Source organism: Scomber japonicus, chromosome 23 (genome assembly GCF_027409825.1).
Source record: "Scomber japonicus isolate fScoJap1 chromosome 23, fScoJap1.pri, whole genome shotgun sequence".
Taxonomy (NCBI): domain Eukaryota; kingdom Metazoa; phylum Chordata; class Actinopteri; order Scombriformes; family Scombridae; genus Scomber; species Scomber japonicus.
In genome coordinates, this window is record NC_070600.1 from 7,351,628 (window position 1) to 7,457,177 (window position 105,550).

The 105,550-nt window shown below is 40.2% G+C and overlaps 6 protein-coding genes across 6 annotated transcripts in view; 3 read left to right on the forward strand and 3 right to left on the reverse strand.

Annotated features, from left to right (window-relative positions):
- arid2 (AT rich interactive domain 2 (ARID, RFX-like)) overlaps window positions 1-12,937 on the reverse strand; it is a 36,197-nt gene extending 23,260 nt beyond the window's left edge. The window contains exons 1-3 of the mRNA XM_053313875.1: window positions 12,476-12,937; window positions 12,259-12,352; window positions 11,225-11,322 (exon numbers count right to left, since the gene is read on the reverse strand). Coding sequence (XP_053169850.1) covers window positions 11,225-11,322; window positions 12,259-12,352; window positions 12,476-12,567 — 284 coding nt within the window. The 5' untranslated portion in view covers window positions 12,568-12,937. The remainder of the gene's footprint in view (window positions 1-11,224; window positions 11,323-12,258; window positions 12,353-12,475) is intronic.
- A 10,390-nt stretch (window positions 12,938-23,327) lies between these two features.
- On the forward strand, window positions 23,328-50,159 carry gas2l3 (growth arrest-specific 2 like 3). Its single transcript, XM_053344051.1, has 9 exons — window positions 23,328-23,420; window positions 35,172-35,227; window positions 42,154-42,340; window positions 43,437-43,555; window positions 43,820-43,961; window positions 45,484-45,547; window positions 45,645-45,786; window positions 46,853-46,957; window positions 47,473-50,159. The coding sequence occupies exons 2-9, from the start codon at window positions 35,204-35,206 to the stop codon at window positions 48,874-48,876; spliced, it is 2,187 nt and encodes a 728-aa protein (XP_053200026.1). The 5' UTR covers window positions 23,328-23,420; window positions 35,172-35,203; the 3' UTR covers window positions 48,877-50,159.
- A 2,014-nt stretch (window positions 50,160-52,173) lies between these two features.
- On the reverse strand, window positions 52,174-67,457 carry tm7sf3 (transmembrane 7 superfamily member 3). Its single transcript, XM_053344052.1, has 12 exons — window positions 67,222-67,457; window positions 63,476-63,630; window positions 59,428-59,578; window positions 59,038-59,158; window positions 57,181-57,352; window positions 56,828-57,005; window positions 56,443-56,529; window positions 54,824-54,904; window positions 54,527-54,679; window positions 54,304-54,404; window positions 53,761-53,923; window positions 52,174-53,649 (listed from the first exon to the last, which is right to left on the reverse strand). The coding sequence occupies exons 1-12, from the start codon at window positions 67,286-67,288 to the stop codon at window positions 53,396-53,398; spliced, it is 1,683 nt and encodes a 560-aa protein (XP_053200027.1). The 5' UTR covers window positions 67,289-67,457; the 3' UTR covers window positions 52,174-53,395.
- A 1,525-nt stretch (window positions 67,458-68,982) lies between these two features.
- fgfr1op2 (FGFR1 oncogene partner 2) lies at window positions 68,983-74,815 on the reverse strand. Its single transcript, XM_053344054.1, has 6 exons — window positions 74,547-74,815; window positions 72,238-72,374; window positions 71,917-72,034; window positions 71,621-71,763; window positions 71,400-71,513; window positions 68,983-69,482 (listed from the first exon to the last, which is right to left on the reverse strand). The coding sequence occupies exons 1-6, from the start codon at window positions 74,569-74,571 to the stop codon at window positions 69,345-69,347; spliced, it is 675 nt and encodes a 224-aa protein (XP_053200029.1). The 5' UTR covers window positions 74,572-74,815; the 3' UTR covers window positions 68,983-69,344.
- A 71-nt stretch (window positions 74,816-74,886) lies between these two features.
- Window positions 74,887-80,043, forward strand: med21 (mediator complex subunit 21). The gene is made up of 4 exons (XM_053344055.1): window positions 74,887-74,928; window positions 75,301-75,415; window positions 77,378-77,478; window positions 79,170-80,043. The coding sequence occupies exons 1-4, from the start codon at window positions 74,887-74,889 to the stop codon at window positions 79,347-79,349; spliced, it is 438 nt and encodes a 145-aa protein (XP_053200030.1). The 3' UTR covers window positions 79,350-80,043.
- Window positions 80,044-82,747: 2,704 nt separating this feature from the next.
- Window positions 82,748-94,470, forward strand: LOC128385200 (serine/threonine-protein kinase 38-like). Its single transcript, XM_053344053.1, has 14 exons — window positions 82,748-83,088; window positions 89,643-89,782; window positions 90,221-90,272; window positions 90,364-90,486; window positions 90,639-90,722; window positions 90,799-90,922; window positions 91,251-91,405; window positions 91,585-91,687; window positions 91,806-91,867; window positions 92,483-92,600; window positions 92,802-92,925; window positions 93,065-93,160; window positions 93,299-93,390; window positions 93,657-94,470. The coding sequence occupies exons 2-14, from the start codon at window positions 89,655-89,657 to the stop codon at window positions 93,779-93,781; spliced, it is 1,386 nt and encodes a 461-aa protein (XP_053200028.1). The 5' UTR covers window positions 82,748-83,088; window positions 89,643-89,654; the 3' UTR covers window positions 93,782-94,470.
- The last annotated feature ends 11,080 nt before the right edge of the window (window positions 94,471-105,550 follow it).

A 105,550-nucleotide genomic window follows, 5' to 3' on the forward strand; every position in this document is an offset into this window, starting at 1 on the left:
CCTTCAACAAGAGTCACAGCTTTTAGATTATTTAAAGAAAAAAAAAAAAAAAAAAAAAGAAAAAAGTGAAATGAATCACGACTTGCTGAAACAGCAAATCCCCACACTCTCTGCAATTAACACATGACAGGGGAAATTAATTCAATCTGACTTTACAGGACAGGACAGTCAATGTCCCTCAATGTGACAGTAGCAAACCGGTCATAAACCTTTCTTCTAATGCTCATGACTTACAGAAAACACCAGTATATTAATTAATGGGACGACAGGAGAAGAGACTTTTGCTTAAGTGAGACGGGCTTATCAGCTGAATGGACATAAACCCAATCCGACTACACAGGCATAAACAAGTGGATACAGAGCAGAGCAAGCAACAGGACAAAGAGCACCACCTACAGACGCCCGATTATAAACAGAAAATTGGAGGGAAAAGACCTCACAGTGTCCTCCTTACAGTCAGGAACACCACAGTCATAAACACTTGAGACAGCTGGAGAATTTCAAGAACTAAAACCTCTGACTACTACTTACACTCCAGATAAATGTGAATCCACTACAGCGTGATGTGTACATGGGGGTAAAACACAATTACACAAGTTGATGGTCATTCTTTAATGTAATGTTTATGGCGACTTCCATCAATAACTGCTGCTAGTTTAGAGGTTGTTTTCTGGGCTTGTGACTGCCGCTTTTACCGAGCCTGTGGTGGAGCATGATCCACTTAGGAACTGAGGCTAAAAGCGAGCAGCGCGTGAGATAAGCGTGTCTTTGCATAACAGAAGGTTGACCAGAGAGAGATAGAGAGAGAGCGCCAAGATAGTCAGTGAGATCGCGGTGGAATCATACAGACATAGAGCAGCGGTACAGTTAAGGTTAGAGAAAAGAGGGCTTGTGACTGGAAGGTTGTCGGTTCAATTGCAGGATCGGCAGGATAATTTTGGGTGGGAGGGGAACGTGGAAAAAGAACCACTTGCCCCTCCTTCATTATCACCACTTGCCCTTAAAGCAAAGCTCTTAACCTCAAGTGCTCAGTGGCCGGCAGATCAGACTGTAGTTGTACAGTAATAGGAGGAATGGAAACTAAGTGCCAGACTTTTATCTGTGGGAGGGTCTTTAGGGGGAGGTAACAGCACAACAGAAGTGGTATGCATTATCTGGAAGCTGGGAACCTGAAGATAAATTTGAGATGTTTTTCTAGTCAAAAATCTGTAACATACATTGTATTTTGTTGTTAGGCACCTCTTCAAATTTTGAAAGCAGCGTGTATAAAAATGTTTAGAACCTCGTAAAAAGGAGGAAGCAATGTTAGCAATGTCTGGGTTAATAACTTTTATTAAGTGCAAAAATGTATCTATTTTGAGGAACTTATAATTTGTGCCGTCATGTGGTATCAAATAAATCAAAACTGCATTTTACAGAAATTCTCCCTTATTGTTAATATACCTGGGGAATCCCTAGATGCAGTGAATGCTCAAGGTCTCTAGTTTGTGGTTGTGTAGTTGTATGGGGCTGTGATTATCCCAGAAGTCACAATAGGTCATTTTATAAAGTGAGGTCAAGTTTCACACGACAATTAAATCGTTACTATGGAGACTAACATCATCACACATGAATACAACACCAATACCAGCCCCCCCCCCCCCCCCCCCCCCACACCAAAATTTAGACCAACTTTAGAGTGTTATTTAGCCTCCTAACAATAGAAGACTTTGGTCATCTAGTTTCATATGATGCCAGAAGCTTCACTTTAAATGTCAACCCACTAAAGACTGTGATAGACCAAAGAGCGGGGCATCCTTCTGAGGTTTAAGAGGTTAATACAAAAAGATGTCGGTCGGGTTATTTGATTAACACCACTTCCCATCTTCGCAGCGCAACAGCCTGCAGTAGAAACAAGTGAACTGGCTCCAAACACAAGCGGATGCGAGCCGACATCAAGCAAGCGATTCATCTGTAACCGTAATCCTTCTCCGCTCTCGTGTTCTCCAGAAGTTTGTACTCGACTCGGTTAAAAAAGAAAAATTCTCCTCCGGCGTGCGAGTACCAATTCAGGCTTTCTTGGATTTGAGAAACATCTCATAATAAAGCGGGAGTGGGGGGGGGGGGGATCTGCCAGACAAACAAAACACACACACACACACACACATATATATATATATACACACACATACATACACACACACAGCAAAATACCTCAGCAGTGATAGTGTGGTGAACCCTGCCTGTGTGGCCGTGAGTCACCGAGCGAGCGAGCGCCTGTTTCTGAATGAGGCCCTGCTTGTTCATCATGGCCAAGGTAATCCCCCGTCCGCTGGCTGCCGGGTGACACGCTGGACTATAAATACACTCAGGCTTCATTTGTAGAGAGAGAGAGAGGGAGAGGGAGAGTGGGAGCGAGCACAGAGAGAGAGAGAGATAGGCCCCGCTCCTGAATGCAGCGTCATCAACCGCTGTCTGGGCACAAGCAGAAAGAGGCTAAAGATGGGTGGGTGCACAGGGAGGGAGGAAGGGAAGAGGGGGGGGGGGGGGGGTCGACTGCAGCTGCTTGTGCCTGCACTTCCTTTTTTTTTTTCTTTTTTCCTCATACATGCATGACGAGAGGAACATCAATCCCCTCCCACTTGAGTAGCAGGAGAGGAGAGAGAGAAAAAAAATAAAAACAGCGGGCTTTCATCATTTTTACTCCAATCGTTTAGGAGGGAAACGTGTTTGCCACGCTTCACCTGTGCGTTTTTTTCCCTCCAAAAATGTTACGGCAAGTGCAACCGGTGAGGGGAGAGGGAGAGAGTGAGAGTGAGAAGGGGGGGTGCAGCTGACGAGCCATGAGAAGTGATGAAGAGATGTGCGGTCGCAAACAACCGCTGTCATTAAGGGCTTGTGTTATTTACGGTCATCTGGATCACACGAGTGCAAATACTCCTGGCTTCAATTACTCTGAGTCTCCTTGCTTTTTTTTTCCCCCAAATGCCCTCTGTGGTGGTGGTGGTGGTGTGTGGGAGTTGGTTGCCCCCTGCTGGACGTGGACTCAAGACATGCAAAAACACCCACACATACATATATATATATATACACACACACACACACACTCACTGCTGAATTCTGCAGAGAAATGTGATTGCTGGGAGTTAATGAAGTTGGGTTGACGGAGGAGGAAGAGGAAGGTGGTGGTTTATTGACAGCAGCGCAATATTGTGAAGCTTAAAAGTAAACACCACAGAGTAGTAGTGTGAAGTAATAAGTTTGACAGCACTCATCAGAAAACAAAACACTCCTGACAGGTTTAAAATGAAAGCAAACTGTCCATTCAAGCTCAGCTAACTTAATTACAATACTGACCAGTGTGCTTTGTGTGACGTTCATGTGACGAGTACACACACACACACACACACACACACACACACACAGAGAGAGAGAAAGGTCAGCGAGGAAGATTAAGCAATACTAATACCACTCAAATCTTTTGGGGATTGCAAACATCTCCGGTTAGTTATCAGTGTGGTCATGTCTCCACGGTGACCGGTGAACAGTGATGCACGGTGGCTCACTCTTTCCATTAATAAAGTTGTTTCTTTACTACTAAGTGTTGCTGAAGCTTTGACTTTCTATGGACTTTTTCCTCCCTTCTCCATGCACCTTGGAAGTAGGTGAGATTGTACCAGAAACCTCCGCCCTGTTTCTGTAGCGTTTCCCAAAAGGGTGACACTAGGTGTTTTGTGATGGTAGAAAAGTTCCTCTAGAACACTGGCGACACAGGTGATAGTTGTCCAGTAGAAAAAGTGCCAGAGCTTTGTACATTTTTTGTCCGTACGTAATTACGAAGAGTGTTAAATTACAGTACATTTCTGTCATCAATAGTGGGAAGCTACACTTCTCCTTGGCGCTATTGCTGGTCCTCTTCTTTTTTTTTCTCTCAGTTGTGACACTCTATGAATATGTTCTTATTAAGTGGCATTAGAGATAAAGTGGAGAGAATAACACTGGTGGAGACTTATAGGTAGTGTATTACTGCTGACAGTGCACACCACAACAAAATCTCCTTGTTGCACCAACACACTGATTCATAATGCTTTGACTTAGACTTTGCAAGTTAAATGACTACTTCCACTATAGACCCACAGCCAATACACAGTAGGCTCAAAAAGTCCATGAGACCACGTTCCCATTCATTAAATAGTAAAGCATTCCCAGACATTTTACCCTACTACTGTCCATTAAAAGCTACAGCAAAGAATCTATCCCAGAGCTAACGTTTTAACCATACAAGCCTTGTTAAAAAAAAAGAAGTGCTGTAACAGATTCTAGCCAGATTGTAGCGCCACTGTCAAGTACAAGGCAGAGCTGTCCATCTGCTGGATACCAAAGAGACTGAGAGAAAGAGATTAGACTATCAGTGGCGGCCAACACTGCTGGAGAGCGGGTCAAATTACAGACAGGCAAAAAAACACTAAGTCTTAAGAGCTTTCAGATGTTATACACGATAGCAAGTTTGTGCTATAGTTCTTGTGCAAAAGTCTGTCATTATGCTGTGTATACATATATTATAAAAAAGGCAGAGACAGACATGCTGGTCTGCACGGTCTCGTCATCAGAGCATCTCTAAAAGTCTGAGCAGGAGCTCAGATGAGGCAGGGGGGTGGGGGTGGGGGGTGGGAGAGAATAAAAAACCACGGCTAATGCAAGCCAGATCAAAGGCCACTTCATCCAGATGTTTCAGATGTGTTTCTCGCTGTGTATCGTCTACCAACAGACACAGTGAGAAGTAACCAGAATAATCTCATAACAGGTGTGAAAATCAACACCCGCAGAGACGGGGGGAAAAAAAGGTTGTGAGATGTGTCTGTGGTGGGAGGCTGGGTTACTGTTCAACATGTTTCACTGTTTTTAGGAGCAACAGTGATGTCACAATAGCATGATGTGTGAAAAGGCCTTAAAATTAACAGTCCAGATGTGCCTCCGAATCATTTTGAATGTCTGTAATACATTTTTGGTAATTGCCTGTTCCAAACTTCATCCAGGTCTCTATTAGAGGGCGTAACAGTACACTAAATTCACAGTTTGGTTTTTGGGGACACAGTTTGGTACGCCTTCGATATAACAGGAAAAACAAAAAACTGTGGATAGTTGGTTGCAACTATTATCAAAACAGTTTAGTTGTGCTGGAGTCGGGACACCTGCTGGCAGCTGCTTTATAATGATTTATGGTCGCTCAGAACTGGTTCTTGTGGCGTGTTGTCCGACCACATCAGAAATGTGTTTATGGTTGTTCCGAAAGACTGAACTCAAAGGAAATCGACACAGAGACAGAGAGAGACACAGAGAGAGAGGATATCAACGCTTCACCTACACCTGCCCCTCCTAAAATAAAGTGTTTGTCATTTACCTATTTTTTTTATGTACATATTACTGTAAGTGCAGTAAAAGCTGAGAGAGTAAAAAGCCAATAAGAGTAATCTATTAATATATTACACACAAAAGACCTCAAATGTCTGAAATTTAGCTGTGAGCATAGCAGTGAATAAATGTTACAACTCCTCAAGACCTGAGTCAAGTCCTGCTTCACACCTGCTAATTAAAGTGAAGGGAGGTAGCGAAAATCCGTTAGCATAACTTGACCAGGCTTTAATAATATGACTGCAGCCATACTACATTGACGTGGGTAACCAGGGTAACCAAGCTCAGCTGGCTAGCATACATCCATAAGCATGCTACAGCTAAATGGTGCGCTGCCAAGCACTAGAACTATTGAATTGGATTATTAAACTATCTTGACAGTAATTGCTTGGGTGACGAAATGAACCTTTACACCTCTAGACCCCATATGACATAATTCAACTTAAAAAGGCTGCACTCGAGAGTTGCTCAATCTTTGGTTGAGAAACCTTCATGGTATTTGCTCGATATGCAGACGAGGCCACAGGAGATTGCTACGACTGACATTTTTTCCATGAGAAAATGAAATTTAATATGTTTAAAATGGCACTAATTAAAATACAGTTGCAGCTCTATTCATGGTTTAAAACAGACGTCGTGCTCAAATTCACATGAGGACTAAAACGCTAGTCTAATTGCTGGGGTCATGGGAATTTTGCGGGCCCCTGAACGTGGGCTCACGAGGGAGGATTAATATTTAAAAACGTGAAACATTCAAATCTGTACTGAATGGAGTAAACCTGGAAAGAAATTTGAACGCACCTGTTACACAAAAGCATTTCAAAGGCGGTGAAGGTGACATAATATAAAAGTGTGAAATGATGATTTTCACTGTGTAGGAAGCAGAGTGTTCAACTCTGACAAAGACAGATGACTGTGTGCTGGTTGATTCAGCAGAAAGAAGGTGTCTTAGAGCTCTGGTTCCTTTCTGTCATCACTGTGGATGGTGAGAACCGGCCTTCGCAACAGAGCAAGAAAGCCCAATTTGCAAGTTTTAGTTCAAAAATGTCAGAAAGAAATGTCTCACACAGGTGTTATTAATCACTGAGTTGCAATTAATTAGATCCCATGGTATAGTGCTGGCAGTCAACAAGATCCCATATGAACTTAGTCCTACCTAATGTTCACTCACATATGGGAGGAAACAACAGGACGTAAACACTCACACTGAGGGAATTACATGTCATTTTGCTGAGTGTTCATTTATATAATGGTGCAATGCTCCTTTTCCCACTTGGTTGCCATTGGTTAAGATGATAGCTGGCATATTTATATTTAATTCAACTCAACGTCTCCTTAAGGAACTTGTCACTAGGCCTGTCACAATAATTATCAACTTATTGCACAATAACGTAATCATCATCATCATGTCTATATATAGACGTATCGTATGATACATGGACATGACCTTGATAATTTTTTTACCTCAATATTGCCACACTTCACATTAGCAGCTAAGAGGCTATTCATGTTACATTGGCTAAGCAAGTAATTAACTCCATTCCTCACTGTGCACGTCCTGAGTGGAGGCTGCAGAAGCGAGCGTTGCTAGCATCCACTCTCCAATCCCATGCCCAAAATGATCTTCAAATGACAATAAAATTGTTTATCGTGATTATTTCTGAGACAACATATCGTCCAACAAAAATAGTTATTGTGACAGGCCTACTTAGCTCACCACTGCTTCTATTTAATTCCTACTAACACAATGTCTCATTAGGTAACCTGCCACTAAAGTAATGTTTTTTTAAACTTAGTCATTACGAAGTGTATTATTTTCATTTGAGCATGGATGCCTGGATTGGAATCCTTTAGCAGATACTTTAAGTTTTACCAATTGGACATCAGTATGTTTCCAATCTTTATGTGTCCAAAATACTCTCACTAAGACCACTTTGAATGTTTTTTGGTGTAAACAGTCCTTCAATGTTGGGTCCATTAGCCATGGCCAGAACACTTCTCCTTTAGCTAATGCAGCTCAACTCAAGCACAAATAAGACAAGTTTGCGTACCTGAACTAGTTGCAGCACAGCATTTTAAGCTGGTGCCGCCTTCAGTCTGGACATCTTTTTACCAGACTGTCTAGTTGTGTTTAATTTTCCCCTCACAGTACAACTGTTGTTCATAGAAAAATAATGCACCATAATAAGTCCCTTTGACAGAGTGAGAGAACAGAAACGCTCAGTTTAGCTGAGTCTTTATGGTAATAAAACTATGACGTTTTTAAGAGCGGTTAATACTAAAATCAGTTTATCGCTGCATCCGTAACGACGTGACAGGGTATCTCAGGGCAACACTGTCCCCCTGTTTAAAAGTCTAAACCTGCTCAATGACACAAAGCGATAGAGAAGTTGATGCAGAAGATTAAGAGAGCGGTTCCTGAACGTTGGTGCCTCCTGGGCCTGACTTTCCTCCCACTGGGGATGCAGCGAAGAGGGCAAACAAAGGTTGAAGCAGGGTATCTGTCACCTGACTTGGCTTCTGTATACAATGTGCTGCAGTTTGGGAGGAAAATAAAGTCAAAGACTGTGGCGACATCACAGGGCTCATTACAAAAAACACCTCTCATTGACTCTCAAATTACAAGTGTGTGCCTAGAGATGAACTGAATGGTATTTTACTGAAGAAAAAAAAAATCAGGACTCGGTCGCTTCATGATGGTGTGAACAACTTTCAAAAGAGAACTCATATGAAACTAGTAATGGAGGAGAAAACTGTAGTGTGGAAACGTGAAAAAAAGTTCAATCAGTGTAACCATATTAAAAGTGGAGGCAGCTTTTTAGCAACTCTAAACAGCTCCCTTAAAACATAGTGAGGAGTAAACATGTAGAATAAATATACATTAAAGTTATGGAAGTGTAAAAAAGCTTCTCCAGCTGTAGCAGGACTCTCAGTAGTAGATCTGAGAAAACCAGTAGATCCATTTCAATATTACATTACATTACATATTCAAGAATTTGAGTTAAGTATACAAACTTTGGAGCATTTTTCCTGGCTGTGAGATTTGGGCTGTGTTGTGGATTAGATCGATAACTCACACAGTCTCACACCTGGACACTTCTCATTTAAACTTATATTCTTTTGCTTCAATTGCAGTAATGAAGCTGGCCTAAAAAATGGTGCTGCGTTTAGTCAACAAATGTGCCCTCAGTGTGTCAGTGTGATTCCATGCCAACGCTTTAATCCAGAGTGTGAATCCTTTCCGCCCCCGAAGTTGAAATGAAATCAGCACCACTGGTAAGGCCCCTGATGTCAGAGCGGTGCTGCAACAAGTCCAGAAAGAGCTGGGTGGCGGGGTTGGGAGGAAAAAATATGTTTCTGGCAAGTGTCTCTCACTTATTACTGAGTGACATTCAGATATCAAATAAACGGCGGCGGGGAGCTGGCACTCAACTCTGGCTCTGAGTGGGGAAGTGCTGATTGGAGCCGGGGCACGCATCACCGTCGTCCCTTATTCATTCAGACTGAAGGAAGGGGGAAAGAATGGTGGACGGACGGACAGAGCATCCTGGGTCACAAGTTTGATCCTGGTTCTTTCTCCAAAATAATAACAAAAAAAACCCCTAGAAAAACAAGCATCAGGTTTTGGAGCCAAATATGCCAGAAATGGAGCCAAAGTACAGCATCATTAAATATCACTTGATACTGTGTTCAAGATATCTAATTGTCATCTACAAGTAAGGTCTTAAAAAATGCTGACACAGCTTTAAGAGGGAAAAAAAGCGCAGGCAGCCAGTGGTTACAGATGGTCATTGGACTGGATAATGGAGATTAACACCTGATATTAGCAAACATCCACCCAGCTTAAGTGTCCTTGAGCAAGAGAGAAAGCAAGAGAAAGAGAGAGCGAGGCTGGATCTGAACCGGTTCCAGTGAGAAAAGGTCTGCTGTGGAACTGCCTCTGACCTCTGATCACCTGGGATGAGGGCAAAACTGAAATATTTCCTCCACAGTGATTAAATTATGAGTGAGAGAGAGAGAGGGGGGGGGACTAATTTCTATCGTACTCTGTCAGCAAAAGAAAAAAAGAAAAGGAAAAAAAAGGGCAGCGTGAGTTGAGCTGCCTGCTGCTGCCTCTGACATCCACTACACCGAGCTGCCTTAGATAAACTTTACAGAGCGGCTCTGATGGTTGTTGCGACACGAGTGGGGATATTCGGCATGTCGGTTGACTCAGCTGTCAGGCCTCCTCTCCTTTTTGCTCTGCGGCTCATCCTCCTTTCGAAAAATATGCTTGTTTTTTTCTTAATGTGGAATAATTACATTGACTTAAAAAAAGGGGGTGAACACAAGCTGTTCTGGCTGTTCTTAGAAAACACAAGTGACGATTTCAGGAAAAATCATTAAATAACAGGCATGAGGTAAACAAATAGCTCCCTTTAATTCTGCACTTCATCTCTTCATCTGCAGAAAAGGGATCAGATCAGACTGCTGGTATTTATAAAACCGCTGTCTGACATAAGATAACGCACACATTAGCTGGCCTGGCTTTAGTCCTCCTACTTTTTTTTTTCCAAATAGAAGCTCAACAAATCAGATCAGTTTATGTGAAAAGGCGCTTCATGCACACTCAGGAAAAAAAACCCAACCTGTTGGACAAAGACAAAAACTGATTTGTGTATGATGTGTTTTCCTGAGCCTTGAAGTTCCCCTTTTATGAAATCAAATCACAGAAAGCCAACATCCTAATACTGCTGCTGCTTCCACCGGACAAGCACTGCCACACCGCTGCCTTGCCAGCTGTCCCAGCTTCCGAGCAGACCATTACACTAAATGACATGATGCCCGTGCTCCATAAACAATGCTTTACAAAAGTATTCTGTCATGGACACAAAATATGTTGCAGGTCAGCAGTGGTTTGTGGTCATTATAGTTCTTAGAAGGCGGATGACTACAAGAGGAACTGCAAGTCTACTGAACATGTGTCTGAACTGGTTCTCCATGCAGCCAATGCTGATGATTATCAGTGAACTTTAAGATCAAACTCGCTGCTATATGCTTGCAACTTGCATCAAAAGCCAACTTGGATGAGCTGCACAGATGATTAGCCTCTGCTTATGATATCAACTGGTGATCTGCATTTGCCTGTTAAATATCCCCCCCTGAGTGGCCACAGGAGTTTCTCTGCTACAGAGGTGTAATCCCCTGCCGGCAGGTGCTAGTGATGGGAACAATCGTTTGTATGGAGGTGGGAGGGGAAGAAGAAGAACAAGGGGGGAAAAGGAGCACAGAGAAAGCAGTAACACCAAAACCACAAATGCCAGCTGTTGGAGAGAGCTGCATTTTACACCAGACTCCCATCACTGGCAGCTGACTGTGTTGAGACTTAGAGGCAGCGTGCAATACACATTACAGCGCCAAGACCTGCTCGATCATTAGTGTTGTACCAAAACCAGAAAGCCCTCAGGCAACACTGTTTACAAAAAGGAATAACTGTCACTACATTATGGTTTGAAGGCAGACAAAATGCTCCTCAATGCTGATCTTAAAAAGTAGGTTCCAGGATTTAATAAAATATACACAAGACACATTGGATCACATATTTTTTTTAAAGATTATTAAAGTGTTATTTTTAGAGTTCTCGTGTAGAAAAGGAAAGTGTGTAAATATCCACCATGTCATGACAAGTATACACAATGTAGACCATGCCTTCACTGTCAAAGTATTGCACAAGTGCTGCTTCCTAGCAGGGGAGAGCAGAGAGGCTCGATCCTGCTGACTGCATCTTAACATTTGTAAACACTTCCCACATGCTACCTGAACAGAGCTTGTATGGCCGTGCGAGGTTACTTACCGAAGGTAGTACTGTTTTAAAGCAAATGCAGCGTTGGAACAACTCCTCGGAAAGTTAAACTCGTCTCCGAGCTCAATCCATTGGTTTTTGTCAGAGACCTGAGAGAGGGAAAGGAGAGCGTTAGGAGATAAAACACCGGCAACAGCAATAAAAAGAGCGGTTCCACTGCAACCATCTGGTCTGCTACAGGTTCCCACAATGAGGCAATATCACAGTCCCTAATCAATAACTTTCTCAAACTGCTGAAAACACGTCAAAATGCTGAACAGGGTGAAATAACGTGGCGGAGCACTTGGTACAATATTGTTTAAATGACCTAACAATATGTTTATTATCCGTACATATTTACATTTGACACATCAGTGAGTACAACTGCCTGACTCCCTTTAGGATACTATCGTTACTGTTCAGGCTAGTTAGCAGTATAGCTAACAAGCTAACTTGACTTTTGCAAAAAAAAATTGGCGTTAAAAAACACACGACGCCAAACTCCCAACAGCTATCCAAAAACAAATGCTTTGAGCTTGGCGGGGAGCCGTGTGGTTTTTAGAGTAGCTTTTGGTACCGTTTACTGTATTCACTACATGGGCCTGTGAGGCCTACATTTTGTGTTCAGCCATGAAGCCGAAGAAAGATGGCTATGGCGAGAAAGAAAAAAAAATGAAGCTTTCCCCGGGTGGAAACTGCCGGTAAAAGCCCGGGCGAGACGCTATGTCCTCCGCGGTGTTTAGCGAGGCCGGGCTCCGTGCCGATAATCGATGTTAAACGTGCCCGCTAATTTTGAGTCGCTCCAACTGCACTCTGACTCCGAGCGGTTGGACTCTCAATTCAAAAAGCACACAACAACACAAGCCACCACATTGCATAGAGATACACGGCAAACTAGCACAAGGCCAACACCGACACACTAACGTTGTGTTTTTTTTTCTTCCTGGAGGGTTACACTTGTCCCGGGGTGTCCACACGGAGTTGTAGAGTAGTCCACCGACAGACAGCAGAGTGTGGAGAAAAATCCACTTTTAGTTCCCACTCACCTTAGCAAATCCACCCAAAGAGACGACTCTGATATACAGAGCATTCAGATCCAGCTCTTTCCCACCCACGATAGGAATCTTCTTAAACGGCGATCTGAAGGGATAACACGGGAAATAAATGGACATATGTTGAAATAACACTTCTGTGAAAGTCACAGTCACATGCAATGCAGATTTAAAGTTGTATTTCTCGGGGATAAAGACGCCCCAATCTCACCCTCTGCTTTGGTGAAATTGCCGCAGCTCGTCCAGGAAAGCCTGTCCTTTCCTTCGCTGATCTGGTAGATTTTTCCCCGTCGAATTTGCCATTGTTTTTGCATGCAAAAACGGTTAAACCCCACTTCAGTCGCTTCTTAAGACACCAAGGATCCCATACTCCGCCGGCGCTCAGTCATTCGCGAAGCTGAGTGTTTAAAAAGTTAAAGAAATAGCTGGTAGCAAGAAGAGCGGCAGCTTCGCTAATAAAGACTGATGCACACAGAAAGCAAGCCCGATTCAACCCCGGACTAAGTTCCAGCGAACAGTCAGAAATACGACCGATTTACCGGCAGATTAAAAACGCCATGGCAGAAGGTGTTGAATTAATGCTTTTGGTCGCGGTTGTATTCGTTTGGAGTGGTTTGACAGTGTGTTACGGACGCAGCTCCGAGGCTATCGCACACACTGTAGAGCGGCAGAGGGATCCAGTTCTCAGACAAAAAGATGTGAAGGCCGCGGAGCCCGGCCTGCCATGCGTGCAGCGCCCTCTGCGGCCACATGTGGCAACTGCGCCGGCCAGAGCAGAGCGGCCGCTGGAACAATAGAGACTGTTTTCTTTTTTAGGGACCGTCTGACAACTCGTCTCACTGTTTAGAAAACGGGTCAGGAGGTACTTGGAAATGTCCCGTGGGGGGAGGGGATAACACTAATTAACATAGGTCCCTTGTTATCGCAACTAGGCGGGTAATGGAGGGCAACCTTACATTTTATTGACAAAATACAGTTTTTTTCACTCTGAAATAAAGCCTAAGTATGTGTATAACTGGCCTCAAATTTAGTAACTTACCTCCCTGATATTACCCTAATTAAGATAGGGTTTCCCTTTTGCAAAATAAATACTATAATTGCATTTAACAATATCATAATTCAATACTTTTTGAAGCATTATAGTGATTAATAATTCAAAATATTTTTCAAATATGCAGCTACTTAAGACTGCAGTTCAAGTGATATAGCCTGTTGATTTATCCCATCACTTGCACTCTTCACTTCTTTGCACCATGTGTCCTGTTTACATTTCACAGACAGTTTCACCTGTATATAATCATCGCTTGTGTATATTTTGAAGATTGTTGTGTTATTAGTCTGTGTAAGTACATTGACAGCCACTAAACCGGAGTCAAATTCCTTATATGTGTAAATATACACCAATAAAGATTATTCTGATTTGAGATTTTTTTTTAAATATACCATTCTACAATAATATATTATATGGGGGAAAACGTCTTATGTCCAACAGAAATCAGTTCTATATTTAGGTATAGTCATAGATCAAGACTTCTATTAATACAACAGTGGTTACTGGTGGCCATGTGCTTTTTCATTATTTACATCTATAGGCTAATTTACTCAACTGTTTATTCACAGATATTCCTCCAAAATGCATCAATCTTTGTGTCCGGTTTCATATTGAACAGTGTTACAGTGCATCTGTGCGGGACTCTTAATTAAAAGCATGACACAAATTGATTGATTGATGTTCATGTTCAACTCTATACTGAGCGTAGTTTGACATAGTGTCACATGTTTTGCAATGTTGTTAAATTTGAAAGAATGTCTAACAATACATAGACTCATGGTTTAATTTAAGAATGAATTAATAATCTTTATGACATATTTTGGTCACTACCTATTAATTATTAAAGCTTCTGTGTATTGTCTTTGATGTTAAAGTTTTCATTGCCAACATATGGTCATTTCAGTATTTTGTACATCTTTTCTTGGAGCAAACTACTGTTGAAAATGTGTAAGCGTTTTGTTAAGCTGCTCCTATCCCTTGCTGGCCACCTCAACAACGACTTTTTTTTTTTTTGTATCTCATGGGATGGTAGAAAATTACTCCTGATCCCTTTTCCCTGCAACTACCAAGGCGGATATCTTGTTGATGGGGTTACATTCAACCATTACACGTACCCCCTTTGCTCAATGAAAAACCTGTCACAAAATGGCGGAGACGTACGTTTAGCAGACCCCATTTTGGAATTGACACTAGACAGCGGGAAAGTGTTTGTCGTTGCGTGTGGTTTTCTATTTAGAGCTCCTTTTTGTGCAGACAAACTGCGGCACACCGGAGTTTAACCTCACGGCCGTTTGGACTCCACGCCCGTCGACCGAATTCTGAGCTAACTGGGCCGGTCGTTGTTTATAGCATTGTTAGCTTAGCAAACGGTAGCTAACTTAGCAACATTACCACCGAGCTGTTTGTGTTAATCCTATTAGCTACTGACATGTCGTATTAACACGGAGTTTATCTACTGTTTGTGGTGTTAACCTACCAGTATTACCCACTACCCATTAAATACATTATTGTTTGTAGCATTTGCAGCGACGCGTCAGACACCAGTCCCTTCTTAAAACTGCTAATATTGCTAACAAGGTTACCTCCAAATGCTAGCAGCTCACTAGAAACCTCAGTATCTGGGATAATAAGACAATAAAGGTTGTCGTCTTTCTTATCTTACAATAAACACTGAGCTGTTTTACAGCAAGACAATAGTGTTTATGTAGATTAGTCGGAGGTAACAGACTAGTTAGCTGTAGTGTGTTTATTCGACTTTTGTCACAAGCTTAATGTCGAAATTATTCGATTTCCTTTTAATACTCAACGGTTCATGTTTGTAATAATCATGCGACATGTAACTTATCAACTATCTAAGTTGATGAATTAGCGTTGTTGGTCTATAAATCGCCTATTTACCGACTACATGGATGTGGCGTGCATTGTGGGCTAACGCTAGATAATAATCAGTGTTTATGCGGACCAGAGAGCTCAGCGTTTGGATAGACAAGCTCATAAATGTTATGACAGACTGTATTGTCAACGCGTGAAAGTGTGAAATAATCGTTTTAGTTTCACCCACTTGTCTGCTTTGTTATAAATTAGGTACAGTAACAACTAGCTTTTTATTTACCACTGCAATACTGTAGCCAGTTCTCCACCGACAAACGACAGCTATGCATTCCTTTACTCTCAACGAGTAGAAGGTGAACTCTGGTTGCGTTTTTTTGTTGCAAAAATGAATTAATGGGTTTCCTGTTTAGTAATAGTTTATTCAATCAAGCATACTGTTATATTGTGCTGAGAATGCTTTGCTAGAAAATGGCCTTATTATATTGATGCATAAAAGAATTCTTCATGGTAAACATAAAGTGCATTTGGGAGTGACTCAATTATTTTTGTACATCAGTGCTGTGCTTCAGTTTTGTGTATTCAATACAGTTGTGTATCTTTATAGGACAGTAGTGCCAGGGACCCCCAGGGGTCCTTGAGGAGGTTCCAGGGAGTCCCCAGAAAAATGAAAGATATTTTACTTCCACTATTGTGCTATTGACTGGATAGGTTTCACACTATTCACTGATAATCTGCCAATCTACAGTAGAGACAGTTATGGAATAATTCAATCGTATGTGATAGGTGGATGATTTTGCCTACAGAATAACAACAGAAATATAGGTACAATAAAATGAAGATAGTGTATGTCAGGCCTGATGTTGCAGTGGAAATGTTGGGATACATTTTGTAAATGACATTAGCTGTTAAAATGTATTTCCTGCTTGAGCTTTCAATTTTCAGCCTAATTCAAAGTACCCGAACCTTTCACCTCTAACAAATCATCATAATATGCAGTCACCAGGATAATATTAGGTGTATTTCCAGAAGTGCTATTTTATGCATTTATCCTTAAAAGGTGATGTACAGTATGTAAATTAATATGTCAGTTATTGAGTCATGAATGTCATAAAGGTATACATCAGCAGACTGAATTTAAGTCGTCTCCTCAACATCTTTGCAGCCAACCATTTATAGTGCGTTTTAAAAGTGATGAATGGTGTGCAGTGAGTGTGAATGTGCACTTAAAAGCTGCACGGTCAGTTATGCCATCACACGGAGGTCCTCATCTGATGTGACAGTCAGGCCTCTCCTGGCATATGGTGCAAATGGGGCCAGTGTGCCCAAGCTGCCTCCAAGCACCCAGACAAAAGATCCCAGTGGGAATCTAACTGCGTGTAACGTCCTTACACTTCCCTGCTCCCTGTGGCTTCCTCGCCTGAGGTTTGTCTCTAAAGTCAGGGGTTGGGGGGGTGGGGTGTTGAGTTATTGGGTGGAAAGTGGCTCCATCTTCTGGCAAGCAGGCATCATGCGTAAAATGCCTGGACAGATTTGCCTCAGTGGTTTAAGAACATACATGGAGGGATCAAGTTGAGAGGTTTTAAACTGGATACAGTCACAGTTGGAGCATGATGCATCCTGGGAGATTAGAGGAGGGAACAATAAGTGATGGCCTGATGGTGACAGTGATCCTGATACAACAGGAAGTATTTTTTATAGCCATCATAGTATTATCTTTGCACAAGATTGATGTGGATAAAATATGAATACATGCTTGGATTTGATTGATAGAGTGTTGTTTACTGAAAGTTGCTTTTATTTGTTGGTTGTTTTGTTTCACTTACTATATGTATACACACATACATATATATTTTTTTTATTTTATTTATTTTTTTATTTAACATGTTCAAAAATGACCAGAGACCAACAGACATAAAATACACAGCAACAGACGGAGGAACAAGGTTTACAAGCAACAACACGCCGTATGTTTGTATTCAAATAAAGCAAATATTTGAAGATAAAATATTTGAATAAAAGATATAATGATAACACAAGAGCCAGTCATCAAAGTGTTAATGCTAATTTTCTATAGTTTGCTGGAGAAGCACATGGGATATATAAATGCAGCCTATTACTGAATAATGACATGACATTGGGCTTTGTATTCTTGATCCCAAATTGAATTCAATAGATGTTTAAAACTTGGTATGCTCTATGAAAATATGTACAATATTATATATTAAACTCCTGTTCTCACAGATAGTCTTAGAGTATAATGTATCCCATATTGGTTTAGGTCAAACCCAGGAGGTAATATTGTACGTTTTGACCTAAAGGCCTTGAGTTCACTATGCCAATTGGTTTTTGAATTTAGTCTAGTTATATAGTTGTAGAGCTTTATTATTTTAGTTCAGATTATGTTCACAGTGTACATATTCCTAATAGAGCTATTTATAGAGTCAAACACTTACTGTAACATAGGAATGCTGGTTACACTGTACTTATAGGGAACTTAAGGGTGATAAGGTGTATACATTTATGCACAGACAACAGTGGGTTGGGGGGTTAAAAGGTGCCCTATTGTATATTTTTGCCTTGGGGCCTCCAAACCGGTTGATCACTAAAGGTCACAGGCGTGGATCACGAGATGGCATGAAATTATTTGAAAGATTACTGGTTGAAAGACCGGTCTTTCACTTTCTTCGTTCTATTGTCTAGCAGCGTGCCTTGCTTTAATAGCTAATGTTAGAGTATGCATGCAAGTCATTCTGACATAATGGCTGCAATCTTAGTTAAAACCGCCAAGTTATGTCCACTATAATTTTCTGAACTGGTTGGTGTTTAGTCATCAAATTCAAATATAATGGCATGAATTCAAGTGGCAGCAAATCATGCAGGTCCAGGAACCAATATGATTACACTGGAAGCTGTGTTGTTGTAATGGTGACCTTTATGTGAACATCTCCACATTTCCACATGCACTCATCTCTTGTGGACATTTTCTGTTTTGCCCTTTGAATAAATGTTGCAGGAGGTTACAGAGCAAATCTTCCCCCGAGTCATCTTCAGAGAACAATTCACAATCTGGATCATCATCAGCATTGTCTTCTAGCTCTGAAATACCTTTTATCTTTAAAGATCTTATCTCATATCATTATTGCAGTGCTGAATAAAAGATAGCACCTCTTGGTTGGTAAATTTATCTGCAACTTATAGTAAAGTGTGTTTGAAAAAGCAGTTAGAGATGTTTTGTTTACGTTCTGTCTATATTAAAATAAATGGAAATTACACTATTGTGTTCAGAAACAGAAGTAAATCAAACCTACAGGAGGAATGAAAGTGTGTCAGCAGGGGGCACCATTGTCATTATTAATTCATTGAAAATTAATGTGTGTACTTGTCCATTGTCATCACTAGGTGGCACTTGTGTTTAAAGGTTGGAGGCAAGTTAAGAGTAAGGGTGTGTTGAGTTGTATCATGAATGTATCAGTCTGTCAAAATATTCAGTATCATGTTGATTGATTATACATTGAATGTAATGATGTCCTTGTTTTTGAAGTTTCTGTTGTTGTTGTTGTTGTTGTTGTTGTTGTTGCTGTTCTTACAGTGATCCAGCCACTGGAGTACTTGGGAGATGGGAGACATTGCCAAAAAATAAATAAATAAATACAGTGAAAGTGCCTTCTAAGGTGCCCCTAGCATACAAAAGGAGACAACATTCCAAAGTCCTGTAATGGCTGTCTTAGATATGGCAAATTGGGATGAAGTGCCCTGTAGTCTATCTGGACTGAAGAGCCATCAAGGGTGCCCTTTCAGTGGAAGAAAATGTGTTAGTGCCCTGTAAAGTACGCCTACAAGAAAAGTATTGCAGTGCCCTGTGAGTTGCTTTTGTAATGGGGTGACCTGGAGGTTCTGTATGAGCCCTTCTATTTAAAACGAAAGTGGAAAAAGTGCTATCTAGGTGCCTCCAGGTGTGAGAAAACATGATGCCATGATGAACAAAAAACATAGTGATGTGCCCTAAAAAGGTACCCTGTATGGGAGAAAAACATGGTGAAGTGCCCTTCCAGTGAAGAACATCACATTTTGTGCCCTCCTATATGCCCTTTTCAATGTAATTACGTGGCTATTATGGTAGAAATTGATGTATCCTTTATGTAGGCTGACCATTAGGAAAATAAAGTGCTGTACAGTTGCCCTTTATCATTTTATTGCCCCTGCCTTTCAAACAGCCTGAGTCCACCAATATATATGTAATACATGAGAGCTTCCCCATTTACTGTTAAAAGTACTCGTGGTATGGTAACAAGACTGGTCCCTAGGTGACCTAACTTCAGTACAGTAAGTGATGAAAGGGGAATTTGTTCCATTTGAGCTTTCCACAAAACGTTCTACTGCTGGACCTTCAGCTCAAAATTCCCACAATACACTGTAAAAACATGAAGCATCTTTGTTTACTGTTAATAATTAAATGGAAGTGATGTTGCAATGCTTCCAACAGACCATTTTCACAATCTAGTGCCCCAGTATGAACTCTCAAGTATGTACTTAATTTCATAGTATACTGTATGGCAGTTAGTATTCATTACAAACATAAGAGAAAACAAAATACTTTATGGTAATAACTTTAATACTTTATTGTGTGTATATACGTTTTCACTTGATACTGTCTTTTGTCATGTAGCATTATTTGCAATTTGTCATTTTTGACAGCCTGCAAAAATACTTCATTAAGGAGCCATCTCAGATCCACAGTTTAATGTTCAGCTTTAAATAGCTCCATGCAACTTGCAATATGGGACACAATGCACAGTCCAATAATAACATGGGTATATTTAACCTTTAAGTTAGTATGTGCATTGCCTACATTTTGCAAAAAACATAATTAAATGATATGAAAGTGGGACAGACTGAGTCACAGCAGGGTGAACACAGCTGCACTGTAGCTAATGACATTAATAACCTGTTATCATTTGCAGCTGTGTCGACCCCTCTGTGAAAAACCTTCTTTCTGTTCATACTGCTTTTTGTAATTTACTTTTCAGAACTTTTTTGTAGGATATATTTGACTCCAGACAGACATGTCGTTGGGCTGATGTGATTACGGACTCTTTTGACATCTATTTGCAGACTAGTGTTCCTAATGTTTATTGTGTGCCTGAAATACAACAGGACTTTTTTCCCACAGAATCTTGACTTGTTATGGAAGGAAACACAAATGATAGGTGTATCTAATAACACTAACAATGACATCACTCCATTCATGTCCCAGGAAGCCACAGCAGTGAGACCCTGTAGTTGTGGAGCCCTGGAAGCAGCCAATAAGCCAACATTATTTTTTTAATTGCTTGTGAGCTTTTTGTCCAATGAAAAGATGGACCATAAAGTGGTTAAATACCCTTTGAACAGAGGAATGATGTGAAACACATTCTCAGTATATTGTGGCTTCTACTGCTTTATAGAAAGTAATGTTTAGAAGAAGAAGAATTGGATATTTTCATAATCACAATGGCTACCAAAAAGAATAAAGCAAAGACAGAAGGAAGTCTGCACACTGTAGCCCCCTTTACAAATACAGGTTTAATGGGATTACCAGGTGGAAAAGAATCCCTCATTAAGAAATGGTTCAAGAAAGACTCACAGTGGCATACATGCTGATCGATTACTGGGGTGATCTCTTGGGAAGTGCAGTGCAGAAACAATAACACCTGTGGTTTTCCTACCATGACAACCAATATCACATTTTGAGTGAACTCAAATAAAAAATAAATGCAAAGTAATACTTAATGTCTTCTAAAGTTTAAACATGTAGAAGAACACACAGTTGATGAAGACCATATGTTGTCTGATTAATTTGGAATGAGTGTGCATTTCACTAAATTAGATGAACTGGGAGTCTTGTGTGGTTTTAATTTTGTTGGATTTTAGTACCTAATCCCTTGATAGAACAACACAACAGTGGGTTTCATTTTATTCAGATGTTGACTTGACTCGTCTCAATAGTTGAGGATTGATTCAGAAATCACTCAAATAATTAATCAAATAGAATTTGCACTCAAATTGTCATCATTCATTGTCATTTTGTGTTTGAACTAAAGTTATCTTTGGTTTTTGAGTGAGGATTAGTTGAACTGAGTTGGTTTAAAAAGTGACATTTATCTAACATTATGTTACTGATTAGCAGGTTTTCAGGTCAGGAATGCTGTAAAGGTTGAACACTGTTTTTGTGCCATTGACTGAACTCAAGGCACACAAGGCAAATGTTTAATCTCCAAAATAACACATAAATTCATTACTGAGAGAGGCATCCTGCAGTGCCATGACAATTCAATTTAGTGCATCCTTCACAAAAAAAGGTTTATGTTATTTGTCATCTACCCTAGTTTTATGTGTTGTACAATTTGACGACAGAACAATATCCAGTTTCGCGGGGAGCTTAAAAGGGTCAGCTGGCCCGACAGCTGGAAGACTGGCTGCTTCCTGAAGTATTTATAACAAAAAAAAGGTTGAACTGTAGGTGGCCATGGTTTCAGTCCACAATGGCAAGGGTGCGGCTGAAATACAACACAGCCTGGTCCTGCTTCCCAGTCATGTGATGAGACAGCCCTGAACAGCCCCTGAAGAGACACATGGATGTAAAGGGACTTGTCCCCCTCATTGTTTGCCATAAAACAGGCCAGTGTCATTGTATATATGGCTCAATGATGTTTGTTTTCAGGGATCTACTGAACAATGTGAGCCAGATGTGTTACTATCTACCAGTTATTACACATGTGAAAATATAAGCAGTTTTCCACATCTGCCTCACATGTGTCACCTTTGTCCTGCACTTTCCCTTCAACTTACAGTCTAATTGGCAATATTTTTTTTTCTTTTTTTATCTTATAATCTGTATTTTGTCTTTGTCTGCATTTTGTCTCATTCTCAACCTTTTTGGACTGTCTTTCTTCTCAGTCAGTAGTTAGCATAAAGGCTCATATCTAAATTAGCTCCTTTCATTTTTGTGACATTTTGTGGCTTTACTTCGCTACTTAGCCTTTTTGGTTCAACAAACCCCAATACTATGTAAATACTAACAATAATTACACACACTTCTATTTATATATTTGTTTCTTGTCTTCTGACCGTTTATGTAATGCTGAAGTTTTGAAGTAGTAACTCATCCCAAACTGCACTTGCACATTTGATGAAGGTGACAAAAAAACAAATATGAACATAAAGCATTGCTATTAGACCAGATAAGGAAATATTCCATGTTCTACAATGAATATGCATGAACACATACAGAGTCATTTAGTTTTCCAAAAAAGTCACTCGTAGGCAATAACAATGCACAATTTGCATCCTATGCAGTGACATTACTTATATAATTGAGGTCAGTTAGACCCCTGAGAGGTCCAAACTCCCTGTTGGACTTTTTTTTATGAGCAAACAACACAGATCACTGATGTAGAGCATGAAAACCACTTTTTACAGCTGGAGTCTGAGAGACCTCAGACAGAATTAATGTGACATTTTGTGAAACAGACTTCCGAAACATGTCATCATTTCAGTTTAGAGAGAATTCTTATGAAAGGTCATAAAGTATCAAACTGATAAAACAATAAGTACAGTTATTCAAACTGTTAAAGTAAGCCGGGAGTCCTTGGGACCCCAAATGGAACATTACAGTTAAATGTTGTTAAATGGGTGCACTTTTATGGAATTGTAAACATATAATAGATTAAAAATAAGACAAAAATCCTATGAGAACAAAAGTAAAGTACACAAATGCATCTAAAAAATCATGCAGAAAATGGTTGGTTTTGTAGTAGCTACTTTGTAGTTAGTAGTAGGCCTATTTCTATGACTGCTGAAGGAAAAGCTGAAAAGTAAGAGTGCAAACAAAGAAAATGAAAGTGGAGGGAAAAGTAAAAAAAAGAATAAAGAATAACTATACTCATCTTATTCTAATAAACAACTACTTTAACAGTGGTTATTCAAAGATGTAGGACCCTTATATAGCTTTATTCAGGCCCTTGTGTTTCATTGCTATGAATGGGTTTTCATCATGCAGTAAAATGACACTCAGGTGAGCGTGCGACTCCGCCCCCACGCGGACGGAGCGTTGTGATTGGCTGATTCGAACAGCGCTGCCCACAAACACACAACATTGGAGAACAGGAGTAACTCCCGATGACTGGAAGACCAGCTCAAGATTTCCACAAGGAAAAAAAAAACACCCGTTTTAAATCGATACAAACTGCTCCGGCGTTTTTCCTGGAAGACTCGAATCCCTTCACTGTTACTGGTAAGTCTTAAAAGTTTTTCTTTATCTCGGAGCGGAAGTATTGGAGAAAGTTATCCGTAACTTTTCTCCAGTTTTCTCCCCAAAATCCATGAGGGAGCCTCGTGGAAGCTGTGAACGTGGACCCGAGCATATTTAATAGAAAATACCGCTATGTATATTACATAACTCAAGTCTAGTGTGTTTTTATGATAAAGCAAGTCTCGTAATATATAGAGACTTTTTGGCATGATGGGTTACAAATGAGCACTGTATTTTAAGTAGAAGAACTTAAATGATAGTGTGTTTTTTCCTAAAACGTTTGTTACACACATAGTTTAAAATCTACGGCAGCCTTAGTGTAGTGACATTCATTTTTGTCTAAACGCTGTCTTTATTGTTAGTTAAACGGTACACGAGCCATAATCAAGTTTAAATGAAGTGGGTTCAATTTTAAACCAATTTACAGCTCTGTATTTAATTACCCTTTTACTTAATGGCAGGGAATTGACTTTGACAGCAACAACAGTTTCCAGTCTGCAGTTTACACACATTTGTCTTTGATTGGCAGGTGGGAATAAATATGTAAGAGGATCAGTAGTTTACTGGTGGATACTATCTGACATGAGAGCTGATGGATGCTGAGGTGTTGGTTGATAATGTGAGGCTGCAGTGGCTGATAGGGTAAAGTGAGTGCTGTGATAGTGAGGAGTTCATTTTTGGTGCAATGTCCTTGTGTGGGAAAGTAGCAAACAATCGTGGTCCTGTTTTGGGATCAAAGCATGCGCACCCACACACACACACACACACACACACACACACACACACACACACACACACACACACACACACACACACACACACACACACACACTGATTGACCAAGCTTTATCCTGCTTGCTGTGCCTGTCGTGCCAGGACAATAAAGTTGGCTGTATGAAATATGAAGTGTCCACATGTGACAGTGGTTGTTTCCTGATGGAGGAAAAAGGATGAAGTGGAGGCTCAGCAGGTGCTTCCTGGAAAGAAGGTGAGAGCAGGGAAAGATCAGTCATACACCCGCTGCACTTCAGATGCTGGTGATGAATTTATGGTGATGTTTATTTGTGTCCGTAGAACATCAAAAGTCCAGATCGTGTGAATTTTGGCTATGATTTCTAGTGCATATAATTGGATTTTACGTGTATGCCAATGAGTGATCTGACTATAACTCCAGCAAACAGATGAATGAGAGCAGGCATGTCATTATTATTCATCCTTACATGCTGCTCGTGACAAATTAACATTACTCTACTACGTTTTATTGCTCCTCACTTATCCAATCAACATCACATCCAATAATACCCTACCTCACTATTGATCTAAACACCAATCAGCTGATTGTTCTTCTGACCACGCTGGCTTGACCCACTCAGCTGTTGACAAATTAACTCGTATCAAATTTCCTCGAGACTAAACTCAGTGATCAGGATAATGTGCTTAGCCTTTTCCTCACTGTTACTATTTCTTACTTGCCCAAATGAAATACTGTTTGTTGTCAGTCTGGGCTTTTTCCAACCACACAAGAGTCACGAGTTAAGACTTGCAAATCAACTCAGTATGTTTTTAAAAAAGAAAAAGAAAAAAAAAGCCAAACCAAGTGAACACTATTCTAGAGAAAGTTGGACTCAGCAGTGTTAGATATATTGTTTGTTTTCTGTTTTGCTTTTCTCTGGTGCACCTCAGAACTAACAGAATGGTAAATATGAGGATTTTAATTAGTAATGCAGTTCCCCTCGGCTATCTATGGCCTGTTTTAGCATCTTTCAGCTCATTGTTTTGGTATAAACATGACTTTAAATAATTGCTTTGTGTCTGCTGGATGTGTAAACAAGAAATTGTTTGCTTAAATGTTTGCTGTGTTAATGTTAATATGTCAACATTGCACTCTCAGCTTGTTGTGCCATCCCCAGTGACCAAAAAGATACATTTAATGCAGGTGAACGTCAAACATCTCAAACTATTGCTGCAGCCATTCAGAGCTCAAATATACAGAATAATATACGATATAAGTGCAGCTTTATTACAAGGGCAGTACAGTAATACAGCTGTTTATACAGCAGGGCTATCGTGTAATAATAACTTAAATTGACATTTAAACTGAACGTTTGATCAGGATGACCACGCAATAAAAGTGTCTCTATTAAATAAACTTCTTTTTAATCCATGTGACTTTTGTTTACAAGCCTGGATTTACTGTTAGGCTGGTGAGCAAACTGATAAACATATAAAAGTTTTCTACAATGGCTCAGACCAGAAAAGTAAAAGCTGAAAGTTATGGTTTGAACTGTGCAACGATCTGTCCCCAAATCACTGATAATACAGTACATCACTGTTTTTAAACTGTCACTGCCCAGATTACAATGAATGAGTGCACTGGAGTAGCAACCCCAATTCTGCCTATCTTCATTATCACCATCTGCTTGATCTTTGGCATGAGGCCTGGCGCACACCCGCACACACACACACACACACACACACACACACACACACCCGCACACACACACACCCACCCACCCACCCAGATGAGACAAAGAAGGCATAATGAGTTACAATGCATGTGGGCACATATGGGCTGCGATGCTGCGTGTGTGGACACAATAGAGATGATAATGAAATCTCGGATTACCCCTCATATATTTAGGGTACAGTTTACTGGAAGGGTATTTGGGGGGCGCGGGGTGGGGTGGGGTGGGGGGGGGGGGGGGGGGGGGCGCGGGTAAGTGTGTCTGTTTGTTCGGGATGGTGGATACATGTGGATCCTGTAAAACTAAGACGTTGCACAGTAGAGCTGATATCATGCATTATTCAAACATGGTTTAGATTAGTGACGTGTGTATGAGTTTATTACCAAAATGCTTCTTATGTTAGAAAATAAGCGTTAAATACAGTAAAAAGTTTCATTTTTATATCAATATGTCCTTTATATTTGAGCTGCCAGTGAATTTAAAAAAAGTGACCTCATTAAACTATCTATATCTATCTACTCTATCTGTTGGTTGCCCATTAAAACAAACAAACTCTGGCCAAGCTGCAGGGTATCACTTGCTGAACCAGTTGAACTCAACTTATCTCACAGTCATGTGGACCATTACTTTCTGCAAACCAGTTTGTATGAATAAAGGTCAGATGTAGTCAGAGGATTTAGTACAGTTCCCCCTAAATAACAGAAAGTCCTTGTTGTTAAGCTTTCAGTGTTTAAAGCTGTTGTCTCTTTAAGTATCTTGTGGTCTTGTGTATAACCATCAGTTCTTTTTTGAAAGGATGCTATCAGATTAGTCTTCCCAAACAAGACCATCATACAAGATAATTGAGATATGTGTATTCTTTCAGTACCATAATAAAGCCTCACATGGGTTACTGAAAAATGTCTGTGTGTAGATTGATATCACAAGTCAGTTTGTGGTCACAGATGTTGCCATTTCCTGTCAGCACAGCACGTTTGAGGACTTCTCTGTTTTCCTTTGTTTCCATAGCTGTCACATAAATAAGACATCATTTAACCGTCAATTTTCTTTCAGCTCACTGAGGATCTAACAAGGAAGGGACCACAGGTTTCTCCCAGCATGGTCTTAGCACTGCTGAGGCTGATTAAGATGAAAGGTGCTCCAGTTTTTAAATCCCACCCTTCTCCCCACCACACACACACACACATACTCACTAACAAGGATTATTATCTAAGACAAACAAATGTGGCTAATTAGGCTGAGCAGGATGACCCCCTCAACCTTTCACCTGACCTTCTGTGAAGAGTTGGGAAGGGGCGACGTGGCTGTTTGGGCTACAGAGGCTTATCTCAACTGACCCTGATAAAGCCTGTCACACAGCTGGGGCTGCATGTTTTGAGGTTGTAGATGTCAGTTTGGGAGGGAAGAAAGGTAATTATTGGCAGAACTCTGTGAAGCAGCATAACATGATTATTTGTTACGACTGGATTTGAAATATCACACGTTACCAGTAAAGAAAAAGGGGGTTCATATGATTAATATGTTGACAGTTAAGGAGGAGCCCAGCCATACTTCACAAAGATGTCACATTTAAAATCAAACAGTTTCAGCAACCCTTCGTTCTCTCCTGGTTCACCTTTTCTGTCAAAAGCTTTATGTTCCAGTTCATTCATTGGTGGTAATGCACTTCTGTTCATTATGAGGTTTCAATCTTTCCAACAGCTGAGGAAACACCAACGGTCAAGTTTGCAGTGGTGTCAGGTATTTCAAACAGTGCCAGCTAACTGGGCGACGGCGCTGCGACTGAAGCAATGATGTAATTGCAGTTAGCTGGCCTTTTGTGTGTGTGTGTGTGTGTGTGTGTGTGTGTGTGTGTGTGTGTGTGTGTGTGTGTGTGTGTGTGTGTGTGTGTGTGTGTGTGTGTGTGTGTGTGTGTGTGTGTGTGTGTGTGTGTGTGTGTGTGTGTGTGTGTGTGTGTGTGTGTGTGTGTGTGTGTGTGTGTGTGTGAGGTCAGCAGAAACGGTTCAGAGTGGGCGTCTTGCCAGGCCCGCTGCAGCTTAAAGGTTGCAGTGCCTCTGTTTTGGTTACTGCTGATTGACTCAGCCGACTGATTGCAAACATCATGGAAGGGAATTCAAAAAGGAGGAAGACAACATTTAAAAACAGAAAATGATTCAAATGGTGACATCATGGAACTCTGTTTTAGAGACCTAGCTGTTACTCAGTTGAGTATTTTTGTCAGTCAAAGTCAGTAAGCAACCAGATTTAGGTTACTGGGATATAGTAAACTCTTTGAGTCGAGGCCTTGGCATGTTTCAAACAAAGCAGATCCTATGAACTGTCACCAGACTACACGTCATACAACCCATTCATTCATATATTTTCCTTATTAATAGCTAAGCTAGAGGTGTGACAAGAAACTATAAAAGGGCAGGCTATCCTCTCTTGTAGCTCCTTTTCAAACTCTTCAGTCACTGTGCATTTTCTCTGCCTAAACATACAACTATTACTTATGTTGTTAGTTGCATTTTTCAAACTTTGAAATGTGGCAAAATCCTTCCATCAAGTAGGCTAAGATTGGTTCTTTTGGCCTCCTGTATGTTGTAGACTCTACAGGAAACCCTGAAGTTCAAAGTCCTATATACTTGAATAGTTTTGTCCCGTCTATTGAGAGACTTTGTTTAATTGAATTACTGGATAGAACAATCATTATTAAGTATTTTTGCCTCAATACAAAGACAATGGCCAACTAAGTTAGACCTATTCATGACACTGTAAAGCTTATAGCCAAGTTAGAGTTGCACAAAGACTCCAAGGATTGTGACAGCTTAAATGCAGAGATGTTGTGCTACAGCACCAAATACCTGATTGTGGCCTTAAAACCGACCTGGAGTCAGTTGCATCAGCTCCTTTGCTAGTTGAGAGTATAGAAAGCAGAGCAGGAAGCCTGATCCTTAGTCAGCACCAAGGGTCTCTGAAATCCCAGAGCTGAACTGGTGGCGTGTAGTGAGCTGTGGATTAGCATCAACAAATCAAAATGGGATTGGCAGGTGGCTCCCACTCATTCAAGCCTTTAAGATGGGCTTTATTTACAGCGTCTCACCTCCAAGGGAAGACCACTCCAACAAGGGCAAAAGGATGGAGGCCAAGAAATGTTTTAATCCATCTTGAAAGGGGGGGGGGGGTAGTCTTTTACCGTGGACAACCATGCAGAACAACCTTGTACAGGCCCAGTAGGGACAGAATTGCTTTTGATTGTAAAGTTCCATTGAAGATGTCGGGTTCACTTCTTCAACAGACCGTTGACGTTATATTTACTTTTTTCATTCTCCTCCACTGAATGAATTTCCCACTCGACACAGCGCAGCCGGGCCCCATCTGTAATGAAAGGGGGAGGCCGGGCCCAAATGAAACGCTCCTCCGACAGGGTAATTAAGTCCAGACACAAAGGCTCAGCAGGAAGGAGTTTAATAGAGGAGGAGTTAGTATTCTCCGGGGGGAAGTTGGGTCCAGGAGAACCCTTTTGGACTGCAGGGAAGGGAAAGGGCTCTGGAGGTTCACTGGCCTGAAGCCACTTCACACCACGGGTATTTGGGACAGACACACAAAGATATTACTCATGCATTTCTGTTTGTTCAAGTTACCAAATTAAATTCCTAAAATAGGGCAAGCTTTTTAAAAAAAAATCAAACACCTCTTTTATCAAACAGAATCCTAATTGAGAAGCATTTAGGCGTAACATATAAAGCAGTGTCTGGCCAGGGTGTGCTCGAAACACCCGTAGAACCTTCCGTTTGATTATGTCTAAGGGCAAAATTATTTATACCTGTTAGCAATGACCACAACTGCAGGCCCGGAAAGACACTGTTTCAGGCATTATGGTTTTGTTCTTATTTGTACATAAAGTGTTAGAAACAGTTGGGTGTGGTAGAAATAGAGCTTGAGAGAGAAGTTCAATTTCTGCCGTTTTTGTTCAATCTCTGCATGCCTGGCCTATCACTGTGTGAATCAGGTGTGATCATCAGATTGCTGGTTTCGGAAATTTACAAAAATTGTTGGATGCAGCCCACAATCCCAATATTGGAAAGATGTGGAAGGGGCAAAAATTAGATTAAGACATTTTGAGAAATCTGTGAAATAGGCCCCCAGTCTCAGAGCCACCTAGTGAGGTATACAAAAAAGTCAAGCTGTCATCTTTGCCACATGCTCTAATGAAATGATAAAGTACTTTTAACCCATATTTACCGTTTTTAATTCCCCTGACACATTTACAATACCATGTGGTGGAAAATCAAAAGAACATCACTGCCCACTCTATTTTTACATCATTACATAATGCGTTCTCATCTTCTTTTTGCACTTATGCACGGGTGCCCGCATGTACTCCTGGAGCGCCGCAGGCTGCATGCGTGCGCCACGTGCTGTGTGTGTTGTGATGACGGAGCGTCGTGGAGGTAGATGCGCTCTGCTGTCTGGAATAGCGCTGATCCTCTTAACTGATTACCGGCTGCAACTAGAAAGAGGCGACTTGCGTGGGGAACATGCGGACAGATGTCTCACCCCCATCCCTCAGCAAAACACACACACACACACACACACACTCACACACACTAACTATGTTTAGGAAGCTCAGACTAGATCCATTTCCTTTAATAGACTCCAAGTCTACTATACTGACCATTTGTACCGTGACAAAAGCATTTTCAGTAATTTATTTAGCACCTTTTCCAGGCAGGAAGTAGATAAGTGTGGAGCACTATAAGAAGAAAATATGGAAAGCTAGATGAACTTCATGTCAGTTTGGATACATCCCTTTTAAATCAGACAATTTATAGGTGTTCAGTTGAGGACGTATTGGAAAAAAATTTTCATGGGTGCAAGACAAAGCAACTGCCATCACCACATGAATTATCTTCTATCTGTTTATGGATGCTTGTGACATACCTACAAGTCACCTACCTCACCAGTTTTTAAAACAGTAAGAATCTGAATTTTGACAGTTACCTGGAATCCCCATTGTCTGTAACTAAACCTGCATTGCTTGTAACATCTGGAAAGGCAATCTGAATGCTTAAGGTGGTTTAAGTCCATTCAATCTGGACTCAAATAGTAGTTTTCCTGCGGGGGATAAGACCTGAAACAAAGCTTTTTATTTCACTCCTAACAAGAAATACAGGTTAGTCAACCCAAACCTGAATAGGGTCTTTTGTGTGCCAGGTTTCTGTGCCTCATCTACTCGGTTAATCCCTGGTTTTTGGAAGTATAAGAATGGGTTTTCAGAACAAAACCTAATGTTCAACAATCTTTATGGAGAATTTTGGCACAAAGAAGGTGGTAAAGTCCCTCTATACTCAGTTCTGTGAACTGGCTTTTGCACAAGTGCCCAATATCACATGTGAAACCAGCTCTTTTGCATTCATGAGCTCAACAAACAACAATGTAATTTGATCCACAAAGAGGCTCAACTGCATATTTGGCCTGAATGACATCTAAGAACATAATCTCAAAAAGTGCCAGGCCCTTTTGGATGTGAGATCTTGTTTGCTGACAGAAGTAAGACAGTGACAGAGGAAACGGGACAGTACAGAGGGATGCAAGAAGAAACCAAGCATTGTCGGGCTTTTTTTTCTTCCTCCCAGCGACCGTTGGGGAATGTGCGTAGTAGTGCTCGGTGCCCTGCCCTTTCCACTGGGCCACTCCCAAGTTCACCACCACTATAAAACGTGTTTTGTCTTCGCCTCCCCTTTTTGGCATCGATTCTTTCGCCCTCCACTGTGCTTGACATTTGACTGTGTGTGGGTGCCTTTGGTCCCTGTAGGTAGTTGTGCTCTCAGGCTCTGTTGGGGCTGCAGATGCACACAACTGGAGTTGAGAGCCAAAGATGTGCCCTTTGTCCTCCGTTGTTGAGTGTGACCCCGCACGAACGCCCTCATACTGAAAAGAAGTGGAGCCATTCTGAATTGTTCCTCACTTCTGAAATCTGAAATGTCGTCGTTCCGTCACTGTTTTTGGTTATTCCACTTCATAGCCTCGAGGACCTTTCCTAACAATGCTTTAAATGACTCCACTGCCCCTTTTGAAATGCTTTCAGGCATTGACTAGATTCCTCAGATCAAGCTTTTCAGTGCTGGTCAATGACCTTTCTTGATCACTCAGTGATATTTCCATCATTTTTTTTTACAAATTAAGTTATTTTCAACAGCACAGACAATCACTCAGAGCACATTCTGGTTTAATGTCCTAAGTTCAGTCATTTGATCTACTGTTTACTGTATCGTTTGCCAAAAATAGAAGAACTTCCTTGGTTGTTTCTTACCAAAAGACTAATTTAGGGGTTTACTGCTTTTTTGTTTCTTAGTATTCAGATTTTTAGTATTCTGATTTTTGTTCCTCCAGGACATTTGGTGCAAAACTGTATTTAATTAAGTATCTTGTTCAAAGTAGGACAGTAAAAAAGGTGGAGGAGTGGATCCACTGTAAACCCTGGAAGTCTTAATTACCTTGTTAAAGTGGTACATCTGAGTCCAACAACTCAGAACAGAGCTGGTTGCAACAGCTACGGAAAACGAAACATCTGTGCAACATCATGTGTTCTCTTTTTTGCTTTCTTGGATTTTTCTCTCTCTGAGGCTGTATTGTTCTAACACTTATCCAATAGGACCAAAAGTGTCATTATAGTTGACACCTATAACTCAACAGCAAACCTTCAAAAAAACACCAGAGCCAGAGGCTACGCTCTTGTTGTTTTCCTGCTTCCCACCGCAAACTTTCTGCTGAGTGCTGGTTTGGAAGGTTGGACTGGGTTTGTGGTGGGACTGGGGGGAGAAGTGGGGGATGAAAAGGAAGTGGAGGTAACCCACCACCTCCACCTCCCCTCCTCTTCCCAATCTCATTCCATCCCATTGCAGACTGGTTGGGGAGTTCCTGGTTTTGGCTGCTGGTTTAGAGATGAAAAGGAGGTGTGTACATGGTGGGGAGGGTGGCAAGCAAACAAAACAATGAAGGCTTTGTGAGAGGGTCCCGGCGTGACAGGATTGTTGGGGGGGAAGAGTAGGGGGTGGCCGGGGGCTTAGCGAAGCGTAGCCACTTCATTAGTCAGGGCTCTCCTTTTGCACCTCCTCCTCCCTCCCCGTCATCCTCTCACTCCCTCTCCCTCCCCACTCACTCGCGGAAACCACAGAGGCAGAAGCCGTCCCGGCCGGACAAGCGCTGAGCGCAGCGCAAGGGTATCGTGGCTCAGCGTTCTTAGCGGTGCTTACAATGTGCTTCTGATGCTGAGCAGAGTTGTGTGGTGCAGTTTCCTCGCTTGGTACCGTACAGTTTTTGTTCTGAGGTAAGTCGTCTTGTGTTGTCATCCCTCCTGACCCATCCCGTCCTTGGCTGCTGACTTGCATCCTCTCCCCTCTGAGCTGCAGTTGTGGTGTCGGATGACCGGACACAGCACTCTCAGGCAGGCCTTTGATGAACAGTTGAGGATGTGGTTTTAGTGTCTATGTCTATGGAGGCTTTTCTGCGTGAGAGAACAAGAGTTTTTCTGTTATCCTATTAATTCCATCACTCTGTGCATGATGAAATCAGTGGGAAACATATAAATACTGCACTATAGAAGTTGCACAAACCCATTTAAATGTCAAATTTTAGGATCATATGAGGGGATATTTGTGTGTCTGTATGTGAGCTAGTGGAGGATTGGGGGTGGGGGGATGATAGTCTTGGGGGACTATTGCCTCAGCTGTGTTGACCAAATTATCAGTGTTATTAGGATCTACGTGCTGGTGATTGCTTTTTCCCCCCACCCACTGCCTCTCTTTGTCAAACACCCACACACACGCACACACACACACACACACACACACACACACCCTCTGGGACAGTTCAGCATCGGGGTAATCCTTTACATCCTGTGTGGGAAAGGGCAGAGAGGAGCACTGAGACTAACCCCGTCACTTCCTCGTGAGAAAGTCTGATCTAGTAAAACTCACTGTGTCTCCAGTGAAAACAACTGCGTCCTGGCTGATTTTTTTTTTTTTACGCAGAGGGCCTTTCACAGCATCCTGAGTGCCTGTTTTATTCTGTTTTAATGGTCTCTGCTATATATCACTGCTAGTGGCTTCACGGCTTCATGGCATTCAAAGCTGACTCACTAGAATGTCTCGCAGTATTTTAATTTATGTCTTGTAAACTTGATTTCACACTTATTACACAGTGAATACTGTAATGGCTGATTTTTTTTCTATGCTTCAAATAAATCACAATGACAGTAAGAGAGAATAGTTAAAATAACAACATGTCTAAAATAAGTTTCAAAGACTGAATGGGTTTAATGAGATAATCAGTATGTCCTGAATGAAGCTTAAAAGTTTCGGTTAGTTAAGCTTAAAGTTTATTCACAGGGTTTTCTCATGTGTCTTCCAATTAGACAGAAGATCCAATGTAGGCTGGATGATTAACTAAATTTATTGAATCACTGATATCATGAATCTCTCACTGATCCTAATTTACTCTTGCAGCTTTCTGAATTAAATAAATTACATTACTGAGGTAAATGTGACAGTTAACTAATGGGTTGGTGGGTGGGTGTTTGTACATGCATTATAATATAAAGCACATAGAGGTTACTTGTACTTAAATGTACTATATCAATGAAATGTTGTTCCTTGCCTTTGTTTTACTCTACTGCATGTCGATGCAGTTTACTTTTAAAGAAAAGACATTTTGGGAAATGCGCTAGGTGGCTTTCTCGTCAAAAATTAGGTGAGAAAATTCATACCACTGTCATGTCTGTATGTTAAGTACTGAGTAGGACAGGGGGCACTTAGCTTAGTTTAGCTTATCTTAGGATAAAGACTGGAAACAGAGAGAATCTGGTAGCCTGGTACTGTTTAAACATCTTAGGAGAACCTCTAAAGCTTGATGGTTGATGTGTATGAAGTAAATAAACAAGATACAAGTCATTCAGCACTCCTCTGCAGTGTCTCCACTGGTTATGTGGTGAAAACAAGACTTCGGGAAATCACTGCTTCAGGCTGTTAAAATATTTACAGCTCATAAGTCTCTGTTTCCTGGCTCCATCTAATGCATAGCCATGAGAGTGGTATCACTTTGCTTAAGTACCTCTCTGCAAAGAAGGGAAATGAGCATATTGGTAACTATTGCTTTAAAAGCGTGCTGCATGATCAGACATCTTGGACACTGCCTCTCTGAACTGCAACGTGATAAAAGAACAACTGAAATGTTGATCTAATCTTCTTTCCCTTCTAACCCATATCTCTGTCTTATCTCTCCACAGAATGAAGAAGTGAATAATCTGTGATCACAGTCATGGCTGTCCAGGCTGGCATCCAGGTAGGCTCATTACCATCTAGTAGAAGGGGGGTGGGGGGGGGGTGATCAGAGGGGAAATTTTATTGATCCAACAACAATGACGTTTGGTTGGAGATCAAGGAAGTAAAAAAACATTTTCATGGTCAGTAATTGGTTTTCAGATATTGTTACCATGGTGTTTGTAGTGCAACCTGTCAATGTTGACTGGATTGGTTACTTTGTTTGGTTGATTATAAGGTTAAAAATTTTGCGGCTAACCTTTTCACCAATGCCATGGACATTTTGGACCCTAGGCACTATTTAGCAAAAGTAGCAAGGTATCTGTACTAAGTCTAAAACCTCTACATTGTCGTGGGGCTGAGTCCTTGTTATAGAGGCCTCCTCAGGGCAGTCTGTGCCATTATTTAGTGCCCAAGCAATGAGTCACCACTATCTGAGGGCCAGAAGGGGGGAATAAAGCTCCTTGTTCCCAGCCAGAATTGCTCCAATTAATAAAGTACTGCAGACATCTGTCTCCCACTCCAACAACTGCGGCGAGCCCACCTGTGTTACAGCATGCCGTCTTGTTGTTGTTATGCATGTCTGACGTTCCACTGCTCGGACCCCGAGGAGTTTCTCCACACATTTTTTATAGGGAGTGGGTGGAATGTGCAACACTTTTCCTTCCCCTCCCAGCAACTAAGTATCAGTCATCCAAAAATCCAAAACAAATGTATCATATTACAGATTTGACACATGACAACACCTCTTTAAGAAATGCCATTTGTTTAGACTTGTCATTGTGAAATTCTTATAATTTCTATTGATTTCTGTTTATTATTGTTTATATCTGTATGCATAGATATGCTTCATTTCCTCTGTTAAGCACTTTGTGACGTCTAGGTGGATTGTCTGGAAAGGTGCTTTACAAGATAAAGTTACTTACTTACTCTTTAAGAAAGGCTTTTCTCTGTTATCTGGCTTGGAAAGTCCGGGCCCTTCCCATCCGTCTTGGATCGTGGATATGCAAAGTATGTATCCCAGTGCTATGTGGATAACATGTGGCAGGATCTGATCTCAATGTGTTGATGAGGCTATGAAAAGCCTCCCCGAGTTGTTGATGAACTGGTGTTGGATGCTGTAGCTTCAGACGCATCAAATTCACCCCAAGAAGGTTTGTTCCAGGAGATCTTTATATTGGTTTATGTAGTTCAACGTCTCCATTGGCTGCCTTTGTTTCTCTAAAATGATTGTTTCTTTGTGTAAATTGTGAGGAAATGAGTAGTTACAAAGGAATAAGCTTTCCGTTGACAACTTCAGGGTCATTTTTATTTTTTAATTTTGGCTTAAATACGTTTTTAAATAAGTGCATTTCATTGGTTAAGACAAACCTTTCAATACCAAAAAGCTGACGAAATCATTGCTGTGATTCAGTCATCTTTTCAAGATATGTCAGACACTTATATCAGTAAAAAAAGGGATTTAGAAAACAAACCAAAAAACCCACGTCCTATAACAGCGAATCCATTATGTAAATGTCCATTTTAATACCTACATGATAGGAAAACCGCATCTTAATAGTAAGTGTTGAAGTCGGGTGATGATTTTGGTGTTGTCCGGATATTGATCCACATCAGACTGTAGTGACACTGCAGAGACTGTAACACTGCAGCTACTTCCAGAGCTCAGCTCAGAGCTTCACTGCCCATGTAGAGCAGTCACATTCAATAACTGGTCACACTCTGACTGTTTTGTTCAACCAAGCTGAAAATGTATTCACTCATGGAAGTATAAGCTGCATATGTGCACATCTATTAATGCAACAGTACAATACAGCAACCACTTTATAATATAATGTCTGCAGGTTTAAATCTTGTGTCTTAGATGGCTGAACAAATCTCAGAAATGTTTTGTGATGGCCTCGTACCTTGTTAATATTTTCAAGAAATCCTGATGTGACTTGAATCTTTCTCGATTTATAATCCTTCACCTTAAGTTAAAGTAGAAAGAAAAGGCCTTGGTGTTCAATCCAACAATTATGAGTCCTGTTTCGCTATCTTTTAGCTCTGTTTGTGTATTTACTAACTCCTTTGGGAAAATCTGGCCTTTTTAGCTGCTAAATGCTCCATGATGTTCACCAGCTGCTCGCTAACTTTGTTTAGCAGCAGTTTGTTGCTGTGTAGGTAGTGTACAGCGGATTTATCAGAGCTTTTTCAGTGGAACTAGCTGCCTGCTGCTGCTGGAAATGGGTCTGATGAGACCAGATGGACTCAATCCAGAGCTATAGAATTGTGGTTGTAAAACCAAAACAAAGAGCTGAAAGATGCTAAAATGTTCTTCATACCCAAGGGGAACTTCAGAGTCAGTTAATAATGTGTAGTGGGTTCACTACCCCAAGCTCATTACACATAGTAATTTTACTCATTGTTTATTTAAACATATTGAAAAGTGCAGCTTTAACGAAACTAAATTAAACTAAACAGTTCTGACATGTATAGTTCAGTTTTGGTGAATCCTGTAGCTTTCGTATGTGCTTTTTCGTATTAGCTATAATCCATTATGTGACATCTCATCTTCAAGATATGTTAGCTTTCCTAAAATTCCTCATTAAAACCACGGCTACGTTTTTATATCCCCAGTTTCACAAATATGGGGAATGCCCAAGGGCCTATGTATATGAAAAGAGCAAAAATGACCTTGTTAGTTCAGCCTGGCCAAAACCAAACAGCTGAGTTATGCTATGATCCTAAAGGGTCAAAGGACAACAGCTAGGTCATGGGAATGTCTTTAAAATTAGGATGACTTAAGTAATTGCAAAGGAAATAATATTTCCACTGTTTTTGAGATGCAGAAGCTTAACATCTGACAAAGCGATAGTGTAAAAACTGAATTGTTCTTTTTTCTACAGACTCTTACATTACATATACTTAACTTACTGATGTAGAGCATGAAGAAAAAGTTAATACGAGCAGATGATGCAGTCACGAGAAAAACTTACATAATAAAAAACTAGTGAACATTACAGTCAAGAGAAAAGATCCTGACAAGACAAGAAACCCTGACGTATTACATTTAAAACCCTGCCACTATGTTCCTTACTGTGCATGTTTTGATCTACCTATCTAAAACACGCTAATTTATTTAAAAAATGTATACTTAGATATCTTTAGAACTACATGGAATCCATGATTACATTTGGAATGTATGCCATTCTACTTGGCTACTTTTACAGGAAGTTTGTACGCCTTTAGTATAAGTGGCTCTGTTTAAGAGCATCAGCTGAAGTCCTGGAGCGTAAATATGATGTAGAGGCACAAACTGCTTCAAATCTCTACAGTAGGCTGCATTTCTTTGCAGGATTAGCAAACCACATTCCTGCACCTAATTGGGACAGAGGTGGTGTAAGGAAGAAAGATTAACTAAGAATATACTATTAGTAATGCAGATTTTAGTTTACAACAGTAGTCTGCTTTAAAACCTGAATACCCACTGTGGACCTCTATCCAGTCAGGTGATAGAGTACCATGTTGGATTATCCTTTCTGTTCAGTGGTCTTGTTCTAATCTGCGCAACATCTTTTATGTAACTTCTAAACATTACACTACGCTGCCTTATTTTCTAATTAGCTGGTGTCGAGAAACACATATGTTGTTGCGAACCTGCAGAGCGCCACGGGCAGCCTGCCCTTCTGAACTGTTATGTAATGTGTGTGTGTGGGGGTCAGTCCGTTCATCTCTTTTGAAGTGAGGTAACCTTTTCAGCTGAGAACATCAAGTGGTTTTGCCACTTTCTCCTGTGTGCGTGTGTGTGAACTAATTTCACATCTTTCTTCCCATCCTCCACTTCTAGGGTTCAAAGTCACCCTACCGTAATTGACTGTAGGGGGGAAAAAACCCCAGCAATGACGTGCATTTTCACATTTATTCCAAACATTATTTGCATGTCACTAATCCGAACACTGAACTAATTGAAGGGCCTCAAGGCTGTTGGATCCACCTGACAGTCAAATTACACAGTGAATGTCTTAGATTAGCAAAATGAGTCACAGTTGTAAAGTTCAACATTAAAGAGCTTCACTGATTTTACACATGAATCTGTTTACTTGTCAGGAGTGCTAAGCAGCCTGTGAAAATAGTTGTCTCCTGTGGTTTTGGCAGAGGAGGGGTCTTATAAAAGATGCTGTAGTGTTGCATTATTGGATTTGAAGGAGCCAGCATTTTTGGAGCTTGACATTTACTTGTGATTCAAAGTCAGGATATCTCTGCTTCTGCTGCTTTAATTGTGACCATTCTTGTGAGTCACCCAATTTTCTGGAAGTACAATGCTCAGTCACTGTGGTACCTGTTTAAAGTCACTTGTTTAAAGTTCAAATGCAAATTAGAGTGTGTTATCTTACTATTTCCAAGTAAAATGGAATATGTGGATAGGGTATAATTACAAAAGGGATTGAAGTCAAATCTGTCAGATTTGATTGGCTCACTTAAAAAGTAGGAGTGGTCTAACAAATTACAACCTGGTACAGAGCTGTAGAGGACTGCTAAGAGAGAGATGAGTTTCCAATTACTGAAGGCAATCTACACGTTTCCCTTTGTTTGGAATAGGAAGTTCCCTCAGTAGGCTGTCAGGTTTAGGTTTATGGGTTAAAGGACACATTTTAAATAGTTCCAGTAAATTACACTAATTGACACACACCTAATAACTTTAGCATTATAACATCTCCATGTTGCTACTAAATTTACCCTAATGTAGTCCTAGTAAGTTAAGAACATTTGGCCACACAGTTGGACAGTGCATCTTCCAAGTTATATCACACTATAACTAGAATGACATACACAACATGTTCTAACTGGTGTTGTTCTGGCAGCTGAGAGCATCAACAGAAGTACATTACTGTATCACGACTTCTCTGTCCACTGACCAGAGGGTTTCCTGTTTGTGGGCAGAGCGAACATGATGGATTCAAGGCCTCAACAAGACTCAGCCTTGTTTTAAGCACAATAACGCCTTCAGCACAGTGGACGTAGTGTCCCAGTATTGCTGAATGACATGTGATGAACGCAAAGATTAAAGGCTGTATCTTAAACAGATGTCAACAAACTGCATGGGAGGAATAGGGTCATCTACAAGTGTTATGTAATGTCTGGACAAGTTGTCATAGTGCACATCTGCTGCTGATTTGTTGATGACGGCTTCGGTTGCTTGCGAACAGTTAATGAACTGCAATGTTACTCTAATCTAAGTACGAATTATCCTTTTGTCTTGAATGTCGTCAACGGTCTTCTAAAAGTGCATCTAGCTTAATCATTACATTAACGTACGCAGAAACCGACTATACATGATTCTTCAATATAAAAGACTTTGTGGATTGTCCATGTAAAAGCAGAGAGAAGTAGAGAGCTGAAGGATGAGCGTAATGGGAGAATGGTAGGGGTGGGTGTGACAGCGGGGATGGATTTGAAGGGACATCAGTGTCAAGAGCCGGGATCAGCGACTCGCTTCAGGCGCTGTGAACTAGTGCTAGACACCCATTTAAGCAGTCATGTGCAACAGTGTCCAATTGTCTCTTTGTGTCCCTTTTGAGTTTGAAGCAAAGGAAAATGCAAAAGGTTTTTTCAGTGTGCAATGAAACGTGTTAAAAGATTGACAAGTGAGCATGTTGGGGTCAGGTGGTTCGGGAAAGGGATGAGGATGTGTGGTTTTGAAACACAGGAAAGCACAGTGGTTACCAGGCCAAGTTGGAGCGCCGTAGCAGTGTCGGAGTGTGCTGTGCATGCGGTGAGCTCCACTAGAGCATAGAAGCGGTTGTGGTGTGACTGCATTCTCGGCGCTTCTGCTATGCATGGATGGGTCACAAACATTCCTCTTGATATTCTCATAGGCTTAATGGTAACTAGAGCAGCTCATATCATAATACTGTAATGTTGACTTTTAGAGACAGTGGGTTGTGGAATAATTGCTAACCTACATTCGGGACTGAAAGAGACCCATAATATATTGCTCCAGAAAAACATTTCACAGTATGCTAACAGTTGCTAAAACATAAAATTGAGCTAAAGTTGAGGGATATCATTGACCTGAGGATGAAAAGTTAATGGTAGGTCAAGTTATTACAGTTTATCTTGAGGAGGACATGTGTCTGTACCAAATTGCAAGGCAATCCATCCAAAAATTGTGGAGGCATTTCACTTTCCAATTTTAACCTTATGGTAGCACAAGAAGGAAAGTCAGGGCACCACTAAAGTTATTAGGAGTCATTGTCTGGGAACCATGAATGTCCTGCCCGAATCAAGCCAAGGGAAAACAAACCAGAATTCAGTTTTACTGGACTGACAAGTGCAGTTGTGAAAATCGCCTTAAAAAGTGACTAAAAACCAAATATGTCAACCTCCATAGTGGTGCTACAGGAAAAGTCAAGGGTCGCCAAAGTCATTAGGGTTCATCCTGCAGGCCCATGAATGAAATTTCATGGCAATTCGCCCAATAGTTTTTGAGATATCTGACAAACATTGCATTCCCCATACTACCAAATGTTTTAAGTTTAGAAATGCTTAAACTGAAAACCTTTTTAGTGCTCCAAATGAAGCCATCCCATAAATCAAATGAACAATACTGCTTTAAGAAAGACAAGTGATTTCACTGTCCATTGTCTGCACTGAGGCAGTAAAGGTGTCAGTCTTATGAACGTTAAAGTTGATTTAGTGAAACCATGACTGAAAAGGTATCACTCTGATCAGTTTGGACAGATGTGTCAAGAAGTATGCAGCCTCACTAATCTGTTAGAACATTCTGCCAGGATTTCTGTTTGTTTCTAATCCTTTGAGTCATACAAGGAGATGATGTAGACATCACTAATTGTATCATCTTCTTAGACTTTGGTGGTTGCTTACATTATTTCTGTCAAAAAATCTGTCCGCCAACTACCACCTACCTTTCTTCCCTGCTCTCATCTTCTCCTCTCTCTTCTCCAGGTATGGTTTGGCGAGAAGTTTGACGCCCCCTTGCCTAGCCCCAGGAGCCCTCGCAGCCCATTGGCGCAGAGGCATGGCCCCGGCCTCGCAGATGTCTTCCAGTACGACCAGTGGCTGGCAGTGCGACACGAAGCCACCCTCGTGCCCATGCAGGAGGATCTGGCCATCTGGCTAACTGGCATGCTGGGTAAATGTTGCATATCTCATTTAGTCATTTTGAGCCAGTTGGGTAATCGGCGTTTCTTTGACCGTGATCAATGCCCCTTTAATGTCTCTTTGAGGTGCAATGTAATTTGCTTCTATGTGGGTGTAAACCATTAGAGCGAGACAGTAGAACTGGATGTACTAGACAGTAAATGTGTTCAAACCTGTGCACGTTGGAATAAACACACTGCAGTCGCATGCTAACAGTTTCTCCCTCGAGGCTAGGAACATACCAAAGCACAATTGACACGGGTCTCCCATGTAATTGGATTTGAATGCTGCCATTTCTAACCGGGCCTCAGCAAGCCACAGAAACAGCAGTGGAACAAAATCCCTTTTTTTGTCCGTCTCCGCCATTATACTGACATCTATTGTCCCTCACCATACAATGGAGCAGTGAGGAAATTGAAACTGACTCTATTGTTGACTGTTGAAACCTCTGTTTTTAGAAGTGCTCATTCAGTTATTTTTCTCACGAGGAATGTGGGCAGGTACCGCACACTCAACATGAGTTATTGGTACCGTGACCGTGGTGACCTGTATCCCACATTTATAGACGTTTTAAGCTGTCGACCGTTCAGATCGTCAATCCTGAGGGTGCTGGATGCCGCAGGATAGGTGGCGCACATTGGATAAAGTTTCAAGCCTTTGGGCTCGTCTGCTGATGTGTGGAAAATAAACTTTTGTGGAGCAATCTTTGTCACTTAGTGTAATGCGCATTGTGGATTTAGTTCCCAATGTGAATTCAGTTAGACTCAATGGCCTTTGTTGAGTATCCGAAGGCAGTGATTTACAATTAAGGGTCGTGGGAGTGCCATAAGTCGTTGAGGAGTCTATAGGGGATTTGTCTGAGCCCTACAACAAAAGATATATTTCTATAGGAACAAAAAACTCTGTTTATAAAATAAAAGAATTTTGTGTTTATTTATAGTTTTGCAGTGGAGACATGCTTGTTACCCACCAAAAGTCGAATTAAGGTAGACAAATGTCATCTCTATGAAGGGCTCCTGCATTAGCTTTGTGCTTGGTTCCATTATGAGCATTTTTAAACTCTCTTCTTACTTTGATTTTTTTCCCAGGAGAGGAGGTCAGAGCAGAGTTTTTCATGGAGGAGCTGAACAACGGTGTGAAGCTCTGCCAGCTTATTGGTGTGCTGCAGACTAAGATCGCCCAGAGCTGCCCCTCCGCACTCAGCAAGGTGAGTCAGACAGCAGAGATGAAAATAGCTCAGATGCCTGTCCAAAGGGCAGCTTTCATATTCACACATTAGGATGTTTTGGGGACAGCTCTGCAGGTCATAGTATAGAAAAATCGTAGGGTAAAGGTATTACATATTCCTCTCTCTCATTCTGGTTGGTTTTCTGACCCCTTGAAATCTCCTCAACATTTTATCCTCTTTTAATTGTGTTCTAGAGATTGTGATAATGATGATGATTAATGGACACTTTATTTTTCCTGACAGCTGTTCACCACAAGGAAGGTAGCGTGTAAGCGGGATGCCTCTCCGGGTTCCTTCTTTGCCCGCGACAACACCGCCAACTTCCTGGCCTGGTGTCGACACATCGGCGTGGAAGAGACATACCTGTTTGAGTCAGAGGGCCTCGGTAAGAGCTGCGTCAGATTTTAACCAAAACTACAGCCGTCTCGCATTTGTTCTAAAGTAAACATCATGTCTGCCTTTGTTTTTAAGTCCTATACCAACAATTATTTGTAAGGTTGAATCTTTTTTAATGATCTTAGAGTTGAACTCTGAACATCTGAACTTTGGATATTTGGAAACAGGAACAGTTTGGTTTTGGTCAAATTTGGCCTAGCAAACCTTTCTTGGTTATATAGTTATGAATCTGCTGTTACTGCAGGAACACACAGTCACTCATTAAAACATCAGCAAAATGTGATAGTTTTGTCACGATCTTACCTCTTGAATAACCCGAAAAACCATCCATGTAATTGGGATGGTGACTCCTGCAAAGTTTAAGGAAGGTCAAATTCAAGCAAGCAGAACCGAGCAGGATGTTTTTGACAAAGAATGTCATCTTCATCATGTGGTAAATCTTTTATTCCCGGGGATTGAAGAGTAAGAAAGCATCCCAAGTAACTGCAGTGATACTCTTATACTAGCCAGGTCATGATTTTGAATTAGAACATTTTTAAAAATGGTATCATGATGAGATCTCCTGCAAGTACTTGGCCACTGTCAGCATATTGAATCTCTGGAGTCTTTCCCATCTTGAGTTTTTATTTATTCATAGAATGCAGCCAAAAATCGGGTAAAGGGAGGTATAAGCCAAGTAAAAATAGGACATCAGAGGTGCATGCTGCCCTGTGCAAAATCAAACTGATACTGAAGAACTTTATCACATTTGTACTTTACTGTAGATCTGAAAACATCTAATCTAGGCATGTAATTAAACAAAGTAAGTGCTAGGGCGTTTGTAGAGGTGGGGTGAGAATAAGGAAAGATGCAGGTACTGACTGTTGCCTGTATTTTCAGTAACTCAGAGAATCCCGCACTTTGAGCTGATATTGAGGATGTTGATAGTGTAAAACAGACCGGACCTCGGCTTATAAGCTGCTAATAACTTCACAGAGCTGATGAGCTGAATCTGATGTTTAAGCCTTCCTTCTTAATGGTTTAATAGGATCAGTTGTGGAGAGCAATCACTCTGAGTACTCTGTGTGGGGGATCACTTCATTACAAGTAATGGCTCTCCAAAAAAAACGGATTGGGGCGATTTAGAAAGAAAGCCCACAAAAGGAGTGCAGCACGCCCGCTGTTTGGACTATAAGAGAGAGATTCTCTTATTCTTTCAAATCATTTTTGTTTTGTTAATGACCTCGAGTGCCTTTTTTAAAGTTTTACTCTTCAATCCAAACCCTTGTTCTTTCTTCTGCATGACTCGCCCAATATCTCCTCAGGGAATAATTAACTTTATATCATGTGCTCAAAATGTCACATTTTCAATTGTGAATTTAGTTGTACATCGTCCCTTCTTTCTTCCTTTCATCCTGCTCTTCCCACTGTACACTGTTTAAAGAGAGCTGAAATGGCAGCTGCTTCTTCACATTATTTTATTTAAAAGTGAGGCTGTTAATTTGCTGCTTCTGTTGTGTTTTGTGCCTCAGTGCTGCATAAGGAACCCCGGCAGGTTTGTCTCTGTTTGCTGGAGATTGGCCGCATCGTCTCCAAGTAAGTCTCCAAAAAGCAGCTTCTGCTTTCCACAACTGAGCAATGGTTCAACATTTCATTGCCATAGACACACCTGTTAACAATGTGTGTTTGTCAGGTACGGTGTGGAACCTCCTGTGCTGGTGAAGCTGGAGAAGGAGATCGAGCTGGAGGAGACTCTGCTGATGACGGAGGAGCCGCCTCCAGCTGTCAAAACCTTTAGCGTGTGCTGCCAGCATGGCGGCCTCTACCAGCCGGGGGTGAGTTCTGACTGACAGCTTGAACGTGTGAACAGGAAACAGGCCCCAGACATGTTTTTAAACAGGTAGAACATGAAAATTTGCACCTGGAAGCAAGAAGCGTGGCATGACAATGGCTCCCCTCTTCTTTATACGCTTAAATTACTGCCCTCAAGCCATGTCACTTACACAGGTGAGCCATGATCTTGCCTCAGTCTAGATGACTGTGTTCACTGCTGGACACACACGGACCAGCGATTAAATTCATACGCGTGTCTCGTGTTCCTCCCCATGCCCTCACCTCAAAGAAGTTACGCAGCTGATCACGTTTGCGTCACAGAAGTTGAACATGTGTGACCCAGTTGAAGCCGAGCCAAGATGGCGGCAGGCGGCGGCTCTTGCCGCTTCACTTGCGCCCCACAGGGTACATGACACATCACAGCTGATCATGTGATGTTCCCATGCCATCCTGTGACTTGCTGCCACACGTGACCTTTAGGCTACAGATGTGTGCCATGCTATCATACAAAACAAGACACAGCGACAAACTTTCTGTTCATGCACCAGCGTAAATGCTCCATCTTTCCATCCATCAGCTCAAAACATTATGAATTGTCTCTGATGGACAGAAATCAGTGTTGGGTGGGTTTATAACTTGGGTAAAACAAGATGCTAATACTGTCAGTTGGGGGTTTTATTCCCAGAGGACACAGATATGCTAAAAATAACTGCACTCACTGAAGTGGAAAGCAGTTTGGATAAAAGCATCTACTAGTGTATTAATTCCCACATACATCAACCCTTTTACATTAAAGTAGCAGCAAATAAGCAGCTTGTCACAAATACTGTTAATAAGAGTTATTTCAGTCTCACGTGTCTTCATCTCCATCACTTTGTCAGTTGTGTCTTATATTGGAGATTTAAACAACAAAGCGTCTGACTGATTCAGTGGGTGTAATTGCATTATTGCTCACATATACAGCCATCTGAGGTGACTGAATTATCTTCTAAATATAAAATGTTATGTCACCCATATTACTGTCAAAGAGTACTTATGGTCCTCTATTGTTCCATTCCCTCCATCTAGGAACACGGCATGGATGACCCACCCTGCAACTGCTCTAACAGAGTCTCCATTGAGTACCTGTCTGAGGGCCGCTACAGACTGGGAGACAAGACCATCTTTATTCGGGTGAGAGCTTTGATGACACACTCACACACTCTGCAGTGGTGGCCCACTGAAGTGTTGGCTCACTTCACACAACTAATCCAGATTAAACTGCTCCATTCAGAAGTAGCAGAATGAGTGACAAAAATATTATATGTCTTGTTGAAATAAGTCCAAGCAAACAGAACTTATCTCAGGCCACGTAGAAGTATGACTAATCTGCATACATCGTACATCTGTGACCTGGAATAGATGAGCAGCAGTTCTCACCACATCATTAGAGTCTGTGATTGGCCACATATAAGCTTGTTAGCTGGTAGCAGCGGATTGTGTTAGACGATTACATCATAATTACGTTGCTGTCCACAGTGCCGAGCCTCAGGACAGACGTTTATAGCTCTGCAGCAGCTATTTTAAGGACTTCGAGGAATGTGTCTAGATGTCCAGAAAGATTTGTTTTAATCGTTTTAATTTTTTAACTTTTAATGTTAAGAGGAGAAAACTGACTCACCAAATGATTTTATTTTTGAATCTGTTAGATGCTTCATGGTAAACATGTGATGGTGCGTGTTGGTGGCGGCTGGGACACGCTGCGTGGCTTCCTGATGAAATATGACCCGCTGCGAGTGCTGCAGTTCACCACTCTGGAGCAGAAGATTCTGGCCTTTCAGAAAGGCCCCCCTGGCCTGGGAGGTCACCACAGCAATGCAGCTCCACCTCCTCCTCCTGACATGGACCCTCTCGCCGCTGTCAACAACCTCATCACCTCCTCTGCCTCTTCTTCCTCCTCCACCACCTCATCATCTTCCTCCTCCTCTGGTTCGGCCTGTAAGCCATTGCCGGCGGCAGCTGCCGGCCAGACGTGTCGGTCCTATGCCGCCTCTCCAGCTTGCACACCTACGTTGCCCAGGAAAGGTTTCGTCGCAGCACCCAAGAAGAACCTCCAGATGACACCTTCGTCCCCCAGGAAGCCCACCCAGCTGCCGCTGGTCATTACCACCAAAGGCTCCTCCTCTCTGCCTGCTACGCCTGTGGGAAGCTCCTCCAGACAGTCTCCAAGCCCAGGGTCTCAGGGTGTGCAGGTCCAGCGCAAAGCTCTAACCCCATCAGCAGCTCCATCACCTGCCCCTGCAGATCCGATTTCTGCCTCCAAGCTAAGGCTCAAACCGTCACCCCGCAGTGCCGCCTGTCAGCCCAGGAGCCCTGTCTGCCCTGAGCCTTCTTCCAAATGTCCCAAACCCTCCAGCCCCTGCAGCTCCCCCACTGTTGCCTCTGTGCCTCGCCCCGTCACTGCACCAGTACGGGCACCCACCTCTAAAGATGCCCGACCCCCAACAGGCGCCAACCAGCGCCCTCGCCTTGCACAGCGTCGTCCCGGTTCCCCAGCCTCACGCCTCCGTCTAGAATCAGCCAGGCGGATTCGTACGGCAACACGGGCTGCAGCAACGCCAACTCCAAGATCCACAACGCCAACTCCACAAGCCCGGACACCCAACCCCAGCTCACGGACAGCCTCCCCAGCACTGCCAAAACCTGCCTGCGCCCTGCCTAAAAGTAAAGAAACCACAGCCAAAGCTAAGGGTTTGGCCCCTACCAAGGTGGCTCCAGCCCCTCCACGAGGCACCGCAGTTCCTGGGCGGGTCCCCGGGCGGGTCCCCGGGGGCAACACAGGCCCTACTGGCGCCAGCAAAGCCAATCAGAAAACACCAGCCACAGAACAGAGGGTGGGGCGGAAACAAGCAGCCACAGCTAACCCCACCAACACTAAGTCGACTCTAAAACCTGAACCAACTGCTTCACAAGCCCTGGCTCCGCAGAAAACCAGCCCCAACGTCAAAGCTGTTAAGACAGGGCCCGGCGTCAGTAAGAAGATCCCACAATGGAAAAGCAAAAGTGAAGACCCCTACTTCGAAATGAACAGTAGAAGAAGGCAGAGGACGTAACCGGGCGGTCTGCAAGGTCTTTGCCAAAAACCAGCAGGCTGGTAGCACGCAGCTTCTTATCACAAACCAGCACTTGTTGGAGCTCAGACTTCAGATAGATAAATATTGTCACTAATCGCCATCAAGAAGCTTCTCACATTTGACTTTTTTTTTGTCTGCAAATGTATTTTTGTTTGTTGAATTTTGCATATTATTTAATTGTCTTTATTTTTTAATCCAAAAGGGTCAAAGATGTCATGTTGTATGTTGTTTTTTTTGTCTTTTGTGATGAATTAATGGTCTTTTTTTTGAGAGGTCAGCTCCATGTACCTACCTTATTAACACTAAAACTTGCACAATGTTTACATTCTCATCCTTGGTTACATGTACAGCCGTTACTGTGTAAAGTAATTAGACGTCACATTCAAACACTAACCTCAAAGCTTCTTTAGCTTTTAATAGCCATGATTTAGTAAAAAAAATGCACTTAGGCGAACATTTTCCGAAGTTTTGCAGGAAGATCAGTTTTTATTCAGGTGGGAAAGCAGCTTGTGTGCCCTGTTTTCTCCAACAGGATACCAAAGTTGGATCATTTTGGATGGTCAGTGAGACAACTGGAACACAAATCATGGTTTCTGATTGATTTTTTTCTCCAGTGAGAACGTCCTGTCCACTGGTGGATGGTCAAGATAGATGTTTTTCGTGTCTGAATTTGTATAAATGATATCTAGGTGGAAGGTTTTTCCTCGATGGCGCTGGACAAAGCGTTATCAGGAACGATTCTTTCAGTCGTGTGCCTTCGTCAGAAATCTGTCTGAGCGGCATTAGAATGTATTCGTTGATCGGGGGTGTGTCTGTGGGTGGGGGGTTAATGGTTTTTACTGATGAAAATTGCACAGTGTGTACGAGAACTCATGACTTTGGTTTGTCGTAGAAAAGCCTGAGTTGTAGATGAACTACTGATCAAACGCCTCTTATCTTTTACCAGAAAACACTCAGGGCCCTCTAGTGGCCAAAATCAATTTAGAGCAGAATCTACTTGTTTCTATTTTTTTTGTGTGCGTGTTAAAATCTAGTTTTATATGTGGTGTTTGTGTATGTGTGTAAGTGTGTGTGTGTGTGTGTGTGTATATATACAGTGTGTAAATATACATATATATATATATATTATCAGTGAGGCTTTTTTCTTGTTTGGCACTTTACAGAAACCTCTGTTTGTCACAATTTGAATGTTGATCCTGTTGATTGTGTCTCTTGTTCCAGCTACCTTTTTGTCATTTTAAATAATAAATGGACAAGTGTTTTAAAAATAGCCTTTGTTACATTGTCTGTCTTATTTAACAAGTTTTCCTGGGGCACACTGTTGCTCCAAATTTTGAGGATTTAGTTTTTCTCGCTAATGCCTCAAAACTTTAAGCTTCTTGTGAGTGAAAAAATAACAGTTAAAGCATCACAGGTGCCAAATGTTGAGAAATCAGTAACTGCCAGTGAAACACTGTTGCTACTGTTTAACTGGGTGCAGCATGAGGACAAAAAACTTGAAGGAAACAGTATGTTTTAAGACGTTGAGAAAAGTGGTGATTTTTAAGTGGTTATAATAAAGCGCTGTATGCTAGCTGCCCGGCTAACAAAGTTACTGGCGAGCTGGAGAAGTATTCAACAGCTAAGGTCAGATATTTCTTTCAGGAGAGGATATAGTCAAAACAAACCTATAAGAAGAGCAAATTGGATTTACATTCATTATAATAAAATGATACAATTATTTTGTATGTAAGTGTTTTGTTTAGAGCTTGTTTCTGCAACTTCAGAGTGGCAGAAAAGACATCAAAATGGACACACCTTTTTAGCCAATGTCATTCCAGCTCATTACTGCAAGTTTTACACTTATGTTTGCAATTTATTGTCAATAAACCTCATTTACTTGAAATTATACCCAATTTTTGAGTAAAAACATGTAGGGAAAGGCACGGTAGAAGGTAAGAAGTAAGGTGTTAATTGGTTATTGTTATGGTTTGGGTTTGGGTTAGGCTCTCCACAATGAATGGAAGCCAACACACTGTCCTAACAGTGATAGCTGTGTAAACTTGTGCTGGTGGAAAGCACAATAGTGTGACCCATAAGCCTAGTGCACCATCTAGTGGTGGCTGCATCATATTTGACCTAGGGAAACCACAGATGCAATAAATTTTAGCACTCACAATTTAATGAGTAGTGATAATTAATTTTACTTAAGAAAAGAGTGTAGTATGGGAGCATCCATGTTATTTTAAGGCAAATAGATGAAAGAAACTCATATTTCTGATACATTTGAAAATGGGTCACATCATTAACAACAGTTGCTAAAAGTTTTTTTTCTTTTTTAATTTTCCAGTCTGAATTACACTATTTTTTCTCCTGTGTTTTGTAGTCATTGTATATCCTCACCTTGTTTTTTTATGACTGCAAATAAACACTTTTCCATACTTTCCATTTCTGTTTGGTTCATGCAACACAGCAGAGATACAGACAAGGAATGTCAGTTTAACTGGATTCAGCTGTTATTAACTGTGTAGATTAGTTTACTGAGGCCCACAGCCAATTAGTTTACAGTCATACGGGACATAACTGGAAGCCAACATTCACTACACAGAGCGTATGACTGTAGGTCACAAACCGGCTCAAGGGAAAGACAAAATGTGGAGACCATGCATGACTATTTAAGATACAAAATGTAAGATTTGACCACCTGCACCAAACAAATAGGGGGCAGTGTATAAGTCCCTTTTTGAGTACAATTCTGGCCAAATCTTACATATTGCACCTTTAAAGTACTATACATTTATTTAAAAAGGCTAAATTAAGTATGCAGTCAGTTTCTCTGTATGTGTACGTGTGGATTTGTGAACATGTAAAAGTGTAAGTAAACACAAATCAATCAAAGTCCAAGCAAACCAAGTAATTGCTCACACACTTGTTGCCTATGTGAGTAATCACATCAACCCAGCTGTCAGCCATCAATCTTCAGATCCTAACAATTTAACCAAACAGGAAATAGGTCTCGTGGCCAATGAGTCATCACAAGCTGTAGTGTTTTACATCCTAACTCTTTGGTTTTACAATAACACAACTTCTTTCTCTGTGATTTGTAAAATGGCGTTTGTCTTTAATATCACTGATTATTTTATCTTCACTGAATGTTATCATATACATTGAAATGTTTGCTTTTCATCAACATTTTTTTGCCGTGGATCATCTTTGAGTAAAGTGCAGTACAAAAAAGTATTTTTTTTACAATTGTAAATATCTGAGGAAAGACCACAAGGCAAGCTTTCACCTGTAGGCATTTATTAAATATCAAAAACAAAAAAATGTTAAATTACAAAGTATAGTTGACCTAATTTTTCAAACACTGTCTGCATATTGTTTTTGGTAAGAAAAAAAAAAGAGAGACCAGAAATTTCATCTCAGTAACTAAATAAAATTCTGACAGACATTTACAGGCTTAAAGACCAAATCCAAGGTTTCATCAGTCGTCTTGGTGCGTCGTGGTCTAAAAGCGTGAAACCCTGAGAGAAGTCATGGCACATGGGCAACAAGGATTAACAGATTTAGTTCAATCGATCAATCAGCACCAATAAGGCCAGAAGAATGAAACACATTAAAATCCAGTGTGCAAATTACAAAGAGATTAAAGGTTAAAACATCGGTTTCTAAAGAGCAAACAGAGAGAAGGAGAAACACTTATTTTGTGTGAAGGCTAAATTGTTAAAATTGTGCAACCTTGTGTTCATTTACTTTGTCAGTTTTTGCCTTTTGGTTTGTGAACTGCATCTTCAGTTTACTGACCTCATGACCCCCTCATTACTGCTGGCTGAACCTCGAATGCAAAGGGACAAATGCCACATTTAGATTTAGCCTCAAACATAAAATCAATACCTAAAGTTTGTCTTCCAAATTTGAAAGACGTCTTTGTCTATTAAACATCTGTCCTGCCTGTGTAGTTGAAAACCAAACTACAAAAAAGAAGTTCTGAGTAGACATGTTTTGTTTTGGGTGCCAGATGGATTAAACCATGCTGGTATCATTGCTCAAAGCGTCCGCAGATCAAATGTCTTGATTCAGTGCAAACAGAAATGTGCAGAAGAGAGAGACATCATGACGCATCCACAGCTACATTTTAGTTATCATAAAACATTTGAAAACAATCTGATGTCACTATTTGTGATTTTCTTTTTAGTCCCCTAACCCTTGACCAGTTTCAGTGATTGTTAAAGATAACTTTAAGTGTTTAATACAAGTGGCATTAGTTATCAGGAAGAAATGCTCCCAGTCTCTGTACAAAACTTTTAAAATTGAAATCCACTTGAAGAGTGTCAGTGATATAATCCCTCTGTCAGCACTAAACGTGAGTAGCATTGCTCCTGATCACCAGAATCATGCTGCCTTCCTTGTCTCTTGGCAGTCTGAAGCTGCACATGTCCAAACTGCGTGACAGTGATCGCTCCCGTTCTAGTTCACACTGAAGAGCCTTTAGATGAACACGGCGAGGGCATCCACGGTTTTACAGGAGCAGAGGTGTGTGTTCCCCTGCCGGCTCCGCCCGCATGGTGAGCTGCCGCGCTCTGGCCAGGAGGCGGTTTGGCAGAGAGGGGAAGTGGTGGCTCGGGTCAAGGACGTTGGTCTTGCGGCGTTCCCGTTCCTGCAGCCACATGAGATACGGGCTGGGCGGGAAGAACGGCCGTGAGCGCTCGCGGTACAGTTGCAGGACGATACCGCAGACGCCGAGCACCACCCACACCGTGATCATTGCGTAGTCTGGGTGAGAGTAGAGAACACATGAAGACATTTTCATAGAGTCATAGAATCTCAAGTGATATTTCAGCCTGTTTTCAGTTCAACATTCACAGTTGACTTTAGTGAACTCACCGATGGTTTGGAACGGCACGTCTGTGAATACTGAGCTGAAGTTGTTGTTAAGGAAGCGTTTGAGGATGTTCAGGGTGATGTAGGAGAGGCTGGTGTAGATGTAGGCATTGATAGCCAGAATCACAGCGTAAGCACCCACAACGCCGCATGTTGTGATGTTACCCTGATATGAAAGAAACAGAAAACATCGCTGTAACTCTGATTACATGAAAAACACATTTATTTAAAACATCACTAAAAGCTGGAATACTGGCAAGTTAAATAATGAAACAATATTTTGAATTTGTTCTTATTTTGAGTTTTCTGTTCATAACCGCAACAAAAAGATGAGTTTTTGTGACTGTGTTTTTGTCAGTTGTGTTGTGTTTCTTGTATATTTTGCTTTCCTTTGCTAATCTCTGGGTTCAATGTGCTTGCTTTATTTATTTTTGCCTGTTTGTCTTGTTTTGTCCAAGTTGGCCAATAGTTACAGCGTGTGTGTCACAGCGTCATTCTTCATACGACCACTAGATGGTGCCAAAGTAAGTAACTGCCTTCTCTTACCTCTCTGGGCCAACGCACGAAAAACAGCGGGACGACAATCATGATCGAGCAGAACGTCACCCAGAAAACCACATCTGATTGCCGAAACACATCAAGGTCACCTGAAGAGGAACCACAATACACATAAATACATGTACTTATTATATATATATATATATATATATATATATATATATATATATATATATATACACATCATTTCTTCTACACAGTGTTTTCATACCGAGAGGAGTGAACATAACAGTGGAGGCGATAAGGAAGCCGAGCATCAGTCCGACCACCACGACGCAGGCCATAACTGAGCCGAAACGCCACCAGCTCATTACCAGGAGGACCCCGCCCACTACGCCGATCACTGCCGACAAGGCCAGACGGACTGTAGAAAAGACGCAAACGCACATGTTCACTGTCAGCAAAATCTACAAGAGATATTACATGTTGTCTTTTTTTGATGCTTTTAGGGGGCGCAACAGTTAGAAATCTAGTGGTTTGAGTCATGTGAAAGTGAAAAAACACTCACTGTTATAGTCCAGGTCTGTGGTCCTTGTGATCAGCACGAAGAAGAAAAACGTTGCAAAGCTGAATCCCATGCAGAACAACTCTGCAGGACATGGAGAGAAAGATGAAAAAGAAACAGGAGCAGGATTACAATACAACTTAAGAAGCAGCACACACACACACACACACACACACACACACACACACACACACACACACACACACACACACACACACACCCTGGCCTGATCGATCTTTGACAAACATTAATAACTCTTCTGTAATTCAGCAGCTGGAACGGGATGAAAAGCACATGCTCCAGCAGACATACTGTATCATATCTTCTAACTCTGTCACCACTGTCAGACTGACGAGAGACTGCAGAGCCAGATCACAGTCATGGGTTCAGTTTGGAACAAATACATTTGTGTATCACATGTGAGGGAGACCACATGAGAGGCAGAACACCACCAGAGCCAGAGAGCTTTGTAAAATGTATTATACACCTATATACTGTGTGTGTGTGTATGTATACCTACTAATGGAAGTCAAATATGTGTCCACCACACCACAGCTTTGCTTCTATTGGAGTCATTTTGAAGTTTCTATGAAGACTTACAAACATGACCTCTGACTGCACTCATACATTCTGTTGACTTGAAGTGAACCTGATGTTTACATTCAGGAATAAGTTCTTCTAAAGCAGGACTAGGATGTGAGACTAAAGGGCTAGATTCTTGGACTTCTTAGCTCATAAAAAGACAGTCACACTCCTGCTGGGCAAGAAAGTGTGGACATCATTAATACAACACATCCACAAAGTCTAACAGGATAATGGACTGGCTGAAATCACTGGTGCCGTACATGTATGTAAAATAAGAAAGAGTGTGTAAGCTTGAGTCACCCTGGATTTAGTATGGTGAGGGAAATTGAGCTCAAAGCCTAAATATACAAACAAGAATGGACACATAATGTTAATGATGTATGTTGTCTTGCCAGCAGCTTGTCTAACAGGGATAATGGACTGGCTGAAATCCCTGGTGTGGTACATGTATGAGAAGAAAGAAAGAATCTCACAGTTTGAGTCACAAGTGAAGACATTCACACCGGTACAAGAAAATTGTGAATCTGATGGTATTAATAGGTGTTAATTATGTATGTTGTCCTGCTATCAGCTCTTTTATAGTTAGTTGATCAATTGTCTCTTTTAAATGTTACTATTTTTATCAGGTATGTTGATACTCTGGCAGTGTGAACTTTTAATCTGGTTTCTACTTGGGTTGAATGTGTTGGGCTGTTTTCAGTTCTGGTCATTAGAACCTGTGTCAAACACAAAGTTCATAGCTGGGGGATTCCTGTGTTACCTTTGTACAAATGTTGTTTGTATCACCATAGCAACCTACGCCACATGGCTTTGTTGTTTCTGCAGTCATGCTTAATTTTATTTCCATGTAATTTATCCAGGCGCCCCTACTGTCATTGGTGACTTTTACTTGTTTGTTATGTTTTGTGTAACTTTAAATGCTTCATGCACATGTATTCCTACATTTAGAAAAGGAATCTTGTAACTTGAAATTCACAAACATGTCTTATGTTAAGACAAATAACTATACACTCTATAGATGTATTCCACCCACTCACCACATTTGAAGAATCGATGCCCAAAGAAGCAGACGAACAGGCCTGCCAGGCCAGCGATGGTGAAGAAAACCTTTGTTGACGGCTTTCCTGAAAATGAGAAAAAGATAAACATAAATCATTAACTATACTCAAAACAACAGAGCTAAAGGTCAAACCTTCTCTCATAGTGCACCTTCAATAAGCTGTAATGTGATTTCTGAGATAATAACACAGTGTTTCATCTACAACCTACCACAACTTCTCTTATTTTTAATATTGAAGCTGTTTTTCAAAGTGGAATAAAGAGCCAGCCTAGAAGTTGTTTTTAATTTGCACAACCTTGTCAAAGGCAGCAACAACATAGAACACATTAATAACAAAACAGTAAGAGGTTTGGTAGGCTCACCGAGTGTCTGACAGCTGTCAAGAGTGGAAGCAAAGCTGCAGGCGTACGTGTGGACAGGGATGTACGAGGCCGAGGTGTTTAACACTGGGTCTCTGACAATGATTGAGAAGATGACGCCCTGGCCGGGGATGGAGTTAAACACCGCCATGCTCTTCTCTGTTGATATCAGTGTCATGACCTGAAGGGAGAGAGACATAGAGTTTGAATAGAATCAAAAGGAATGTCAATGTTAATGTTTCATTTTATTCATATATTGCAGCTAAGCATTAATCAGCACTTTCTTCATCACTCTACCCCCACCAACAGATAAAGTGAATAAGGTCAATCATTGTGTTCATTTTTCTGCTGCCCACCCGTTTGCCATTCTTCATCAGGCCCTGGATTTCTGCAATGTCCTGAATGCCACTGAACAGGCTGCGCTCAGATAGGTCGTTCTCAGGCAGGAAGTACTGGTAGACGTCATACTGCAGCCGCCAGCGTGTGTTGCTTGCTGTCGAGGTGTCGCAGGCTGGTGGAGTATCACCCCTAAAACAGCATGCACAATTAGGACAATTCAAACCACTGCTTATTAAAGCAACTCTTACCTTTCCTGCATATCACACAGCAAAAAACCTGAACAGCTCAACCCCTCCTCCCTCCTCAGCCCCTCCCCCCCCAATTAAATTGGCACACCAAAATCAATGAGTAAGTGAGAAGAGGAAATGACTAAAACTGAAACTTCACTTCATACAGCACTTAAGTAATACCATTCTCTGTAATTCAGTGGTTTATCAATGAGGTGTATGAACTATAACTGTGGTTAAAATGCTGACAGCCAGTGAATAACTTGTGGAAACAGTTGCATGCGAATGCCCCGCATGTGCTGTATGAGTGGGTCTCACAGCAAATTCAATCATCACATTTTAGTGGTGTAGTAACCTTTTTATCACAGACAGCCTTTACACTGCACTAATCTGCACATAGTATAGCATACATAATAAATAATAATATTGACAAGTTTTAAGTTCCAGTCCTGCAGTGGATGCTGGGGAGGCTAAAACTACCCGACTCTTGAAGATTTAATGAGAAGCCCAATTCCTCCATTCTGGTGTTTTCTTCTTTGTTGCAGAGTTTTTTGTGGTAAGTATGTGGTGGTAAATAGAAGCCCCTTTGCTAAACCACTAGGAGCTGAAGCTTCAGTACTGTTACCATGGTTACCTATGATTTAATATGGGGGCACATTCATTTAGAACAGCAAACAGATCCAGTTAAGCGAGTTAGACTCTAAAATGATTTGTTAAATAAAGAGAGGAGGGCTACTACAGTTTGTTTTCATTCTCCCAGCTGACAGTAGCTCCTTTATTTCTACATAGCAAATGCCAAGCAGCTCTTTTAGCGTGGTGTGTTCATGAAAAGTGACAAAATGACAATGTAGTGAGCCAGCATGTATTACACCAGCTTATACTGGTAGGTAGGTGTGGTCATGGAGTGGACTCAACAGATAATAATAAATGACACCAGTCAGACACGTCAAACAAGTCCACTCTTAAACGCTTCAGCTGCGGCCGGAGACGGTTAACAAAGCATCCAGTATTTATCCAAACCGACCGTTAGTAACGAGCTGAAAACAACATTTGCTGCATTATACGCTGTTTATGCTGTTTAGGATTTCCAAAAAAAAGTGCACAAAAAGGCGCATCAGTGTCTGACAACTAGTTATTGAGTCAGTGGAGAATAAGCGTGCATTCATGGGGCAGTGGGCTCTGTGACCACGTGGCTATAAACAAACAATACATCTGTATATTTATTGTAAGCAAAACCACAACAGCCACTGGGATAAGGAACTGAAAATGAACAGGAAAACATGCTGAAAACGACTCTTCCTCAAAAGCAGCAACCGCTCAAATAAACAAGTTGAGATAGTGTCGGCTGCACGTAATAAGACAACATAAAGTGATTTAACAAGTGAATCAGGTCTGCTTTGTAACACATAACAGACATTCTTGAGAAAGTGGAATGAATACTATCAGCTAGAGCGGGTGGAGGAAGAGGAGGAGGAGCTGTGAGAGACAGAGGGGACAAGATTGTTTCAAAGTAAACAAACATGAGAGGCCTTTAGACGACAGGTCGGGGCAGATGTGACTTGTGCACAGGGTTTTTGCTGCCAAGAGCTGAGCAGGCTGAACAGGAAGTAGGGCAGACTGACTATGCCTATCTGTGAAGTGTGTTACCTCTCGTATCCTAAGTTGGCGGGTGCAAAGCGGATGGTGGTCTCGTAGAGGTTGTAGTGGAGATAGACGTTCGGGTCGATTTCCAGGTTAAACTCTATGTTACAAGCTCCAGGCACCGGGTCTAAAACAAGGGGAGATGATGATGGATTGTATTAGACTTTGTATCACTTGAGGCTTAGTGACATCCTACAGAGTCAGGATGACCACGCACAATCAAGATCACTTGTCACTCATGGCTCCTCAAGTCACACAATCACGACAAACTGACACATTTGTGGGGAAATACCTCCCATCTTTGATTTTTGCAGAAGCAGTTTTTCACAAGCAGTGATGTGCAACTTCCTCGTTTCACAAGAACTAATCGGTCAGAGTGGCAGAAGGAGGGTTTACCTTTGCTGGAGTACGGCAGGATGACACCGGTGCCTGCCACTGTTTCACCGTCGGGAGAGAACAGGAACAAGGAGAGGGATGTCTGGCCCGGCTGGAGAGCTGACAGGAGGCCCGAGTCCACCGCTGTCAGAGAGAGACCTGTGCCGGGCATCTGATCCAAGCAGAAAAAAAAAAAACATTATGTAAACAGATGTAGAAACAATATGCAAAAGCAAATATACAGTATGATGAAAAAACAACTCAAATAATCATCTAATGACCCTTTGCAATCCAGTAAAACCTACTTAGATTTCTAACCAATGAAAACAAGTTAAGAATGAAACAATAACCATAGGAGTGTCACAATAATTACATCATCGACTTATCGTACAATAATGTAATCATCATCATGTCTATATATGGACTTATCATATGATACATGGACATGACCTTGCTCTTTTTTTTTTTATACCTCAATATTGCCACACTTCACATTAGCAGCTAAGAGGCTATTCATGTCAAAATAAGCACACATCCCTAAAAATGTAGATGATTGGCTAAACTCTAAAATAAATAGTGTGCCAGGAAACAAACAGAGTGATGGAAAGTGTCATCAGTACCACACAGACTGTGGATGAAAGAATCTTTTCAAAGCAATGAATGACAGGAATATTTCCTGCTGTGAAAACATCACTACAGTCCTTTCTTTGTTTAACAGATTACTGAGTTATTAATTTCCACGGCCCTCGCTGATGATTGAGGAGTCACTGCGGTTTTATGTCAACTAGGACAGTGACATTTTTTGAAATAGCTGAACTTGTGATGAAGCTAATGCAACCCTGCCCCTGGTCACCAAAAGGTCAACAGAAATTGTACGTGGATTCTCTGGAAAATCGTCCACTTCCCCTCCATAAAATGTCTGGAATAAGCAAATTCTATTAGTTACTGAATAACTCATGCAATGAAATTGAATTTATTTTGTCAGTGGCAGGGCAGCTGACAGGTTCAAACTAGTTCAGATGGATCTAGTTCAAAGAATAAAGTCTGGTGATCTCCTAGATTTGATTTATTGCCGACAAATCCAAAACCAAACAATTAATTGATGCTGGTATTGCCTAATGTGACTGTTGCACTGACACTGACATGTTTCTCATTAAGATGAACACACTGACCTGTACTATACTCACAAGTAACCAGCTGTGTATTAATCCACATTTAAAGGTAGTCCATAACAAATCCAATGTTTCCTCCTGTTTGAGTAACATTAGCTAAAAACTACAGTGCCCGGATGTTTGAGACATTAACCACATTAACTGTGACCTGGTTTCAAACACATCTTCAAAAAGGAACCAATGAGAAAGTGATGAACAGACGAGTATTTTTCATTACAAAAGTATAACAGCTGAACACAAGATGTCTCCCTTATTACTGTAAAATCCAGCTGGTAGCAACATGCCTTAAACACAGAAACAAAATCAGTCTAGTTTCAACAAGAAGAACACATTTTTGACTGGAGGTGAACTTTAAATAACATTAATATGATATTAAACTAACAATAGATAACTCCAAAACACATATTTACACAAATTGCATTAAAGTCAGATCAAGCTTGAATATAGTTCACTCATTCGACTGATGGTATTCGTGTGTTCTTAACACCTTCGAGAGTGTTACACAGCCCAATCACATCCTGAACCGCTGAACTCCCGCTTCACATGAACTAGTTAGCGAACGACAACAGGATGTGTGATGCTGAGTGGGAGAAACGATCAAGACCCAGGTCTCAACTGACAGCTGTAGATGTAAAAAGCATCTACCATGTGGGCTACAGCAAGACACTTTTGTCAGTAGGTTAACAGAGCCTGATTAAGAACTACAGCAGTGGCATTTTAGTATCACAACCAAACACTTTATTACATATGTTGATTTCCATTGATATATCTAATTAATGTGACACATAAAGGAAAGATTTTTTGGGGGAGGGGTGATGATTTACTGTCAAAGATCTCGGCTGGGTTTGGTATTTTGATATCTGCTTGTAAAAAAGTGCTTACAAGACGCTGGCTGCTTCCTGACCCCCCCCCCCCCCCCCCCCAAATACAAGAATGGATAAATATGGTCTTCTATACTGAAGTGATGAACTAAGTGAGTCAAATATGTAAAACACCTATGACCAGATTTTGTGGAGGTGTGAAGTGAATGACTATGTAAAGCTCTTGTTTCATTTTATATAGATGTTTGTTGAACCCCGTTCTTTTCTTTTAACTATGTATTTTTATTTAATCTTTTCTAACCTCTCTGCAATATGGTGATGCAGACAGTAAAGAGTAAGGTAGCATTAACCAGGAAACATCTTCAGATATTTTGCATATTTTCAGTGAGTGAAAGCTGAATTCCTGTTGTGTGAGGAGCCGGGCAGTATCTGAGCTCTGTGCCCACATAATATGACTCTCAGCCCCGCTGCTTAAATACAATAACTCCTTTGTATGAAGCCAGTGTTGTTCAGACAGTGCTGGAGTGGGTAGCGATACTCCATTCGATCTGGTTTCTACTGAATTTATCTGATGCTCCACAGCCGCAGCGTAGCATCGTACCATTACAACCACAGCTGTGTCAAAGATTTATAGCCTTACACACATGTACACATGATGCTATTATTATATACTCATTAGTCAACGACAGGAAACAAACGCAAAAGTGGGCCCACCTAGTTCATGATACACCAACAGTTCTCACGCATGCTGAGGTTGACTGATCTATTCAAAAGTGATGAGTTTAATACTTGTAGAAGAAGTACCCAGAGAAAATAAATAACATAAACATAAAAAGGGGATCTTGTGGCGTACCGCTTTGAGTGAACGAGAGTGAGACTAATAAAAAGGCAAAAAAGGAAATTAGTGACAGAGAGATAACAATATTAACTGAAGTGTGTGTGTGTTGACTCTTTATTAACCCTTGTCATTTCGAGAACAAACTTCTGCTTTTTTCTCTGAATTTCCTTTTGAGTTTTGGTAGTTTTGATAGCTCATCTCCTGTTGTGTCGAGCTTTGACGTTCATTTGCGTCACACCGACTCTTCTTTTCCCAGGGAGTGATGTTTTTCTGCTACTGAAATGTGTTTGTTTTCTGTTGAAAAAAATCAAGCCGGGCTAAATTAAGCCATCGGTGCAGCCCAGACCCTCAACCGGCTGCTCCCTTGAGACTTCTGGGACTGACGCCAGGAGGTTTTCCCCCCATCGGGTGCTGCCCTGTCTGCTGCTCATGACCACTGAACTGTACGTCAGCTGACTGCGCCTTCTTACACAGAGAGTCAGACGACATCGCTTACAAAGCCTCATTCATTAATCGGAAGTAGATGTGACCGCCTGCTCGTACGCTACGATTTCATAGTTTGATTTGCGCTTTTACTGCTTCACATGAGCGTGCTGCTAATAGAATCACTCAATTAAGGACGGTGGGAAAAACTAAAGAAAACACTTTGACTTGCTGATTTAGCAGAAAATAACACATCTTAAACATTTACCATCTATGAACTTTCATCTTCTATTATAGACCTCACTAATGTCTGTACCGTGCATGATGGAAATAGTTAAACCAATATAAAGGAAAGATTTGATGTGTTTTAGCATGATGTGGATTTGTGAGAGGCTAAAAAAGAATAGTAGTAAACCCAGTCCGTGTGGATTAAAGGGAAACTTTAATGTAACAACCATCTTAGCTGTGTGACATCTTGGACTTGTGTTGGTGGAATAACCGGCACAGTACCAAGCAGGTAGTTTTCGGATCTGAAAAGTGAAGCCAATGTGGAAGTGCCTTAAACCTGCATTCTCAATAATGGCCATCAGGAGGCGACTTGACTGGCTTCAAAAACAAGTTCGATTTTATTTTATAGATGAACTAATTGATTGTTAGTCTGTGCATCTTGTCTAAAGGCTCCCCAGATAAAAGGGGGACATTTGTCTGCTAGTTGTTTGTCACAGAACAGAACAGAAAACAGAAAAGTGTAGGTGTAATATCCACAATCCGCCCACATAGTGACCTACACACTGTCGCTTGCAAACTTTTCTCACCGTGGTGTAGGAGAGTGTGGCGTTGCGGTGCTGCGTGTGGAACTGCAGGGTGACGAAAGCGACATCCGAGGAGATCCTGGACACCACCACCTGCACCGTCTCATTCTGAGAGACATTCACGTTCTGGAAGGTTCCCGGCAGGAAAATGACCCGGTCTATGGCAGAGAGGGAAAAGACAGATTTATTCCCATGAATCATGTGATTGTACTGCAGTAGATTGATTGTAGAGTGCTGTAAACTGTTCTGTTACAGCATCACCATATACCCTGAGCTGTATAGGCTCAGGCTATCTTAGATATAGTAATGGCTGATTCTTTAAATTCAAAGATTAGAAGCAAATAAGCTAACAACATAATACCAAACAAGCTTCTGTAAGTGTTTAGACAAGGGCTGGGTGATATTGACAAATCAAATGTCACGATAATTTTGACCAAATACCTCAATATCGATATATATATTGTGACAACATTGTGGGAATGACTATTGGTGCTTTCACAAAATATTTACACCATGAGATTTTTGATAAATAATCATCAGTAATGTGGATATAATGACTAAGTGAGTAAACGCAAATAATAGAAGAGCTAGAACAGTCTGATAAGTTGAGTTAAATTACACTGTTTAACTGTAATGCACCTTTAAAACCATGAGAAAACAACACTTACAGCATATCACAATATTACGATATAATAACGATATATTGTCCAGTCCTAGTTTAGACCTCGATGGGTGCTAAAAATCTGCTCTTTAAGGGGAGTTAACTATTTAATACAAAAGAAACCCACTGAGATATGTAATATTGCTAACAAATAAAATAAAGTTTTACATGATCAAGTATGAACTACTGCTTAAAAAAACCTCACTTTGAAGTCAGGTTTTACAGACAGTTTTCTGCATCTTTGCTCCAACAGAGACCGATTACAGTGAGTGGGACATTTTAGATAATATAATAACTAAGTCACCAGCACACTAATGATGTGGAAACATATAGTTTGACTGGCACATGGTAATTTTAACTTTTAAGCAGTAAAAGTAGAGTAGACAAGTTATTTTTGAATGAATGATGAATTTAATTAGAGATGAACCACTAAATTGAAGATGAACCTCACATTGACTCCCCTGTTATAACTTTACTACCCTCCTCTTAACTTTTAATGCTTCCTGTTGATATTTATCCCTCTTCTTCTCTCACGTTTTATATTGCATGTCGCACCACAACTCAGCCTTTAGACGTATGCAGTATTAAGTTAAAGTAATTACGTTTGTGTTCCCGTATGGGTTCACTTAAGTTACATCAAGGATGAACAATGGCTGATTGTATAGGACACAAGGCAATATACAGTCTACTGTAAATTCTCTGACATCACTGATAGCAGCTCTGCCTGCTGGTATGAAGCCAAGGAGTCGTGCAAAAAACCAGGTCAGTAGCACATCGGTGAGGAGTGTTGTATTAAAGCTGAATGAAGAAGTGTTCTGAGGGACTTCACTGACATAATGACATACCATCAGCATCAGTTTATTGGTTCACATGGGCTGCCCACACTGTAATATGCTGATCAGCTGTCCATTTTGGATGTTTCTTATTGGCTGAAACACTTTTGTAATACATTGGTCACTCTTACACACTTTCAACCTATCTTCAACTTTAATCTGCTTGACTTTTGGACTGATCAAGCAAAGCGTATCTGCCTCTGATCATCTGCTTACGTCAAGGCTGCTTTTTTAACTTACTCATGATCTTTTCTATTTTAATAAAACAGAAATAATTCATTAACTTCGGATGTATAGGCTCTTAAATAATGTCGACCGTATCTGAGCAGGATGTGCGCAGAAACACTTGACTCTTGATTTGTTGGGTGAGGCTATCCGTGACCACTTCAACTGACCACAGCAGCAATGATCTCTCAATCAGATCTGACAAATTAAAGTAAAAATTAAAAAACTTCTATGGAAAGTATTTTGCAATAACTAGTTTCACAACAAACCATTTAATCCTTATGCTATCTGCATGTTACTCTTTAACTCAACTTATCGCTACGTGAACCTCAGTGTTTATCTCCATTACTGATCACTCTGATTGATTTCATAGCCTCTAAAGTTTGAGCTAAAGTTCTCTGATAGCTTTTAAAGTTTATCAGCAACAAGCCAATTGTGACCTATAACCTTCCTTAAATACCCGGAACCTATTTGCTCACATGCAATTTCCTGTGACCAAATTGTAACTTTTAGTTTTTGTGTTTCAGTTTGTGTCCATGACTACTTGACAAGTCAAATCTTACAAATATCTGCTATCCTGACCTGCATGGTTTTGTTGTATATTTGCTGGCATATCTTTGTCTTTTTAATAAAGAGGAAAAATGTCAAGAATGAGGACTAATGCTCTGTAGATTTGTGCTGCTTACACGTGCTGCCTTATCCAAGCTGACTGTTTGCAGGTCAGACTCCGGCTCACGTCCAACCTGCCGCCTCGATTACTCATGTGAACTAGTGTGCAAATGTGGAGGATGGTGTGATGTAGAAACCACAAGTCATAGTTTATTTGATTGTAAACAATATACTAAACTCATCTTGAAAATGTTTGAATGTCAATCGGTCAGTGTCTTCTATTTAATTATTCATTTAACTGTTCAGTATTTTTTTTTCTTATTGTTATTGATTTATGATTATTTATAGATGGTTACCCTCTGTTTTGGGTGCATCTAAATGTCGCTGACACTAAATGAATTCGTCTGTGTCCCATGATGAGTCTAAATACTATTTCAGAGAATTTTCCACCCTGATAAAACAGAAAATTTGGAGTGGAAACAATGAAAACTTGATCAAATTCAAAATAATTTAATCCTGGCAACACAAATAAATAAATGAATAAATGAGTGATGACTTGAGTCTAATGCTGCAGTCTGTGACTTTCTACATGCTGACATACTTTAGCAGAGACATGGTGGAGCATCCTGTCTTATCAGTCATATATCAGCTTGTTGTTGATACCACAATTTGTTCACCAATCTGCGCAAACTCCACCAGCTTTCACTGTAGCACTTCCTTCCAACACCCACCGTCTTTGCTTTGGTTTTCAGGTGTCAAACTGTGTACAGTGTTCGTTCAACTGTGAATTTTTCAGATTTAAGCAGCTAAATCACTTCACACTGTAATAACACTGTAACACAGTCTAATACAGATATCTACACACATCAAAGACCCATAAATTGACACAAATTAGACCCCCATTTGATAAGATTTGGTGTCAGGGTCCCCAATAGGATTAGATTTTTAATGTTAGATGTTTTATTAAAGAAAGTGCATGAAAACCACGATCAAAATAGTCTGTCATTGAGTTACTTATGGATGAAATTACAGTAAAAAAAAAAAAAAAAAAAAAGGGTTATTCCTCTTTTTGAACACACACACTGAAACCAACTCAATTACCACTAAAGGGGACCTACTTTGAGAACCACTGACCTTATAGATAGTGTAATTTAGGTCAGTAGGCTACAGTTAATATGTGGAGCTTAGACATATATATATAAAATTGGTTAATTAAGCATTTGAAAGTCTGTGAGAAAGTAAATTTGAAGCAGCTGAAGCTACTCAACACTGATACAGTATAACATTACAGTAACGTATCTACCTGTCCAACTAAATGAACGCATATATAAAACCATATTAACCTGTAACAAAGACTGTGCATGTTAAATAACGTTATCGTAGCTGAGAAGTGAAAGCACATCACTTAAATTGTAACTCACTTTCCACTTGAGCATGAACTCCACACAGCAGCAGCAGCAGCAGCGGACAGCAAACCCAGCGAGACATTTTCCTCTTTACAGGACGACAAAACGTTTCAAACTGTCGGTCAGTGAAGTCATTGGTAGCCTCGCATTCTCCGGTGTTTGGGTAGTAAGACTCCTTGCAAACGCAAAAGCGACATGCTTGACTAAAACGGGGAGGTTTTGCGGGACAGATTTCTCCCTCTGCTGCTCGAACCGCACAACCAAGCTCCGGCGAGGATCTCGTAGTATGTCGCGATATTTCCCGCCCACCATACGCAGGTTGTGTCGTTATCGTTAATGTTCACACTTTTTTTTCATGTCATGTCACGCGCCTAAATGAACATTGAAACAGGTTTTTCTTTCTGTTTCCTGATGTTCCACTGGCCATTAGAAGATAACTTTAAAGTGCACTTATAATTTATGTAATAGGGAAGAAAATACAGTCCTCCTTCTGTGCAAAATGGCATTTAAATGTTTACCTGAAGCTAATATGAAGCTTCAGCCATCCAAATGAGTCAAATCAAGTACAATCTTTTCAGTGCTAAAAACTCTCTTTTTGTTACTATATTGTCACCACAGCTCAACAGGGAAACCCAAGGAGGGAATTTGATGCTTAAAAGACTAAATGTGGCAGATATCCACTTGGTATGACTAACTAAGACTGCTGATGCCTCATTTAAGCTTCAGATTAACTTTTAAATTCATTTCTGGCACAAAATGACTGTCAATGTGGATTTTGCATCACTTATACTGAAAGTGCATTGAACAGGAGGACTAATTACAGCAAGGAAAACCTCTTTCAGTGTTCATATAGACACCTAACTTGTGAAATGTGAAACTGTCCTTTCATATTTTTGGCACTTAATCACCTCACCTCAAGTTGAAACCAGTTGAAACCAATGAGCAACATTTCTAGCAGCGTCCTATTTGCTTATGTCTGGTTTTATGTCCACTTATAGCCAGTGTTCAGACTGCTGTGTTTATAGTATTACTTCTTAATAACTAGACTATTAAAATATAGCACACTAGTAACTTTGAGAGGTTATTGCCTCACGTTTAAGTCTTTAATGACGTGCTTCAACCTTAGCCACGCACTTGTGATTATGGCATGATGATATAAGCACATCTAGAGTTAAGCTGATTTCTCAAGAACAGAATCTCTAACCACAACAATATACTTGTGCGGAATTTGGTATTACTATTTAAGCTCTTACTTTTCGTCATAGATGGTATTCAGTTTATTCAGTCTCTCTGAAACACCTCTAATATGTTTGTGGATCTTGGAAATAGTGGCAGAATAGAGGCTCTACTCTCAGACCATAACCAACACAACATAAAAAGGCATAATAACATGCATGGTTTTATGTGCACAAAAATATTCTAAAGCAGAAAAAGCTGCCATTCTTGATTTGTTACATATACAGAAATATACATCAGACATTAAAGTAAACATCATAAATCATTCTCACTATTCTGACTGGTTGCAGTTCAACAGCAGAAGAAGATGTTGGCTGTTAAAGCAGATCGTATGTGAGTGAATGTGTTTTCTATTCCTGTTTTTAAGCTGCCAATGATTATGTTACCATAACATACCGACTTGTGAAAGTGAGAATTTGAGCAGACACACAGATAACCCAAACCCAACCCGAAACAAGGAAATCTGTGCTGTATCAAACATTAGAAAGTGAAATAAAATCCATATGAACCCAACAGAGACGATTTCATGTTTAAAGATTTATTTTAACTCAAGCCCTTTTTTTTTTTTTAACTCATTCACACTTTTAAAACCTTGCAGGCACCACAGGCTCATGCATGCTGGCAAAATTAGCAAACATAACAGAAGTACCAACAGAAAAAAACAAAACAAACAAACAAAAAAAAACAAAAAACAGCTTGTATCTGAATCATGATGCATGATGCAGCTCTGGACCCTCATGCTATGCTGAAGATGCAGCAGGAGAAGGGGGGACGGGGGGTCAGATGATTGGAAGAGTCTGTGGGGGTGAGAGGTGAAGTGGTATGTGGAAAAAAAAGACTGTACACACTGTACACAGTAGTGGCAGCGGTGTTGGGAGGAGTGGGGGGGCCATCATGGGGCTCTAACTCTTTCGTAAACTGACGTCCCCGCTGGTCATGAGCGGCGACAGCGACGTGCTCTCTGACGCGTCTTCTCTCTTCAGAACGAGGAACGCCTCACGACTGATTCCCAGCAGCTCTCGTAGTCCGTTATTCTCCAACTAAGACACACACACACACAGAAATGTACAAATTAGCATTTTATTGATATGGCTGCAACTAATGGATATGTACAGTGCTGGTTAATCTGCAGATTACTGTCTCAATCCACTGATCAAGCATTTTGTCTATAAAATATCAGGAAGTGGTGAAAAATGACCATCTTCCCAAAGTGAAAGTTCAAATTCCTTTTTTGGTCTGACTGACGGTTAAAACTCAAATCTATTCAGTTTACTATTGTGGTGAGTAAGCCCTACACTGCTACTGGCTATAATTGTTTGGACTTATACTCACAGCATGAATGAAAGGCTACTCTGTCTTTCCAGTAGATGATCATGATGCATTTATTATCTTTATAAAATGTCTTTGTAATGCATTGTCTGTATCTTTCATAAGTGTTTTACATCAACTATAGATGAGCACAGTCAAACAGTTTACCTCTCATCATCAGTAACTGGCAGATATAACTGGCACAAACTTAAATAACCTGAGCCCAGCCAGGCCTTTACCATGTACCCCCTGGTGTTTGAGAGGAACATTACAATTTGACTCAAATCAAATACATGGCTCCAACACAAACAAATAGAGCAAATATTCACCTTTCAGAAGCTGTTGATGGTTTTTCTTTTGAAAAATGACTAAATGATTATTCAATTGAAAACTGTTGCCAATCATTTTTCTGACAGTCGACTTGAATAATTGTTTCAAAGCTGAATATTGTCCTGTTATTATTAGAAATTATGGATTAAAACAAACCTTTAACAACATCTCAAAACATAGTTATAACATAATAACTTTTGAATAATAATAAAATATTATTATGAGAAGAGAAAGCTACATTACTGAACAAATGTATTGGCTGAACTCAATGGAGCAAATGAAGTAGGGCGGCAACTAACGGTTATTTTCATTATCAATTCATCTGTCAATTATTTTCTTGATTAAATCAATTGGTTTGGTCTATAAAACATCAGTAAAAGCACTATTTCACTATTCACTCTTTACCAAAGCCCAAAGTGATGTCTGTAAATTCTGTTTTATTCAGACCACCAGTTCACAACCCAAATATATTTAGTTTACTATCACAGAGAAGAAAGCAGAAACTATTTATATTATAAAAGCTGGAACCAGAAGCATTTTGTCTTTTTGTCTTAAAAATGACTTAAAATGATTATTTCATTATCAAAATAGCTGGCAATTAATTTTCTGTTAATCAATTATTCAATCATTGAATAATCAACACAACCCTAAATTAAAGATATATTTAATTTCTCATATAGAGAAACTGATATGAAACTTTATTGCACTTGCATAAAGTTAGGAAACAGTCTTTGTGAGAGAGATTAAATAAAAGAATAATCAGGAATGATCTCAAACCCCTACAACACTAAATCCTACATTAGCATTTTAGTACATACTACTTTCTGTGGTGTATGTGTCACTACAGGTTGCCCGACACACATAACATGCACAGTGAGGTTAAACCCATGTGAAGATGTTCTGGGGTAAGCTGGATGAGGCCTGTAATGAGTCTGTGTCCATTGGGAAAAGGGAGGTTCTGTTTGCTTATGGCTTCAGAGATCTAGGTGCTGACTTACAGACTGTGTACACATGGAGAAATACTTGAGTTTATTCTTGTTAATACTTCACTAATTACCACCACTGATGTACGCATTCTTTGTATTTCATCACATGTTTATTAATATTATTAGGTTTTTTTTATTTTCCATCTGATGTACATTGACGTTTTTATGTCTTTTTAATGTGAAGCACTTGGTGGATGTAATTGCTTTTGTTGAGCTGCATTGTTTTGTATGAAGCTCTATATAAATTGAGTTATCATGATTATTATATGGGTCTTGTGTATTAGGGATTGTTAGAAGTAAATGTGTATTAGGATAGGGTTTTTGTGTGCTTACCTCTAGTTGTTTGATTCTCTCTTCATCTTCACATACACGCCCCTCATCCACCTCTATTGCCTTCCTCATTACAGAGGCCATTTCATTGATCTTGTCTATATGTGCCTGCATTTCCTATAAAAAAAGAAAAGGGAAAACTAATTTATTTATGAATACAAAACATTGGAAGAACACGGTTCATTGAAATATCTGTGATTCTACCACTGAAAGGCCTCACTGACCGTAGTGTGCTGCTCCTTCAGCTGGGTCACGATGGCGGGGTCGTCCCTCTTGCTGGCCATGAGAAGCCTGAACACCTGCTCCCTGTATTTGGTCATGATGAGCTCTAATGCCGACTGGTGTTCCTCCAACGACGTCCGTAGCTCTGCAGAAACAGTTGAGACAGGCTTGGTTTGTGTCTGTTTGTATCAACTCAAAAAAAACTGCTAGTAATCCTGATTTTCTTTGACATGTTTGTGACCACAGATCAGCCCAATCATTCAGCAACAGCATCAATAATTACAGATTTACGGCCTACCTTTGTTTTCCTGCTGGAGCTCTCTGATCTGACGGTTCTCCTGTTGGATTCCCAAGACCAGACTGGAACGAGGCCTATGTCGTGCAACCTGGTTCAATGAGTCAATCTCCTCTTGGTACTGTCGAAAAAGAGACAACCAGACCTTCCAATGAACAACTAAAAGGGTTCAATCCACAATGTTAGTCACTCCACTCTAGCTCCTTTCAAACAGGTGTCTCTCCTTCATCAGTTTGGTCTCAATAGCAGATTCCTTGCCATAAAATCACCTGAAAAATCATTTATATTTCTAAAGATTGCAAACCAACATCATGTAACACTGACCTGCTTCATGGCATCCACTCGCTTGTTGAGGGATGTCGTCTGTTCGATTAAAATCTCGGCAGCGTTGTCATGGTTTCTAAGTCTTTCCACTAATGATTTGGCGTCTGCCAGGACTTTCTCCAAGGTACAATTCATGCCTGAGGAAACACAAGTAATCATGAGGAACTATGACACTGAATGACAACAGCATTTTAGTTTTGATGTTGGACTGTTAATATATTGGAGGTGAACACTGGCCATCAGTTACTTTTTAACTAGGGCTCAGCATTATATAGATATTATGTCAATATTGTTATATGAGACTAGATATCGTCTTAGAGTTTGGACTTTACCCACTTATACACCCCTTATATCCACATTAAAGCTATTTTTAGTTTCCAATCATAGTCTGAACTAGAACTGGGCACAATATCGATATTATATCATTATCGTGATACAAGACTAGATATCGTAATATCGTGATTTGGTATAAGTCTTGTTTTTTTCCTGGTTTTAAAGGCTGCATTACAGCAGGTTTTCCAAATGTATCAAACTGTTCTAGCTCTTCTATTATTTATCTTTACCCACTTAGTCATTATGTCCACATTACTGATTATTATTCATCAGACATCGCATTGTGGGAATATTTTGTGAAAGCACCAAGAGTCATCCCTACAATATTATTGCAATATCGATATCAAGGTATTTGGTTAGAAAAATCATGATATTTGAGTTTGTCCATATTGCCCAGCCCTATTTATAACTTAATAATACTTCCATTTACAGATGTTAGACACTTTGGTGTAATAAATAATAAGTTGGCAATAAACCAATGAATTGGGTGCCTCATGACTGATTAATTAAACATTAGATTTTACTTAATAGCATCCTCGCTTTGACTCTCAATGCCAATAATCTCTTAACCTCTCACCTCCACTTTGTCAACTAATAGTTTTCTTCTATTGTGTAAATATCTTGTTAAAGTAACAATACACTAGATATGGATATCAATCATTGTGATACTCAGTTTTGTGAGTTGTGTATTGGCATTTACAAATCACCAAGACTTTGCCTTTTAAACAGGCTTTTATCTAAAAGGCAATAAATTGTGCTAGATAACGTCTCATCAAACCTGAAGTTTGACGGCTTTGTGACAAGTAACGAGTGTCACCATGATGAACGACCACTCAATAATCTCTTTAGTGGATTTAACAGCTCCTTTAGTGTGTGGCTGCTCAACAGATCGACAGAGAAGGTGTTTTGTTCCTGCCTGCGACCTTTATGATTATTTATTACTGCTGGCTGTTAGTTCCTCTATGCTCTATATTTGCTCTGTGGAGCTTTTAATGACTTGTATTTTTGTCATACACATCCCTTATTAATGTGTCCGTGCTGTTATTCAGACTGTTTTATCCTGGCTTTGATTGTGTTTGTGATATGTTTTTTGCTCTTGTTGTATGTTGTGGCATTCAGTGACTATTGTAGTTTCTGCTGTAGGGATCAATCAATGAGGTTCATCTATCTGTCTATGTATCTATGGGCTGGGTATTGTTTAAAAAATTATGATACCAGTACCAATCCAAGAACCCTTAATGTGATACCGATACTAACTAGTCATAACTAGTACTTCATTCAATGCCCATCATGTGAATTGAAGCATTAAATAGTTAAAATGCCTCCTCCACATCTTGATTTTTACACAGATTCATTTTAAAAGTCTTCAAATTATTCATATTTATTCATGGCTGTGAGCAAGTCCATACAAATAGTCATATTTCCTAGCTCTGGGTGAGATGTTTCGATACTACTAGGTATCAATTTATTTCGGTCGATACCTTAAAAGGTATTGAGTACTGATACCCAACCCTAATCGATATACTGCACCAGTCAAAACTCTAAACACAAGTTGAGGCTACCATACCTGCACATCTCTAGATGGTGTCCAGATAGAGTCACTATAGTAAATAAAAAGCTCTGAACAAAAATTGAAGCAACCAAAACTGCCCCCCCCCCCATGTCAATCATTGGATGACAGGTGCTGTCAGCTATTTCAGTAATACCTTGTTACAAAGTATTTATATTTAGTTATCAGTACACCACATGTGTGTTTAGTTATAGTAACGTTACAGGGAACAGCATACTTACTGTATCTGGTTCAGTTAATTGACCAGGTATAACAATAATTAACATTGGAGTGTATGCTAACCTGTTAGCTGACTAACTAATCACACTAAAGCTGTCATGCAAATCCATTGTAAGCCTCTTGTTGTTGTTTATTTAGCGACTCGACATAACGTTATGAAGTGAAAGAAAGAAAGAAAAGGTTGTACCTGAAGTATTCAAAGTGCACGACATTGGAAAAATGAAAAGGATCTAGTCCGTTACTTCCTGTTGATGTTTAGTAGCTAACATAAGCTACAGGCTAAGTCCCCATCAATGAGCGGCTCCGGTGCGGTCCTCTTCCTTATTACAAAGTCAAAAAGATATATGTAGACATGGTGAGATGTGAAGACTTTCCTCTTTGCTGTAAAGTCAGTCTAAAGTTGATTAACAAGCTACTGCTAACCTAAGCGCTAATGTGACGTCCAAAGCTCCCCAAATATCGCGAAACTTTAGGCTGCCGGAGTATTCTCACGATAAAGAGTGAGATTTGGTCAAATCACAGGAGACATGGCGGACAGGCTAACGCAGCTCCAAGACGCTGTCAATTCGGTAAGAAAAAATGGAGTTTATAGATGGAAATGCAATAGCCAAACGCTTTAAAAGTTACAATTGTACGTCTTGTGTAGTTTAAAGGTGGTTGCTATGGAGAGGGGGTCGCTCTATTATCATAGTAACTTGTTAACACTGCCACCTCTCTTTCGTGTTAACGGCCTGTATCATGAGCCATGTTCACTTTCAGATTAATGAATGGACATAGAAACATTTTCCACCGTGTTTCAGTGTTAAAATGTTGAAAACACTAGTGTCAGAGTTAATTGTGACAGTATAGCAAGCGGTGGCTGGTTGGTGCTTCCATTTGAATGTCCTCCCCTCGCTCACATCAAAGTGTACATTAATGCTTTAATGTTATGTTGTGTCCAGCTTGCGGATCAGTTTTGTAACGCCATCGGAGTCCTGCAGCAGTGTGCTCCTCCTGCCTCTTTCAGTAACATCCAGACGGCTATCAACAAGGATCAGCCTGCAAACCCATCAGAAGGTACTTTATTTGTTCCTATTCAGAAAGCTTCTCTTCTTTTTTACTCTCGTCAAGTTATTCTGAGTCAGTAAAGTCCATGGAAATGTTTGTTATTGTGTGTTATTTGGTTTGTTCTGTTTTGTTAATAGCAGTTTGCTCTGTCTTGTCAGTATTATTTCATACCAGCTCAATAACACAACTCACAAATATGCCTCACACAATCTGTACAGCAATACAACACCCTGTGTCCTTAGATCCCCCATTAAAATATGGAAAACACTACATAAAACATTTTAATGGCTGAAAAAATGGAAGAACCATCAATTAGATCAACAAAGAAAGGTTCCCTCTTGTAAGATTAGACTGACATGCAATCAGTGTTGTGTTTACTGAATAGAAACAGATTTATAATATATTTGAATAATGTGATCAAGACTCTTCCTATTCCTAATTAAGTATCTTGTCTTTTTATGTTACATACTGTGTATTTTCTCCTAATTAATAGTCTACATGAATCATGTACCAGTGTAGTAAGATCATCTACAGGGTGCTGTATCTCCAGATGTGACCAAAACAGTGAAAGCGTCTGTAACAGTTGTTTTAAAACATGTGCCTTCAGTCTAAAAAGGCTGTTTGTGTACCACTGATGAAATTAAAGCTCACACATGAAAAGCATGATAACAATAAGTTACACACAGTGAAAGTCAATAGATTTTTGTAATTGAAAAAGATAAAGTTGCATTCATGTACTGTACAATCACTTCTTGGTATCTTGTAAATAGCAGTCCTCTGAATCGCTTCCCCCTTTTTCGGTTTTTATTTAACAAATCAATACTACTATAGTAAGAAGTGAAATAAAATGGCAATTTATTTCTACTTATCAGGTTATAATACCTTAACTTTCATTATTGCAGTCAGTTTTGTGCTTCCCGTTGCACAAACACCCGTTAGCTCAAGAGAAAAAGTTGCAACATGAAATTCCTTGAATCTAGTTTGAGTGTTATTATAAGATAGTAACCAATAACAGCAATACACATACAGAAGATGTATGAACTAAACCAGTAAAGAAAATACATCTAATAGCACCTCTGGTTTTCCTCTTTTTCTACACCTTTTATCTCAAACACCATTTATCTTCCAGTATTTTATTCCCTAACTGTGATCATCACCCTACTTTTCCCTTTAGTATCATCATTGTTATCTGTTAGTTGAGGCAGATGGCCGCCCACTCTGAGCCTGGTTCTGAGGTTTCTTCCTGTTAAAGGGGAGTTTTTTCTTGCCACTGTTGCCAAGTGCTTGCTCATGTGGGAATGTTGGGTCTCTTTAAAATTAAAACCTGAAGAGTTTAGTTTAGAACCTGCTCTATGTGTTAAGAGCCTTGAGATTACTCTGTTGTGATTTGGCGCTATACAAATAAAGATTGATTGATTGATTGTTAGTCTTTACATGATTATTATGTTAAGACTGTCCAAAGTTTTAAGATGCCTAACACGAACCACAACACTTGCCATTTCCTATCAACTACTTAACCATTACATGCTGTTCATATACTGACTCATAATTAGTCTCTATACCAATTCACATTCATAAATCGCCTGTCAGTCATTAATAAACATTTGATTAATCTTATGGAGAAAAAAAAAGACATTCACGATCACTATTTTATGATCCAGGAGAACATTTTATAGAATATGAAGAATACAACATGTTTAAATGTAGATTTTTTAAATTGTAACATTTGCATAAATAAAAACGTGTATGCACAAAAATAAAAAAAAAGATGCATTTTATGCATTCATTTTTGTTTACTGTGGGTCACATTAGGAAATGTCCAGCTAAAAGAAATGTGTGTAGGGTGTTTTTTTAGCTTTAAAAGTGTAAAATGGGTCAGATTTGACCCTGAACAGTATTAATAAAGGTAGCAAAATGTCCCAAATAATTATTTTAAAAAATTGATTCAACTCTTTTTTTATCTCCATCTAGAATATGCTCAGCTGTTTGCAGCTCTGATTGCCAGAACAGCCAAAGATGTGGACGTACTAATCGACTCTTTGCCGAGTGAGGAGTCCACGGCAGCTCTGCAGGTCAGCATAAACACACACACACACACATACATAAACACACACACATACACATTTGAAACAAGCATTTGTACACATTTTTGTCTAAAAAGCCATTATTTTGAACAGATAGATGAAGCACGCAATGTTTCCTTGTCAGAACACACACCCACAAACACACACATGCAAAAACATTGATTGGAATGCTAGCTTTCAGCCAGCAGAGGGAGCCAGCTGACCTGCTTTCTACACCACCAGCCACATCCTCTGCACATGTAATACATTGCTCTCATGAACAACATACTCAATAAGACACGTCCAGTGTTTGATATCAAGTGTGACACGTGCTGTGAATACAAGATTCCTGTTCAGTTCAGAGAAAGAAGATGATCGGTACCAATTCTTCTCCTGAAAATAGAAAGTTATATTAGAACAAACTCAAATGATCCCCGCGAGGCAAAATAATGTAAGCGATACAAGCGAGCGCACAGATGTATATTTGGGATGACGGTCAGGATATCAGCTGATGGGACAGCTTCTTTCTTTAGCTCTGCTTTTCATCACTCCATTCTGCAAACTCCATGTGATTATACTGCAATAAGGATGACACCGCTGATCATGTTTCCTCTTCAGTTAGCTTCAGTAAATTCTAGTTTACGTCATGCAAAGGTTAAGAATGGGAAGTTTCCCCACAGAGCAGCGCGCAACAAGTGACCACAGTTTTCCAAGACCTTTCAAATCATGACTTCACTCAAAATCTTTCCATAATTAAAAAAAAAAATTTCCCCATCATCTGCTCTGCCTCTATCAACTAGTAAGACGTTCATTCTGCTATTTGGTTAACTTTGAACTAAAGGGTTAGCACAGATCAACACTATTTGTGTGCTCTGTGGAAGTGCATGTGATACTACTCATGAATATCCTCCTCTAAAGATGGATAAACGCTTGTGTGTATTTAAACATGTAGATTGGTTATTTTGTGGTATGTTAAGGTGAGATGGTCTTAAAAAATGTAGCCAATTGCAGAGCAGTACGTCCACACTTACAGACACCACAGACAGACTTCCTGTTGCCATAAACCTTGCATTGTGTGTGAAGACAGACAGCTGTTAGGTAAGAGATTTATGGGTGAAATCAACCCATTGACACATCCCCAGAGAGTCTGAGCACACCTGTGAGACGGCTAACTTCCCCTTTTTTTTATTCTGTCTGGAAACTCACAATTCAGAAGTCAATCATGAGTCGTCTCTACCCGTCGTGAATAACAAGCTAGCTGGCATCCTTCACCAAGTCCTACATTAAATCCCTTGACAGGTCGACACACAACTATGGATGAGTAAAACAGAACGAGACAAACCTTCAAAACATTTCCTCACTTAGGGTTTTTTTCGGTCACGCAGCTCTAGTTTCATGTGCTGAGGTTAGTGAGATATTACTTTTGACACATTTTCTCACTCAGGCTGAAAGAGAAAATAATTTTTGTGATGTTTTTGTGGTTTAGGTACATCATCATACCGCCCCCCCCCCCAGAAACTCCTAGTTTCTCCATCTTTTGGGGTTTCAAATATTTCAGTAGTGGCATCAGTTCTCAGGGATGCAGTTATTTGCATACAATTCTCTTGAAATAAAGAAATAAACTCTTGAATTTGTTAATCGATGCATTAAAACAAACCTTTCCTTCTAAATGAGTCTGACCCGCTGTTACCTGTCATCAGGCGGCCAGTCTGCGGCAGCTAGAAGAGGAGAACCACGACGCCGCGGCTCGCCTGGAGGAGGTGGTTTACCGCGGGGACATGCTGCTGGAGAAGATCCAGAGCGCCCTGGCAGACATAGCCCAGTCTCAGCTCCGCACCCGCAACGGAGCTCCCACCCAGCCTTCACCAGCCGAATCCTGACCTACAACAATACAAAACCCAACACCACACAATGCAACTCTGGACAATTTCCATTCATTTCATTTCTGACCCCCTTTTTGTTTATTTTGGGTTTGTACTCTCAGACACCAGCTGCGAGCCTCACAACACACACCGGCTGCGTCCGTGCCAAACAAAGCTTCTATGACATCATTCGGTTGCTAATTTAACGTTTTATCTTCACACACCAGCCAGCGGTCTCAAGGCTAAACACACACGTCTACACTCAGAAAAATGTCCACATGGGAAACACTAGATGTTACCAGATTCATGTGGATGAGAGCAGTAAGGTTCTCTCACAGGTATGGATATGTTCAGAACAACAATGAAGGTGATGTGTTGAAGTTACAAATACACAAAGGTCTTGGAAGAGTACAAGAAGATGTCATTTCTCTCAATACAAAGAGTTAAAAATACTTCTCAGCTGGTAAGAAGACAGGTCACCCTTGTCAGGTTTTATATGTTTATGTATATGTTGTATATTAATTGTTTGTTGTAAATATTTATGAATGAAACAAATCAAGTTCTTGTTTTGGTGAATTTTCACTCCAAAACCTCACAACACTCTTGAGACTGCTTTAAAAAAAAAAAAGAAAGAAAAAAAGTGAAATCGCTCGGCTCAGCGTAACTCCAAGTCTTTTCCTGTTTTTGTTTTTTTTTTTAAATAAAGTTTGAATAAACACTTTGGGGATTTTGCTTGTTGAATTGACGCTCACACAGGTACACAAGAGGCATTAACATACACTACATGACATACATTTTACATTCATTATTAGACTGAGAGGACACCATTTAAATTAAATAACAATACAAGGACAAGACAGTACACACATATATATATATATACACATGGTTAAGAGAAGTACCATGTGTCACTTTGTGTAGGCTCAGTTAATGCCATTATGACTTCATTCTTTTATATTCATTTAACCAAACCATCAATTTGTTCATTAAAATTGTTAGCACAGCAGTAAAGGTGGAGACACACATATAATTTAAGCTTAACCCTCCTGTTGTCCTTGAGTCAAGGGAGGAAGGAAGGATGGAAGGGAGGAAGGAAGGAAAGAAGGTAGGGGGAGGAAAGAAAGAGAGGGAGGGAGGAAGGAAAGGAAGGAAGGAGGGAAGGAAAGAAGGGAGGGAGGAAGGACAGACGGAAGGAAGGAAAGAAGGAACAGTAAAAACAAACAAGGTCAATTTGACCCGGGAGGACGACACAAGGGTTAAGCAAGATTCTGAGTACATCATTGAATACCATCTTAAGGTTTGTGCTTTGCTGTAGTTGGGCCATAGGTGGAGTACAATATGCTTTAAGTGGATCATGTTTGTGGTTGGAACTACATTAGCTTGACTTCATTTATGTTAAAAAAAAAAAGTTACACAAATGATGATGAAACCACTATTGTTTTTATAATGAGCTCATCTTCACTGTGATCACACTTCTGCTTTTTGACCAGGCGTTAATCTTATTCTGCTGTCGTCTATCATCAATAAAACACCATATATATATATAATATAAAGCAGACGCATGGTGGTCAAAACGTGCCTTTGTGTTTTAGGAACTAAGCTCTGGTTTTAGCATATTTCAAGATATTTCAGAGGATTTCATAAGAAAGACGAGAATAGCATGAGAAAAAGATGTGAAGCTGTAAAATAGGGAAGATGACTTCACCATATACATATTTGAGGAACCATGAACAATTTAAGTTTCAGTGTAAGAAATCAGAAATGTTCAGAGAAAAACCAAAACATTAGAGACAACTCATTGGGCCAGATGTACTTTTGAAAAAAAGAAAAAACAACAGATTTATATTACAAAAACTATAAACTACCTAGATTAATTCATTTCATTTTAATGACTTGAAAAGCTCTCATTAACTTTTTTTTATGAAGTTCTCTCTAAAGCCTTTTTATGTGTATATTTTTCATAAAGCCCAAACAGCCTGAGATGACCCAGACGATCACAAGATGATTTATAGACTAGAGAAGACTCGTGATGATAAAAAATATCCAGTTATAGCCTCTAGTTAAAAAATGAAAAATCACCAAACAGCAGTTGTGTTGTGTACGGCGTTAATCACAGTGACAGTCAGTCTCAGTTATTTTGTGTATCCGTCTGAGCCCGTTTCAGACTGAACTCTGTGAAGCGTAGGCTGCAGGCCAATGAGTTTACAGCCCAAAACTAAATTTAGGTACTGTGTCATAGCTCAGTGGGCCCCATTGATGTGAGAAATATAAAAACAGCCTTGTCTGCTGGACACCACACCCAGAGGTGTTGGCAGGATACACCCACCTCTTACTGCATGTTGACATCATGGCTCTAACAGTAACAGCAACAAGGCCGTCCAAATAAGGAGATTTATAGCAGAGAAAGTTCATCTACCAGCTTGTGTTGCTTTTTGCTGTGTTTTCAGTCAATAAAGCTGTTACAGTTTTGTTATCTTGACTTTTCAGGAGTCTTTTTTTTTTTGGCCACATACACCTGCTCTTTGTAGAGGAAGAGCTTTGGGACATAATCACAAGTCTACAAGGAAATGAAGGATTGAGAAAAGGCAAAGACATTCCTAAGCACCCTTGCTTGGATCACTGGAGGAAATTAGTCAATTTCCCGTGGAATTTCCAGATTGTAATGTTGTGAAAGTGTGAAAATGGTTTGTAATGCCAAGTTTTAACAATGACAAGCGAGCCAAACAAGTTGCAGTCATCTTGAATGTATGTGTTTTGGTTGTGGACTGCTTCATTGGTATCTTATCATATTTTATCCTGCTTTTATCAGCTATATTATTACTTGGCCAAAGTCTGATAAAACATCAAGGGGGAATACAATTTGAGGTTGCAGTTTTGCATTCACATATGTACTGTATATTTGAACATAAATTCTTCATAGCCCCCCCCCCCCAAAAAAAATGTCTCTTAGTCATTTATGCCAATTAAAAACCTGCAATCTGTATTTTGATCTCAAAGTGACCTTTTATTGACCTTTCTCGTAGTTCATGTCAGTTTCTATTTTGTATAAGATGAAACCAATGTTTTAATGATAATGTTTGTGAAATATAATACTAAACATTATCATAACAATATGCAAATATTCAGAAAGGGTTTGCTTTATGCATAACTTATAAAATTATGTAACAAGGCTCACAACTACAGTAGCTACAGTTCATTCTTTCATAGCCGCAAACGCTCGTCCTGGAACACAACCACTGAGGGGCGTTACAGATCTTCTTATTGGCTGATACGGTTGTCAATCTCACGTATATTGCGCAAATGATTGGGCGGTGGAAACCACCAGGTCAGTTTCTTCATCGGTGATTGGTTCGTGCTAACGCCATTCAAACACTACGCCGTTGCGTGGCCGTAGCGGTCTGATGAGCGAGACGGTTCCCAGGAAGCAGCGCTGCTTATTTGAGACTTTATAGCGATTATAACGGGTGATTCACTACATTACGAGGTCAGGAGGTATTAATGTAGACCGTTAAATATGTTTGAATAATGTCGGGTTAGCTTGCTCCCAACGTCAGAGGACTTTTGTTATGATTTGGCGTTGATATCGGCGATGTTTACTTCAGAGGTTCCTATAAAGGGTAGCTAATAACTGGAGCTTGTAGCCTTCACTGCCTTAATATCAGGCAGAAACGTCCGTAAAAACACCGTCTATTTGTTTTTTCTCCTTGGTCGTGGGCTGGCGGAGAGCCAAGAAGTTACTCTGGAGCAGGACACGGAGGTAGGTGGAAAATATTACGTCTAAAACGCTGTTCATATTGACGTTGCTCTCATATTTGTATTTATTGCAGTCAGGAAACCTGCCAGACAGAGCTAGCTTTAGCCAACACTACAGCTGCGAACTCAACCCAGTATTTATTATATATTAAAAAAGACCCTCATATTATTTAAAATGTGTATGTGTGTCATGCCTGCTGTGACAGAGAATAGTCAGAGGTTTTGACAGGTTGGCAGGAAAAGTGTCAGTTTCCTGTACAACATTACAAACACTACAAACATAAACGTGTGTCAGTGTCACATTGATTGGACCTGTCTGAAGAAAGTGAAATATAGTCACTAGTTACTCATTAACAAGAAGAAAAAAAAAACGTTTGGAGGGAAAAACGTTACACTTTCATTTTGTCCTTTTACACTTAACATGCTTTGGAAATTATATTTAAAATAGACTCTAAACATATGTGTCTAATTTTGTCATTTCTTTCCATTTCTGAAGAATAATCTCTAGTTCCACTGAGAGAAAAACAGTACAGCTATGAATATCAATACATAAAACATAGCCTATAGGAAATATACTGCATAATGTATGATAGGGTTATTACTGAAGAGCAAATCCACAATGTTATATAAGGTCCTGTTACTGGAATGCTTTAGGGCTTTTTTACAATATGAAAGTGTTTATTTAGTTTGGAATACACAAAGAGTTTCTAGCCTGTAATACAGCTGCAGTGATTACTTGATTAATTGCCAGCTATTAAATTAATTGCCAGCTATTAAGATACTTGACTAATTGTTTCCAGTTATGTTATGAGAAGGTACATTTACAAATTATCTGATTCTAGCTTCTCAAGTATGCATATATTCTGGTTTCTGTAGGTTTATAATGATAATAAACTAAATATCTTTGAGACACATGAGAGCGTCATCTTGGCCTGTGGTAGTCAAGTCACTTTTATTTATATATATATAGCACACTTAAAAACAGCAGGGGTCATCCAAAGTGCTTTCCAGTTGAGGGAGATGAATTAACATCTGCCCTAACACAGGTATACACAAGTAAAGGATTAATACGTAATATAATATATTATACATAATACATAGAATTAAAACATCCAAAACAAACAATGATAAAATCAGAGTGAGTAAAGTAAAAGAAACTTAATAAAACCAACAATAGAATTAAAATGCAGTTATAGTACATTAAAATAATGAAAGTGAATGTGACAAAAACCATGTGGCAACTTCAGACCTACCTAAAAGTAAAAGATAAGATGTGGGTTAGAGTTTGATTTAGAATTGTCAGTGGTGGACCAGGATTTAATGTGGCACTGGACACTATTTCAGGGCTTGGGAGCTGCAACAGAAGAAAAAAAACAGGTTTTGAGGTGTGAGTGGGGGAACTGGTTTGAAGATGACCTCAGTAACCTGGTGGCACAATATAGTATTGGCAGATCGGTAATGAATTGTGGAGCTAATCCATTCTGGGCTTTCAAAACAAATAAGATTTAAAAATCAATTGTGTGTTTAAGTGGTAACCAGTGAGCCAGAACAGGAGGGATGTGTTGTCTTTTCTTTGTTCAGGTTAAAAGTCTAGCATGTGCATTTTGAACCATTTAGCATGGAGAAAGTGTTGACTGGGCCAAGTCTATACACAGTAGTCAATCTGAGAGGTGATAAAAGCATGGTGCATGGATAACTGTTTCCAGGTTTTTATCAGATAAGTTTGGGTGTGGTTCTAAACTGATAAAAGCCAGCATTCACAACACAACTGACTAGTTTGCTAAAATACAAGAAAGTGCAAGAAGGGCCTAAGATTTTGATCGATGTCGTTTGAGGTCATTTGTAGTTAATAAGGTTCTTCAGTGAGTGGAGAACAGTTTTCTCATCCAATTGCAAAGGTTGTTTCTCTCAGGTAGGTACTGTAGGAGGTGAAGCGTTTGAACTCTGGACCCTGCACACCGACCCTGTTTTTATGGTCACTGGGGTCTAGACTAGACTTCTTTAGTAGGGGTCACACAATTTGCATGTTTAAAACTGGAAGGCACAATTCCATTTGTCAAACAGCTATTAATTATAGTCAAAATAAAGGGGTAGTTCAATGTTTAAGGTGGGATTCATATGTAAGACCACCTCAGACAGCTAGGAGGAGGACACAGCTGGATGATGTGACTCTGAGGGAGAAGTGAGATCTTGTGTTATCAGTTTTTATTAAATATTTAAATATGACATGGTGCCTTAGCTGTCTTAACAGTTTAAACAAGCGCTTGTCTTTTTTTTCCATTTATTGACATTTTTCACCATTTTCTGACATTTTATGGACCAAACAACAAATTGATTCATCAAGAAAATAATTTACAGATTAATCGGTTCAGGAATTAATCAATAGTTTCAGCCTTAGTCCATCTATGTTGTTTTTCTTATAAGCCTATGATCTTTGTGTGTGTGTGTATGTGTGTGCATGTGTGTGTGTGTCCCAGTCCTCTCTTTGGCGTCATGACTGAGTCCTTTCATTCAGGACGGAAAGGCTTTCCTGTCCAGTCACTTACAGTCCTTAAGGGTGGAGAGTGTGTGTGTGTGTGTGTGTGTGTGTGTGTGTGTGTGTGTGTGTGTGTGTGTGTGTGTGTGTGTGTGTGTGTATGTGCGTGTGCGTGTGCGTGTGTGTGTGTCAACAGAATTTTTACACCAAACTGAGAAATCCACCATCTAGGGAAAATGTTACACTGTATCTTCTGTTTTGACTTTTTTGAAATGATTTCCCTGAACACATACAGTGTTATGTGCCTGGTCATACAGTGTTATGTGCCTGGTCATACAGTGTTATGTGCCTGGTCATACAGTGAAGTATTATCACTCTGTTGTTGTTGGAAATATTTTAGATCTGTGGTTAAAAAGAGCACCAATAACAACATTCCTTTCACCTGGTTTTCATTCCAGTTGGGTGAAGACCAGATGAGGGTTCACAGTTTACCAGAAACATATTTACAACAAATCACTAAGATAACTTTTAAATTGACATGAACATAATTCATCTTTTATTGGTGCCATTTACAGATTTTATTTTTATTACCAGATATGGCTACCGTTCTCTATTTTAGGCTGTATGCTTTAGTCTGTAAATAGTTTGCCTGCTTTAATAATGCCTTCCTTATAAGAGCTTGGAGCGTGGCTTGTTTGTTCAGCCATGGGGTGGATCTGCTTAACTTCAAGCCAAACTAGATCCCTTCAGTCTGAGCTTGAAAAGTCCTGGCTGGCTCAGCTGTGATGCAACGCTTCCTAACAGTTTGAGTGATGCTTCAGTTTTTCCACCTTGGTGGGAAAACAGGGACGAAAGCCACTGAGACGTGCAGCAGTGTGTACATTAGAGGACGTTTAGATGTTTCACAGGTGTAAACAACTAAATGATTGTCTCAGTTTCAGGGGTTCTGGTGTTGTTCACGCTTGATCACTATCACACTGTCATGTCTTGTGGGCCAACATACACAGAGAATGAACGTGACACAATACGTCTGTCACAGCAGTTGTTGTTATTGACTTATGGTATAATATATATATATATATATATATATATATATATATATGGACTTATCATATCACATCAGATCATTTTTTGACTTCAATATTACCACACTTCACATTAGCAGCTAAGAGGCTATTCATGTCACATTGGCTAAGCAAGTAGTGTCCTCCATTCCTCACTGTGTACGTCCTGAGTGGAGACTGTAGAAGAATTAAAGGTAAATAACTCTGTCCCCAAACATAATGGCTGTCTGTGTCTGTACAGAAGTGTAGCACACTCTCTCCAATTCCAGCCCCTGCCCCCTTGCATTGTATATTATTTATATCATCATTATATCAGTGGTATAAAATGATCTTCAAATGACAGTAATATCGTTTATCACTATTATTTCTGACACAATATATCACCCAACAAAAGTAATTATTGTGACAGGCATATGTGCACCTGCGCTGGCATTGCAACTACTATTTATTTTTTGATCTATGTGCAGCTATGCAGCCCTCCAACATGTATATACTTCATAGAACTGTGTAAAAAAAATGAGTACAAACTAAAACTTCTTAAATTGTATTTTAATAATTACTCAGTAGCACCCTGCATAACCAACACTTGGCAAAACTGTGCAGTGACTGAGACAGCCTGTGAGCCTGCTGTACTTCAGCTGTTACTGTCACACTTGAATAAAGCAGAGGCGTTGTTAATGTTATTAGGAACACCTGTGCTTCTCCTGCTGCAGCTGCAATGCTCCTCTATTCTGCTGTTAATTATCAGCTCAGTGCAAAATAATATCTTGATATATGAAACTTTGGTTCTGAGACTGTGTTTGCATAATCTTTTTATTTGATTATTTTTAATGAAGAGAATGTGTTGTGTTGTTAGATGCTGGTGGGTTTACATGCTGGTAATTTCATTGAGGGAAGGGTTATGGAAAAAAAGACCAGACAGGAAAATAAAATGATGAATTCATCCATACTAAGAGTCCTAATAATCAAGTCTGTATACACACTGCTTTGGGTGACTTTACTGTCAGTTTCTCACTTTTGCTCAAATACAGCTGCAATCATTAACTGATTAATACATCACAAGTAAAATGGACAATTATTATGAAAATGGTTCTTCTCCTAGCTGCAGTTTCTCAAATATGAATATTTTCTGGTTTATTTAATAAACAAAATATCTTTTGACTTGTGAAGTGTCAACCAGGATGAAACAAGACATTTTTAGTTGCCTCTTGGGAGTTGGAGAGGTAGCGGTTGTGATCATCAGTGCTGTTTTTCTTCCAGTTGAACTTCCTTCATGTTATTCAGGTATAAATTGCACACATCTCAGTAACTCTACACCACTGTTTGCTGAAATCTCTCCAGCATCATAAACCTCCTAATCCAAGCAGTTTTCAGCAGTGAGTCAGTGATTTTTCTGAGAAGTCAGGAAGCGTCTTGTTGTTGCGGGATTGTCGGGGCCGGGACGGGAAAAGGACCGGTGACCAGACAAAACACGGCTCCTATCTCAGTGCTGCAGGGGCTGTTTTTATCTCGGTGTGAGCTGATCAAGCCCATTCATAGTTCTCTAATGGCGTACTGCCGACGTGATCTGATGATGTACACATCCTCGGTCTTACTCATCGAGCTCTTTTATAGCATAATTCTTTGTTTTTTTTATTCCAACGACACAATACACTTTGTATCCTCTATCTCAGTATGTATCTGTGGTTTTCCTTCAACCCACGTCAAATCCAAGATGTCAAATATGTGGCCCTGTCCTTGCCAAATTGGTTGTTACATAAAAGTGAGCGTGCATTGTTCTTGCCTCTGTTTTATTCTCACCGGTAAGATCACTGTCTGATCTGTCCCCAGCTGACCAGCTGTTCTGAATTCTTTGACGATTCGATATTATCAGCAACCGTGTGAAAACACGCAGGAATGTACACAAAGAAAGATCTGTGGAGATGTCACTGATAAATTCCTGGAATGAAACCCTGCAGACCATGAACAGTCCATGTGACCCCCCTGAAAAGACTTGCTCGAATATTTTTGTACCACGAGTTCGACTCCAGCACCTTTCACTGAGTCTGTGATCAAAGATTTGATGTCAAGTCCAGAACATTGACTGTATTGTCATGTAGATTAAAAAGGAAAGTTTCACATCATTAAATTCCACTTGGTCACTTTGCACATGAAAAAGTAAAGTGATGTAAATGACTTTATTACACATAAAAACCTGCTGCAACATCTCAGTGTATACGCTAGACGAGGTTAAAGCAGTTCAACCAGTGCTGGTAGCTCCTGCTTTCTTTGGAACTCATGAATCTAAAGCACTCTTGGGTACTGCTACTGTTTGTACATTCAGATCTTGCTGAGTGTGTATCTGAAAAGACAACAAGCCATGTTTAATAGTTTAGACATTTTTTAAGCTGGACTGCCTAAATAAGAACAGTGTAATGAGTTGTACCACGAGGTTGTTGATGTCTTCTGATGATTCCTGTGGGTGTCTTGGGTTGTCCTCCTTTCTGCTTAGATTTCTTCAGGTTGGTTTTATTAAAGCTAAATGATCTTCCAATAAGATAGATAGAACTTTGGCCTGTTCTTACCAGCAAACTCCACACAGAAGAAGAAGAAGGTTCTAGATGGCCAGCCAGAACCTTTGACCCGCTGCACCACAGTCCCATCATCATAGTAGTGTTCAAACAGATTTGGGGTTGATTGTAACAGAAGCAATAAGATGAGACAACAGATGGGGTATACAACTTTCATTGGTTCTAATCACAGCCTGATGTAGTTCAAGGTGCTACATCAATTACAAACGTAAGCCCACTCCCCTGTAATTACACTCAGCTGTTGAGGGAAGTGGTGGGGCACCTTTTAAATTAAGAGTAGCACAGGTGTGTGGTTTGCACTCCCTAGGTGTTAGTACAATATCTGGGACCAAACCTTTTTACAGTAGAGAAACATTGATGGTAAAATTGACAGATTTTGCCACTCAAGTAGAAGCAGTAACTGGACCGATGAGCACAACCTGATGTTTTACTTTTTCTTCTCTTACAGGATAGTGTGGCCATGACGGGGGAGACTGCAGCTTCCCTCCCCATGAGCAACCACACCCGAGAGAGGGTGACCGTGGCCAAGCTGACACTGGAAAACTTCTACAGCACTCTGCTCACCCAGCACGAGGAGCGCGAGATGAGGTAAACTTACATCACCCGTTACATGACCCGTCCTCTTTGATTATGAGACCAGTGCAGGTTTACCCCATGTGTAAGTGTAGGTGTTGTTTAAAGCTTCAGGTGTCAACGCTGCAGGGTAACAATGCTGCAGTGTTTCATCACAGGTGTGAGCACCAACAAAGGCCATGTCATAATCTCACGTTACTTGAGAGCCGATCTCTAGTCCAGGTCGCACGGTTCAGCTCCTACACAAACTGTGAGGATTTTACTGTTCCCAATCTGAAAGGTTATAGGTTGTTAAGTCCTTCTTTGTATATTTCCACTCAGGAATTACTCATAAATGTGTAAAATAATTGGGAGTATAATGCTTTCTTGTCATATTTACGCAGCCCTTGATTTGAAAAATGTGATTTTTATGTTTTTAAAAGCTGTTAATGTGTTTTTTTGACTTATTCCTAGGCAGAAGAAGCTGGAGAAGGCCATGGAAGATGAGGGTTTACCAGACGAGGAGGTAAAGGAAACTTACAAACCTCTAAATGTTTAACTATTTCTCCTTCTTTCACATCTTCAGCTGACTCAGTGTCCCTCTCTGTGTTATACAGAAAGTAATGCGTCGCTCGCAGCACGCTCGTAAGGAGACAGAGTTTCTGCGGCTGAAGAGGACGCGACTAGGATTGGACGACTTCGAGTCCCTTAAAGTCATTGGACGAGGTGCTTTCGGAGAGGTAAGTGAACAGAAATGATCGCGTGTGTGTGTGGTTTCAGTGGTGCGTGTTCACATTAATCACAGTGTGACCACAGTGTTAGTTTCACATCCTGTCTTCAAGCAAATGAATAATTCAGGTGAAGAGCAAAGACATGATTTTGTCTCTTTCAGGTTCGTTTGGTTCAGAAAAAAGACACGGGGCACATTTACGCCATGAAGATTTTAAGGAAAGCAGACATGCTGGAGAAGGAACAGGTGAAGTATTTGTCAGCACCACAGTTCTTCAGGTTTTGAAGCTGCTGTATGCTATAAGTGTCCACTCTCTTTGCAGGTTGCTCATATCCGAGCAGAGAGGGATATTTTAGTAGAGGCAGACGGTGCCTGGGTGGTGAAGATGTTCTACAGCTTCCAGGACAAGAGGAACCTCTACCTCATCATGGAGTTCCTGCCCGGAGGTGAGAAACCATACTTAAAGATTGATGAAAAGGTCTTTCATCAGGGAACACAGTTAATACAATATCTGACCTGCCAATTAGGGGAAAAAATGATTGTATGAGGTTGCTGTTGAAGAGCAGAACCGTAACAGAAACGAGAAAAATCCCAATCTTAGCAAATCTTAATTATTATTTCAAAACTGTTTTGTACTCCCCAGACAGCATGTAAACTGTACTGATTTTCACTTCCTGAATTGTGAGTTCCTGTCTGTGGTCTTTGTCCTTTTTTAAGCTAACATGTTACTGTAACCAATAAGTAAGAAACTTATATTTGGTCCCTGGTTGCCAGGCGACATGATGACCCTGCTGATGAAGAAGGACACTCTGTCTGAAGAGGCCACCCAGTTCTACATCGCAGAGACCGTGCTGGCCATCGACTCCATCCACCAGCTGGGCTTCATCCACAGAGACATCAAACCAGACAACCTGCTGCTGGACTCCAGGGTGAGGACATGCACACACACACAAAATTAAAAAAAGAAAATTGAAACAGGACATTATTCTTGTAAGCACAAAGCCCTACAGACTGAAAGACTGACAGACTGGAAGACATGTCCTGACTTCTGATAAGGCTACAGCATGGTGTGTGACAGCTGACTCATCAAATGTTTCTTTGCTCACAGGGACACGTGAAGCTGTCAGATTTTGGTCTGTGTACAGGACTGAAGAAGGCTCACCGCACAGAATTTTACAGAAACCTGACTCACAACCCGCCCAGCGACTTCTGTTAGTGAAAAACTTATATTGATAAGAAAAGTTCAGCATCAATGTAGCATGATCCAGATGCAGCTTTTACTGTAAACATTCACATAATCACTTGTTTTTCCTTCTCTGCGTTTCACAGCCTTTCAAAACATGAACTCCAAGAGGAAAGCAGAGACATGGAAAAAGAACCGGAGGCAGCTGGTACGACTTAGGCATTTTACTGAGACTCTGTTCCCGAGCAGTTTATTGTGACTGAGCAGGTGGAGAAAGCTTCAGTGTCTCTCTCAAGGACATACATGGTGTCTTTGAGACTAACCACATTAAAAGGGAATCTTAGATTGTTAGATTTTATTTATTCATTTTGTGGAATCAATATAGAAAGAGTACTGGAATTTGGCATGGAAATTTGAAATAAAGTTTTCAGAATATGTATCGGCCATTAAATATAAATAAAAGCTGGGAATTGTATTTATTTAAAAAACCCATCAATGTCCAAGTAATGTAATGCAGCAATGATGAAAGCACTGATTTGTGGACTGAAAACAAGTCACGTGTCACAGCGTGTTCGCCATCATAAAATTCCTCTTTGATCCTGCTTTTCTTCACATGGAAATGATGCATTTCCAGTCAAGGCAAGGCGAGGCAGCTTTATTTAGCACTATCTATGCATGTCCTGTTAATCTGATGGTCAGAGGTTTATATCAAGTCTTATCATTCCCCAGAATATATTTTCCATCACAGTATATTTATGTGTGTGCTCAGTTTAAATTGAATTCCTTTACTTATTCCCTAAACTTCCCTGTGTGTGACTTTCAGGCTTATTCCACCGTGGGAACGCCAGACTACATCGCCCCTGAAGTCTTCATGCAGACGGGATACAACAAGCTGTGTGACTGGTGGTCTCTGGGTGTCATCATGTATGAAATGCTCATAGGTAAGAATGCATTTGTCTGTATGTGAGAGGAAGTGAGAAATCACAGTAATTGGCGTCATTGTTTGATTAACACACTGACAAATATTTAAAATGACAGTACATGCCAGGTCATCAAATTACAGCAGATAATTAGCAATATCAGTTATGTAAAAATCTTAGTTTATGTAGCTTTTTAAACCAATCTGTGCTGTCTCTGTTCAGGTTATCCACCCTTTTGCTCGGAGACGCCACAGGAGACGTACAGGAAAGTGATGAACTGGAAGGAAACCCTCGTCTTTCCACCTGAAGTCCCCATTTCAGAGAGGGCCAAAGACTTGATATTACGGTCTGTAAAGATCCGCTTCCAGATGTCCTCTCACTCATATGAATAGGACTTGCCAAACATAATTTCCTCTGTCATAATAAGGTCTATAAAAAAAGTTTTATTGGACAGTTATAATACCAGTCTGCTGTGTGTGTTTCAGGTATTGCACTGATGCTGAGAACAGGATTGGAGCAGTGAGTGTGGAGGAGATCAAAAGTCATCAGTTCTTTGAGTCGGTGGACTGGGAACACATAAGGTACATGAAGCTTTGGGTACATGACTCAGCTTATGCATAATGCAGTTTCTGTAGCTTAACAGAAAAGCACCAATGTTGGGAACTTAATGCTTATTATTTCAGTGCTCATCCATGATTCCCTCTCTTTTGCTTCCATAGGGAGCGGCCAGCAGCCATCTCCATCGAAATCAAGAGTATCGACGACACCTCAAACTTTGACGACTTCCCCGAATCAGACATCCTTCAGCCAGGTTTGTCTTAAATATTCTGCCAGCAGCACTGCAGGAAAGCCCCTCAGTAGGAGCACTAGCCTTGGGTCAAGTTAGATCAATGAATATATTTACTGATTCAAAATAGATTATCAACAAGAAAGGAGGTCCTTTATGTAAGTTTCAGCAACAACAACACTGCTGTTGTACTCCTTGCCGATGACTCTCCTCTCATTTATATTACATGGACGCCCTCAAGTGGCAATTAAAGTAATAATACCCCCTTTTGTTTTTGTGTTTGTGAACAGCCAATTCGACAGAGCCAGACTTTAAATCAAAGGACTGGGTGTTCCTCAACTACACGTACAAACGCTTCGAGGGCCTGACTCAACGAGGCACCATCCCCACATACATGAAGGCAGGGAAGGCCTGACACGCTCCAACGGTGGGGGGGCCAGACGGCGTCGTGGAGAGAAAAAACAGACGTTTACGGACACAGGGTCGGGCCACGGAGCCCCGCTGGTGCTGAAGAGCTGCGTCGTCAGCCTTTCAGTCTAAATTTAACCCTCATCACAAGTTATTTAGGTCTGCTCAGCTGCCGCAAGAACGCCAAGAGCTTGGATATTAAGGAGCATTACCACATTACCTCGGTTGTTTATATCGTATATACTGTACATGTGCTGTCTTTAGCCATAGCTCTCAGGCCAGCTCATAAACTAGGACACTAAATCAGCATATCTGCATGTACAGCGGCATATCGCTTCCAGAGAGGATTTTCACTTCCTAAAGGCAACAGTGGGGAATGAGGCTTGAATACGAATCACTGCTCTGACGTACTCACATCGATAGTTTCAACACTGGTGGCTAAATTAGTTCTGATACTGAAGACACGCTCTATACACTGTTAGTCAAACTCTGGATTGTTGTTATTATTATTATTATTATTAAGTATGAAGAGGAAGCCCTTCACAAGTTCTCACCTGCACTCCTTTCATGGATTTAAAGGAAAGTTCCAGCATGACTTCCAATGTTTTTGCTCACGTTACGCTTTTCCCAGGAATTTAAAGCTATGTGTGAAAAATGTATCTTTAGTTACAATTTATTTCTAGCCTACAGCTGGCAGATGGGTCTTGTTTGGTTTAACAGCTGGCATAACCTGCAGCTATTCATTATCTAGAAACGACAACTTATGGAGATACTGGTGGTCCGAGTTCTTGTTAGCAAAGTGCTAATGGATCCAGTGAAAGCTCAGTTAGCTTCAAGATTGTCTGAGACAGTGTTAGGAATGTTTAGAAGGTGTATGTAAATGTTGTAGGCTTGTTGACAAATGCTAGCTGCATGGCTCAAGGGATGGAAGTCAGTTGGTCAGTTGGTTTATCACTTTTGTCCAGACTGAAATACCATGCTATCAAATTTGGTAGCAATAGCTATCCAAAGTATCCTAACTTTTCCCTGACTTTTCATCTAGCCTCATTATTACATCAAAATTCTAGTTTGACCATATTAATGACATTCCCTTCAGCCTCTGCTGTACTTTGCTAAATGCTAATTAGCCAACGTCAGCATGCGAAATTAAGAGCGTAAACATTATACCTGCCACATATCAACTTCTGAGCATATTAGCATGCTGATGCTAACATTAGGCTCAATTTAATGCTGTGCTGTGCTCAAATACCATTTCACAGAGCTGCTAGCGTAGCTATAGAGTCTTAGTCTTTAGTTCTGTAAGAAGTGTATTCATATAAAACGTTTATTGGAAGTTCTTTCTAAATGTAAAGTTTTTTCATGGTAGTAGTGTCATGAAGTTTTTGCCGCTTGATTTAATTCAGTGTCCAGTTTCTGTTCTGTTTTGGACTGACTTAGCCAGAATCCCCCCCAAAAAACAGCAACAATTGTTAATAAAAAATCTAAAACAAATGAGCAAAAAGTGAGATCATGCTGGAATCCTCCTTTTAACCCTCATGGTGGCGTTACACAGTGCGACTCTGTGGCAGCTCAGTTGGGTAAACACCTTCTGAGTAGTTGCTGCTCACAGAGGAACGTGTTGCCAGGAAACATGTGAATGCAAGTTTACCCTCCGCTCCACATCCGGTACCTTGGAGTGCTGCCCATTCACATTGCCAAACAAACTGCCCGAGTGTGTCGCTTCCCTTTTTAAAGCCCCGTTGTTTTGTTCAGATCAATGCGCCAGTAATTGATATTTCCCCCCGATTTTAATTCCAACCAGTCCAAGGGCCAATCACTTCCTCCTTAGATGGACAAAACATGCAAAGTGCCTTTTTTTAAATAGCTGATAAATATTTAAGCTGATATTTGATCAATGGTGTTAGTTATTAATCAGAAGGCTATTAATTATAATTCATAAAATAGAGGTGTTAGAGGGAGAAAAGTAGCACCAGGAAAAAGCTGAAAGAACAAAGGATATAAAGTAGTTGTGACCTCGCACGTTGAACTTTACAGGTCAATATGTGAGCAAGCAAAAGTCAAGCAAATACAAAGCCCTGATGAGAACACTGATAAAAGACAAAAGGCCGGTTTATTATAGCGTGGGTACTAAAAGAAGGGGCTCATAAAAACATATAGCGTCAAAGCAAACACAATGAACAAAGTGACTTTGGCAAGTAAAAATGTAATATAGTGACAAATGAGAATAGATTATCATGGTGGTAATCTTAGACGGATGTTTTTTTGTCCTTGAGATTTGTACATTTCTTTGTTAATTTCGAATCAAGTTTTCATTCTTAAAGAAAAAAGCCCTCACCTTGGAAATCAGACACAGGGCCTGTCCAGCAAAACAAACCGTTTAAAGATCCTGTCTACTCAGAGTTGTGACGAGACACAGCCTGGAAATAGTTACCAAAGAACTCTGATCGTCATATGTCGTGATCTGAAACGCAAATTCAGATGTAGCCGTCGCTCATTGCACTTAACCTGAAACTACCTGTCATATAATATTTAAAAAAAAACACCTTTCCAAGAGAGCTAAATGTGGGTATGGTATCATTTGCCATGAGTGCGCATAGACAAATATTTCTCAATTTGCACGTCTGTCCAGTGTCAAAATGCAAGAAATGCTCTACATGTATATACAGAAGCAGGAGGAAACAGACTGAGAATGACTAAGTTCAGCTGTGGCCATCACAGAAGTCCCATATTTAACTGCTAGTGGTGCTATTTTTTCGAGGATTTGAAAAGAATGAAGTGTATCTAGCAGGTCGATAGATTAGTTGCATTGTAGTACACCTGTACCTGTCTTTTATCTGTTAAAGCTTCATTCATCCAGGTAGTCCTGCTGAAAACCTGTTGGCCGCGAATGCCCCATCGAGACTGACAAGAAAGTTGTTTGCAAGCAACACGATGTACAGATAAGGGTCGACTGATGTTTATATTTCTGTATTATTTATTATTTTACATGTTTTTCTCGAAGGAATTCATAAATCTGTGCTAAAATTCTGTGTATTGACATTGGAATTGGAATTGAATGTCATTTGGTTTTCCATAATTCAAAGGGGTACTCCATTGATTGCATCTCTATGAAGCTGGGGGTCTAAAATGGTTAAAATACAGATGCCCAGATCACTTTTAGTCCTAAAATAGTGAATACTGCAATTCCCATAATGCAACAAGAATGGTCTTTAAAGCTCTGGTTTGTTATACAGGCTTCCTGTGAATCTGAAGTCTCCATGGTTCAGATGACGAAGCTGACATAACCCTGATGACATCATATATCATCATATGTGTCATTTTTTTTCAGACTTTAAAAATCTCCTCCAGAGCCACAAAAAAACAATATTTTCATAGGTGGAGTACCCCTTTTAAATGACTGAAACAAAACATCTGGAAACATACAGGTAAACAATCTCTGTCACATCAGATAGACAGCCCAGTTATTTTTCCCCATATGTTTTAACCCAAACATAAATGACATCAATGCTAAGACTGGGCTGTCAGAAGCTGCTGGGTGACAGTGGCAAGACAGATGCATGATGGGAGGGTGGGGGATTTTGTGGATGGCTACCGCTGCATATCCTGGTTGTGTCCAATCACTGGAACATACTGACACATTGTCTCAACCTGGAGAGCCAAACTACTCTATTCACAGCCAAACAGTTGTTCATGCAACCCAGAGGGGAAAAAGTGTGTGTGTGTGTGTGTGTGTTTGTGTGTTTGTGTGTTTGTGTGTGTGTGTGTGTGTGTGTGTGTGTGTGTGTGTGTGTGTGTGTGTGTGTGTGTGTGAGAAGGCAAGAGACAAAAATATCTACATTTTGACGAAGTAGACACTCAGTGCTTTTTGTTGTGATGTGATGTGATGTGCCACTTTTGTTCAATGTCAAACTCATGTTGTGTGTAATAGAAAAGTTATGAGTCTTATTTTTATTTCTTTTTTTAGTAGATTTGCAGGAGATGAAAGTAAAAACATGTTTTTTTTAAAAGTAAATGAAGGATAGATACTATATTTTGGATCTATACAATTCTACATGTACACGAGATAACTTGAAATCCATTACTGTGTCACTTTATCTAAAGGGAGCTAAATTATCTTCATTGTGACTTCATTTCTTCACGAGGTCGGTCGAGGAAAGAAAGAGTTCAGGATCTAAGAAGAGAATCTTAATGAAACACGCCGCCTTGATCATATATGCTAAGCAAGACAATTCATCCCCGTAAGGACCAAACCAGCTTACTGACTCGCCTCGTGTGATGTTAGCCAGATCAATATCACATAATCTGCCATGAAAAAAACGCTTTGAGAAGACAATTGCATAACTTATAGAGCAAAAATGTATGCTTATGAAGAGGCGGTTAATTCTCTGCTTCAGAAAGCTCAGAGCCCTGTGACTTGGATATTAATGTTATTTCACCCTCTCCTCCTCTCGTTAAAGCAAGAATTCAGTCTCAATACAAACCTGTAAAATGTTTAAAACCACCCTCCACGGGCCAGGACTATGTTGTGAGGTATTTAGTGTGATGATGTGTACATATTGTCGTAGACAGCTGAAGGAACCTGCCCGAAAAGGAAATGCTCATTAATATATTCATTCACATTGAGGAATTTTTATGTTGGTAAAATGCTTAAAATAATAAAAATTAAACACTTTAAAAGTCCCCATGGTTTCTTTTCTATTGTTTTCGGGGTGGGTGGGGGGTTAGGGTTAGGGTTACCACATTTCTCATAAACATAGATTGTAGAGGACTGAAGGAAGTTATGTGGAAAGTTCCAACAAATTTGAACAATGTGTTTTTAATTCTTCTCTTTATTATTTACAAAATCACTTAAAAACCAAAGGTAGTGATGTCATTTTATTATTATGGTTCTGCTTGATCTGTAAAGAACAAGAAAACATGTCTAAACTTTAGCATTCAGAAACAGTTTGATTGATTTTGGACAGTTAAAACAGTTGAACAGCATTGACTGTGCTATTATTTCTGGAAGATTGGGAACTTTTAATTATATATCAGTAAAAATTGATCATCCAGATTTGTTCTTTTTGCCAGTAACGTGCCACATTGCCTCTTTAGACTCTAAAATATACCTGTGTTCATTATTACCAGTGAACATTGTAACAAACACATCAACTGGAGCCTTTTTTTCCCCCCCATCACTAAACTTGGTATTGTTTACTTGAGGCATCGAATAGATCTTTAAACCATTAGGTAAGTAGTAAAACAGTCAGATTTATACCATTGCCTGGCTGTGCAACAATGCAACAACATGTCCACTTCAAGTCCTCTTCCTATAATCAGAAACATGTCATGACCATGTTTGAAAATAAGAAAATATACAAATAAGTTGGTGTAAGGGGTTTCACACAGTATTGTATTGTAGTAGAGGGATAAACAAGATTAAACGGATCACATTAGCAATAATAATAACAATAATAATAATGATTTTTATTAATAAAGTCCACATGTAAAAACAAAAAGTGATTTTCTTTTGTTGCTGTGGCTCAATGTGGCCAGTAGAGGGAGCTCTTGATACATGAGCATGCCTACAGCTGAGCAGCGTATTATGAATGGGCACCAATAACTTGTCCTGTGAAAACGTTTTATCTCCACGTTTGGTTGGTTATTTCTATCAAAGGGCTTCTTCCTTAAAATGTAGTGTAGGAAAATGTAAGAAGTGTAACATTTTGTGTCTTTATGGTTTGTGTCACGTCTCATGTCGCCTACACAAACATTATATTGAGATAGTGCGAGAGAGAGAGATCTGTAGTCATGAGGCAGGAGAAACACAATTCAACAGGTGTTAATGTATATGCTGTTGAAATGCTTGAGATGTGAGTCATGCTGCTCATCTCACACGTTCTCCTATGTCATAAAGCAGAATCACTTATCACCTTCTTCATGGAACAACAGCAGCAACATGCACAAGGTGAAGTTAGACTGTGGATGCTTGTGGAGGCAGCAGAGTGACAGGGACAAACCTGGGTTATTTACTGCAAACTTATTCCTGTAAATGATAGAAAAAATATGTGGAATCTGTTATGTTGTGACCTACATTAAAAGCATAGAGGCAAACCGTAGAGGTGGAAAAGCCGCAGAGACAAAGCATGTAGCCTGAAGCTTTACATTAATATGCAAATAATGCAAATAACTGTAAAACAAACACACTGGAGATGCTGAGTGGTCTGACTTCTTGCTAAAATGCTTTTAGAGATAATGCAGGGAAATAACCCATTATTATAAACCACCACATAATGCGTGTTTATCCATTATATTTCCACTAAACCATATTTTGAACCATATCATGTTTCAATAGCACATGGATGGCTTTATTTCTGGTTAGAGCATTGAAGGCACTTATATGTGAGTATATTTGAATAGCAGCATAATAGGTCATTCCAGTTTTATTCAGGCTTTTGATTATTATCATTGTAAATCTATATATATATTTTTAGATAAAAAGAGAGAGTGAAAAGAAAAACCTAGAGTTTCTCCACTCAGCGAATATCTAGTTGTGTGTTAACCGGGTTTCCAGGTTATTGCAGAGAGCTGACAACAAGGCTGTACAGGTTAACCCACGTGCTTCAAACACACCTGTTGTAGTGGTGATGGGTACATGTGCTCCACTGTCATGACCCCAATATTATCCAAACCTATAAAAATGCTTATCTAACCCTCATTCTACAAACATGTTAAACATACAAGCCAGGACTATTGACTGCTGACCCCAATAATAAATGAGTAGGAAACAACCATCATTGACACTTTATGAGGCTAATCTAAAAGCAGCCTGACAGTGTGTGATACTTTAAATTAGGACCCATGACAAACATAACAAATTCATAAATAGTTCCATTTATTTAAACTGCATAGACAGATTTGATGCTTTTGACTGGAGTCCTCAAGGAACCCAATACACTTGTATATATTTTTTTAAAGCACTAATAAAACAGAAGCAGAAAACAATGATGTGACGTTATAAGAAACTAATTGACAGTCATGAAAAAGTGGAATGATAGAATAAAACACCTGTGGTAGCTCCAGTCAGTAGGGATTATGGTTCATGTTTATTTAATTACTCATCAAATAGATGCTTGAGTTTTATTGTTTGTCTTTTTGTACAGTGGTTTAACTGGGAGATCACACTTAATCCACTGGTTAATGAATAATACAATCATTTTCCATCCCCTGCTCCACAGTTTACAGAGACAACACAACACAGGCAGACGTTTACTTCCTGACACCTTATATTGATTCATCTATTGACATCCAGCATTGATTCAATGTAGAATAAACATCAATTACGCAGTTTTTATTTTTAATTTTAATATGCATAATTTACTTTAAAACTGTAATATAAAACAACCTTTAATCTCACTGTAGTTATGAGGTGGTGTTAGACTGACCTGAATGAAAAGATAATGGGTGTATGAGGAAAATATGTCAGCACTTTATTTACAAAAGAGTGACCTCACTCAGATTAAAAATTACCACCACATTATTCATTAAAGGATAAGTCCACAGCATGTCAAGTCTCTTTTAATATAATATTTATATTCAGGTTTCCTTAAATCCACAGCATGCCTTCTGAAAAACTATTTTTTACAAAGTTTATTTGAGGCTAACGTGAAGCTTCAGGAGTCTGATTTAGACAAATCGAGTATGTATGTATCGTCCAAATTCCCAAATTCACAGTGTTCCAAACATGAAATTCCTTTTACCTGTTTTAGTGTTATTTTGGGAACCTGATTAATGTTTAAATACTTTTAATTAAGGGAAGTATTTGCTGGCTGTACGACTGCAGGCAGCCTGCCACAGAGAGACGGTCACATTCTTTTGTCGTGAGTAAGAAAAACAGTGAGCGTCCCTCACAGGAGAGCCAGGGGTGGAGCTCATGACGCAGGAAGGTCAAACAGGACATCCAAAGCCTTGAATAAGCAAAACACATTAACATCAAATTCATTTGACGGATTCACAAACGTTTGTGTTAACAGTATCAGCTTTCATTAATCAGATTTATTTGTCTCTTTAACATCATTATATTTTTACACTCATCACCCTCTAAACTTTGAACTAGACCAACTGGAAAAACCAAGCCTGGTGATAGGCTACCACTACTCATCTTGTTTTAAATATGAAAAAAGGCTGTGAGTCAAAGTAGAAGAAGAAGCTAGCTTATTTGCATGGAATCAATCTGGAAACCTGCATATATATTTCCATATTTTTTCCATGGGGATGATGTGTCAGACTGGGGAAACCCATGTCAACAATTGGAAAAAGGTTTTTAGGTCAGTGACTAAGGTTAAGGGTATATTGTCCCCAAAAGTGACCATTGTCTGATGTGTGTGTGTTTGTGTGTGTATGCCTGGATGTGGATGGTGTTGCTGTGTATGTAACCTGCCAGGGACTACAGATGGAAATTATCTAGTAGCTAAATTTGGTACAAAGCACCTTTTCTCTTTAAGATTTGGTACACAGCTCCTGATAATATGATAAACTAAACTAAAATGTTCTCCACAGAAGTGAGCACCATGACTGCATGTCTAAATACAGAATTGTAGCCTAAATATAGCCTACATTCTCATTTAAAGCGCTTATACATGTGCTCCTAACAATAACAATAATCTTACACTGAGGTCGCTCCCTTTAAGAACTTATTTGTCTGAGCATGGATTATTTGTAGCTAATAGTATCCGTCTGTGACACCATACCAGCATTACAATGACTTAAATGTCCGTAACATCCCTTTAAAAGTTTATAACAGTACTATAGTATCGATATTTGTTGTGTTTCCTGCCCCCTTACGGTGTTTCCGGGCTACTTTCTCTAGACAGGCTTTAAATGGGTTAACGAGCCAACCGTCGCCACGTGACCGTCAAGTTATATAATATATAGGTCAACACGTTTCTCTCCAGCACGTGCAGTCTTCTGTCTTACGTAAAGTCTCGTGCAAAGGTCTCAAATTACACTATGTAGGTGAGGGACAAAGATCGTCGCCGTAGGAGGTGATGCACCACTTCGAGTTATATTCTTTTAGGGGGAAATGAGGATATGATTAAAATGATGAGTAGCTGCATTCAGGACATTTTTGTTTTGTTGCTTTTCACATTGTTGTTTAACTGAACTGAATAAAAGTGTCTAAATAGTTTCACAAAACGGGTATGTTAAGAACAGTTTGCTACATTATTGTTCATTTAGTTACAATGTTAAACATTAAATAAAACACATTCCCCTACTTCTAGGCTACCCCTGTTGACCTCCTTCTAGAGCAGGATGTGGTATGATAGAAATTGCCCATGAAGGGAAAAACCCCGAAATGATGTAGCCTAGAAACAATACTGCATCTCCCAATAAGAAAATATGTATAAATTGTATAGCTAAAAAAAGCTCTTATTTTGAATACAATGCAGTTACTTTAAGTCTCCCATCTCTCATAATAGTGTTTACCTCACTTGGATGCTTGATCTCAACTGTGTAAAATAATGTATGTGCAGTTTCACACACAGTCTTTGTGCCTTTGCTGAGACTTTAAGTTGGAGAACCAAAAAATGCATCAATTGTACCTCCAGTCCTAGAATTTCAAATATGAACTCACACTAAAATGAAGTGCAGTACTGGTACGTCCAGCCCAGACAATGTCCTCTCAGTCCTCTGGGCAAAAATGCACGTGGGGTCAAGATGCCATTCAATTAGTGTTTAGTGGCATTGCCCGAGGTCACTCTTGAAATTTAGAGGATGTTGGGCAAAAACAGGTCAGTAAAGATTTGAAAAATGGGAGAAAATAAAGGAGAGTAGAAAGAAGGAATGCCTGCATACCGAATCAGATATCTCTTTTCTTTATTTGTGACATTTTCACCAGCTGAAGGTCTAAAGACCTGATTAAGTATCTAGGGTTTATGGACATGCACACTACTTTGATTCATTGAATAAAAGAAGGAAAACATTAAGAATGTGTACAAATGCTCATTTCCAAAAGTTGTATAAAAGCAAGCACACCTGTCAGTAAGAAAAATCCAAAAGAACAACATGGTCTACTCATTTGATGCCTGGGGCGACTATACCTATACTTGCTGTCCCTGGTTTGACACCTGAAAAGCTGTCTCCACATGAATCTGTTGAAAAAAGAAAGTTCCATCCTGCTCACCTCACCTCTATCCAATCCACTTTATTTATACAGCACGATTTTAACAAACACAAGGTTTTCCAAAGATAAAATTAATAAGTTGAAAATATGTACCCCCCAGGCGAGTGAGGACCGGGACAATTCCCGGTGGGCCGGTATGACGTTTGAGCCGCGAGGGCCGGTGCTCAATTATTATTTTTATTGATTATTTTATTTTGGGCCGGTGTTCAGTCATGGCACTGCGTGGTCCCTGGGCCGTCTCCACTGACAGCTCTTTTTTTGCAGACGCAGCCTGACGCAACACGTCCGTGCACACCGCACACTGTCAGTGGTGTTTGGATCCTGGCTCCAGCCCCAGAAGTGCAAGCCACACTGTGGTGTTTGCAACACGGAAAATAAAAAGAGCAAAGGTGACGCAGAAAAGGCAAGAATTAAAGAGGAAAGCACTGGAAACATGATGCAGCCAAATCCGCAGCATCTTCAGCTTTTTTTCAAGCTCGCAGTCTGAAACGACACATGATGAACAAAATACAACTTTACCTGCACCCTTTAAGTTAATTCATTAGCCTATCAAGTCAATGAATTGCGTGGCGGTGTAACACATAGCCTGCCTAACCTAACCTACATCATTTAAATAATATTATGATGCGACGTCACATAACTGGGAAACTCTGTCTTGTTGTCCCTCAGAAGCAAGACGCAGCACCAGCAGCCATGAGCCCACCACAGGTCCAGGGTGGGCAGGTAGGATTGCTCATTGAGTGAAAATGATAAGAATTAATAGAATGAAGAGTATGGTGTAGACCTGCTCTATATGAAAAATGCTCTGAGATAATTGATGATGATTCAGCACTATAGTAATGAAACGACTTGGATTGATCAGAAGGCTTTGTAACAAGGGGAGATTTGATACTTTTTATCATTAAAAGTAAGATAATAAACAAAGCACACAATTGAAAGTGAATAGGATGAAAGTAATATGGAATAAGCCTGTATATGTTGCCATTGAAAAACATCTTAATTGGTTTAGTACAGGTGGAGGCGAGTCTAGGGAAACTGGAGGAAGTGTGAAAGGGAGAGCAGAGTGTACTCAGGGACTGATTACAGAGGCAGCAGCTCAGCAGCAGAGCCCTGAACCACAAGTTAGGAATGAGACAGATGAAGATGAGTCTGTTTTGACTACTTTGCTCGCCCGCAGTCACAGGATACATGATACCGGTCTGAGGCATGAAACTCCAGGGCTGAAATGAGTCCCACTGTGGCCCTTGTACCCATCAGTATAATTTCAACTAATTTGGAAGCCAGTTGTGGTCTAAATGCGGAAACTTGAAATTGTGCACTGATATATACAGATAATTTACTTACAGTGAAGTAGGAAACATGTCTTATAACAATCCTGGCTGGGGGTATTTAAATAGTCATACAGCCATTCAAACTAAATCTCATTTTAATAGTATAGATGTTTTCACTTAGTGTTATCATAGTGATTGTGTAAATAAAGGCAGAGTAAGACGTCTTCCCTCTCTCCTTTCTATTCACAGAGAAGCAAAGAGTAGCAGAGTCAGATCGGTGACGCGCACTACTCTTTTTTTCTGGTCACAAAAATGCCGGTATCACCAGAAGAATCCATCCATC

Bases quoted from the DNA above. Each gene is read 5' to 3' on its own strand.
- gas2l3 (XM_053344051.1), top strand. From the start codon at position 35,204: ATGGCTGTCCAGGCTGGCATCCAG. The intron at 35,228-42,153 runs GTAGGCTCATTA...TCTCTTCTCCAG, and splicing joins CTGTCCAGGCTGGCATCCAG to GTATGGTTTGGCGAGAAGTT. The intron at 45,548-45,644 runs GTAAGTCTCCAA...TGTGTTTGTCAG, and splicing joins ATTGGCCGCATCGTCTCCAA to GTACGGTGTGGAACCTCCTG.
- tm7sf3 (XM_053344052.1), bottom strand. From the start codon at position 67,288: ATGTCTCGCTGGGTTTGCTGTCCGCTGCTGCTGCTGCTGCTGTGTGGA. The intron at 56,530-56,827 runs GTGAGCCTACCA...TCTCATTTTCAG, and splicing joins TGACAGCTGTCAGACACTCG to GAAAGCCGTCAACAAAGGTT. The intron at 54,905-56,442 runs GTGAGTGGGTGG...CATGTCCTGCAG, and splicing joins GCATCGATTCTTCAAATGTG to AGTTGTTCTGCATGGGATTC.
- fgfr1op2 (XM_053344054.1), bottom strand. From the start codon at position 74,571: ATGTCGTGCACTTTGAATACTTCAG. The intron at 71,764-71,916 runs GTAGGCCGTAAA...CTGTTTCTGCAG, and splicing joins GCTCCAGCAGGAAAACAAAG to AGCTACGGACGTCGTTGGAG. The intron at 71,514-71,620 runs GTCAGTGAGGCC...CTTTTTTTATAG, and splicing joins TGAAGGAGCAGCACACTACG to GAAATGCAGGCACATATAGA.
- med21 (XM_053344055.1), top strand. From the start codon at position 74,887: ATGGCGGACAGGCTAACGCAGCTCCAAGACGCTGTCAATTCG. The intron at 74,929-75,300 runs GTAAGAAAAAAT...TGTTGTGTCCAG, and splicing joins TCCAAGACGCTGTCAATTCG to CTTGCGGATCAGTTTTGTAA. The intron at 77,479-79,169 runs GTCAGCATAAAC...ACCTGTCATCAG, and splicing joins AGTCCACGGCAGCTCTGCAG to GCGGCCAGTCTGCGGCAGCT.
- LOC128385200 (XM_053344053.1), top strand. From the start codon at position 89,655: ATGACGGGGGAGACTGCAGCTTCCCTCCCCATGAGCAACCACACCCGA. The intron at 92,601-92,801 runs GTAAGAATGCAT...GTCTCTGTTCAG, and splicing joins CATGTATGAAATGCTCATAG to GTTATCCACCCTTTTGCTCG. The intron at 93,391-93,656 runs GTTTGTCTTAAA...GTTTGTGAACAG, and splicing joins ATCAGACATCCTTCAGCCAG to CCAATTCGACAGAGCCAGAC.